Source organism: Dipodomys merriami, unplaced genomic scaffold (genome assembly GCF_024711535.1).
Source record: "Dipodomys merriami isolate MVZ:Mamm:240054 unplaced genomic scaffold, mDipMer1.0.p SCAF_670, whole genome shotgun sequence".
Lineage (NCBI taxonomy): Eukaryota > Metazoa > Chordata > Mammalia > Rodentia > Heteromyidae > Dipodomys > Dipodomys merriami.
Window position 1 is genome coordinate 403,873 of NW_027206258.1, and position 144,179 is coordinate 548,051.

The 144,179-nt window shown below is 40.4% G+C and overlaps 4 protein-coding genes across 4 annotated transcripts in view; 2 read left to right on the forward strand and 2 right to left on the reverse strand.

Moving 5' to 3' along the window:
- The first annotated feature begins 33,744 nt into the window (after positions 1-33,744).
- Positions 33,745-46,675, forward strand: LOC138815812 (glucosamine 6-phosphate N-acetyltransferase). The gene is made up of 6 exons (XM_070005169.1): positions 33,745-33,891; positions 38,617-38,784; positions 41,163-41,225; positions 42,394-42,521; positions 43,676-43,737; positions 45,526-46,675. Exons 2-6 carry the CDS (start codon positions 38,631-38,633, stop codon positions 45,671-45,673), a joined length of 555 nt encoding a protein of 184 aa, XP_069861270.1. The 5' UTR covers positions 33,745-33,891; positions 38,617-38,630; the 3' UTR covers positions 45,674-46,675.
- A 956-nt stretch (positions 46,676-47,631) lies between these two features.
- On the reverse strand, positions 47,632-81,972 carry LOC138815811 (serine/threonine/tyrosine-interacting protein). Its single transcript, XM_070005168.1, has 11 exons — positions 81,580-81,972; positions 76,261-76,293; positions 73,564-73,617; positions 71,134-71,231; positions 63,693-63,753; positions 62,978-63,014; positions 61,099-61,138; positions 60,973-61,023; positions 58,981-59,053; positions 53,457-53,550; positions 47,632-51,132 (listed from the first exon to the last, which is right to left on the reverse strand). The coding sequence occupies exons 1-11, from the start codon at positions 81,634-81,636 to the stop codon at positions 51,059-51,061; spliced, it is 672 nt and encodes a 223-aa protein (XP_069861269.1). The 5' UTR covers positions 81,637-81,972; the 3' UTR covers positions 47,632-51,058.
- A 2,221-nt stretch (positions 81,973-84,193) lies between these two features.
- LOC138815813 (26S proteasome regulatory subunit 10B) lies at positions 84,194-109,689 on the reverse strand. The gene is made up of 14 exons (XM_070005170.1): positions 109,553-109,689; positions 108,467-108,546; positions 108,331-108,370; positions 107,579-107,631; positions 104,832-104,899; positions 104,489-104,603; positions 102,501-102,588; positions 99,656-99,717; positions 99,440-99,563; positions 98,790-98,851; positions 95,828-95,948; positions 95,615-95,695; positions 89,039-89,110; positions 84,194-84,695 (listed from the first exon to the last, which is right to left on the reverse strand). Exons 1-14 carry the CDS (start codon positions 109,677-109,679, stop codon positions 84,577-84,579), a joined length of 1,212 nt encoding a protein of 403 aa, XP_069861271.1. The 5' UTR covers positions 109,680-109,689; the 3' UTR covers positions 84,194-84,576.
- Positions 109,690-122,584: 12,895 nt separating this feature from the next.
- The window catches only part of LOC138815814 (ERO1-like protein alpha), a 45,134-nt gene continuing 23,539 nt past the window's right edge, over positions 122,585-144,179 (forward strand). Inside the window, exons 1-7 of the mRNA XM_070005171.1 lie at positions 122,585-122,737; positions 132,652-132,771; positions 133,955-134,038; positions 135,736-135,774; positions 138,288-138,361; positions 138,452-138,525; positions 143,493-143,613. Of these exons, the coding sequence (XP_069861272.1) occupies positions 122,624-122,737; positions 132,652-132,771; positions 133,955-134,038; positions 135,736-135,774; positions 138,288-138,361; positions 138,452-138,525; positions 143,493-143,613 (626 nt within the window). The 5' untranslated portion in view covers positions 122,585-122,623. The remainder of the gene's footprint in view (positions 122,738-132,651; positions 132,772-133,954; positions 134,039-135,735; positions 135,775-138,287; positions 138,362-138,451; positions 138,526-143,492; positions 143,614-144,179) is intronic.

Sequence of the window (144,179 nt, forward strand, 5' to 3'; positions counted from 1 at the left end):
TTCATAAGTTCTGTTTCTTTTTGTTTGTTTGTTTTATCGGTTGTGGGTCTTGAACTCTGAACTCTGGGCCTGGATGCTGTCCCTATGCTCTTCAGCTCAAGGCGAGCACGCTACCACTTGACCCACAGAACCATTTCTGGTTTTCTGGTGGTTAATTGGAGATAAAAGTCTCACAGACTTTCTTGCTTGGGCTGGCTTTGAACCGTGATCCTCAGATCTCAGCCTCCTGAGTAGCTAGGATTACAGGCATGAGCCACCAGCACCCAGTTTGTCTTCATAAGTTTTATTACTAACCTGGACTTTGCTTAGAGGCTTCAGAATGAGTTTGTTTCTAAGTGAGAATGGTATTTCATTCTTAAGTGGCTATTATTTTTATTCATTAGATTTTCTAATGAAAATCTAACATGCACACATATCAAAAAATAACTTTCGTTTTCATGTAATTATATTGGCTGCCTGGCAATTTCTGACTAGTAGGCAGTATTCATTCCCTCTAACCATCAACTTATTTTTTTCTCTTCCCTCCTTTCCTTCCTTCCTTCCTTCCTTCCTTTCTTTCCTTCCCCCCCCCCCCACTTTCTTTTTGCCAGTACTAAGGTTTGAACTAAGGGCCTGGGCACTGTCCCTTAGTTTTTTTGCTCAGGGCTTGCCCTCTACTACTTGAGACACACCTCCACTTCCAGCTTTTTGCTGGCTATTTGGAAATAAGAGTCTCAAAGACTTTTCTTCCAGGCTGGAAAGCCCCTGAGCCTCCTGAGTAGCTATGATTGTAGGTGTCCAGCTGTCAAATTCTAACCTAAAGTTCATCCTGTTTTGTTTTCCTTTAAAAAAAAAAAACAGAAGGAAGGAAGGAAGGAAGGAAGGAAGGAAGAAGAAAGAGAGAAAAACTAAGTTGTGCCTGGTGCCACTGCTACTGGCTTATGCTATAATCCTATCTACTCAGGAGGCTGAGATCTGAGTAGCATGGTTCAGAGCTAGCCTGAGTAGACAAACTGGAAAGGCTCTTATCTCCAATTTATCAGAAAAAAAGGCAGACTTGTTCAGGTGATATAGTGCCAGCCATGAGTGAAAAAGGTAAGAAGCAAGAGCAATAACAACAAAAACAAAGTAATTGTCATTGGTCACACATAAGATGATTTTCAGTACTTTTAAAATGCCCAATACAGTAGCTCAGTAGCACAGTGCTTGCAGAGTATGTGAGTATATACAAGCCCTGGGTTCAACCCCAACCCTGGGGGGTGGGGGGATGGTGGTGGTGGAGAGAAACAACCTAATTCAGACAGTTCCAGAAGATTGCTGAATCGTGTTCTTTCTGCTCCCATATCTAAGACATTTTTCCTTCATGACACCACCTTTTACCCATTTGTAACAAAAACTCATGCCTACACAATGAATCAGCCAGAATGAAAATGCTACAGGACATACTATATGACTTCCATTTTTGGACCCAAAAGTTGCAGGACAGTGATTTTAACCAGACTATTTGGCAGGGCATAAAAAACGAAGTGGAAAATGCAGAACTCTCTTCCTCAGTTATGCCCGTGACATCATGCGACGCCTGATTTCCAGTGAACAGCTCTACTGAGCGTCTTTGTGGGCAGTGGGCTTTCTCTATCCAACATTGTTTGCAGATGAATAGCAATTGAATCAAATGTTCCCCTCTGTGTAAGGAGGGAAAAAACAGGGATTGATATGGACTAAATCTAGCTTAATTATATTAGTCTTTTAAAAAAATACATTAAAGCACAAGAGAATGTATTTTGAAGAAGCCTATTCCCCGTTGACTTCAATGTGCTCTCATTAAATTTTTGTTAAACTCAAGCTCTTTGTTTTCTCTTATGTTATGAATTAGCTTGCTGGAAAACAGATCTGGTTCTAATTCCCAACGCCAGCTCTAATTCAGAAGAAGCTTTCAGTCCCAGACTTCAGATGAAAGGCCCTCTTTCCTCCCCACTGTGCCCAAGGCTGGTTTGGTTAGGAAAGCCTACTAGAGAATGAAGACAGGGTGTCAAACCCAAGTTTATTTAGTCAGACACAAGTAGGCCATGTCTTCATCTCTAGGGTTCTGCGCGGTCCTACTGAAGCCTGGTGGGGAAAATGACATCTTCCATTGTTTAATCCCTGACTGAGCTCTGTGCAAACTGGCTTTAGTGAACTCTAGAAATTCCTAGATGGTGCCTATATTGTAAAGTTGATAAATTTGATTCTGTAGTAAAGCATTAAAAAAAAGAATGACAGACTCAACCAGAATAGGGTCCATAGGGTAGATTTGTTATGTCATATCAAATTGACTTGAGTAGCTAGCTACCTGGACTGGTGTCATATGGGAATATGACATTGGGAAGAAAAGAGTAATGCTACATGCCACCGTTTTAAATAGTTACCACACACACTACACCCTGGTCTTAAGGAGGGGGACCCATATGATAGATATGTAGGATAAGTCTGATATCTGATGGACTGAATTCAGGGACGAACTGATGTAGTCTAGAGTCCAAACTAATGGTTTGAGGCTAAAGACTTAGGCAGGGTTTCTGTGCTGCGGTTTTAAGCAGACTTCCTTCCATCTGTCTTTGCTTCCAAGGCTGTCAACTAGCTAGACAAAGCCCACCTATTATAGAGGATAATCGACTTTATTGTCTACTGATTTAAATGATGTATCTCAAAAATATCTTCAAAGCAACATCTTGACTGGTGTTTCACAGAAGACACAAGGCTAATACCTGTCTTAGAAGAAGGCTCCCTGTCTAAGGAAAGGGAACTCCTAAGATGAGCCTGTGCCAAACCCCCAAGCATGGCTACAGGACCAGGAAAGCCACATGGAAAACCCAGATGCTGAGAACAGAGTCTCACAGCATATGAGGAAGACCGGAAAGGGTGGAGCTGGGAGACAAAGGGTAGGCGGGACTTAAGGTAAAGGTTTCCTGTGGAGAATGGGAAAAAGTTGCTCCTGAAGAAAGTTAATCCTCTTCTTTGTTTTTGTTTTCTCTGTTTTCTCCTTTTACCTTCTGGAAGTATTAACCCAACATAGTAAGCTCTCAGTAAGCGGCATTAAGTTGTAGGGCTTAGTGCCTTGCTAAGTAACCATCCTGCCCTAATAAATCCAGCAGATTTACAACCAAGCTTTCTTACCCTAAAGGGCTACAGAATTGAAAGCATGGTTTACAGCTAATTGTCTTAATGATTTAAATATGTTGGGAAACTTTGCCTTTAATGTGAATGCCACATAATTCAATTTTCTAACAGTATTTTTTTTCTCAGTAGTTTTTAGACCTTTAAAACTTTATTATAGACCCAGTATTTTATGACTTTTGCCAGGGTTTTCTTAATTGCCAAAGAAAGCATGATTTTAAAAAGAAATTCTAATCATTACATCTAATTACTGCCCCCAAAAACTAATTACTGACATTACTTCACATTATTTCATTTCTACTTAGATACAACTTTTAAAAATAATGACTCCCAGATGGACAGGAAGTTGCTTTTATAGCTGGAGTTGAAAGTGACCGATTTCATTAAGGAAACGTGTGTGTGTGTGTGTGTGTGTGTGTGTGTGTGTGTGTGTGTGTGTGTGTGTGTGTGTGTGTGTGTACTTAGAGTGTTGGTGCTGTCCCTTAGCCTTTTCTCTCAAAGCTGGTGCTCTACCACTTGAGCTACACTTCCACTTCCAGCTTTTTGATGGTTAACTGGAAATAAGAGCCTTGGGGTGGGGGGGAGAGGGAAAGTCAGAGGAAATGAGGAGGGGTAACATTGCTCAGCAAGAAATGTACTGGTTATCTTACTCATGCAACTCCTTTGTACACCACCTTTACAATAAAACTAAATTTAAAAAAAAAAAAAAGAGTCTTATAGGGCTGGGTAGGTGGCTCAGTGGTAGAGTGCTTGCTTTGCATGCATGAAGCCCTGGGTTCCATTCCTCAGTACCACATAAGCAGAAAAACCTGGAAGTTGTGCTATGGCTCTAGTGGTAGAGTGCTAGCCTTGAGCGCCTAGGCCCAGAGTTCAGGTCCCACAGCCGGGAGGAAAAAAAAAGAAGAAGAAGGAGAAGCAGCAACAGCTCAGTTTAATCCTTAACTTTCCAAACTGTATTTTTAAAAATTCATTCTGAAGATATCAGGAAATGTCTTAGAATTGTACGTCTTTGGCAACTTGATCTGAGTCCACAGGATTCATGGAGAAGTCTTCCTGTTACTTCTGCCTGCACAAGCCTGTGCTACTCAGTAATTATTTCTCATTGGACAATCATTTATTACATGCGAGTAGGTGCTACACTTTAAGTAACTGTGTGCTGGACTAATATAAGCCTGTCCACTATTGCTGCTGAGTAGGTGGCACTTCTTAGTGAAACCTGGGCCCTGCCTCGCGGGGCAGGGGGAAGGGTCTGCAAGGCTGCAATAGTGACATCGTCCGTGTTCTGAGCTTTTTTTTTTGGCAGTCCTGGGGACTGAACTCAGGGCCTGGGCACTGTCCCTGGGCTTCTTTTACTCGAGGTTAGCCCTCTACCACTTGAGCTCCGGTGCCACTTCCAACTTTTTCTGTTGATGTGGCACTGAGGAATTGAACCCAGGGCTTCATACATGCTAGGCAAGCACTCTACCACTAAGCCACATTCCCAGCCCTACATTTTTGTCACTTTAGTAGCACTGTCCTGAAACTCCTCTTTCCTCGCAGTTTTTTTGGTACCATTATTACTCTAGTCCTTCCCTCTCTGGCATCTCTCTCTGCTCTTCGTTCCAAGTCAAGACAGAATGTCCCAAGCTTCCTTCGAGAAACTTCTCGTCCTCTCACACTGCCCCACGGGGATGTCATGGATGTCCAGGTCATCGTCATCCACTAGAGACCGGCAGAAGTTTCCTGATCCCTCGTCTCACTCATGTACCCAGGGAACTGGGGTCCCACTTCTCCAAAGCACCACAGCTGCACCCAGTCCAAAGCAGAACTCGCAGCCCTCCCTCACCATGACACTGCATGACACCATGACACCCATGACACTGCAGCCACCCCTACCTCCCCAGGACAGCCATGCTGCGCCCAGTGTGGAAGTCCCCCTTCCTCCAGGGCGGCCCTTTCTCTCACAGCCCAACACCTATAGGCATCTTCAATTCTACCTTGTAAATATTGCTTGGACTCATCCACCCCTTCCCCTCCTGTGCCTCAGCACAAGGACCTTACCATTCCCAAGGAATCACACCCATCACCACACTCCTAATACTAGTTGCAGCTCCTTAAAATCATGTCTGTACACCAAGGAATCTCTCCATCCAGGTTCTTGATCCGTGTCTGGATCCAGTTTGAACATACAAAAGATGCTATGTGTGCAATGTTTCTTGATCAGTGTCACCCCTTCCATCCATCTCCCCTACTTTTCTGCCTCCCATCCCTACCCACAAGTTACATAATTCAGTTTTTACGTAATGCACATTAAACAGAATGATTGCAATTGCTCATAACCTGATTTATGGAATTATAACCTCTTTGTACACTACTTTATAATGTACAACTTCTATGTACAGGAGAAAAATGATAGTTAATAATGTTCTATTAAAGAATTGGCAAGAAATTAGATTTTAGGTACTCATACAATAACAAGAAGGGAAGGAGGAGGAAGAAGAATAAAGAGGAGGGAGGAGTAGGAGAGGAGAGGAGGAGGAGGAAAAGGAGGAGGAAGAGGAGGAAGATGAGAAGGAGGAGGAAGAGGAGGAGGAGAAGGAGGAGGAAGAGGAGGAAGAGGAGGAGGAGGAGGAGGAGGAGGAGATGGCATGGGTAATAGACACACTGGAACCCCAAACTCAGACCCAAGTTACCTTTTCTTTTATCTTTGTGTGTGTGTGTGTGTGTGTGTGTGTGTGTGTGTGTGTGTGTGTGTGTACTGGAGTTTGAACTCTTCATACTCAGGGTAGGCAGGTGCTATACTACTCGAGCCACACCTTTAACCCTGTGTGTTCTGGTCATTTTTAGATAGAGTGTTGCTTTTTGCCTGGTTGACCTGGATTTCCATCTTTCTATTTACATTTCCTGATGTAGCTGAAGGTGCTACCATGCCCAACTTTTTCTGTAGAGGTAGGGGGGGTCTTACTAATTGTTTTGCCTGGGCTGGACTCAAACCATACCCTCCTGATCTCTGTCAACTGAGCAGCTTACAGGAAAGAGCCATTATACACACACACACACACACACACACACACACACACACACACAGAGTCCCCTTTTCTAGGCAGGATAGTATAGAGTTTAGATGCACAAACTCATTTACCTGGGTTCACATTTCAAATGTGCAATATATGTGTTATGTAACCTTGGAAAGTTTACTTACTATGTTAATTCTTCGTTGTCTGAAACAACTATCTAGCACTACACAATAAATTATCTCAGCAGCTTAAAATAACTAACACCTCTGAAGTGTGTGTGTGTGTGTGCATGTGTGTGCGTGTGCGTGCGTGTGTGTAGTTGCAGCTCAGCATCTGCCCGGGGTTGAGTCAAGGCTGAGGCTGGCATCCTCTGAAGTCCTCACTGAAGCTGGCGGAGCTTGGCAGGAGGGCTCAATGTGGCTCTCTCTGCAAACTCCCTCAGTGCCCTCAGGACATGGCAACTGGCTTGCTCCAGAGTGAGTGCTCTGAGACAGTGCCAAGAAAGCCTTCACGCCTTTTATGACCTAGTATCAGGGAATCACTCCTACCATTGTATATGATAAGGAGAACAGCATCATTTAATCCAGTGCACACTCAGGCAAGGAGGAATTAGGGTGTAGGTCTTAGAGAGGAACGCGTCAGAGAATTAACATATTTTAATGTCACCATTAAATGTAGAATTAATGTCACCATTTAATGTAGAATGGAGATGAGAATAATTACATGAGGATTAGATAAATCCATACAGATTAGGTGTTTAGAATGGCGGACAATACCGTTCTAAAAGATAACAGCTGCTACCTTTTCCAAAATTCTATTCTCCTACATTCTCCTGATCAAGTCCTCTTAGAAATCTTACCACGCAACATGCAAACTATTCATCCCCCCTAAATGATGCAAATGCCTTTGTGCCTGGCCCCCTGACCCGCCTTCCTGGAAGGCAGCCTTGTTACTCCACAACTTTCCTCCAGCCTCAGTGTGTCGGGATCTGGGCAGCTTCCCAGAGCCTCTCAAGCTGGTAAGTGCCCCACAGGGGGGCGCTTGCATTTCCTCAAGGCAAACACCCTGCATACCTGTCTAGCTCTAGCTCGACTCCTTCTCTAGGTGATGGAGTCAGGTAGCGCTCCTTCAATGAGGACTCCTGGAGCAGGGATTCCCCGACATTTCCAGGCAGTCAGGAGGGCCTTCCCACCTGATTTCCCTGGAACCTCTGATTTTGCATCATCAAATTACAATTGTCCATATCCCCAACTAAGGGTAAGTGGGACTTTGCTTATTCAATTTCATAGCAAGGGGCTGTCCAACAGATATTTCATTGGACAAATGCATAAGTGTTTAAAACTTCAGAGGACAGCTTTAAAGTATAGAAGGAAGAGGAATTTAAAAAATAATCAGGGTTGGGAATGTGACTTCATGGTAGAGTGCTTGCCTAGCATGCAAGAAGCCCTGGGTTCGATTCCTCAGTACCATATAAACAGAAAAAGCCAGAAAGCTAGCCTTGAGCAGAAAATATCAGGGACAGCACCCAGGCCCTGAGTTCAAGCCCCATAATCCACCCTCCCCCCCTCCCCCAAAAGTCAACAAATCATCAAATCTAGCACACTATGACTAAGCAAACTCTGGTCAAACAACATTACAGTTTAATATCTGCCTAGGGTACTCAGAATTCTGTCTTCTCAGAGTCTCCTTTTGTCTTTGTCAGCCATTAATATAAACTAAATTTAATGGTAAAAGGGATAAAATTAGAACATCATCATATTTATAAAGTCTAAGAACTTTGAGAGAAAATAAAGTCATTCCTTGGTCATAGTTTACAAAGCAGAGGCATAGACAATTCCCCATATATTTAAATACCGCTGCACAATCTCATGCTTAAAAGTTGACTTTTTTCACTTTTAGTGCCCTTAAATGTAGTTGCTAAAACAAAGCACCCAGAGATAAACATAAAGTTTGTCTGTAAATACATTGATAGCCAAAAATGGAATATGACTCTTCATTTTGAAAATAATCGCAAAGTAAACCTCAACTGGAAAGCTATTTTATAACTGCAGCTCAGACATGTGGCTGAGTCGTGACTTAGTGACTGATCCATTCAAGTAGGTGCACTTGATAATACTGGAATGAACAGACTTGAAATGAAAAGGCACTGATGTGCATATTGGTTTTGGAGACACCATTTTGTTATATAGCCCAGGTTGACTTTGAACTTACAATTCTCTTGCCTTAACCTCTCCACTGTTGGGCTCTCTCTCTCTCTCTCTCTCTCTCTCTCTCTCTCTCTCTCTCTCTCTCTATATATATATATATATATATATATATATATATACATACACACACTTAATGCTTAGAAACCTAATGTGTGTGTGTGTGTGTGTGTGTGTGTGTGTGTGTGTGTGTGTGTGTGTGTGTGTTGTACTGATACCAGAGCTTGAATTTAGGGGCTTTTACTTCTTTTTCCCTCAATGTTGGCATCCTATTGCTTGAGCCACACCTTCATTTCCTGCTTTTTGCTGGTTAATTGGAGATAAGAATTTCATAGACTTTTCAGTCTAGGCTGGCTTCAAATAATGATCCTCTGATCTCAGCCTTCTGAGTATTTAGGATTACAGGTCTGAGCCACCAGTGCCCAGTTGCTTCCTCTTCATTCTTTATTTTCAAGCAGCATCATTTTTAATAACTTGAAATACAAGTGCAACTCATTGCACTAGTGCCTTGGTCTCCATGGAGATGGAATGAGTTATTTGCCTTTTTACCAGACTCCCCGTCACCGGTACTTTTGTCAGATGATCAGTGGCTTTTCACAGGGATTACTGTTTTTTATTCCTACTCAGTTGTTTCATGAATACAAAGCTCCAAAATCTTTTTAGCCATTACAGATTTACTTTTATTTTAATATTCCTGTTCAACATGCTATTACAAAAGTACAGAATCATCTTAGCTCAGAGTATTGAATGGGTAATATTATCTCACATTAGCCAAGGCCTCTTTTACATTGGTGTTGCTGACATTGCACACTTATTTGGGGTTAAAGTACAGAACATCATAGTAATGATTGGCTAAGCAGTAACTCATTTGGAAGATAACAGAGAAAAAGATAATGTTCTACAAGTAGGAAAGAAAACCAAGTTTACAGCTGGGTGCCAGTGGCTGACTCCTGTAATCATAGCTACTCAGGAGGCTGAAATCTGAGGGTTGTGGGTCAAAGCCAGTGTGAGCAGGAAAGTCCGAGAGACTCTTATCTCCAACTAATCACCAGAAAACTGGAAGTGACACTATGGCTCAAAAGCATACAGTGCTATCCTTGAGCAAAAAAGCTCAGGGACAGCACCCAGGCCCTGAATTCAAGCCTGTGACTTATCAAAAAAAAAAAAAACAACAACAACAAAAAACAGTTTACAAATATTGAAACTGTCTAATCTTTCCAAATTCCAAAATAGTTTACAATATCAACTGAGCATAGCAGCAATCAATTTTTCTTTAAAAGCAAGCAGCTGGGAGCTGGTGGCTCACACCTTTAATCCTAGCTACTCAGGAGGCTGAGATCTGAGGTTCTCAGTTCAAAGCCAGCCTAGACAATCTCTAATTAACTACCAGAAAACTGTAAGTAGCACTGTGGCTCAAGTGGTAGAGTGCTAGCCTTGAGCTGAAGAACTGAGGGACAGCTCTCAAGCCCAGAGTTCAGGCCCCACAACCAACAAAAAATAAAATACAATAAAATAACATGGTAGGAAAATTGTAGATATATTGAATTGTCAGCATTATGCTTTATTTGGGAGAGAATCATCTTTTGTTTATTCATTTTTATATCTTAGTTATAAATCTTGGCTATACTGATTTCTGTAGACCTCAATGTCAAGATCTTAAAGAAAGTCTTAAGACTTCTGTGATTTCAAAGAAAGTCAATGTCTTTCTCAAGAGAATCAAGATTTTTTGTGGCAGTAGATAAATCCTTTTTTAACAATACCTAAGCTTCATTAACATCCTTTCTAAGCATTATATGACACTACAATCAAGAATTATTTTAGCCCCCCCCCCCTGCCCCAGGGGCTGGGAAGGTGGCTCAGTGGTAGAGCGCATGCCTTGCATGCCTGAGGCCCTGGGTTTGATTCCTCAGCACCACATAAGCAAAAAGAAAAAAGCCGGAAGTGGTGCTGTGGCTCAAGTGGTAGAGCACTAGCCTTGAGCTGAAGAGCTGAGGGACAGCGCCCAGGTCCAGAGTTCATGTCCCACGATTGGACCCCCCCACCCCGCCAAAAAAAAGAATTATATTAGCCTCCAGCCACAGACACCCTTTATCACCCTGAAGAACCACTGCTGTGCAGTACAGGTAGCATTTAAAATGGGAACAGAATTACTCACAGCCTCACTTTTTGCCAGTGTCAGAAGACAAAAGCTAGCAGACCTGGGAAGCAATGCCCATTCCAGAAATCCAATTGAACTTAAAGTCTCATGATTGCTTTATCAAATAAGTTTTCCTCTTCTAAGGTTGTATTTCTTTCTGTGTGTGTGTGCGCGCACGCGTGTGTGCATGCCCGCTGGTACTGGGGCTTGTACCCAAAGCCTTGAGCTCTCCCTAAGCTTTTTTCTTTATTTTTTGCTAAAGACTGGCTCTCTACCACTTGTGCCACACTTCCCCTTCTGGCTTTTTGTTGCTTAGTTGGAGATACGAGTCTCCTGAATTTATCTGCCTGAGACTAGCTTCAAACCTCGATCCTCCTATCTCAGCCTCCTGAGTAGTTGGGATTACAGATGTGAGCTGCCAGTATCCAGCTCTTTCCACTTTTTGAAAGATGTCTTCAGAAGGAATTGTGTGGCAGCTTTTTAAAGCCAAAGTTAAACACAGTCATGTGGGAGTAACAGGGTCAGTATTTTAGGATAAAGCACCCTGGCTAGGGTCCACCCTCAAACACACCTAGTGGGTGGCCACCTGTACATTGTGCCTACTTTAAGGCAGGTCATAAGGCTCATCAGTCAGATGGCTTCTGCTTCCTTCCAGACTGTTCATACTTGAGGCTGATGCCAGACTTTATTTTAGGGATTTCGGAGTCGATCCTAAGCCCCCAGCTCTAACATGTGCACAGTATTTTCTCTGAGTAGGTATGAGTCTTGGTCTGGGCTGTTCTAACTAATTCCCATAAACGAATTCCATAAACTGAATAATGAACATTCACCTCTCAGCAGCTCTGATGACACTGCTGGCAGATTTGGCCAATGGTAGGTGCCTTCTGGCTCTGTCCCCGTACATGGAAGGAAGCAGAGGAGTTCTCCACCATTTCTAAGAGCTAAACCCATTCTGGAGGGCTTTGACATCTTGCCCCGATCATCTAAGACCCATCATCACCTAGGGGATTCGAATTCCAACAGAATGGATCAGGAGAGAATGCAAACACTCAGACGTAGCAACAAGAAAATGGAAACAAACGAAGTCTTCCAAACTATCCACAGCAAGCCCGAGGGACAGGACCCAGGGCTTCCTGTTGCAGACATTGCTAGTGGTTAGGTGTTGGATTTAAAAGAAAACAGAAAAGAGCTTAAATATTTGGGAGCCACATGGTCCCAATTCTGGAATGCTCACTATTCTGTCGCTCATGAGTCTGATCATGAGTCTGGACTGTCACTTTAATTTCATAGCAAAGAAATGGGATAAATCATTTACCAAGTGTCACAAAAATACTCAGTATAAGATGGAATGCTGTACTGTTAATTCCTAACAGTCCTTAACCAGAACCTAGGACAAAAGGCCAGGTCTCTTGCTGTTCAACTCTAGACATTTTTATCCACCAGGACAAAAGATGCTTTTTATGTGTTGACATCTCTGTACACAATCCAAATTAAGAAAGGAAGTTTCCAATAAGCTAACATTTCCACATATAACAATGAATGAATGGTTTTCACCAGGACTTGGTGGCCCACATCTATAATCCTAGCTGCTTAGAGGAAGAGAACTGACAGTCCAAGTTTGAAACCAGCTTGAGCAGGCAATTTTATCCCCCCCCCCCCACCACACACACACACACACACACACACACGAACAAATTGTCTTTTAGAATTGTCTAAAAGACTGGGAGTGTGGCTTAGTGTTAGTATTTCCCTACTATTCATGAAGCACTAGGTTCAATTCCTTAGTACCACATAAACAGAAAAAGCCAGAAGTGGTGCTGTGGTTCAAGTGGTAGAGTGTTAGCCTTGAGCAAAAAAGCTCAGGGACAGTGCCCAGGCCCTGAGTTGAAGCCTGTTCAAGACTGTCAAAAAATTAAAGAAAATTTCATTTAAAAAAAAATTTCATGAGTCAATAAAGTAAACCATTAAACATGTTCCAACTGTGTAATGCTGTTTGGGATAAACATTTATTGAATGATCATTATTTTTGTCAAATAAATAATGTATATTTTAATAATATATTTTATAATATACTTCAGCCCCAAACTACAATTTTTTTGTTCTACTTATTTTTTTGTTTTTGAGATAGGGTCTTTCTAGTTAGCCCAAAATGACCTCAAACTCCCAGTTCTTCTGCCTCCCAAGTGCTGGGATTGCAGGAACATACCATATCTAACCCCAATTTTCAGACGAGATCGGGCACGTTCAGGGTGGTATGGCCTTAGACCTAACCCCAATTTTCAGTAGGTTATCAGCAGGCTATTTGTTGTTAGAAAAAAAAACACATAGCACCATCTAGAGGTAAAAGGAAGTATATGTATATTTCATTTGGTTAAATTCTTCAGTCTTAAAACCAAAAAGATATCAAGTTCAGTATGTTTTATACTCACACAAATTGACTGGATGAACATTGTGTGTGTGTGTGTGTGTGTGTGTGTGTGTGTGTGTGTGTGTGTGTGTGTGTGTGTGTGTGTGTGTGTGTGTGTGTGTGTGCCAGTCCTAAGGCTTGAACTCAGGACCTGGGCACTGTCCCTGAGCTTCTTTTGCTCAAGGCCAGTGCTCTACCACTTGAGTCACAGCTCTACTTCCAGCTTTTTGGGTAGTTTATTGGAGATAAGAGTCTCATGGACTTTTCTGCCTGGGCTGGCTTCAAACAACAATCATAAGCTCTCAGCAACCTGAATAGTTAGGATTATAGGTGTTAGCCACCAGTGCCTAGCAACATCTGAAATATGAGATAAAACATTTTAAATGAGTCTGTCATAGTAGCTACAAGAATTCTTATTTCCTGGCTCAGTGGTAGAGCACCTGCCTTGCATGCATGAGGCCCTGGGTTCGATTCCTCAGCACCACATAAGCAAAAAGAAAAAAGCTGGAAGTGGCACTGTGGCTCAAGTGGTAGAGCGCTAGCCTTGAGCTGAAGAGCTGAGGGACCGCGTCCAGGCCCAGAGTTCAGGCCCCACAACCGGACCAGAAAAAAAAAAAAAAAGAATTCTTATTTCCTATATGAATCTATACCATGTTTTTCAGACATGAGTTTCTGAGAGTCAATTGTTTTCTTTGGCATTCTTTAGGAAAATTAGTAACACTGTGTTAACCCTAACTCTGAGGACCACATACGCTTGTCTACCTAATACTGTGATTGGCTGCATATAGGTTCCAGGTGGCTATACAGGTTCACTAAATGCACTGTCTACAGTGCTTTGTGCGCAGAAGTTAAGCTAATCACAAAATAATTTCTCCATGTTCAGACATAAAATGCTGTTCCCAGCTCTAACTTCCAAGAAAATATGTCTGAATTAGGATTGGTGACAGAAAATTACAGTTGTGGCATTCTGAATATACTTGGATAAGAAGACATATGTGATCCTTTTTAGTTTTTTGTGCTGATACACTTATGACCTTTAAAGAGCAAGACAATCCATTGAGGCACGGTCAAAGATAACAAATTTATTTACACTATTTACACCAGAAAGGTGGCCTGCGACTACTTTGTCCTAGGCTAGATACCCAGAACCAAGAGCAGCCTTTCAAATCCCATCATGTTTTACCTTCCGATTTTAACTTCAAACTCTCCAAGTAAAAGCGCATCTTCTAAAGGCCTTGGATCTGTTCTCCCCACCCCTCGGGCCATACTGGGTCATGGTTGTCTAGGACAGCACTTTGCTGGTGACTATGTGGACACAATTCCCCTGGCAAAAGTAAGATGGAATTCAGAAAATCAAATATTTACTTACTGTGACAAAGTTTGCAGACAGTGTTGCCTCATATCTGAGTTTACCCTTGGGCCATGAAATTTAGATTTAAAAGAAAAAAAACAAAACCCCAAAAATAAACCCATCCTTTCTCAAACTTCTTTATGTTTGTATAGTTTCCAATTTCTAATTCATATTTTGGGAATGGATTCTCTTTAGGGAATTATGCAATCACAACTTGTATTGAACAAGGAAGCTAAAAAAGGAAAACAAATATTTCCACAAATTTTTATTCTGAAAAATTTCAAATATCCAGTCAAGTTAAACAGATAGAACCTTGAGCATTCTTAGACCTACCACTTACACTTCACCACTATTGATATTCTTTTTTAAAAAACAGCTATATTTGTTTCTGAACCACTCAAAGTAAGTCATACCTATTAATCATGACATTTTTCCCCTAAATATGTCCTTAAGCATCACTTAAGAACAACCTTCAGGCCACTGTCACACCTAAAAAAAAGGAAAAAGTATGCCTTAATAGCTAATATCCAGCTTAAATCTAAATGTCTGCAATTGTCCTGTTTTGAAAACTCTGGATCTAGGACAGGTATAGAGACTCACACCTGTAATACAGCTATTCAAGAAATGGTTTGAAGTTGGGTCCAGTGGCTCATACCTGTAATCCTACTCAGGAAGCTGAGTCTGAGGATCATTGTTAGAAGCTAATCTAGGCAGGAAAGCCCAAGAGACTTCAATTAACTAGGAGGGAAAAAAAAAAAAAGCTGGGCACCAGCAGCTCACGCCTGTAATCCTAGCTACACAGGAGGCTGAGATCTGAGGATTGTGATTCAAAGCCAACCTGGGCAGGAAAGGCTGTGAAACTCTTCTTTTTTTTTTTTTTAATGTATATGTTTTTTTTAATTGTGAAAATACTGTACAGAGGGGTTACAATCACAAGAGCAAGGTAATGAGTACATTTCTTATCAAGCATTGTTGCCTCCTCCTTTGTTTTCCCCCTATCGTTCCTTCCCTCCCATCTCCACAACTACATTCTCCCCCCCCCCCCCACACACACCCCAGACTCTTATCTCCAATAAACCACTCAGAAAACCAGAAGTAGCCCTGTGGCTCAAGTGGTAGATCGCTAGACTTGAGCTGAAGAGCTCAGGGACAGAAGTTCAAACCCCATGACCAACAACAAAAAAAAAAAAAAAAAAGAAAGAAAGAAAGAAAGAAAGAACAATTACAGAAGTGAAGCTATTACTCCAGGGGTAGAGCTTGAGCAGAAAAGCTAAGGGACAGTGTCCAGGACCTGAGTTCAAGCCCTAGTAGGGGCACCAATAAATAAATACGTAGTATGAGGCCAGCCCAAGAAAAAAGTTCAGAAGATGCTATCTTATGAAACCACTGGGTATAGTTTTGCATGTGTGTAATCCCAGTTACTCGAGAGGAGAACTGGTAGGAGGATCACCTGCCGAGTCCAGCCTGGGCAAAAGTGCCTGACTGAGAAAAACCACAAAAAGACTGTGTGTGTGGCTCAAGTGGTAGAGGATTTGTTGAACAAGGACTTGTTGAGCAAAGGCGAGGCCCTGAGCAAAATCCCTAGTACTAAAAAAAAGAAAAAGAAAAAAAAAAGGAAAAACAGGAGGCCCTTTTTGTTGTGTACAATGGTGACTAAAGACAGGACTCAGTACTTGTGAATACATGGTTGCAGTCACAGCACCAGGCAGGGCAGTCCACATCTCAGAAGCTGACACACCGCTGTGGAGCCATGGGACAGCCTCCCAGCTGCACCCCTGCACTCCGGGCACTTGTGTGGACGTGGGGCTGTCCAACCTTAGCCTCGGCAGGATGACAGTTACAATTCATACCAATTTGCATCCATTCCACAAGGGATTTTTGTTTTACTGTCTTCTGTGGCTATTTTTCCTTTTGATCAGTTGTGGGGCTTGAACTGAGGGCCTGGGTGTATCACCTGAGCTCTTTTTGCTCAAGGCTAGTGCTCCTCCACTTTGCGCCACAGCTCTACCTCCGGTTTTGGAGTGGTTAATTGGAGGTGAGAGTCTCACAGGAACTTTTCTGCCTGGGCTGGCTTTGGATCTCAATCCTCAGATCTCAGCCTACTGAATAGCTAGGATTATAGGTGACAGACACAGGTGCCCAGCCTGGTTTGAAGCATTTCCCTTTTTTAAGCTTGGTCATAGTGTGTATCCGCTTTGGCCCCTGCAATAAAGGGATAAATATCAAATACCAGGTTTAGCATCCAAGTGGTGCCTTTTCTCTTTTTGGCCACACAATCTTGAAACTAGACACTGTGGCTTATGCCTGTAATCCCAACTGCTTGGCAGGCTCAGAATGCTCGGCTCAGATTCAAGGTCAGCCTTGCTGCAGAGACCCCTTCTCAATAAAGAGCTGGTTACAGTGGCACATGACTGCTGTCCTCAATACCTGGAGGTCTAACATAGGTGAATTGAAGCTGTGGAGCAGGGCGGGAAGAGAGATCTGATCTCCAAAGTAATAGAAAATAGGACTCAAAATGGGGCACCAGTGGCTCATCCCTGTAATCATAGCTACTCAGGAGGCTGAGATCTAAGGATTGTGGTTCAAAGCCAAACCAGATAGGAAAATCTGTGAGACTCTTATCTCCAATAAACTACTCAGAAAAAAGCTGGAAGTGGAGCTGTGGTGCCAGTGGTAGAATGCTAGCCTTGAGCACAGAGAAGCTCAGGGACAGAGCCCATGCCCTGAGTTCAAGCCCCAGGTCTGGCAAAAAGAAGAAGAAGAAGGAGGAGGAGGAGGAGGAGAGGAAGAGGTGGAGGAGGAGGAAGAGAAGGAGGAAGAGGAGGAGGAGGAAGAGGAAGGAAGGAAGGAAGGAAGGAAGGAAGAGAAAAGAAAAGAGGACTCAAGGACTGGTTCAGTGGTTAGAGTATCTACCTAATCTACCTAGTAAGCAAAAGGATTGAAGTTCAAACCCTAGTCTTACCAAATATATGTGTGTGTGCAAGTATATATAAGTGACAAATATATATAGTTATCTGTAATTTATAATACTATAAATTATAGCATAGTATATAAGTTATAGTATATATAATATAGTATAATATATGTAGTGTTAATGTTATACTATAATATTATCATTTTAATATAATATTACATATTATATAACATCATATATAGTATCTTACTATGGTATCATATAATATAGCATAATATATAAAATAATATACAATATAGTATAATGTAATATGTAATATATTAGATAACATTATACATATAATTTTGTCCCTCATCTCTAACTCTGGATATTCCAGAAAAACTTTTTATTAATGGTATGGGTAAGGTAAATGTTGAAGCCTAAATATTCTACTCTAAAGAATAATTTTCTTTGACATCTAAATTTATACTTTAAACAAAAGCATTAAAATTAGTACATACTTGTGATTAAAATTAAATAAATTAATGACATAAAAGGACTTGATAAATGCTAGCTATTCTTACCACTAAAAAGAATTTTATTTATTTCATTTCATTTTATTTTTGCTAGTCCCAGAGCTTGAACTTTGGGCCTGGGTGCTGTCCCTGAGCTTTTGTGCTCAAGACTAGCATTCTACCACATGAACCATAGCTCCCTTCTGACTTTTTTTGGTGGTTAATTGGAGATAAGAGTCTCATGAACTTTCCGGCGCAGGCTGGCTCTGAATTGCTATCCTCAGAACTCAGCAGGATTAACAGGGGTGGGCCATCGGCACCTGGCTGAAAAGGAATCACATAAAGATACAGCTTTACACAGCAGCACTAGCATTTTGAGTCTTAGCAAGGCAGTACACTAGTCTCTGAGAAAATCCATGGTGATGTGGGGTGACAGTGTACAGTACTGTAACAATTTCAGTCATTTTCTGGTACGTCCTGGTAAGTACTCTGAGGGTCATGTAAGTCATTTTATCATTTACTGCTAAAAATCTCCTTTGATTATTTTTTTTCTTAGCCTCCTTGAGAATCTAAGAAACTATTTGTCAGGCTGAGAATGTGGCTTAGTGGTAGAGTGCTTGCCTTTGCATGCATGAAAACCTGGATTCGATTCCTCAGTACACACCAACAGAAAAACCCAGAAATGGGACTGGCTCAGGTGGTAGAGTGCTAGCCTTGAGCAAGAGAAGCTCAAGGACAGTGCCCAGGCCCTGGGTTCAAACCCTAGGACTGGGGAAAAAAAGAGAAAGGAAAAAACTATTTGTCAAAGAACTGTTTTAGGAGAGAATAATGTCCAATATGGTGATTTTTACCATGACTTGAATTCCCATGACATATAAGTGACACGAATCTCAGCAAACTGGCCCAGAATGAAGTGGAGACTGCTTAAGACGAGGCTTACTCTGTAGTCACCACAAGCAGTTCAGGCGAAAAATGACATCACTTACCTTACTCACACTTCCACAGTATATTGTGATCTATTGTTTATTCTTTTTGTTGTTGTTGGGTCTTGAACTCAGGGCGTGGGTACTGTTCCTAAGCTGTTTCGCTCAAGGCTCACACTGTACCACTTCGAGTCACAGTGCTACTTCCAGTTTTCTCGTGGTTCATTGGAGATAGGAGTCTCACAGACTTTCCTGCTTGGGCTGGCTTCAAATTGAGATCCTCAGATCTCAGTCTCCTGAGGAGCTAGGATTAGAGACATGAGCCACCAGCATCTGGCTTATTATTTTAGTTGTTTGTAAGGGAAAAGAATTGGAGCCAGATTTCAAAGGCATTCCTGTCAGTATGCACCCTAGCCAGCCCAGGTCATCTTGTATACAACAGTTCAGGTTAAAAGGGGATAGCACTGAAGATTTTATTTATTTAATTTATTTACCCCACTTCACACTTTGAGGAAATGAAGGATGGGCGTTCTGGGGTGAGCTGTTTGGGATGCTTGCAGGTTGACAGGTATGCCCAGCATTTGCTGAGCTTTAGGGGGAGGTTTGCCTGGGAGAAATTAATCTCAGTTTTATGCAGAGACATTTTTTTTGTTGTTGTTGGTCTTGGGGCCCAAACTCTGGGCCTGGGCACTGTCCCTCAGCTCTTCAGCTCAAGGCTAGCACTCTACTACTTGAGCCACAGCACCACTTCTGGTCTCATGCATGCAAGGCAAGCGCTCTACCACTGAGCCACCTTCCCAGCCCCAGATATATTTTTTAATGAACCAATACTGTAGATGCTAAAACACCACCCTTTGCTGCACTTTTTTTTTTTTGTACTGATACTGGAGCTTGAATTTAGGACCTGGATGCTGTACCTTTGCTTTTTTGGTCAGGGCTGGTACCCTACCACTTGAGCCACAGCGCTACTTCCAGCTTTCTGGTGGTTCATTGGAGATGAGGCTCTCTTAGATTTTCCAGCTTGGCCTGGCTTGAAACTGAGATCCCCAGATCTCAGCCTCCTGAGTAGCTAGAATTACAGGCATGAAGTCCCAGTGCCTGGCTTGTGTAGTATTTAGTTAGCAGCAATAAAGCCATTTTTTCGAATTAACACGTTGCTATGGTTTGGCCTAAGTGCGTACCCCAAGGGTTCATATGTTAAAGGTTTGGTCTCTAGAATGGTAGCATTGGGAGATGAGGTAATCCTTTAAGAGTAGGGCTCTTCAGGGTCAGGAGGGGCATGCCCTTGGAAGAGATTAAGGTTGTGGTCATCGGATCCCGTGGTAGTTCTCCCTAGATGACTGGCTGTTCTAAAGACAAGCAAGTCTGGCTCTATCCAGCTCTTTCTGGCTCCTGTTTGGTAATGAAATTCCTTCTTTCTACACATGCTCCTGCTGTTAGCTGTTATTCCAAACGCTAGCTGCCCACATGGGGCAGTTTTGTTCTTTACAGAAAAACAAAGTCAAGGGTGTTTACAATAAATACCAGGGAAATTAACATGCATAACCTTATGTAGCAAAGCTTAACTCCAGACAACTCCAGGCTGTTTCAGAGGGATTTTTCTTACCAGGTGTTAAGAATTACTTTTAAACCAGGTGATGGTGGTCTATGCCTGTCATCCCAACCTGGGAGTCTGGCATTGGGAGGATCATAGTTCTAGGACAGCCCTCCATCTCCATGGAGGGAAGCTGGATGTGGTAGAGCATGCCTGCCATCCCAGCTACCACTGGGAACCTTGCGAACAGGCTCAGGCATACATCTAGGCAGAAAGCAAGAACCTGTACTGGAAGACTAGAACACACCTAAGGTCTTGATTCTGCCTAGGTGTGGTGATACCGACTTCTCTCACTCTCCCTGGGTTGGAAGGAGAGAAGACAGAAGTGCATGAGTTCCCACTCCACAGGCACATGGTGTCTGATGAATATGAGGCGACTCTTCTGGAAAGCCTGGGGGCAGCCCATACTGCAAGGCTGGGCATGAGATGGCGTTCGTACTCAAGTGGGGCCCTCCCTTCCCACACCATCGGTACCAACTGGAAGTTCTCCCACGGGGCTGACAGGCTCCAGACAGGGATGCAGATGCCTTCTGGGACCCAACTCAAGATGCACACTGGCCATCGGCTCCAGTATGTCACTGACACTCTAGCCAAGTCCAGGTTCAGATTCCCTGGCTGTCAGAAGCAGCACTTTCTGAAGTTGAATGCTGATTGATTTTTGAAGACTGAGTGGTTGAGAGGTGACTGAGAAAGAAATGAAAGAAAGACAAAGGAAAGAAAAGAAAAAGGAGAAGAGCAGGAAAGAGAGGGAGATGGAGGAAGGAAGGGAGGGAGGTAGGGGGAAAGGACGGAAGGAAGGAAGGAAGGAAGGAAGGAAGGAAGGAAGGAAGGAAGGAAGGAAGGAAGGAAGGAAGGAAGTCTTCTCCAGTATGGAGTGGGGTAGTGTGAGCTCCCCGTGGAGTTTATTAGCCTTTTCCAGAAAACCATGCAGACATCCACGTACAAAGAATAAAAAGGTTTATTGCTAGTAGAGGGACCAGCAAGACCTCTTCTCACAAGACAGAAGTGCCGGTTATTGTCTGAAGTGACCTATACAAGCTAGGAGGTTTAGGAGGGGCTAGGAGGGGCTAGGAGGTGGAGACCTGGTGGGGTCCTGAGGACCAGGGGCTTCATCATGGCAGACTAGGATTTATGGCTGCTCTCAAGTAGTAGATAAGGGGCCATGCAGCTGCCCAGACCTGAAGGTCACTCTAAGGGGCTCTTGCGGCCTTATGTGGTGGTAGCTGCCCCAGAGGAGTGCCATTTCAAGGTAAGGGCGGGGTGGGAGGGGGGGAGTTGGAGGCTGATTCTTTACTCCCTTTACTAAATGGGCCTAGTGTTGCCTAGGAAAGGAGTATGTTAAGCTATGGGGATGGGAAGGAGCACGCTAAGCTATAGGAAGGGAGCTTATTGGACTAAGGGTTGTATAAAACTGATGAATTGTTTCCTTCTGGTATTTTCCATTTAATGTTTTTGGACCACAGTTGACCTGTAGATAATTGAAACTTTGGAAAATAAAAACATGAATAAGAGAAGACTACTGGACATAATCAAGAAAATAAAAGGACAATACAGAACGGAAGACAATGATGGCAGAAGGTGATAAGGAAAGCCTTGTTGCACAGGAAGAGATGCCATAGTCAAGTAAGATGTCCAAGATGCCCGGGGCATGTGAGCACAGTCCGAGCCTGTCTTCAGCACGGTTAGACAGCTTGAGGCAAAAGGCTTATATGCTCTTCCTCTATTCTGGAGAGCAGGTCTAAGAGACGGGAGTAGGAAGCAAGGGGTAGAGGGAGAACCCGGAGGAGATCCTACTGTGCACTTGCCCATCATCAGACATAAGCAACTGCTTGAACTCTTGGTATCAACTTTAAGAACCCTAAATAACCCTGGGGTTTTCCAACTGGAAACTCAAAAAGCACCTGAATATTTTTAGATGATTTGTTTTTCCTCACAAGTAGTTCATATGTGTATAAACTTTCTTAGACCTTGCTCCTAACTCACGTGCCTTTTACCGTCCAACTCATAATTGGTGGTAATGGATCACCTGGGGTGATTGGAGTCCACAGAATAACAGCTGTCATTTAGTAAGCACAAGCAATTTAAAATCGTGTTGAATTCTCACAAAGGATTTTATTACACTGATTTTATCAATGCCCAAACTGATAAGCAGCTAATTCAAGAAACTCAGCCAAGGTCACAGAGTTAGTAAATAGCACAGCAGGTTTCATAGTCAGGTTTTTCTTTTTCTACAAAAACATTGTTCTTTCTGTTATACCATAATATCTCTTAAAAGAAAGGATTGAGATGCTTAAATTCCTTCTTAGTCAATACTTTGTTTTTAAATTTATTTTTAAGTAGGTCCTAGTTTCTTTCTTTCTTCTTTCTTTCTTTCTTTTTCTTTCATTTTTGTCGTTCGTGGGGCTTGAACTCTGGGCTTGGACGCTGTCTCTGCGCTCTTCAGCTCAAGGCGAGCGCTCTACCACTTGAGCCATAGTGCCACTTCTAGTGGTTTATTAGAGATAAGAGTCTCACAGACTTTCCTGCCCGGGCTGGTTTTGAACTGTGATCCTCAGATCTCAGCCTCCTGTGTAACTAGGATTACAGGCGTGAGCTACCTGCACCCGGCTTCTTTCTTTCTCTTTCTTTCTTTCTTTCTTTCTTTCTTTCTTTCTTTCTTTCTTTCTTTCTTTCTTTCTTTCCTTCCTTCCTTCCTTCCTTCCTTCCTTTTCTTTTTATTGTGAAAATACTGTACAGAGGGGTTACAATTACATGGGCAAGATAATGAGTCCATTTCTTACGAAGCATTGGAGCCTCCTCCTTTGTTTCCCCTTCCCATCCCATCCTCCCCCCGCCCCCCACCCAACCCTCCTCCCCCCTTTCTTTCTTTTTTTCTTTCTTTCTTTCTTTCTTTTCTTTCTTTCTTTCTTTCTTTCTTCAAAAATACACAGACAAACTATTCTTTTTTTTTTTTTTTTTTTTTAGGGAAAAGTATCATTTATTGGATACTTAATTTGTTCAATTAAATCTTTACTTATTGCTAAGAGATTATTATTATTATTATTTTGTCGGTTGTGGGGCTTGAACTCTGGGCCTGAGCGATGTCCCTCAGCTCTTCAGCTCAAGGCTAGGGCTCTACCACTTGAGCCACAGCGCCACTTCTAGTTTTCTGGTGGTTTATTGGACTTAAGAGTCTCAGGGTCTTTCCTGCCCAGGCTGGCTTTGAACTGTGATTCTCAGATCTCAGCCTCCTGAGTAGCTAGGATTAGAGGCGTGAGCCACAGGTGCCCAGCTGAGATACAATTCTTGTGTAAGTACTAAGGCTTGAACTCAGGGTGTCATGCTTTTGCTTGGCTTTTATTCATTTTTAGTGCCAGTCTTGGGGCTTGAACGCAGGGCTTGGGTTCTGTCCCTGAGCCTTTTTGCTTTTTTATAAGGGTAGTGCTCTACCACTAAGCGACAGCTCCACTTCCAGCTTTTTTGGTGGCTAACTGGAGATAAGACAGACTTTCCTACCTGGACTGGTTTTGAATTGTGATCCTCAGATCTCAGAAGTTGGAATTTATAGGCGTAAATCACCTGCCCTGGGTTTGCTTAGCTTTTTCATTCAAGTCTGGCTCTCTGCTACTTGAGCCATATCTCTACTTCTGATTTTTTCTATTTATAAGACAAACTAAGCCGGGCGCTGGTGGCTCACGCCTGTAATCCTAGCTACTCAGGAGGCTGAGATCTGAGGATCGCGGTTCAAAGCCAGCCCGGGTAGGAGAAACCGTGAGACTCCTATCTCCAATAAACCACCAGAAAACCGGAAGTGGCGCTGTAGCTCAAGTGGTAGAGCGCTCGCCTTGAGCTGAAGAGCTGAGGGACAGCGCCCAGGCCCAGAGTTCAAGCCCCACGACCGACAAAAAAAAAAAAAAAAAAAAAAAAAAGACAAACTATTCTTACACTGGCTTTTGCCTGCTTAATGTGCTTTGGAATTGACATTCATCTCCTTATGTAAAGCTTAGCCAGAATTTTGAGAGTTTCATGGACTTTTCTGCCCAGGCTGGCTTTGAACCACAATCCTTAGATCTCAACCTCCTGGGTAGTTATGATTACAGGAATGAGCCATTGGCACCTGGCTGACAGGTGGAACCTTCTGTCTGAGATCTCTAAGAAGGCTTCTCCTTTTGTTTGGGGTTCTACCTAGAACTAACCTTGGGGTTTTGGCAACTGCATTCAAAGTATGCCAGAAAGACACAGAAAAACAAAATTCTCTGACTCCATTTTTCAAATTAAAGAAATTGATGTTCAGAGTTGGAAACTAGTGCTTAATATCTCCAGGCAGTATGGGTGACCTTTGAATCATGATGATCTCATGTGTTTATCTTATTTGACTCTGAAGTCGGCCTCTGGTCCAAAACTGTTTGTATGACTAGATTAGACTTATGATTACACAATCTGATACTGAAAAATCAATAATCTGAAATCCTAAAAAAGTACCTAACTGGATGTCAGCATGAGGTAGTAACTGTTCCTTCCTAAAGTAGCAATGTTCTCCAGATAGAGATTTTAGATTTCTAGCCTCATTATAGGGCTGGAGGCATGGTTCAAATGGTACAATGTTTGCCTATGAAGCTCCAGGGCCTGAGTTCAACTCTCAGTAATATATAACAAGAAGAAAGAGAGAGAGAGAGAGAGAGAGGGAGAGGAGAGAGAGAGAGAGAAAGAAAGGAGGGAGGGAGGGAGGAAGGGAGGGAGGGAGGGAAAGGAAAGAAGGAAGGAAGGAAGGGAGGGAGGGAGGGAGGAAGGAGGGAGGGAGGGAGGGAGGGAGGGAGGGAGGGAGGGAGGGAGGGATGGGAGGGAGGGAGGGATGGGAAGGGGAAAAGATTTAAAAAGCCCAGATTATACTTAGAGTGAACTATAAAAAAAACAGAACTTTTTTACATATCATATTTCCAAGTTACCCATGATATGAAAATGTAATTTTTATATATTTGTAACATATTCTGTTTCCTTTTGCCACAATTCATTTCTTTTCTTCCTTTTTTTCTTTTTTTTTTGCCAGTCCTGGGGCTTGAACTAAAGGCCTGGGCACTGTCCCTGAGCTTCTTTTTTTAAGGTAGGGCCCTACCACTTGAGCCACAGTGTCAGTCCTGACCTTTTCTGTTCATGTGGTCCTGAAGAACTGAACCCAGGGCTTTATGCATGCTAGGCAAGCACTCTACCACTAAGCCATATTCCCAGCCCCCTTCCTTCCTTCCTTCCTTCCTTCCTTCCTTCCTTCCTTCCTTCCTTCCTTCCTTCCTTCCTTCCTTCCTTCCTTCCTTCCTTCCCTTTCTTCCTTCCTTCCTGTCTCCCTCCCTCCCTCTCTTTCTTTCTTTATTACATTTATTTATTTGTTTGTTTGTTTATTTTTGGTTGGTTGGTTGTGGGACTTGAACTTTGGGCCTGGGCACTGTCCCTGAGCTCTTCAGCTCTGGGCTAACCCTCTATCCCTTAAGCCACAGTGCCACTTCCGGTTTTCTGAGTGGTTTATTGAAGATAAGAGTCTCACAGACTTTCCTGCCCAGGATGGCTTTGAACTGCGATCCTCAGATCTCAGCCTCCTGAGTAGCTAGGATTACAGGAGTGAGCCACTGGTGCCCAAGGCCACTTTCTTTTATGTTTACTTATTTATTGTAGTGGCTGGGGATCAAACTCAGGTCCTTACACATACTAAGCAGTAGCTCTATCACTTGCTGGGTGGAGCATGTCCATGATGGGACCTATATGGCCATCAAATCATTTGGTACATGACAAGACACATGCTTCTTTTCAGCTCCCTAAGGCTATTGTAAGTTTCCAAATGGCCCTTGGCAGAGAAGAGGTTTTTCACCCCCAAGTTTGAACATTATGTTTTAGTTGTGTGAGTAATGCTGACACGTATTTGTCTATGAAAAGAATTCTTCCTCACTGAGTGACTAGCTGGTCACTATGTCCCTTGCGGGAAGGGTGGTTCTGAACATCAAACTTTACAAGCGACTCCCAGTGGAGCCTGTGAGGGACAAGGACTGCACAAGCTGGTCAGATGAAGAGGTTGAGCAAACTTTTTGGACTTGGATTTGGCTGATTTCATTTTCGACTTGAGTCACAATCACCTAACTGTTGAGTCTGCTTGCCATGTTAACCAAAAAATAATGGAACCTGCCAAAATATTTGTGCAATGTTGGAGGTCTCTAAGGCAACAGAAAGTAAACAACAAACATTTGTAGAGTATAAAAATCAGAAGTATGGGGCTGGGAAGGTGGCCCAGTGGTAGAGCGCTTGCCTTACATGCCTGAGACCCTGGGTTCGATTCCTCAGCACCACATAAGCAAAAAGAAAAAAGCCGGAAGTGGCGCTATGGCTCAAGTGGTAGAGCACTAGCCTTGTGCTGAAGAGCTGAGGGACAGCGCCCAGGCCCAGAGTTCAGGCCCCACGACCGGACCCAAAAAAAAAAAAAAATCAGAAGTATGTGACTCAGTTCTCTTAAAATATACCTCCCATCTGTCCAATTGCTCGAAAAACTTATCTGAAGTATTTTTGAATCAGATATTTAATACTGTGGATATAATATTTTCTGCAACTTACTTTTTTCCCCCCTCCTACCCTCTCAACATAGCAAAATGCTTTAAGAAGTATCAGGAAACAACATATTTAATAAAGTCACCAGGAAACTTTACTTCTCAATTTCTAATTTTTAATAAAAACTGTATAAAAAACTTTAAAGAGAAGAATAGAAAGGGGGAATAGAAAGGTAAGAAACAATTAAGCCCATAAAACAATTAGGAAGCAAAATCCAGCAAAGTTGGAGCCAGATTAGTGGGGATGTGGAGAAACAAGCACGTTGAAACATTTTCTGAGTGCTTTCTGTGACCATTCTGTTGAAAACTAAGCTGAATGTGGCGGTGCATAGCCATCATCACACACTCAGGAAGCTGAAGTAGGTGGGTCCTCCGTTTGAGCACAGATTGGGCTACATATTGACACTCCATCATCAAACAAAGAAATAAATAAAAGGGCATCTCAATATTCCCTCCCCATTCTTATTTTTCACTATGCCATTAATCGCTTTCTCACATAAAATAAATTTGAAAACATTTTATTTCTGCTCTGTTTACAATCTAACTAATCACACAAAGAAAGATTGTCCAGCGTTTTCTCCATTGGTAAGGCCCAGCCCCTCCCTATTTGGGAGGGACTTAGCAAATATCAGGGGAGTGAGTGAATAGGTACTGTCATGGGGGAACAGCTATGAATTATATGTTTAAAAAAAACAAACAGAAAATTTGAAGTGGAGCTCTGGCTCAAGTAGTAGAATGCTAATCCTGAGGGGGAAAAAAAAAAAAAAAGCTCAGGACAATACCCAGGTCCTGAGTTCAAGCCCCAGGACCAGCATCAAAAAATCAGATAACTTGCAACACAGCTTGTATAATATTATACCAGGCCAGGGGTCAAGGGTAGGGAGAATTGTGAAACAAGTATTTCCTATTTGTCAGCTTATTTGCAGTTAGGTTGGGTCCTAGTTACTAATAATTATAGCCAATAAGTTGTGGGTGGAATTGAAGTATGTAAATGATGGGCAAGGCAGTAAAAGGCATGGTGTCATTTTCTGTCTCTTTTCATTGCTATGGTTACTAAAGATGTCATGTATTTGAGTTTGACCATTACAGGGTGAAACCTGCCATCAGCCCAGGCTCCTGAAGGCCTACATGGAGAAACTGCATTGCCAGTCTATAAGACATGCTATTATCAAGAAGTGAACTTCTGAGGGGGGGAGGCTGGGAAGGGATGTGAAGTGTAAACAAAGGAGGAGGCTGCAATGCTTGATAAGAAATGTACTCATTATCTTGCCCATGTAATTGTAACTCCTCTGTACAGTATGTTCACAAAAAATTAAAATTAAAATTAAAAAACAACAACAACAAAAAAAGAAGTGAACTTCTGTCAGGTTAAGCCCCCAAAATTTGGAGGTCTGTTTGTTATTGAAACCAAATGTAGTCTAACCTTTCCACACACAGATACATGTACACAAACTTACATTTAAAAATCACATATTATGTGCCAGAAACTATATTGGGCATTTCACACATATTTTATTGTGTGCCCACAGTGTCCTAATGAGTCTGTACAATTACTCTGAGATGAGGAAACTGAGGCAGTAGAAGGACAAGTTTGTCCAAGGCTGTCAGTTACGTAGGAACACTGGATGTGGAATCCAAGCTGTACGGAGCAATATCTATCAAGCTGTTAATATAATGCTAACCAGGCAGGTAAGATTCTGTAGACTGATCATTCTTTTTTTTTTTAATTTTTAAAAAATTTATTCTTGCAGGGTGCCGGGGGCTCATGCCTGTGATCCTAGCTGCTCAGGAGGCTGAGATCTGAGGATCACGGTTCAAAGCCAGCCGGGGCAGGAAAGTCCACGTGAAACTCTTATCTCCAATAAACCACTAGAAAACCAGAAGTGGTGCTATAGCTCAAGTGGTAGAGCACTTTCCTTGAGCTGAAGAGCTGAGTGGGATAGCGTCCAAGCCCAGAGTTCAAGCCTCACGACTGACAAAAAAAATTATTTTATTTATTATCTTTAAGAAATTGTACAAAGGATTGATCACTCTTTATTATTTCTTTAATGTTTCAAGGTTATTTTGTTGTCTTCCCTTTGTGCTAGTTCCAGGCTTGAACTCAGGGCTTTGAGTTCTTGCTCAGTGCTTAATGCTCATGGCTAGTGCTCTACCATTTGATCCATTCCTGGTTATTTTCAAGATGGTGTTTCACAAACTCTTCTGCCTGGGCTGGTTTCAAACTTCAGTTTTCTAAGATTCAAGCTTCTGAGTTAGTAACTACTCAAATTATGGGCCTGAGCTACAAGTAACTGGAATGTTTCAAGTTTTTCAAATATGATGTATTACCTTTGTGGAAGTAAGCAATAAACAAACAGATAAGTAATCTATCTGTTAAATATTTTAAGAATTCAAAGATAGAAGTCAAGTTATCAATAGACCTTGGCATATTCAAGGAATTTCTAAAGAAGACTTTCTACTATTGGTTTTATAGTAAGTAGTTTTATTTATTTATTTGCTGGCCCTGGGGCTTGAACTCAGGGCCTAGGCTCTGTTTCCTGAGCCTCTCTCTAGTGCTCTACTACTTGAGCCACAGTGACACTTCCGGCTTTTTTTGAGTAGTTTATTGGAGATAACAATCTCACAGACTTTTTTCTTCCTGGGCTGGCTTTGAACCTCTATCCTCAGATCTTAGCCTCCTGAGTAGCTAGGATTATAGGTGTGAATCACTGGCTCCCAGCAGTAATGTTTTCTCATATATATATATTTTTTTTTTAATTTTTTTTTTTTTTTGTCCAATCGTGGGGCCTAAACTCTGGGCCTGGACACTGTTCCTCAGCTCTTCAGCTCAAGGCTAGTGCTCTACCACTTGAGCCACAGCGCCACTTCTGGCTTTTTCTGCTTATGTGGTGCTGAGGAATTGAACCCAGGGCCTCAGGCATGCAAGGCAAGCGCTCTACCACTGAGCCACCTTCCCAGCCCTATATTTTTAAAAAGAAAATTGCTTTTGTTCCCTGGATTAAACAAAAATACTTCAACAAGTTTTAGATTTTGCCATGGAAGAAACAAAAATGAATATACTTATGGCCACATGAATACTGCAGTTGGGAAAATGTTTTTGAGATTTTCCAGTATTTAATATCTGTCTTTTAAAGAAAACAGAAAGACATTTTGTTATAGAAAAAAAATACTTCATTGGATATATGTTTATAGCACCTACATATTCAATATTATATAAAATGCATATGGCATAATAATCTGCTATAATAAACATGGAGGGACACAGTGAACAAATATAGCAGTGATATTCACTAGACAATATGATGAAAATGAACTATACTTGTGGGTGGGGACAGGAGGGAAAAACTGGGAGAGAGTTAGGGAAGGGGTGACATTGTCCAAAAAGGAATGTACTCTTGGGCTGGGAAGGTGGCTCAGTGATAGCGCGCTTGCCTTGCATGCCTGAGGCCCTGGATTTGATTCCTCAGCACCACATAGGTAGAAAAAGCCAGAAGTGGTGCTATGGCCCAAGTGGTAGAGCACTAGCCTTGAGCTGAAGAGTTGAGGGACAGCGCTCAGGCCCAAAGTTCAGGCCCCACGACTGACCCCCCCCCCAAAAAAAATGAAATTTACTCTTTACCTGACTTAAGTAACTGTAATCCCTCTGTACATATCTTCATACTAACAAAAAAAGAAAATAAATTTGCAGTTTTTCTGGCTGCCCAGGCTCTGAACCCCAAATGTCAGGATTTTGTATTGTGTGGATCTTATATTGTGTGAATCTTGATGGGAAGAAACAGCAATGATAAAATCTTGGTTGTCTTAGCTAGGAAGCATGCCTGTCAGCAAGTTCAGTGCTGTGATGAAAAGAATCTGGTGGCAACCTAATCAAGCTACTCTCATAAGCTCGATGCTGGCTGAGTTCTTGGCACTCTAGACTTTCCTGGTCTTTACCATTCATTTTCTGAACTTGTGTCTGTAGCCTTCTTTCTCATTGACCCAATAAAGTGTCCTTTTAGAGTTAGTTTCTTTTGCTTGCAAACACAAATTTGACTAACAAGCAGTAACTACTGGCAAGTACATACATAGTACTTTGAAGGCATACTATCTACTAGGAAATAAACTACCTTTGAAGCACTGAGCAATAAAAGAACAAATATCACAAAAGCACTAAGGTTTCCCCAGCTTTAATATTTTGCTTCCTTTCCAGGTATTTCTGTTATCTGAATATTCTCTAACTCTCTGCGTAAGTCTTCCTATGCTAAACTGTCATCTTTTGTTTATAATATATTTTCTAAGAAGGTGTCATTATGTAACACAATCCACTCAAGAGTTAAAATGTTTTGTGACAATGTTGTAAAAATAACTGTTCTGTTTTATCAACCTCTATGTTCAAAATCCTATAAAACAAAACTGTCACTCATAAGAACAACCCGACTCCCATTTGTCTTGTGGAATTTATTTGCCTTGGAGAATTTTTTTTTTTTGTCGGTTGTGGGGCTTAAACTCTGGGCTTGGGCACTGTCCCTGTGCTCTTCAGCTCAAGGTGAGCGAGTGCTTTACTGCTTGAGCCACAGCACCACTTCTGGTTTTCTAGTGGTTTATTGGTGATAAGAGTCTCCTTTCCTGCCCTGGCTGGCTTTGAACCGCGATCCTCAGATCTCAGCCTCCTGAGTAGCATGAGCCACTGGCACCCGGCTCATAAACCAAACTTTTAATAAAACCACCAAAGGGGGCTGGGAATATGGCTTAGTGGTTGAGTGCTTGCCTAGCATGTCTAGCATGCCTAGCTTGGATGAAGCCCTGGGTTTGAGAGCTTAGTACCACATAAACAGAAAAAGCCAAAAATAGCGGTGTAGCTCAAGTGGTAGAGTACTAGTCTTGAGCAAAAGAAATTCAGGGACAGTGCCCAGGCTCTAAGTTCAAGCCCAGAACTGGCAAACAACAACAACAACAACCCCCCCCAAAAACCCCACAAAACAAAAACAAAAAAACACCAAAGGATATACTCATGGTTCCATTAAACCAGAAACTGTCACTTACTTGAGGCTCATCATTGTTAAGCAAACCAAATGTCAGAAAAGGGGTTAACCATGCTGGTCAGTGGTTCCTGTGGACTAGTAAGGAAACCTGGGTTCTGGGACACAACAGAAGTGTAGGTATGTCTGGAATACAGGAAATCTATCTCTCCCAGTACTTATTAGGGCTCCTTTGTTTTCTAATTATGTTTCAGTCTTTGCTAACTTTTAAAATATATAGGATTCTGTTGCTTAGGAGAAACTAATTGAAAGCATTTGGTAAGAAGATAGGACTCTACTGTTTAACACTAGTCCTTTGTGCTTGAGTGCTTTTTTTTTTTTTTTTTAAATGTGATAGGGCTTGAACTTAGGGCCTGGGCGTTGTCCCTGAGCTCTTTTGCTCAAGGATAGTGTTCTACCACTTTGAGCCACAGCGCCATTTCCGGTATTCTGGTAATCATTTGAGGATAAGACTTTCCTGCCCAGGCTGGCTTTGAACCATGATCCTCAGATCTCATCCTCCTGAGTAGCTAGGATTACAGGCATAAGCCACCTTCATCCCAACAGGTGTTTTTGTTTAGCCTTTATATATTCTTTTATATATGTGCACACATATGCATATATTATATATACATACATATAAAAAAAGTACAAAAATTGGGTGCCACCATCCTCATTGGTACTTGTCAGAACCATAAGAACCAGTAGGTAACTGAAAGCTGGAAGTAGTGGTACACACCTGTAATCTTGTGGTGGTACATACCTATAATCTTACCATTCCAGAGCTAGAGGGAAGATGATCTCCAATGCCAACCTTCCAGATCTCAGCTTGCTGAGTTGGTAGGATTAGAGGTGTGAGCCGCCCGCACTCGAGTGGAATGGGATTTACTGATTATGTTTTAATTTTAGTAAGAGGAGCTACTACTATATGACTGTAAATTACTTTAGGTCTAGCCAGTGGTTAATGCCTGTAATCCTAGCTACTCAGGAGGCTGAGATCTGAGGATCGTGGTTCAAAGCCAGGCCAGGGCGGAAAATTCGTGAGACTCCTATCTCCAATTAACGACCAGAAAACCAAAAGTGGTAGAGAGCCAGTCTTGAGCTGAGGGACAGTGGTGGGGCCCAGAGTTCAAACCCCACACCCGACCAAAAAGAGAAAAAATTACTTTAGGTCTCAGAACCTCTGCTTCTTTATCTGTGAAATGTGGACAATGCTACCTTGGGAAGGAGACCGCAGACAAAAGTCATCTTCCTTTTCCTAACCAAGGTTTTCCAACGTCAGCAGCTGATAGCCCGGGGTCTCCTCTGCTGCAGGGCGCTGGGCGGCAAACGCTGAGCCGCGGGGCCGCCTCTGGGGGGGGGCGGCCCCCTGCAGGCTGGGTCCGTCCCCACCCCAGCTCTCAGAGACTGCTCCCGACCTTGTTCAAACCTCCTCGGGCGGCACATCACGGCTGCTGAGAATCCCAGCTCATCCTGTGTGGATCTACGGGAGAAATGACCTCAGCCCGCGTCCCACTGTCAAGAGAGCAGGGACCGTGACTCAGGAGTCCGGGGTGCAGTGAGCAACACAAGTCCCTACTGATGGGCTGGGTGGGGAGGAAAGGGACCACAAGGGACCGAGCCTTCCAAAGGACCCTCACAGGTCGCCACCGCACAGCCCATTTCTAGAGAGGTGTGCTTTCAAACGACCTGTAACACTCGCTTCCCGACAGGTGATAGCTGGCGAGTGGCAGGCCCACCTGGAGGGCAGCGGATGGGGGGTCCCGGGAGGAAATGAAGCACGAAGCCCCGCCCCCAGGCCGCCAGTGCTGGGTCGTAGCCCCGCCCCTCGACCCTCAGCCCCGGCCTGTTGCCCCGCCCCTCAACCAGAGCCCCGCCTCTCTGCCCTGAGCTGTCCTGGGTATCCCCGCCTCTCGGCTCCGAGCCCCGGCCTGTAGCCCCGCCCCTCGACCTCTAGCCCCTCCCGGCCTCGCGCCCTCCACGACGTCCGCCGGCGCGCTGTGCGTGCGAGGCAGGGGCGGGGCAGAGGCGTGGGCTCTGCCACGTCTGGGTACGGTTCCCGGCTGTGGCGCGGGAGGAGGTGGCGCTGCCTCTGCAGCCGGATCCAGATCCGGATCCGGTGCTGTGGAGCCCGGAGGGAGAAGCGTGCGACGCGCCTGGAGGGGAGCGCCGACTGCGGGTGAGGACGGGCCGGGGGCTGGGAGGCGGAGCCGGCCGTGCGCGCGGGCCGTGCGGCGCCCCGGCGGGCCAGGCGCTGGCCGGCGGCTCTGGGGGCGCGGCGGGGCCTGGGTGGGAGCTGTCGGCGGGCCCGGCGCCGGCGCGGGCAGCGGGCTGACCTCCGCCTTTGTCTCCCCTCCCGGCCCCTGCTTCGCTCGTGAGGACGGCCGCGGAGACGGCGCGTCTCGGGGAATGGCCCCGTGGGAGAGGCCGAGCTACCTGTTTGATGCCTTGGCGCTGACTCCGAGCTCTGCACGGCCACCGAGCCCACGTGCCAGTTCGCTCCCCGAGAGTCACCCCGAGGGAAAGCCTGCAGGGCCAAGATCAAGCGCGCGTCCTCGAGGCTCACACGAGTCAAATGGGTGTACGGATACAGACGGGTCCTTCCTCCCCCCCCCCCCCCCCCCACGGGGACTGAAGATGCCCCGGAAGCAATCTGTCCATAGTCATCACTTATCTAGTGGCAGTTTACATTTGGCTTTGGGTTTTCTAGATTTCTGGATCAAGTGTAAGGTTTGTACGTGTGTTTGCCGGTCTTGGGGCCTGAACTCAGGGCCTGGGCACTGTTCTTCAGTTTTTATGCTCAAGGCAAGTGCTCTACCAGTTGGGGCCACAGCTACATTTCTGGCTTTTTGGTAGTTAATTGGAGATAGTCTTAGGGACTTTCTTGCCCAGGCTGGTTTAGAATAGTCTTAGCCTCCTGAGGAGCTAGAATTATAGGCCTGAGGCACCAGTACTTGGCTTTTCAACCTTGAATCTCCAGAGTCTGCTACTGGTTGCTTTCAGTTTTGCACCTCCTTAGTTGTATTAATCCGATAGAGGCTTCAAAATTAAATTTCTTCCATTGTGTCAAAATTATCAGTTGAATGAAAGCCTCTCATTCAATATTAATATTGGTGTTACTAGGTTTGGTGTGTGGTTTTTGTGATCCACTATGGCAGTGTGGAAGTCTCTTCTTGGTTTTCTGAAATGTGACCTGTACCTAACTCTTCCTAGCCAGAGCTAGGAAATATATTGCCTTGAAAATGCACACATTTAGTAGTGAAATAAGCAGTTCTTGGGGAAGAGTAGAGTTTGCTTATTTTTATTTTTTAAAGTTTTAAAAAACTCCAGAATAGTTCATATAACCAAACCTTAAGTACAGGAGTGGAGGTGACCATCAAAAACGTTTTTCATCTCTACATGTCTATTATTGTTTCTATGATAGTCCAAGCTGGCTATGAACTCAAGATCTTTCTCCCCAACCTCCCTAGTGCTGGAATTACAGGTGTCACTTATGACTAGTTTTTTTTTAATTGACATTGATTACTTGTAAACAGCAGTTTAATTTTAACAAGTCCATTTATGCATACAGTGCTTTTTGAGCATAATCACTCCTTTATTAGGTTTTTGATAAGGTTTGAGTCCTATCACCATGAATCACAGCTTCATGATCAAAAGGGTTAGGGCTCTTCATCTTTTATTTTATTGGCTGTTTTTTGATCTTTTACCTTTAGCAACATCATTCAGTGGAGATGTTTTAATCTATTTGTTTTTAAAATTAAATAAAAAATTAAATTAAAAAAATTTTTTAAAAGTCTGGTTTTAATCTATGTCTATTGTTTTTTTTTTTTTTTACCGATTTAAAATCACTTAAATAGGGGAAAATTATTAACTCTTGTTACTGGAAAGTTGTGTTAGAAAGTTGTCATTTGTTTACCATTCTCTTTCCTTTCTGTCCATTGCATGGCTTCTGTGTAGGTAGTATTCTTTCCCACCCACTGACCTTGGACAAGGCTGGCTGACCAGCAGAATGTGGGTAGGAGTGATATTGTGCCAGTTAAAAGGAGAGGCTTTTTTGAGTTGCTTTTTTCTCACTGCCATAAGAATGGCTTGTCTTGGGGATTTGTGCTGCCTCAGTATGACTCATTTACTAAATACAATGAGGATACAGATGAAGAGGAGACACAGTTTTCACACCCTCTCTGGGTATGCTGCCCTGGGAGCCTCCACACAATTGTGGATTTCCTGGTACTTTTTAAAATTGTTACAAACCCGTAATAACCATTGAAACTTAGCTTCAAACCAGGCAATTTTATTTATTCTAGTTTTGCAGTACTTGGGGACCTCAATATAAACTTCTTGATGTATAGTTGTTTTGTAAACCAAATAATAATCCCTATCTTGTTTTTTCCTAAAATCCTTTGAAAATTTGGTATCTAATCTTCTCTTGCTTTTCCTTTTCCAGCATGTTGATTAAGCACCAGAATTTTTCTACTTGAAGACATGTGAGATAAAGTGATCCTTAAGTTTGGGTGTTTTTTAAATAGCACATTTTTAAAAAAATTTTCTTTTTTCAGATAAGGTCTTGCTATATAATTCACTATGTGACCCTGGCTGGCCACAAGTGATTTTCCGATCCTCCCTCAGCTTCCTGGGTGCTGAGTATAGGTACTAATGTATGGCTGATGGCTATAATGGATGGTAATTTCTCTCCAAAATGATTTTTTTCCTAGTGCATTTTTTTTTGGGGGGGGGAGTGGGAGGAGGGTTGGTTGTGGGGCTTGAACTCCAGGCCTGGGTGCTGTCCCTCAGCTCTTCAATTGAAGGCTAGCACTCTACCATTTGAGCCACAGTGCCACATCCGATTTTCTGGTGGTTAATTGGAGATAAGAGTCTCACAGACACCCAAGCTGGTTTTGAACTGCGATCCTCAGATCTCAACCCCCTGAGTACCTAGGATTACAGGCATGAGTCACGGATGGGCACTTGGCCCTAGTGCATTTTTGACTAGTCTTTAATTTTCATTTCCAAACTATAGGTTCCAAGTGCCTTGCTAGTTAAATTTTGAACTTTTACACAACAATAAAATGGAGATTATCTATACAAACTCACAGAGTCTGAAGTCATTTTGACCAGCAGGACTAACTAGCTACATAATTGTGGTAGTGTGCAAAATTAAAATGTAGAACTCCCTGTTAAAAACTAATTCAAACTGGCAGCAATAGAGTAAGTCCTGTGAGGCTGGCCCTCTAGCCTTGTGAATTTTATCTTTCTTCCTTACCTGCACAGGAACCATTCTTGCACCTGATTTGTAGTCTGTAAAACAGGGGAGCAATCATGATGCAGCTTTCAGTGTGCTTTCAAGAGCCAGTAAATACAAATCACTCAACAAATAACAAGTATAACTTAATATTTGTAATTCATATACTAGGACCATCTAGTTAAGGAAAAGCATAAATGATTTATATTTACTGGCAAAAATTAAAGCTTAATTCTTCTCCCCTCTTATTCATGAGACTAACCCTATTTTCCCAGGCTACATTTTATTGGTAACAAAACTTTATAGGAAATAATAATATATATTCATCTTTTTCAGTATTGGGAATTGAACTCAGGGATTCAGGCTTACAAGACAGGTGCTATACCACTTGAGCCACACCTCCAAATCCTCTTTTTTTTTTTTTTTTTTTTGCTTTGGTTAATTTTGGGGAAGGGTCTGCTCTGAGTTTTGATCCCCTGCTGTGGTACTGCTCAGGTTGCTGAAATAGCTATGCACCACTGTACTCAGACACTGACTGAAAGGCAGTCTCTGGAAAGTTTATGGTCTTGATCTCCACCTCCCAAGTGGCTGGACTATAGGCCTGAGCCACCACACCCAGCTTAAAGTTTGTTAATGTTCATCTATTTCCTTTTGAGCTTTCGTTATACTTCATGCTTACAACTATAAAATCCATGATCAAAATGTTTAGCATGTTGCCTTAAGGAACTTAAATTTTTAGTATTTTCTGACTCAACATTTAATTGTACTGATTTTACTTTATTGGTAATTATTTAGAGCCTGTTTAATTTGCATGCCTGGAAAATGTTATCCATATTTCAAGTCAGATTACACATAGAACCTCAGGGGTCCAATTATCAGGAAAGGAACTCAGCATGTCCTAAAATTAACTTAGTGTTTAGTAAACTACATTTGTATTCTTTCCAAGAATGGTAACTTTTGTCATTTTCTTTTTGATGGTACTGGGGCTTTTGACTCAGGGCCTTGAGCTTGCTAGGCAGGCACTCTAGACCAGACATTTTCCCACTTGGTCATTTTTAGCCAGACAGAAATCTTCCAGTTTTATACTTTCTGCAGTAGCTGGTATGACAAGTATTCTTCACCATGCCTAGCTTCTTCCATTCAGATACAGTCTTGCAAACTTTTATGTCTTAGCTGGCCTGCAACTTTGACCTGTCTCAAGCCTCCCTCCTAGCTGGGATGGCATGCCAGGGTCAGTGCACTCAGCTGTGAGGAGTCTCAAACTTTTTGCCCAGGATGTCCTTGAACTCTGGTCTTCCCTCCCTTTTTAGTGACAAGGTTAACAAATATTTGTAAATCTAGTAACAAAGCACAAGAATATAAGCTACAAAGATTATATTCAGTCCATAAGATCAGTGTAAAGCTTAGAACAAACCTACAAGTAAAAATATCTTAAAAAGGCCTACTAGAAAATAGGATTCTCTTAAAGTTGAAAATATCTTTTAATCATTTCCTATCTGTTGTTAGTAAACATCTTTTTTATCAATCAGTGGTGTGGATATTAGATTTGAGGTAGGTGAAAGTAAAAATAGTCTATCACTCTTACTGATCATTTAAATGAAATTTTCATCAAGCATACTAATTTTCCTTCTATTAAATGCCTTAATAGTTAAAATTTTATTGTAGGTCGTACTGGAAAGATGAAACCTGATGACACTCCTATGTTTGACCCAAGTCTACTCAAAGAAGTGGACTGGAGTCAGAATACAGCTACATTTTCTCCAGCTATTTCTCCAACACAACCTGGAGAAGGCTTGGTTTTGAGGCCTCTTTGTACTGCTGACTTAAATAGAGGTATGGACTAACATTCATTTGTAAATTCTGATTAGAACTACATTGTTTCCTCCACAAATATTTTGTTAGTCATTTGTTAAAACTTTTGGACTCCTTTTTATCTTGTTTAAAAAAAAAAACCACTGGGATAGCCAGGTGCTGGTGACCTAGGCCTGTAATCCTAGCTACTCAGGAGGCTGAGATCTGAGGACTGCATTTTCAAAGCTAGTCTGGGCAGGAAAGGCAGTGAGACACTCATCTCCAATTCACCATGGAAAATGGTAAGTGGAGCCATAGCTCAAAGTGGTAGAGCACTAGCCTTGAGCAGAACTGCTCAGGGACAGCGCCCAGGCCTGGAGTTCAAGCCCCATGACTGACCAAAAAAAAAAAAAAAAAAAAAACTAGGATACTTAATTCCAGTGAACATGTGTTTGGCTACAATTGTGCAGGGAACTGTCTTGGCCAACAGGCTAAATGAAACCCTGACCAGAAAAATGACGTGTGTGTGAGTGTGTGTGTGTGTATTTATATATATGTGTATATATATATATTTGTACTTTATAATATTTCACAGGACTTTAATATAACTGCTGCTTTCAAAAAGGAATTTTAAATAAGCAAAGGTAAAATTGTCATTTAGAATACATAAGACTAGTCTTTAAGAAGCGTGGAAATGAGGGTAGAAGTACATTTTTCTTGGGTAAATTTATAGGATTTTTGTGTGTGTGTGTGTGTGTGTGAAAATACTGTACAGAGTGGGCTGGAAAAGTGGCTCAATGGTAGAGTGCTTGCCTTGCATGCCTGAGGCCCTGGGTTCGATTCCCCAGCACCACATAAGCAAAAAGAAAAAAAAAGCCGGAAGTGGCGCTATGGCTCAAGTGGTAGAGCGCTAGCCTCGAGCTGAAGAGCTGAGGGACAGCGCCCAGGCCCAGAGTCCAGGCCCCACAACCGGAACAAAAAAAAAAAAAGAAAAAATGAAAATACTGTACAGAGGGATTACAATTACATGGGCAAGATAATGAGTACATTTCTTATCAAGCATTGTTGCCTCCTCCTTTGTTTCCCCTTCCCATCTCTTCCCATCCCCCCCACCCCCAAACCAAACTTTTTCGACATGATTCCTTACATCTCATTGTTGCAATGGGTCCACCTGTATCCCTATTTAAATGATTTGTTTTTTCCCTTCCCCTCCACAAATTATACCAACATCAAATACGATGAAAGCAGGGGCTATACCGTGGGGGAAATTTATAGGATTTTATCTGTGTATTAGCATCTAAATTTCCAAAATAATTTCCTTAAACTTTAGTATTTAAAAGTCAGCATTTTCCTGGGTGCCAATGGCTCATGCCTATAATCTTAGCTACTCAGGAGACTGAGACCTGAGGATTGTAGTTTGAAGCTAGCCCAAGGCAGGGAAGCCTTATCTCCAGTAAACTTCCAAAAAGCAGAAAGTGGACTCTTATCTTTAGTATACTTTCAAAAAGCAGAAAGTGGAGCTGTGACTCAGGAGGGTATATCATTAACCTTGAGCAAAAAAGCTTAGTTACAGTGCCCAGGCCCTGAATTCAAGCCCCACGACCTGCCTTGCTCCCGCTCCCTCGAGTCAACATTTACTTCTGAGTTTTCTTTTGGGTAGAAATCACCTATTTGGGGAAAATTGACATTCCTTATGTTAGAACTTAACACAAACTACATTGAAAAAATGTATTTTCTAACGATAATTATTAGTTTTAAAAGGATGCACTATTTTAAATATTTTATTCAGGCAAAAATCACTGACGAAACCAATCATTCTTTGTTATAGTATATTATGGGAAAAACAACAGGCTCACTTAATCTTCTTAAAACTACACTAATTAAAAGATCATTATGCACTAACCAGTGACTCATGCCTGTAATTCTAGCTATTCAACAGTATAAGATGAGGATGGAGGTTTGGAGTCAGCCGGGGCAGACACATTGCTGAGACTTTTATCTCCAGTTAGCTACCAAAAATCTGGAAGTGGAGGTATATCTTTTGTAGTAGAATGCCAACCTTGAGCAAAAAAGACTAACAAAAACAAAATGTGGGAACTGGAAACCATTAGCTCATGGTATAATCATAGCTACTCAGGAGGCTGAGATCTGAGGTTGTGGTTCAAAGCTGCCTGGGCAGAGTCCATGAGACCCTTTATCTCCAATTAACCACCCAAAAGCCAGAAATGGAGCTACAGCTCAAGTGTTAGAGCACTAGCCTTGAACAAAAATTTCAGAGACAGCACGAGGCCCTATGTTCAATCCCCAGGACAGACATACACACATAATACATACACCCCAGAGGGGTTATGGAAAAACTGAAGAAATAATTTCCTATATCCCACCAGGACATTTCTTATCATACTGTTTTCCAAAACTAGGTTTTTTTAAAGTACTGGGCCAGCTGACAGAGACTGGAGTTGTCAACCCTGAGCAATTTATGAGTAAGTATTGTATAGCTTTTTTTTTTTAAATAAGAATTTGAACTCCTTTCAAACCTGTTATTTGTTTGTTCATTTGGCTAGAATTTATCAACAGATTAGCTATTTCTCATCTAAATGTGTAACAAGGGTAAATTGCTTTTCAACAGTGGAATTTGTTTTGCAAAAATAACCTACTTTTAGCTATGCACTGGTGGCTCACACCTGTAACCCTACTCAGGAGGCTGATATCTGGTGGTTCAAAGCCAATCCCCTCAGGAAAGTCCCGAGACTTTTTTGTTTGTTTGTTTGTTTTTGGTGTCCAGTTGTGGGGCCTGAACTCTGGGCCTGGGCGCTGTCCCTCAGCTCTTCAGCTCAAGGCTAGTGCTCTACCACTTGAGTGAAAGCGCCACTTTTTGTTTATGTGGTGCTGAGGAATCGAACCCAGGGCCTCAGGCATTCAAGGCAAACGCCCTACCACTGAGCCACCTTCCCAGCCCTTCCCTGAGACTCTTAACTCCAGTTAACCACCAGAAAACTGGAAGAGGCATTGTGACACAAAATAACTACCACCATCACCACCAAAAAAAAAAAAAAGGAAAATAGAAAACTTTGGTCAAGGGGCTGGGAAGGTGGCTCAGTGGTAGAGTGCTTGCCATGCAAGCCAGAGGCCCTGGGTTTGATTCCTCAGCACCACATAACCAAAAAGAAAAAAGCCGAAAGTGGTGCTGTGGCTCAAGTGATAGAGCACTAGCCTCGGGCTGAAGAGCTGAGGGACAGCGCCCAGGCCCAGAGTTCAGGCCCCATGACCGGATGCAAAAAAAAAAAAAAACTTTGGTCAAAACATTTTGAAACCAAGACTACAAATTACAGGATATAACCACTGCTTATTAAAATTTGAATTTTTGCTCTATTTGAGTTTTGTTGAGTGTTACATAAGTAATGAAAATATTGAGGTTTTAATTATAGTAATGGCAACATAAATTGGTCTGTATTGTACTGCTCATTTAAAATAGCTAGATGGGGGGGGGTGGAGGCATGGTTCAGTTGGTAGAGTGCTAGTCATTGAGCAAAAGTGGCAGTAATGGTTTTGGACCAAGAAAAAAGGAAAATAGCTGGATGTGTCTTATTTTACTAGTAGATTAATGTAAAGGTATAGACACAGTCTAATCAATACTGACCGTTTCCACAGAATCTTTTGAGCGTATGAGGAAATCTGGGGACTATTATGTTACAGTTGTAGAAGATGTGACCCTAGGACAGATTGTCGCTACAGCAACTCTGATAATAGAACATAAATTCATCCATTCCTGTGCTAAGGTATGTTCTCTTATTAATGCTCATGAATAAAATAGGCAAGTGTTTTCTAGCAAAAATAACTGACTTTTCATTAGACAAATTGTGTTAATACTTCTCTCATTGATTCTGAGCAATCTGTCAGCGACAGGCATTTTTCCTCTTACATTTCTGAAAATTGTAAAAGTGTTACTAATATAAATTATTTGCTAAAATAATCAGAGAAAAAAACAGGGGCTGGGAAGGTGGCTCAGTGGTAGAGCGCTTGCCTTGCATGCCTGAAGCCCTGGGTTCAATTCCTCAGCACCACATAAGCAAAAAGCCGGAAATGGTACTGTGGCTCAAGTGGTAGAGCACTAGCCTTGAGCTGAAGAGCTGAGGGACAGTGCCCAGGCCCAGAGTTCAGGCCCAAGGACCGGACCCAAAAAAAAAAACAAAAACCCTGTACAATTCCTGGTTTTTCTAACTAAGAACAATGGGGTGATTTTTGACTTCTTAATGTTAAGTATTTTTTAAAAAACAAAACACTACTTTTTGGGTGGCAAAGCTTGTAGAACATTTTAATCTGTTCCAATTTGGACATTACTGGTACATTACTGCCCTTTTTCACCCTTCATGAGCTCACATCCAAGAGTAAAACCAAAGGAAAGACACTAAATAACAGAATAAAAGATAGGGATATTTAGAAAATGCATTCTGTAATTTGTTAATGGGGGGGAGAGCCCGTTTGATTTTTTGGTGTTGGGGATTAAATTCAGGTGCATGCTACACAAGTACTCTTAATGATTTGAGCCACACGTAAGTCTGAACTTCTGTGCCAAGGCTGGAAACAGCAATGTTCTTTTCTCTATTTCCTGAGTGGGATTACCAGCATGCTTACCAATGGAGTTTCTATGTTAGAAATGGGAAATTTTACTTGGATGTCTGTAATAAATTGCTGCTAAGCAAGGGCTAGAATGATGGACATATTGTTTATGACAAAATTATACAAAATTATGGTGATAAGAATTCTGAGATTTGCTTTAGAACAATGGGTTAGGGAATTGGGAATACAGTTAAAATGATTGTCACTTTTGATTTATTATCTATCTGTATGATAGTCATTCTTATTTAATGCCTTGTTGGTTTAGCTTTCAACAAGAATGGTTGCTCAGTTTTAACATATTAAATGTTTTCAGAGAGGAAGAGTGGAAGATGTTGTTGTTAGTGATGAATGCAGAGGAAAACAACTTGGCAAATTGTAAGTAAGCCGAAACAAGGTAACCCTGGGCTAATTAGATCCTCAGTTACTTTTTTCTTGCCAGTATGTTGTTTTATGAAGTTTTTTGTTTTCTTAGGATGCTAAGAATTGTCTCAAGAGCCTTATTTCTGCATGGTACCTGCTTTACTTTTGAGTTATATCCCCAACCCAATAGTCTCATTTTAAAACATGTGCTGTTCTGAAGTTCTTTCTGAGCTTCATTGTGAATTCATTCTCATTCTGAAGTATAGTTTCATCTCAGAATTTGAAAACTGAAAGTATACTCCATTCCCAAGAGTAACATCTTAAAGTTAACTTTTAGTTCCCTTATTAACAGGAAACAAAGGAGCAAGTCAGATGATGTGCCCTAAGGAAATGTTTAACTGTTATTAACATTGTATAATTTAGTGACTATCTTATAAGAGAATTTTATGATCTCCTTTGAATTTTTAAGCATGAGGTATGCACCAATACTAATCTAGGTATTTGGTGAACAAAGTAGACCAATTTAGTGTTCCAATCAGTTTAGCAGGTCCTAACTTGTTCAATCAAGGTTTTCAATATTATAGAAGATGGACTGGGAAATGTGGCTTAGTGGTAGAGTGGTAGCCTTGAGCAAAAAGAAGCTCAGGGACAGTGCCCAGGCCCCAAGTTCAAGCCCCAGGACTGGCAAAAAAGAAAAAAAAAATGATAAAAAGGTTTTTTTTTGTTTTTTTTTTTTTTACAAAGCTGGGTGCTAGTGGATCATGCCTGTAATCCTAGCTACTCTGGAGAGCTGAGGTTTGCAGTTCAAAGCCATCCTGGGCAAGAAAGTCTGTGAGACTCTTATCTCCTATCAGCCATCAGAAAACTGGAAGAGGCACTGTGGCTTAAAGTGGTACAGCACTAGTCTTGAGTGAAAAAAATTTGGGGATAATGCCCAGACCCCATGACTAAAAAAAGTCTGTTTAAACATTCACAAACCCTACAGTAAATGAACACTCCTAGTTTTTATCTCTTATCACAGTTAGGTTACATTTTTTATATGAGGTTATGATTAAGCATTTATAAAGATGTATACTGTTTTGCTTTATGTCCACATCATATTAGACCCGTCTTGAGTAACCTGATCCATAGTAACCGGATCCATATTCTAAAACCCATATTCTAGCATTAAAAAGGATTTAAGGCTGGGTGCCAGTGGCCCACACCTGTAATCCTAGCTACTCAGGAGGCTGAGATCTGAGGACTGTGGTTTAAATCCTGGACAGGGAAGTCCATGTGACTATCTCCAATAAAGCACTTAAAATTTTAAGCCAGAAGTAGAGCTGTGGCTCAAGTGGTAGAGCAGTAATCTTGAGCAAAAAAGATCAGAGACAGTGCCCAGGCCCTGAGTTCAAGCCCCAGTACTGGCACCAAAAATAAAAAAGTGGTAACAACAAAGCTGTTGGGCCAAAAAAAACAACCCCCCCCCCAAAAAAAAAAAAGAACAAAGCTGTGAAGTGCCTATTTTATTGAGAATGCTAAACCTCTAATTTGAATAGTAGCTTTAGAATAAAAACCCAAACCTTGTACATGTTGGGAAGTTACTCTACCATGAGATAAATCTTCAGCTGCAGGAATAAATTGTTTTATGAAATAATTTCGGCTATTCTTTTACAAAGGTAGACAGTCTTTTTAATGTTAACAAATTCTTAGAAAGGACATGATCTCAAACTATTTCCAACTAAAAAGTCTATTTTTATGTAAGAATTCACATTGTTAAAAATGTTCTGATTAATGTTTGTCTCCCTTTTTTTGAAATTTCAGATTACTATCAACTCTTACTTTACTAAGCAAGAAACTGAACTGTTACAAGATTACTCTTGAATGTCTACCACAAAATGTTGGTTTCTACAAAAAGTTTGGGTACACAGTATCTGAAGAAAACTACATGTGTCGGAGGTTCCTAAAATAAAAATCTTAAGAGAACTGTCAACAAAGGGGTCAGTGCTAAAAGGCTTTAACTCTCTGTAGAGTTACATTTTGTTGCTGCAACACAGTGACCTGCCTACAGACTGGACTGAAATAAAGAACATTGTAATACAAAGTGTAATGACATTAAAAGATTACTCTGGGCTTATGTGAGTTTAGATCACAAATGATTATTATAAAGGGGGTGATTTTTAACCAAAGGAATATATTTTTAACTTGAATCTTTTCTTGCATTGTATTTTTCTAAAGTTTGGCTTCATTTCTCAGTAGTCGAGTACACTTAGTAAGTTTACATGTCTGCTTTATGTGCTGCTCAATAAAAAAAATACATTTAGTTAGAATTAGGTATTTTTTTTTCCAAAGAAATATCTAGACTTAGGGGTTTACACCATATTATATGAAATCGATAAATTGGCTATTATAAATATATATTTATACACTGAAAATTCTTGACCTTAATACTGGGAAACAACCTGGGCAGCTTTTTAAATGAAGTAGAAATAGGTGTGGCTTAAGTGGCACAGTGTCCCACCTAGCAAGCTCAAGGCCCTAAGCACAAGTACTGCCCAAAAAAGTACAAGAAATAAAAATTATCTCATAAAAATATTACAGATGCAAGGTATAATAAAATATAGGGCATCAGTTTTAAACAGTGAATTAACAGCACATATGTATGTGTGTGTGTGTGTGTGTGTGTGTGTGTGTGTATACCATTTTTTCTGGTTATCTAAATGATAATTTTTCTGGAGTCACATTTTAATGAAACATGGAATATTATAAAATTAATTAGAAATGTGGCACTGTAACATTTTTGAAATGTTGATGGAAGTTTTTCTACTTAATGTGATTATCGTGATAGTATTATTCTAGTCACTGTCTTGGTTAATTTTATTTATTTTAATGATTTTTTTTTTAAAGTCAGAGGTGTAATGGCTCTAGTCTTTTGCATTCCATGCTAACATTAAACCTGTTTGTATAAACAGAATTCTGTCTATATTTTTCTTGAGTTTTATACTGATCTATCAGGTTAAATCATGATGTATTACAACATAGGTCTGTGTGTTCTTGGTAAAATTATCTTAGAAAGGAAGGGGCACCAGTATCCCATCTCTTGATTCATACCACTTAAACTGCATTCTGGATCTCCCTCCACTCACCTCTAGTTTCCCAAAACAACTGAAATTGACAATAGAGAGTGAACTACTTACTTACTGACAGCCTATACAGATGAACTTATTTGTTTCTAGGGAAAGCTACTTTTGTCTCTCCAGAAGAAATTCTGTAACTTTAGCAGTAGCATCATTAGGTCAATTCTGATATTAAAAAGCTATGTTAAATAAGACTGGTAAAAAGGCAAAATTTCATGCTTATTATGATTACCACTGAACTAGCTGAGGTAAAACTACCTAAACGATTGGCATTTCAGCCAGGTGCCAGTGACTCACACCTACTCAGGAGGCTAAGATCTAAGAATCATGGTTTGAAGCCAGCCTGGGCAGGAAAGCCCATAAGACTATCTCCAATCAACCACCCTAAAAAATTCAGTTGTGGCTGAAGTGTAGGGTGCTAGCCTTGAGCAAAAAAGTTCAGGGACAGTGCCCAAGCACTTAGTTCAAGCCCTAGAACCATAAAACAAAGATTGGCATTTCAACAAATCCCGTTTAGTTGTATTAAGATTCTCTCTGAAATCTTTCCTGGGGGAAACAATTATATATAAAGTTTAATATATAACAATTGTGTCAGTAAGAAAAACAGTAATTCTTGTATTTTGGAGGATAAACTTAACTTTCTCAGTACTGAATGTTCATCTACCCTTTTTAATCTATAAAAGTGAATACCAAATTACTTCTGCCCAGAAGATAAACAAGTTTTGAGACATAGCAGTAGGAATGAGCTTTTTGAGGTATAATGGCACAACAGTTTTTAATACAACCACCAATCTTCACAAAATAATTTTAATACTTTGTGCCTAGGCTAGCAGCATGTTGCACTGTTACATTCCTATACATACATTTTACTGAAGTACAATGTTAAAAGCAGAGTAACGTAAGCAATTGCCTATACAAGGTAAATAGACACTGTACGTTATTTTTCTTCTTGAATTATTTTGCTGCATAGTAAACTGCAATTACATGTCAGTACAATGTTACTGATTTATAGAATACACTTTGAACTGTGAGGTATGGTGGCTCCCTGTGAGAGAGAGCTTAACATGTAAACCTGAATATTTTGAGAGTGATACACTTTTTTTAGCTGCCATGGATGGGAAAGACAAAAAAAAAAAAAAAAAAAAAAATCCAGCACTCAAAGACCCTAGAAACTAGTTTTTCTAAATCAATAAAAAATAAATTCTCTAGTAAATCTCAACTACTTCCTATCATTTCCTTATTGGATCATTATAAACAAAGATAACTAATATTGAAGTGAAACTGTGTTTGTTACAGGTTTATGGTTTAAACCAATTAAAAAAAAAACCTGCCAGGTAACTGCTCATTTACTTTACATCAGGTTGAGATCCTGATATATACACCTCAACTTTACAATTCAAGATTGCCATTAAATACTTCTAAATCACTGGAATTACCATGGTAATAAGACAATTAGGAACCTTATATATAGAGATAGATATATGTATTTTTTTCTTTTTACAAAGGACATGCTTAACATTTTCTGATAATTCCTCTAAACTCAGATTAAGCATAAAATTCCTCCAGAATGAATATTTTTCTAAAAGTTATGTGGTTAAGAGTTGGTAGCAAAATATATTACACTTTTTTTTTAACATTTCCACCATACAGTAGATAAAAATTAAGTATTGTTTAAAAACCTGAAGAAATTAACATGAACCAATTATATGAAATTAGAGGATGAGAATACTGACATTCCAGCTTGAAAATTTTTAATATTTTCATACTTTCAAAGTGGACAGTAATGCACTTTCCCTATGTCGATGTTAATTTCACTCTAAATTCTGTGCTCAGATTACTATTTAATGTTAAAATTGGGTGATTATTCATACATTATTCAGATCCTCTAGAATATAAATCATGATTGGCTAAGTTTCTCAGTTGACTATCACAAAACATAACTGAAAAGCATCACAGAAATAGAACCAAACAGAACAAAAAATAAGAGCTACCAGATCATCTAGTTGAACAGCAAATACAAACAACCAAAGAAAAACTACGTGTTCTTTTATGAAAGAATAGTAAACCTTGCTTTGTCCACATTAATATTGTGCTCAATATGGGTGGGTGGTAGTCCCTTTTTGAGATTGGCAGTCCTAGTGTTTCAGAGAGCCTGTCTTCCTACACAGGTACTTTGAGAACAAAAATAGTATTTAGAAAGAGTGGAAAGTTACCAGATAAAAATTATTAACAGCTGAATCTGTCATTTTGGTCAGATTACTTTAGCAAGGATGTATATTTTTATGAAACTAATTTTTCAAAACCTCAAATGCCTCATTTTTAAGACAAATTTACTCTTAAAATATTTTAAGTAGAGCTTCTGCTGAATAAAGCATCATAGATTATGATTTGATTGCAAGAGATCTTTCCTGCCTGTCCAATGTGAAATATATACAGGAAAGACACCATTTCTTCACCAAGTAGAAGTTTTGAACACCTAATGCAACCTGACTCCATTAGACTACACCAAATGACCTAATTGTACACTACTGTACAATTGTACAATCCCTCAGAGGGATCAATAAAATGCTGTTTTCAGGGTAGTTGAGAGGAAATCAGAAGAGGAATACAGAAGGGCCAACAGGAATTAACTCTTAACAGAATAATTCTAATTATTTTCCCTATGCTGGATAATAGAGATTTATCTGTATTTTTACATCAAAAGGAGGAACACAAAGCAAGTAACTTAGTGTAGTAAGTTACTTTGCACAGTGCCTCTGGGTACTAGGGGAATGCAATATTCCCATCAGTAAAGCACCTCAAGAGAGGACTGAGAAAAAGTGAGATAGATACAAAGGAGTTTGTGCTACCCTAATGTCATCAACTACAAAAAGTTAAAAACTTTCTCCCCCTAAAATAGCAAAAATGTTTTTCTTAGAATTAACTTTTATACAATATAAATAAAAGTAGAGAACCAAAGACCCATAAAGTGACTGTTAATGCAAATTACAGGAGGAATTTGGATTAACTCACTGTAAAGAACTAATTAAAATTCTTTTTGAAAATACACAAGACTTACAAGTCACTTTCCCCAATAAATGCATCTTCAAAGAAAACCTTGCCAGTCTGAGCTAAAACTTCACAGAACAATTAAGACAACATAAATGTCCCATATTCCAAATAATTTAGTAGTGCTTCTTCAAGCCTTACACATTCAGTTTAATTTATGGTTTAAAAAATTACAGAAAAATATTAAGAATGTTTTACTGTTATACTAGTTAGAGGTCACATGAACATTTAATTTTTTTTAATGATGAAAGGCACTTTTTTGGGGGGGGTTCATTTAGAAAAAAATAGTGCTACATTAGTTTCTTATATTCTATTTAGAACCATTTTAGAAAGTTAAAAAGGGCTAGGCAACTCTGAAAAGAATAAATGCAACATTTGGCTTTAAGAAAAAAAGCTAAAAGGGAAATCATTTGAAAAATCTAACACTATCATTGTTTCTGAACATCTGGTACAATAAAGCAAAACATCTTTTTTTGGTAAATTAAACCTTTCCCTATAAACAAATTAAGAAGGTATTAGAATGGAAGCATTAATTAGATTAAGTTAGTAAAGTAAGGATAGCTGGTTGTCATGATTTATAGATTAATAGGGGATCAAAAATTTAAATAAAATGCTAATTAGGTTATTGAATTATACCAAAAATGTGGCAGATTCCTGCAGTTTAATGTTTCTGTTAGAGGCTTCATCATAAAATTGAACTGTAAAATTATTTTTAAATGTAATATATAGAACACAAAACGAACTTTTAGCAAACATTAGGAAATGTTATAAATTACCCAAATTCAAAGCGAATCCCCCTAACTTGCATTTTGTTTAAAGTAATAACTTTGTATCATACAAATAAATTTCAAGTATGAAAAGTGCATTATTGCAATAATACCTCTTTGTGAGTCCAAAATTCTTGGTTTATAATAAAACTGTAAAGTGTTTTTAAAAAAAGGAAAACCATCAGTGCTATCTATTGCAGAAGTCCAATATCTCAGTGCTATCTATTGCAGAAGTCCAACATCTTCTTAAAACGTTGCTCAACAAGTTGCAGAGAAACATGTCTGGAAGCAACATATAATTGAAAAGAAACTACTTGCGTTTTTCCCATTTTTACATTATTTTTTCCTGGTATTTTCTCCTTTCTTTCCCAATAGAAATTATCCTCTTTTATAATACTCCTTGAGTCAGCCGTTCTGTGCAGTTGCCACTTGCATATTTCCAAAATCATCATCTTCTTCATGTGTTCTCTTCAAGCTGCCTAGTTATTGAGTGAATATAATGTAAAGTGAGAGCTTATATAAACACAGATTATCACAGCCACTAAAATTTTTGTTTTTCAAAGTATGATACTATGTATATATACTATGATAACTTCCATGGTTGAATTTATAGTAAATCTTTAATGACAGTATACATATTTCCTCCTGGGAATTAAGTAAAGTCTCAAGCATTATAATAAACAGTAATTTAAAAAGTGTCAGAATAGAACTTTAGAAATAGGAAATGGTTCATAAAGTTTGATTGCCAACCAACTTGAGGCTTATCAGGCAACATAAGATGTGATTTAGAACATACTTTTTTTTTTTTTTTAGGTCAGTCATGTGGCCTGAACTCAGGGCCTAGGCCCTGTCGCTCAGCTCTTCAGCTTCCAGTTTTCTTGTGGTTAATTGGAGATAGGAGTCTCAGGGACTTTCCTGCCTGGGCTGGCTTTGAACCGCAATCCTTAGATCTCAGCCTCCTGAGTAGCTAGGATTACAGGTGTGAGCCACTGGCTCCTTTTATCTTCTCTTTATACCCCAAATCTGCTCATATAAAAACTTCCCACAGGAAGTGGCAATATGGCTCAAGGAGTAGAGCACTAGCCTTGAGCTGAAGAGCTGAGAGAGAATGCCCAGGCCCAGAGTTCAAGCCCCACGATTGACAGACAGACAGACAGACAGAGACAGAGACAGAGACAGACAGACAGACAGACAGACAGACAGACACACACACACACACAACACACACTTTGGGGTACAGTCAAACTGTCAAGACTTAAGATCTGTGCTAAATCCTACTAATACTTCATTCATAGATTCTAGTATGCTCCTAATATCTCACTATATGATTAATAAAATAAGGATATAAGGAAGTAAGGCAGGAGAAAACATCCAGCCTACGAGGGTCCTGTGATTGAATATGGATGAATTACTGCAGTTCTACAGGAACTCTGAATCACAGATTGGAAGAATGAATGAATCACTTTCTCCTGAAGTAACATTTTCAAGAAAAGGAAGATTATGTCTACTTTTCTCATTTTTAGGTGAGAAAACTCAGTGCACAGGCTGAGTTCAAGCCCCAGTATTGACACATACTTTTCACTTCAAGTGAGAAAAATAAACACAGGAATGCCATCAGTAGTTCAGTTTTCTAAATTGCAGATGAAATTAGAACAGACACATGGAAAAGTCACAACCTTTACTACCATGGTTATGTTACCTTCTGAAGGAATTAAGTCAGCAAAAGCACTGGCAAACCAAAAATGTCATTCATTACAAATATGTTTATAAAAGTAAGTCTGAGCGGGGCTCCAGTGGCTCACGCCTATAATCCTGGCTACTCAGGAAGCTGAGATCTGAGGATCACGGTTTAAAGCCAGCCCAGGCAGGAAAGTCTGTGAGACTCTTATCTCCAATAAACCACCAGAAAACCAGAAGTGGTGCTGTGGCTCAAGTGGTAGCGTGCTCACCTTGAGCTTAAGAGCAGAGGGACAGCACCCCGGCCCAGAGTTCAAGCCCCATGACCAACAAAAACAAAACAAAACAAAACAAAGTCTGGAGATCAGGATACAGTGGCTCATCCCTTTGATCCCAGCTATGGGGAAGGTGATGAGGAGAAGCATGTCCTTTAGAGAAGTTGCTTGGATGGTTATCTTAGAAAAAGGGATTTCAGGTGCTTCAAAAACAGTAGAGATCAGGGCTGGGAAGGTGGCTCAGTGGTAGAGCACTTGCCTCGCATGCCTGAGGCTCTGGGTTCGATTCCTCAGCACCACATAAGCAAAAAGAAGTAAGCTGAAAGTGGCACTGTGGCTCAAGTAGTAGAGTGCTAGCCTTGAGCTGAAGAGCTAAGGGACAGTGCCCAGGCCCAGAGTTCAGGCCCCACGACCAGACCCAAAAAAAAAAAAAAAAAAAGAAAACAGTAGAGATCAATACTGGTAGGCAGAGGAAAACTGAGGTAGCTCATGTTGCTATTTTAAACTTGAAACAAGTTTTTATTAGTTACATTTTATAAAATAACTTAGTTACCCGGACTCATTTTAATAGGACAACAGTTGTATTATTTAAGAGATTTAAAACTAACTGAAACAGATATCTGATCTTCCAGTCAAAGTACTCTAATTGACCATGCAGCACTGTTCACACAGCTCACTCTAAGTCATATTATAAAGTAATCATTTAAAAATTATCTGTGTTAATTTGATAGCCACAACAAAATGGCCTAAATAAGTTGTTTAGTATAATTTGCATAACAATTGGATGCTTTTTTTCCACTTAAAAAAAATTCTCTCTCTCCCCAACTTACCCCCAAAACAAAAACCCATACCTGTGTTGCCAGAATGAACAGACAAGGACCTTTCTATCTGGAGTGGTGACATCATTTGTATTGTTAATTTTGCTAAGTAGATGGCTTCATATTCCTAGAAAAAGACTTAAATTAACTTACACATTTACATTCCTGGATACTCTAAACAGTGATTAATATGCACAGTACTGATATTCTTAGTTTATAATAAACTGCCTCTACATTGCAAGAGAAATACAGGTTTGAAATTCTTTTTTTTTTTTTTTGGGGGGGGGGTCTGGTCATAGGGCCTGAACTCTGGGCCTGGGCGCTGTCCCTCAGCTCTTCAGCTCAAGACTAATGCTCTTCCTCTTGAGCCATAGCGCCACTTCCGGCTTTCTTCTGCTTATGTGGTGCTGAGGAATTGAACCCAGGACCTCATGCATGCAAGGCAAGCGCTCTACCACTGAGCAACCTTCCCAGCCCCCCAGGTTTGAAATTCTTATCTCATAATCATCAGCTACTGAGAAGTATAAATCAAGTTCACACAAGTAGTATTGTACATTTAACTGCCAGTCAGTATGTCTTCCACAACTGTAGCATTAGCTACAGAAGTCTCTAATTTATCTTAAGAACAACAAAAATCCTAGCACTTAGAGGATGATGAAAATCTTGAGTACTGTGGTTTGAAGCATACCCAGGCTTAGACTTAGGACTTAACTTAAATCCCTGAGACTTTTATCTCCAATTAACTAACAAAAATATGTGAGTGAAGCTGTTGCTCTAATGGTAGAGTGCTAGTCCAATAGAAAGCTAAGGGACAGTGTCCAGGTCCTGAATTCAAGCCCCAGCATGGACAGATACACACATGGACATGGAAAGACACAAAAACTTTAAACTGGCAGTATCATTAAAAGGTTGTAAGAATAAAACTCAGTGTAATACTTTAAAAATCATTAAGTCTTTTAATATATAAGTATATGTTTTTTTTTCTAGTTCCTCAGAAACAGTAACTCTTGCCCTAGGAGAATAACAATAATCCCTTTATCCAGAAGAGTTAAAGGCATTCTGTTCCTCTGCCCTTTATGAAAACAAGGACATTTGAGGAAAGTAGCAGACATCAATACTTCTGAACAGGGGGAAGAGAAAAATAAGGAACTGATTAACAAAATAGGTCAAGATAGTAGATATCTTCAAAGGGAAAAGGAGAGTTGTACATGGAAAGGCCATTAAGAGGCTTCTGAAGTCCAGGTGAATAATTTCTTGACTTAGAAATGGCTACGAGTGCTTATTTGTATTTTATTCATTTCCTGTATGTATACTATATTTCATAGTAATTTTGGTCTGGCATTGTGGTATCATCTGTAATCTCAGTATTCAGGTGCTTGAGAGGCTGGAATTGTGTGTCCTAGGACAGCTTAGAATACATAATGAGACACTGTCTCCATACTCACCTGTACACAGAAGATGCCTGCTTCCACAGCTATTTTAGGCAGAGAAGTTACTTGTTAACAGTTACCTGATCTTGGTCAGTTAAAATTAAAGGCTATGGTTTGGAAGGTGGCTTAGTGGTACAGTGCTTGCCTTGCATGCATGAAGCTCTAGGTTCAATTCATCAGTACCACATGAAAAAGTGAGAGTGGCACTGTGGTTCAAGTGGTAGAGTGGTAGCCAAGACTGGCAAAAAAAAAAAGAGTAAAAGCTAACTTATTAATTCCTACACTTGGTTATACGTGAGAAGTATATGAGCAATTTTAACCAGCACATTTGATTTTGGATTTCTTGCCCTCAGATACTATGAGATAAAGCCTATCTTATTTTCCTGTGACAGCCCAAGTTGACTTTGGAAAATGACATTTCTAAAAATGCGTTCAAAAAGAGATAAAAGGACTCCTAGGAAGAGATATGACAACAGATGTTTGAGCCCAACAATGAAATGGAAAACAAAAAAAAGACCATACCCAACAATTCTAGCAAAATATTTATTTTTCCCTTTGCCCTGGATTATCCCAATCAGCATACAGATGTTAATAGTTTCTCCTATCTTAGAAACCAAAACCCTAACTCACCAGTCACTCTTTTATGTTTTCTCCTTTAAGGCAAACAAAGTGTATGTGGTTAAGATTCCTTTTCCCATTTTTCCTTGAACAGCCTGCAATTATGCTTATCCTCCCTATTTACCTCAGAATTTTGTCAAGAATACCAACAATCTCATGTTCGTTGGCAAGAAATCACTACCCCCTTTTTCTCCCAGTGAATTGGAGATATGAACTGAAAGCCCTCACTCACACTTACCCCGTGGCTAAATACTGCCACCAGGTATGACCTTCATCTAGAAACCTTCTTGCTCAATCTGTACATGACTTTTTCTTTGTTTAGATACCACTTTCTCAGTAAGGCTTTACTTATTACCCTTTAAAATTTTTAATTCTTGCAGAGTACCAGTGGCTCACATTTATAATAGTAGATACTGAGAAAGCTAAGATCTCTAGAGGATCAGTTTGATGTCAGCCCCAGCAGAAAAGTGTGACACTCCTCCAATTAGCCAGCAAAAAGCTAGGCTGGAGATGTAGCTCAAGCAGTAGAGCACTAGCCATGATTAAGGGTAAGCAAGCCAAGCAAGTGTGAGAATCTAAGTTCAAGCCCCTCTAGTACACTTAAAAAAAATAATAGTTCTTGCTTTGTATGTGCCTCCCCCACGGTATAACCCCTGCTTTCATTGTATTTGATGTTGGTATAATTTGTGGAGGGGAAGGGAAAAAAAAACAAATCGTTTAAATAGGGATACAGGTGGACCCATTGCAACAATGAGACGTACAAGTCGTTATGTAGAAAACCAACTTTACAACTTTGATAGAGGAGGGGAGGAGGGCCAGGTGGGGGGGGGGGCGGGGTAAGATGGGATGGGAAGGGGAAACAGAGGAGGCTACAATGCTTGATAGGAAATGTACTCATTATCTTGCCCATGTAATTGTAACCTCTTTGTACGGTATATTCACAATAAAAAAAAAAATAATTCTTGCCATGTGCCAGTTGCTTACGCCTATAATCCTAGCTATTCAAAAGAGGCTGAGATCTGAGGATTGCGGTTCAAAGCCAACCCAGGCAGCAAAGTCTATGAGACACTTATCTCCAATAAACCACCAGAAAACCAGAAGTGGCACTATGATTCAAAGTGGTAGAGCACTAGCCTTGAGCAAATGAGCTCAAGGACAGCACCTAGACCCTGAATTCAAGCCCCACAACCAAAGTAATAAAAACTTCTTGTCCCATCCTCCTTTCTTTCTTGAACATATTACTTAATATTTTTTTGTTTGTCAGAATTTAACACCAAGAGGACTTTTGTCCGTTTCATTCTGTGCCTGTATTTAGAATGGACCCAAGTTAGTATTTCAAATATAGGGAGTAGGGCATGCCTGCAGTTCTAGCTACTTGGGAGAAAGAAGCAGACTGAGTCCGGGAGTTTGAGGGCACCTTGTGCAACACATCAAGTTCTCATCTCAAGAAACAAGTAAGTAAACACAGCATGGGATATAGAAGGCAGAAAATTTGAGCATAAAAAAAGAAAAGAACCAAGTTGAGAATAAAGAGAAAATCAGATATATGAAAAAGAAAAAACAAACAAATTACAGGCCTGAGGAGAAAGATCAAGTGAAGTACAATGCAAAAACCAAAAAAAAAAAAAAATCCAAATACATAATAGAAGAAACTTTCTCTGAAATAAGGAAAGCCTACAATCTGCAAGGAACAAGTCATACGAAGATTCAAAACCACTACCACAGCAAAAACAACTAACTTCTGATCATCAATCTATTTTTTGACAGTGTGGGGGATTAAACCTATACCCTTGATAAGCAAATACTCTATCACTGACCTACATTCCTAAGATATTTTGATATACATCTAAACATCACCCTCCCTGTAATAATCAAGTTTTTTCTTTCTTTTTATTTGTCGGTCGTAGGGCTTGAATTCTGGACCTGGGCGCTATCCCTCAGCTCTTCAGCTCAAGGCGAGCTCTCTACCACTTGAGCCACAGCACTACTTCCAGTTTATTGGAGATAAGAGTCTCATGGAGTTTCCTGCCCAGGCTGGCTTTGAACTGCAATCCTCAGATCTCAGCCTCCTGAGTAGCCAGGATTACAGGCATGAGTCACCAATGCCTGACTAATCAAGTTTTTTATGGAGGAAAAATTTATAAATTAGTCTGCCATCAGAGTTCTCTGGAACAGCATTCTATAGAATGTATCAGGTAGACACGCAAAGCTATAAAGGAGAAAATACTGAAAGCTTTTATCTAGCCAACTGTCCTTCAAATAAAGGGGCAATAGAAAAATATATGCATGGATTTATAGACGATATAATGTACAGCAGAAGTTTTTTTTTTTTGTTGGTCGTGGGCTTGAACTCTGGGTTTGGGCGAGGTCTCTGTGCTCTTCAGCTCAAGGAGAGCGCTCTTCCACTTGAGCCACAGCACCATAAATTAGAATAAAATGCAAATATTTTAACTGACACCTAAATATAAAAATGTAGAAAATACAATTATGAGAAATATAGGAGGTAATATAAAATAATTTTACATGGGCTAATACTACTTAAAGCTACATCTAGCTGGTATGTAGCTCAATGCAACAGTGTTTGTCCAATGTGAGGCTTTGGATTCAGCCCCCACGCTGTAAAAAATAAGTATACAATAAGAAGGAAAAAACCTCTACTCTATATCGAGGTTTTTTAAAAAAAGGATGCAAATAAATAAGAAACAATTATACAAAATAAATGAAGGATGAAAGTGTATCAATGGGATAAATATACTGTTAAAGAAATGATGTTAATACTGGCCAAAATAGCAACTCAAGCAAAGAACATGTTTGGAAATGCATCTAAAACAAAATTAGTTAGGAAGGTTGTACTTCTCTACTCCCTTTTCTTGGTAACAGCAACTTAAAAAATATATTAAACAGATATAAGCTTAAATCATCAAATTAATTTTTTTTTTTTTTTTTGCCAGTCGTGGGGCCTGAACTCTGGGCCTGGGTGCTGTCCCTCAGCTCTTCAGCTCAAGGCTAGCGCTCTACCACTTGAGTCACAGCGCCACTTCTACTTTTTTTGGCTTATGTGGTGCTGAGGAATCGAACCCAGGGCCTCATGCATGCAAGGCAAGCACTCTACCACTGAGCCACCTTCCCAGTCCCATCAAATTAGTATTTTTAAACATTAAGTTTTTACAGAGTAAATTATATACTAAGCTGTATGGACAAAAGATTTTAACTATCTTACTTTTTTTTTTGTCTGCCGTGGGCTTGAACTCAGGGCTTGTGCACTGTCTCTGAGCTCTTTTTCTCAAGGCTAGCAATCTACCACTTTGAGCCACAGAGCCACTTCCGGTTTTCTGGTAGTTAATTGCAGATAAGTCTGATGGACTTTCCTGCCTGGAATAGCTTTCAACCTTGATCCTCAGACCTCAGCCTCCTGAGTAGGCAGGATTACAGGTATAAGCCACCTGTGCCTGGACTATCTTACAATTTTGATTACCTTAAAGAGAAAATGGAAAAAAAAGTTAAATTACCTGAAGTTGATGGACAAATCCAGCATTAGGATTAATACAAAATCTTCTTTCTTGGACATAAGCAAAAGCATCTCTGGAAAAAAAAGTTATGACAAATTATTTCAAAAGATTTCAATTTCAAAAAGTTTTCCAGAATTTATTTAAAGTAGGAAGTTACCTAAAAATTTATCCTAAAGTAGGTAAACAATCATTGAGCTTAACCCTACATAAGGGGACAGATTAAATATTGTAATCCTTCTGCATGTTCTAATCCCAACTGTGTCTTCAAAGGGAATTTGGCCAATTTCTCTAAACTTTAATTTTTTCTCTTATTTTGGAGAACTACAGTGAAGATGGAAGATAATGAATGTAAAATCACTTTGTGCATGTAGCATACCAGTCATATAGTACATGCCCAAAGTATTACCATTTAGTTAGAGAAAGAGTAGAGTACCCAGCACAAGAGAATCAAAGGTTACTTTCACTATTAGTATCACTGACAAGATTCTTACTAGAGAATGTTAGAAAAAAAATGTATACATGTAAAATTTGCATGCACACACATATATGTATATACGTATGTGTATACATATGTATATGCAACTTGTACATATAAACATATATGCAATTTATCAGTATATATATATTGCAAAATACTTCTGTGCATATAAAATCTCTTTAATTAAAACATATTTTATTAATTCCTTTAATTGATATTTTAAAGTCAACTTTTGGAAGTGGCGCTGTGGCTCAAGCAGTAGAGCGCTTGCCTTGAGCTGAAGAGCGCAAGGACAGTGCCCAAGCCCCACGACTGACCAAAAAAAAAAAAAAAAAAAAAAGGTCAACTTTTCTATTTGTTAATGATGACAGGATTCCTAATTTTTACGGTAAGAGAAAGTTAATACTATATACTTGTTTTTTGGTGATAAGCCCTCTGTCCTTTCTAAAAATATATGTACTATGCTTAAAGACAATGATTTTGGTCAGAGTAGTTACAACTGTAAATAAATGGAACAGACAAATCCTAGGACATTTTCCACTGAACTATTAATAGGTAAATATAATATATAAAAATGGAAAATATAATAAATTAGCCTTTCTTTAACACTGTCTCATTATATACCACTGCTGGCCTTAAAACTAAAAAATCCTCAGCCTCCTGAGTGCTGGGATTAAAGATATGTACTACTACCATATTCAGCATATATTAGACTTTTATTTTTTATTATTTATTTATTTATTTATTTATTTATTTATTTATTTATTTATTTATTTATTTATTGGTCCGGTCGTGGGGCCTGAACTCTGGGCCTGGGTGCTGTCCCTCAGCTCTTCAGCTCAAGGCTAGCGCTCTACCACTTGAGCCACAGCGCCACTTCCGGCTTTCTTCTTTTTGCTTATGTGATGCTGAGGAATCAAACCCAGGGCCTCATGCATGCAAGGCAAGCACTCTACTACTGAGTCACCTTCCCAGCCCTATTTTTATTTCAAAAGTGGCAAAGCAAGGCATTTCATAGAGAGGTATAGACAGTACACTGTTAAAAAAAAAAAAGCATACTCAAGCTAGATGGCTCAAGAGCAAGGTAAGTAAAGAGAAGAGAGAAAACCATTTCCCGCTTCTCATTCAGGAAATGGGAGTTAAAGACTTGATAAAATTAGACTTAAAACAAAGTTAACATTATTTATGTCCAAGAATTTTAAACTGAGACTAACCAGTTTCCTAGTAGCAAATAAGTAATTTTCTATGGGTTATTTCAGCTCTATGTTACCTTGGCTTCTTAAAATACCAACAGTTAACACTAGTTTTAGAAACCACAAAAAAAATTAGCCTAAAAAAATCTATACAATAGGAAGATAAATTAGGTTAAGAGATTAACCATGGGATGTAAGGACTTATCTAATGAAGTATGTCTACATAAAATAATAAGGAATATTAACTTTAAACTCCCATTTCTGTAAGGTTTGTTTTCATGGCAATCTAAACTGTGGTTAGGTTTGAGTGTACTTTCTTACCTGTACTTCATTCCAAATGTTTCCATAATGTATGCAATAACAAAGGCAGCACTGAAGACAAGACAAAAAATTTAGAAAATGCACTCATTAATTTGAAGGAAACAAATACCATCTTTAACTTCTTACCTTCTGGAGATCCCTGCATTTCCATGAACAAGAACTTTACCTGAAAAAAACAAATACTTATTCTCAGAGACAAACACATGAGTTAGCAACTGAAACAATTTATCAACCATAGTAAATCATATACATGCCATTTAATAATTTTCAAATGTTTGATTTTATACATCCTAGAGTTTTGAAGAAATTTTTACAGAGAATTTAAAATTTGCTCTAGGGAGCAATTTAAAGAGTATATCCAAATGAAACAAAAAGTTTGGAAAATACAAATTTGAGTGTAGTCTACTTTAACTTACAATGTCCATATACAGCATATAGGATAAACATCAACTTAAAAAGTTACTATAAGGGCTGGGAAGTTGGCTCAGTGGTGGAGCACTTGCCTTGCATGCCTGAGGCCTGGATTTGATTCCTCAGCACCACATAAGCTCAAGTGGTTCAGTGCTAGCCTTGAGCACTCAGAGACAGCACTCTGGCCCTTAGTTCAAGTCCCACAACCGACAGACAGACACAGACACACACACACACACATACACAATTAAACACAGACCTTCCCCTTCCCTACAACCCACCCATACCACTCCTAGATATCTACCCTGATCAGCATGAACCAAGATATGATAAGGGCATCTGCACATCCATGTTCATTGCTGCACTATTCACCATAGCCAAAATCTGGAAACAACCCAGAACACTACAATAGATGAGTAGATCCAAAAAATGTGGAATGTATATACAATGTAATTTTACACAGCCATTAGAAAGAACAAAATAATGTCATTTGCAGGGAAATAGATTTAACTAGAACAAATGAGGTAAGCCAAGATTAGAGAGATGAATGGCGCATGTTCTCTCTGATATGCAGACATTAGATCTAAAGTCTTAAGAGAGAATCACAAAGGTACAATACCCAAATGACTCTTCATATGTATATAAAATAATATACATGCTGGAATGAACTCCAAAGATATGGAAACAAGGGACTTTTCTTAAATTTGTTTTTTCTTTCTGATGATTCCATATCCTTTATCTTACATATAGTGTATGTATGTGCATATCTGTGGGAGGGCCGGGGGGAGGGCACAGAACCCAAGGAACAGGGATGAAAAAGTGCAGCAGTGGAAATGCACTGGACGTTGATCAAAATTAATTATGCAACTTGTGGGTGGAGATGGGAATGGGAGAAAATGAGGAAACAGACCACACTGTGTGAAAGGAAATGCTGTTATTACCTGATGCATGTAAATGTAGCCCTTCTGTATATCACCTCTATAGTAACAATACATTTTTAAAAAATTTCTAAATAATTTATAGCCCAGTACAGTGGCTTATACTTATAATCCTAGTTACCTAGGAGGCTGAGACCAGATTCCAAGCTAGTCCAAGCAGAAAAGTCCAGACTTTTATCTACAATTAACCAGTAAAAAGCCAGAAATGGAGGCATGGCTCAAGTGGTAGAATGCCAGCCTTGAGTAAAAATGTCAAGAAAGAATATAAGGCCCAGAGTTCAAATCCGTCCCATTACCAGCACAAACAAAACAAACAAAAACCCCATTTATATATAAAGAAAATAAAGAAAAATAAAAACCTAAAATTAACTATTAGTTAAATAAAAAACACACTAGCCAGGTACTGGTGGCTCACACCTTTACTCCTAGCTTCTCAGGAGGCTGAGATCTGGAGATCACGGTTCAAAGCCAGCCGGGGCAGGAAAGTCCATGAGACTCTTATCTCCAATTAACCACCAGAAAACTGGAAGTGGTACTGTGGCTCAAAATGATAGAGAACTAGCCTTGAGCAGAAAAGCACAGGGATAGCGCCCAAGCCATAATTCAAGACCCACAACCAACCAAAAACAAAAAAAGAAAAAAGAAACACAACTCACCTCCATTTTGTAAGCTCCCATCAATAAATTCTTTAGTCTGAAGGTCAAAGACAATGTGTTAAAACAATATATATAGATTAACACAAATAAGTCACAGTGAAACAAAATTAATGAAAAATAATTTAATGCTACTTTAGATAAAAAATTATTTATCTTGATTCTGCAATATTATGCTTGTTATAGAGCCACACATCTATAATCCTAGGTGCTGACCTGGGAGGATCAGGGCAAGACAATCATAAATTCAAAATCTGCTAGGACTACACAATGAGAACTTACCTCAAAAAAATAAAACAAGGGGCTGGGAAGGTGGCTCAGTGGTAGAGTGCTTGCCTTGCATGCATGAGGCCCTGGGTTTGATTCCTCAGCACCACATAAGCAGAAAAAGCCGGAAGTGGGGCTGAGGCTCAAGTGGTAGTAGAGTGCTAGCCTTGAGCTGAAGAGCTGAGGGACAGCACCCAGGCCCAGAGTTCAGGCCCCATGACTGACAAAATAAAAATAAAAATAAAATAAAAATAAAACAAAAACCCAAGCACATCAAAATTCCATAAATATAACTAGTACAAGCTTATAGGAACTATAATTTACTTTTAAAGTTTCCCTAAACAATCCATTTCCTTTAAAAAAAAAATCCCACAATTTTCAGCAATAATACAGCCACAATTAAGAGATTCAAATTATCAACAAATTTAAATATTAAAATAGCAATACTTACCATAGGGAAAAAGCGTATTATATTTTCAACTGGATTATCTGCAATATCCAAGACTAAATATCTGAAAATAAAACAATTCATGATAAGCATACTGTTATGCATAGAAGAATTAACTTTGAATATTTCTTGGTAACCATGAAAAGAATGCAAAATGATTTTCAAAGAATGAAATTTCAAGAACTAGGTCACAGATTTTGTATTGTTTGAGGGCATAGTAAGTAAGCACACAAAAATTTGATATTTTGGTATAAAAAATCCACATTGTGGGGCTGGGAAGGTGGCTCAGTGGTAGAGCGCTTGCCTGGCATGCCTGAGGCCCTGGGTTCAATTCCACCACATAAGCAAAAAGCAAAAAGCCGGAAGTGGTGCTGTGGCTCAAGTGGTAGAGCGCTAACCTTGAGCTGAAGAGCTGAGGGACAGCGCGCAGGCCCAGAGTTCAGGTCCCACAACCAGACCCCCCCCAAAAAAAAAATCCACATGGTTAAAATGGTTACTATAAGCAATAGAGAAACTGTCGATGAGATCCTAGAAAATAAAGACAAAAATGTGCCTGTGATTCTTAAGTCTTCTTTTTCTGTTTCTAGCAACTTCCATAAGTTCAGATGGCTATTCTCTAAGTGATCTTGTGACCCCTTCCAATAGATCTATACAGGACACACACACACACACACACACACACACACACACACACACACACACACACACACACACACACACACACACACACACACACACACACACACACACACACACACACACACACACACACACACACGACTTAGACCTCCTTATCAATACACACACACACACACACACACGACTTAGACCTCCTTATCAATACTACCAACACCAATATATTGCAGTAAGTCTGCATACATTACTGCATGCCTAAAAATTAAACACTAAAGACAAGCAGATTTTTTCAATTAAAAACAAATTCTACCAGTATAGTTTAGTGTGCTGGTACATGAGGATTCTAGTAGTATTCTCCAGAGTAGTTTGGAGGCTGAAGCAGGAATATTGCTCAAATTTGAGGCCAGTCCCAAAAAACAAACAGCAAAACTGTAAACTCCTAGGGATGACATAGCATAAAAGTTATACATGTAATAATCATGGAAACCATGCCAAATCAACATATAGATATATCTCATTCTCTCATTCTTTTTCATGGTTACGTTGTATTTTTGGACAGTGACCAGGCCCTGAGTTCAAGCCCCAGGACTGGAAGAAAAAAAAAAAAAAAGCAGAGCAATTAATATTAAGAGACGTAGATACAGGATATCTCTAGAAAACATTAATAGTAGCTGCTTCCCGAGAGAAGTGGATGGCTTATATGCCCACTTACCTTTGTATAATATATATATAATATATTCCTTCTAAAATAATTAAAAACTTCAAAGACTGTTAAAACGATTAGAAGCTCAACCGCATTACAAGAAAGTAAATGAGAAAGTCAAAACTACGCATGCAAGACACCATTTTTACTCTGTGAGACAAGGAAAACTAAACTGTCATTCTGTCCTGCAGAGAAAGAAAACTAGAATAGGCCCTCTCATATGCTTTGTAGTAGGAAAGGTAAACTGACACAACACACTGGACGATATCAAAGCTTAAGGCAAAGCTGGACACAGGTGGTAGCTCCTATAATCCTAACTGTTTAAAAGGCTGAGACCTAGAGGATCTGTTTGAAGCCAGCCTACGCAGAAAAGTCCAAGAGATTCTATGTCCAATTAACCAGTGAAAGCCAGACTTGAGGTATAGCTCCTGGCAGAGTGCCAGGGATGATCAAACACAAGGACTTGAATTCAATTCTGGCAGAAAACAACAACAAAAACCTCTTAAGGCTGTGTACAGGGGCTTAAGACTGTAATCCTAGCTACTTGGATAGTAGAAATCAAGAGTATCATGGTTCCAGTCCTGGCAAAAAGGGAACAAGACCATATCTCTCTCAATCAATAACAGTGACATGATGGTGAGTGCCTGTTAATCCAGGCACCTAGGATAGCAGTCTAGGATAGCAGGTCGGGCAAAAACATAAGATTTTGGCTGAAAAATTAACTACAAAGAGAGTGAAAATGCTCACATTCTTATAACCAGCAATTCTACTTCTACAAATTTATCCTATCAGTATATTCAAATGGATTAAATGTCATGTAAAGAAGTCATTACAACACACACACACACAAACACACAAACACATGTGAATAAACTTTCTTACTAATACAATGGCTTCATAGTTTTCTCAAAAGAAAAAAAACTGGGAAGGTGGCTCAGTGGTAGAGTGCTTGCCTTGCATGCATGAGGCCCTGGGTTAGATTCCGCAGCACCACATAAGCAGAAAAGGCTGGAAGTGGTTCTGTGACTCAAGTGGTAGAGCGCTAGCCTTGAGCTGAAGAGCTGAGGGACAGTGCTCAGGCCGAGTTCAGGCACCATGACTGGTTAAAAAAAAAAAAAAAAAAAGCCATTGTGGGCTGGGAAGGTGGCTCAGTGGTAGAGCGCTTGCCTTGCATGCCTGAGGCCCTGGGTTCAATTCTTCAGCACCACATAAGCAGAAAAAGCCAGAAGTGGCACTGTAGCTCAAGTGGTAGAGTGCTAGCCTTGAGCTGAAGAGCGGAGGGACAGCGCCCAGGCCCAGAATTCAGGCCCCACGACCGTACCAAAAAAAAAAAAAAAAAAAAAAGCCATTGTAAAAATGAAGTTTATAGTTTATGTTGGTCTGTGTCATCCCTTCAACATTTTCACCCACCTTTGATCCATCCCCTCACTTCCCTTATTTTTCTTAATTTTTTTTTTTTCTGGGTCCGGTCATGGGGGCCTGAAGTATGGGCCTGGGCGCTATCCCTCAGCTCTTCAGCTCAAGGCTAGCGCTCCACCACTTGAGCCACAGCACCACTTCCGGCTTTTTTCTTTTTGCTTATGTGGTGCTGAGGAATCGAACTCAGGGCCTCAGGCATGCAAGGCAAGCGCTCTACCACTGAGCCAACTTCCCAGCCCCTATTTTTCTTAATTTTGTGGTACATACAAGGAATTCTTTCTTTCTTTATTTTTGCTTATGTGGTGCTGAGGAATTGAACCCAGGGCCTCTGGTATGCAAGGCAAGCGCTCTACCACTGAGCCACCTTCCCAGCCCCAATACAAGGAATTCTTGACAGATCAAGATGCACCATATACTAAGCCAGTTTATTAAGTGGCAAAAAAAAAGAAAAAATTCAATATGGATATATTGAAATTAAGAAAAGGGAGGGGTGAGTTGGGAGACTATTGAAAGGGTAACACTGATCAAGAGGCACTGCATTTATAAACTCCTTTGTTGAATGGCAACTCCTTTGTAAAACTACTAAAAGATAAAATAAAGTTTATCTATAGGAACATGTTTCTAAATGTCACAGGAACTCTGACAAGATATTCAATGAAGTAACAGTAGATGCCTATTATTTTTCAATTTTACCTTTGAATCAGCATACATTAATAACAGGAGTTTCACTGTGACAATTCCATATATACAACGTACTTTGAGTAAGTTCACCTCTGCATTGTACTTTCATTCCTTCCTTCTCTCCTCCCTTTTGTGAAGTGTGTGGTAGGTTTCCTCATGCTGTGCTTACTCTCTCACCAAATCCATATATTCATGTCCCACCATCACCATCACTGCCATTTTGGGTCTACGTTTCACAAATGAGTGAGAACATCAGATATTTGGCTTTTTAAGCTTGGCTCATCCAGCTTAATATGACCTATAGGTCCATCTATTTTTCTACAAATGATATAATTTGAACTCAGGACCTGGGTACTGTTCCTTAGCTTTTTTGCTCAAGACTGGCACCTTACAACTGGAACACAGCTCCATTTCTAGCCTTTTGCTGGTTAATTGGAGTTAAGTCTCATGGACTTCTCTACCTAGTTTTAGTGGGTTTTTTTGAGGAAACACCATACATTTCCATGGTGGTTGCACTAGTCTACATTCCCAGAGCGTGAGAGTCTCTGCTCCACCTTCCTAGCCATCCCCATTTTCTCTAGCATTTCTTTCTTTTCCTGATAACTAACGTTCTGACTGGAGTGAGACAGAACCTCAGTGATGGCTTGATTTGCATTTACATTGTAACTAGAGATGTCAAAACATTTCCCCATGCATAAGCCCTTGTATTTCTTCTGAGAGCATTTGTTCAATTATTTGCCCATTTATTAATCAGATTATTTGTTCTGCTGTTTAATTTTGGGGGCTGTGTATAATCCCTTATCTGTTGAATAGTGTCAAAGACTTTCTGCTGTTTTATGGGTTATTTCTTGATTCTGGTAATTGTTTCTTTTGATGTGCATAAACTTTTTAATTTAATCCACTTGTGAGTTCTTGCCCTTATTTCCTAGGCAAATGGAGTCCCATTCAAAAAATAACTACCCAGGGCTGGGAAGGTAGCTCAGTGATAGTGCTTGCCTCACATGCATAAGGCCCTGGGTTTGATTCCTCAGCACCACATAAGCAGGAGAAAAAAAAAAAAAAACAGAAGTGGCACTGTAGCTCAAATGGTAGAGTGCTAGCATTGAGCTGAAGAGGTGAGGGACAGCACCCAGGCCCACAGTTCAGGCCCCACGATCGACCAAAAAAGTAACAAATAAACAAAAATTATCCATACCTAAGTCTTTCAAAGTTTTTGCTGAGATTTCCCATATATCTTTTAGGTCTTAGATTAGGATCTTTCTCCACATGGAGTTGAAGTTTTACAAGGTGAAAGGTAAGGCTGCAGTTCCAGGCTTCTTGCACTTGTCATTGAATAGGCTGTCTTTTTTCTAGTTTTGGCTCCTTTGTCTCCTATCAGGTAGCTGCAGCTATGCAGTTTCATTTCTGGGTCTTTCCTTCTGGCTCAGTTTTCATTTTGTCTGTTCCTGTGCCACTGCCATCCTGTTGTCACTGTGGCTCAACAGTGTAATTTGAAGTACAGTACTGTAATTCTGGTGGTTTCTCCAGCTCTTTTTGCACCAGGATTACTTTTGCTATTCGTGGTTTTTTATGCCTCCATGACATTTTACAATTTTTTAAATACTAGGATTTTGATGGGTATTACATTCAATCTGAAGGCTGTTTTTTGGTAGTATAATCATTTTCATGATATTAGTTCTGACAGTTCATACACAAGAGGTCTTTTTCAACTTCTGGTGTCTTCAATTTCTTTCAAGGTTTTATAGTCTTCATCTCTGAGCTTTTTTGCTCAAGGCTAGTGCTCTACCATTTGAGCAATAGCTTAAATTCTGGCTTTCTGGTCCTTAATTGGAGATGTGTCTCATGGACTTTCTTGCCTAGAAGGCTTCTAACTTCAATCCTCAGATCTTAAACTCCTGAGTAGCTAGAATTACAGGCATAAGCCACTGGTGTCTGGCTCATGTGTATGCTGATTTTGTATCTTATGCTGTTGAAAGTGTTTATCTGATCTAGGAGGGTTTTTTGTTGTTGTTGTTGAATCTTGAGGGTCTTTTAAGTATAAGATCAAGGATTGTATCATCTGAAAACAGGAATAATTTGCCTTCACCCCTTTCTTTATGAATCCCCTTTTATTTCTATCTCTTTATGTTATTACTAGGTAGGAATTCTAGTATGACAAAGGAAGAGAGGGAAGAGTGGGGGAGGTCTTTGGTTCATTCCTGACTAGAGAAAATGATTTCAATTTTTATCCATTTCATTAAAGATGCTGTGTACACGTGTGCTCTCTCTCTCTCTCTAACTTTCACCGGACTAATACACAGGCATAAAGGAAAATGAACTCATATCATCTGCAGGAAAATGGGTGTTAGTACACAGCATCATACTAAGAAGCAAATGAAGTATAAAAATCAAAGCGTTTTCACTAATATGTGGGAGCTAGATCTAAAAGACATTCATGGACCTGAAGATACATGTATACACACATATATACTTATACATACAATATGTACATATATACTATGTATTAAATAGTACATATATAAATGTATAAACATTCAACGTTAATATTGAAAGGTATGTAGTAATTATGACTTTTTGTTGTTTGGTAGTATCTGATTCTTCCCTACTCCTCATTTGTTTAGTCCTCTAGTGAGATTCACTTTTTCCTATATTATGGTTAAATTTTTCTCCTCTTCTCTGTGTAAGATTCCTTGATGACTCTCTTCTGCAATGCTGGTTTAATAGTCACCAATCACTGTAGTTTTGCTTATCATGGAAGGTTCTTATTTTCTTCTCCATTTATAAATGATAGCTTTGCTAGGCATAGTAATATAGCTTGGCAATTATTTCTTTTTTTTTTGGCATTTGAAATGCATCACTCTATACACCTCCTTTGCTTTCAAGGTTTTTGTTGAGAAATCAGATGTTTATGATCTTGTCTTTACAGGTAACCTTGTGTGTCTCCCTTGCAGCTTCTCACATTACCTACTTATTCTCTGTACTTAATGTTTTAACTTTAATTGACGACACAGAGGTTACAGTCCGGTCTTGTGTTTACTCACACATCCCCTCAGAGCCATGGACTGCCCAGCTGCAGCTTTGGTGTGGTGGGCCTTGCTTGGTTCAGTTTAGGCTCTAGCTCAGGGGCAGCTGCTAGGTGAAACAGTACGAATCCAAAGGCACTAGGCTAGTCTGCTTGGGTTAAGTAGGGCAGTTCCAGGACTATAAGATAGCTTGGGGGAGGAGTGTATCTGGGACCTCTGTGCTTTGCCCTCCTCAGAGAAGCCAATAGTAACTCTGGATGTTCAGAGTTTTTTCTCTTTTCTACGTTGGCTTCCAATTTAATTAATGCATTATTAGGAGACTGAGGGGTGAGAAATTGTTACTTGTGTGTACATGTACAATGCAGAATAGGGCGATGGGTTTACAGCTTTAGCAAGCTGGTTCACTTACTTCTGCACCCTTTCCTTGGGTAGGGACTTAAGCTAACCCTAGCCAGCCTGCTTGCTGGCTTCTGTGCCTTTCCTTTGTCTTAGGGTAGATACTCAGAAACTGAGCTGTAGCCAAGTGGCTTATTCCCTTTCATCCCTTTTCCTTCTTAGTATATACTCTTTTACCCTCTAGAAATTTGCATTATGTGTAGCTCAGTGGCAAAGTGCTTGCCTAGCAAGTGCAATGTCCTGGGTTTGATTCTCAGTACCAAAAACAAACAAACACACAACAAACAAAAGAAATTTGCATCATAAGCATTATTTAAATATTTTAAAATAGATTTTATTTTAAATAAAATTTTGTACTATATGACCCATCCTTACAAAATAGGTATATACAGAAAAAATTCCAATTGTATAAACTTAAAATATAAATGTATTATAGTGCTAGCAAGGTTCTACATGTACTAACATGCATGAGGCCCTGGGTTTGATCCCCTGTACCTCAAAACAAAAAAAAAAGCCAAACAATATAAAACTACATTATGTATTTTCTATCCTTAAGATTTTTATAAGCCATATAAAAAATTCTTACCTAAATAACTGTTGAAAGTTTGGTTTAATAAAGTTTGCTTCAATATTTTGTCGAATGCAAATTATATGGGTTATTCCATGTTTCTGTAGTATAGGTAACTGTAAAAAAACCAGGAAGGATAGGGAAGAGAAGCAGTTTGAAATACAAAACATCTTACTGTAACATAGCTGCCTGCAATACACAGGACTCATCTGAGCCTTAAGTACAGAGTATTAAAACTAATTTCAAGGTAAACTTCCTAATCAGCAAGATTTGAGATGAAAATGTTAAATGTATTCTAAAGGCTAACCCAGATTTTTCTTTTTATTGCTGGTTATAGGGCTTGAACTCTGGGCCTGGGCACTGTCCTTTCGCTCTTCAGCTCAAGTGCTCTACCACCTGAGCCACAGTGCCACTTCCGGTTTTCTAGTGGTTTACTGGAGGTAAGAGTCTCATGGAATCTCCTGCCTGGGCTGGCTTTGAACCTCGATTCTCAGAGCTCAGTCTCCTGAGTAGCTAGGTTTACAGGCGTGAGCCACTGGGCCCGGCAACCCAGATATTTTAAAATCTGTAATTCTAGAGCTTGATGAGACTTTAAGAGAATGTACCTGGAAAGTAGCAATATGTAGTAGTGGCTAAAAGCCTGGGTTGCCAGGCATCAGTGGCTAACATCTGCAATCCTAACTATTTAGGAAGCTAAGATCTGAGAATCGCAGTTTGAAATCCATGAGACTCTTATCTCCAATTAACTACCAAATAAGTTAAAAGTGGAGCTCACATTGGTAGAGTGGTAGTTTTGAGCAAAAAGTTCAGGGACAGTGTCCAGGCCCTGAGTTCAAGCCCCAAGGCCAGCACCAAGCCCCTGTCCAGTACCAAAAAAAAAAAAAAAAAAGTTTGGGGTTAGTACCATGATAGCCTGAGCTAGATATCCCAGCTCTATTAATGACCTAAGCCCTGAGGCTCAATTTTGTCATGAAAAATGAGAAAAGACTACCTATTAAGTGGTGGTGACAGTATACATTGTAATGAGATCTTTTTAATTTTGGTGGTATAATTTATTTTTATTTTTGGTCCAGTCATGGGGCCTGAACTCTGGGCCTGGGCGCTGTCCTTCAGCCCTTCAGCTCAAGGCTAACACTCTACCACTTGAACCACAGTGCCACTTCCAGCTTTTTTCTTTTTGGTTATGTGGTGTTGAGGAATCGAACCCAGGGCCTCAGGCATGCAAGGCTCTACCACTGAGCCACCTTCCCAGCCCTTGGTGGTATAATTTAAAAGAAGTTTATTATGGTTTGACTACATGGAATGTACATAGTACAATCGGGAACACTTAGATTTCAAGTTTGGAAAAACAGAAATAAGATGAATCATTTTCCATTAAAAGACATACATACTCTTATCCCTGAAAGAGAAGAAGGTTAAGTAAAATACTGACTTTTAGTTAACCTTATTTTGGGATTTATCTCCATCTCATATTGCTCAGAATGGATTCCTAATAATTATGGATGATTAATAGTCTTAAGAGAATTAATGATCGTTTATTAACAAATCTTTCTAATACATAAATTTCCTGAGAAAAAATAGCTTATAAAAACCCATTTACGATCTTTGGTAAAACACTTGAGTACTGGTCTAGCAAAATTGGGAAAAAAAATTGATTGCTGTGGCTCATGCCTTTTCTTTCAGCCACTCATGAGGCAGCGATCAAGAAGATTTCTCTAATGAAATCAGACTAGTGAGGCCACCGGCTGACTGAACAAATACTCTGTTTCTGAAAGTACAGCCTATAATTCCAGCTATGCAAGAAGATTTTTGGTGTGCCCAAGGATGGTTCCTCAAAAAGTGAAATTTAACTAAAACAAATAAGGACTAGGAACATGGCCCTAAGCCAAATTTAAACCTTAGTACTTCAAAATTAGTCAGTTTACTTGGAATGCTGAGATTGGGAGGATTGTAGGTCAAAGCAACAGCTGGCAAAATATTCAAAAGACCCTATATCTCAACCAATAAAATACAGCGTGACACCAGCCAGTCATCTCAAATATGTGGGAAGTATAAATAGGAGTACTGCCATCCAGGTCAGCCCAGAAAAAAAAAAAAAAAGACCATATTTGAAAAATAAGAAAAAAAAAAAAAAAAAAAGGACTAGGATGTAGCTCAAGTGGTATAGTGCCAGGCTAGCTAGTGCAAGGCTTTAAGTTCAAAATCCTAGTACATACATTTATACATACATTTATACAAAATATACATAACATTGGAATAGACAGGAGCTATAGAGTAACAATAGTCTGAATCCAACCAATTAGTATGAGTGCAACCTAGAATAAAACTCTACTAAAAAGCTTACTAGAGAAAAATTGTTCACAGGTAACCCCTGTTGTGTATCATTTCTAAAACAATAAATTACGGGGGAAAAAAAACTCTCTTAAGACCATAACCTAAATTTCATACCTTGCTCTTCATAGCAGAAGAATATGGCCCTAAGAACAGTCCAGGTAAAATTTCCTAGGGAAGAGAAAAAAAAATAGACCAAATATATACTATATACTAGATTCATAAGATTTTTTTTGTTTTTTATCAGTCATGGGGCTTGAACTCTGGGCCTGAGCACTGTCCCTCAGCTCTTCAGCTCAAGGCTAGTGCTCTACCACTTGAGTTACAGTGCCACTTCTGGTTTTCTGGTGAGTTTAGAGATAAGAGTCTCATGGAGTTTCCTGCCCTGGCTGGCTTTGAACCGCGATTCTCAAATCTCAGCCTCCTGAGTAGGATTACAGGGGTGAGCCACCTGTGCCCAGCTTTATGAGATTTTTTTTTTCATAACTGTCACCGTTTGCTGAAAAGTTTGTTATTTAAAGAACATTTTCTAGCAACAATGAGCAATGATTGGAAAGAGAAATGTAAGTATGCCTTATAATATCAAATGAGCTATTCCAAATTTAAATACGGTTCTGAAGAATCATATATGTGAATTTCTAGTCTTTTATAAGCAATCGATAGATTTAGTATGTTTTTTTTACTTTTTGATTAGTAAGATCTAACTTTACTTCTTTGTGTGCTACAGTCTAAAAATAAAGCAGTCAGCTGGGCTCCGGTGGCTCACGCCTGTAATCCTAGCTACTCAGGAGGCTGAGATCTGAGGATCACGGTTCAAAGCTAGCTAGGGCAGGAAAGTCCATGAGACTCTTATCTCCAATAAACCACTCAAAAACCGGAAGTGGCACTTGTAGTTCCTGTGGTAGAGCACTGGCCTGGAGCTGAAGAGCGCAGGGACAGTGCCCAAGCCCACAGAGTTCAAGCCCCACTACTGACCAAAACAAAAACAAAAACAAAAACAAAAAATAAAGCAGTCATTAAAAAAACAAAACAAAACAACAACAACAAAAAACCCTTCCCTTTGGATTACACAGAACCTTATTCAACCAAATCTCAGAAGCAGCACAGATCTAGATGTGGTTGTACACACTTGTAATTCCAAGACTTGGGAATCTGAGGTAGTACAAAATTTGATCCATCTTGAGGCCATAAAACAACAGCCCCACCGAAGCCAGATACAACAGGATTAGAAGTATTATCTATAGCATAATGATAAAATTATTTGTATATTGGATTACTTTGACATGAGCTTCATTTAGGGCAGTAATTACCTTTTAGTCATCTTTACATTTTCCATAGCACCAAATAATACCTCTTATGTACTCATATTTAAAATGTGAAATTTTTTTTTTTTTTGCTGTTGTGGGGCCTGAACTCTGGGCCTGGGCGCTGTCCCTCAGCTCTTCAGCTCAAGGCTAGCGCTCTAACACTAGAGCCACAGAGCCACTTCTGACTTTTTCTGCTTATGTGGTGCTGAGGAATCGAACCCAGGGCCTCATGCATGCAAGGCAAGCACTCTACCGCTGAGCCACCTTCCCAGCCCTAAAATGTGAATTTTTATGAACACAAAAGTTAGCAAAACTTTAAGAAGTTAAAAAGTCCTAGAAATGAGAAATCACTTAATCCAAAGGCTAGCAGAGTTACTACAAACAGTAAGAACAGTAAAAGACCGGTGTTGGTAGTTTATGCCTATTTGGGAGACTGAGATGGGGGGATTATGGTTCAAGTCCAGCCTGGGCAAAAAACAATTTTCAGATAATCCTTCTTGACTAATACCTGGATATGGTGGCATGAATCTGTCATCCCAGCTTCATGCAAAGTATAAATAGGCAGATCATAGTCTAGGCACATGCCTGAGCAGGACCCAATCTCAAAAATAACTAGTGCATAAAAGGGCTAGAGGCATGATTCAGTGGTAGAGCACCAACTGAGTTTAAATCTCATTACCACAAAGAAAGAAATGCAAAAAAAAAAGGAATAAGATGGGTGTTGGTGGCTCATACCTGCACTCCTAACTACTCAGGAGACTGAGATCTGACAATTTTGGTTCAGAACTAACTTGGGACAAAAAAGTCCATTAAGACTATCTAATCTCCAATTAACCAGCAAAAAGTCAGAAGTGGAGGTGTGGCTCAAGTGGTAGAAGGGGAAGAGAAACAGAAAAGGAATATAGGAATTCCATTTTTCAAAAAAGGAAAATATGACTCATTAACTACACATATTATTTCTAAATCTAATAAAAGGAAACAATTCATTTCTCAAATGAGAAAAAATTTAACTGATACATGAAAATTAACATATTTATGAAGCATCTATTAGGTAGTATTTTTATCACATAATGTTCAAATTACATAAACATATCTGCAATTCTTGGTGGGCTTTTTATTTGGGTACCAGATTTGAAGCTAGGGCCTGGAATCCCTTGGCTCACGTACTTGGTTGGCACTCTCTACTAGGTAGGACACTACACCTCCCCAGTGTTGCTTTTTGCTGATTATTTTGGAGATGGAATATCATGGACTTTTCTGCCAAGGCTGGCCCCAAACCTCATTCTTCTAGATCTTAGCCACTTGAGTGGCTATTATTTTAAGCATGAGCCAACAGTATCTGGCTTAATCATTGTCTTTCCAAGATCTAATATAAACCTTAAATAATTAAAACAGTTAATTTATAAAATAGTGAATACATCATGAATCAGCAGATTTCAAATGCTCTGTAAAATTAGCTTGTTATTTATAATATAGGTTGGCATAAATAAATAAAAGTTTGTCATACCTGCATCTCTCTTCTCATAGGGTAAGACCACTCCTTAAAGTGAAAATAAAAGAAAAAAACATGAAAAATGTCACAAAGATATGACAGTCAAACGTGTAGATTAAAAATACTTATATTACCCTTTTATTTTTGCTTTGCTGGGAGTTGAAACCAAGCAAGTGTTGTAGCACTGAGGTAAATCAGCAGAAAAAAAAAAATGACAGTATAAGAACACTTTAGCTAGCTAGAGTATAGCTTGTCTACCATGGTATGAAGTCGTGGGATTAATTTTTGATATACATTTTTTAAAAAACCCTGTAAAAACAGCCTAAGTTTACAGAAATAAGATTATTGTTAGTCAACTGCCGGGTTGAGTAGAGAATGGCTTCTCCACGATTACCTGGAGGTATGAAGTCTCAGTGTTTTAGCCACTGAGCTGGCTTGGAGCTTTGGTCATCAGATCTTAGCTTCCTTAGTAAGAATTTATATGTGTGAGCCACAGGCACCGGGCCAACCTACTTTTATATCACAGAAAACATGAACATATAGGATTAAAATACAAATTTTAAAGCAAAACCTGAAAGACTCCAAAGAAATTTCAAATTTCCCAGACATAGGCTGTAGGCAACAGAATGTGAGCTTTGTATTTATACAAAAATATTTTAAGAAAGCCAGTTGCATAATAGGAGAAAATTAAATATTATTCCTATTCACAAAACCAATAGGTACAGCCTTATCTGATAAGCTATCAGGCTTTGGTGTTATTAGGTATAGATCCTTTGGAACCTAAAAAGTTTTCTCTCAGGAAAAAATTTCACTTAAACTTCTCCTGTGCCATAATCAGATCTGGTTTCAGAGACCATCTTTGTTGCCCCAACGCTGTGCTTATTGTTTGGAAATGATCTGGGTGTGTGTCCTAAGGTCATGTCCAAGTTTATCCCTATTATTAGGTATTAAAAAGGCAAAACTTAATCTAACTATGTTTAGAGGTGAGCTTTTATTAATATGCTTAGGATTAGATAAGATCATGACAGTAAGTCCCCATGATTGAATCTTGAAGGAGAGAGAGACCAAAAGACAGACAGACATACACACACAAACATTCCATTTCTCGCCTCCTGCCATATGATACCCTGCCTCTGCCAGCGAGAAGCACATCACTAGATGCAGACCTCTGATCTTGCACCTAGAATATCTTGAGCAAAAATAAACCTCTTTTTTTTTTTTTTTTTAATTCAGTCATGGGGCCTGAACTCGGCCTGGGCCCTGTCTCTCAACAATTCAGCTCAAGGCTAGCACTCTACCACTTGAACCACAGTGCCACTTTTGGCTTTTTCTGCTTATTGGTGCTGAGGAATCAAACCCAGGGCCTCATGCGTGCAAGGCAAGCACTCTACCACTGAACTACCTTCCCAGCCCCTGTTTTTTTGTTTGTTTGTTTGTTTGTTTTAAAGCAACTTATCCAATCTGTGCCATTTTATATTACTGGCAACAAAAATGGACTATGACACCTTGATTACAGTCTTGGTTTATAGAATGAACCTTGAAACCTGAGTTGTCTGCATATGCTAACACCATTACCGTATCAGATCAAGATTTTAAGCGTTATTCCTGCTTATAATTCTTGCTCTACAGACACCCATCTCTCTGAGTATGTCTCTAATAATTAAATCTTATCTATATCATACTTTTTCCCCCTACAATGCTGAAGACTGGACCCAGGGTTTCAAGCATGCTTGGCAAGCGTTTCTACTATTCTATATTCCCAGCTCAGCCTGTCATGCTTAAATCAGCATCTAGGTATGTAGCCTAGGCTAACCTTGAACTCTTGATCCTCTTGTCTTAACCTCCAGAGTGCTGAGATTAAACCTGTGTGCCATCACACCTAGCTTCCCATTACATTCTTATTCTGTCCGTGTAGCTCCTAAAAGGTATATTTAGAGAATGTAATCCTTCTTGGATTAGAATGTATCACATGCACATAAATATGAAAATCATAAGTTTAGTTTTAGCCTTTTAAGCAAGTTTTGAAACTTCACTATTTAAAAAAATCATGGGAGCTGGGCGTCGGTAGCTCACGCCTGTAATCCTAGCTACTCAGGAGGCTGAGATCTAAGGATCACGGTTCAAAGCCAGCCCGGGCAGGAAAGTCCATGAGACTCTTATCTCCAATAAACCACCAGAAAACCGGAAGTGGCACTGGGGCTCAAGTGGTAGAGTACTAGCCTTGAGCTGAAGAGCTGAGGAACAGCGCCCAGGCCCAGAGTTGAAGCCCAACGACTGACCAAAAAAAACAAAGAAACAAAAAAAACACATGGGCTGGGAAGGTGGCTCAGTGGTAGAGTGCTTGCCTTGCATGCATGAGGACCTGGGTTCAATTCCTCAGTACCACATAAGCAGCAAAAGCTGGAAGTGGTGCTGTGGCTTGTAGAGTGCTTGCCTTGATCTGAAGAGTGCAGGGACAGTGTCCAGGCCCAGAGTTCAAGCCCCACAACCGACAAAAAAATAAAAAAATCGTTAAGTCTGCAAGGATGACTAAGGTCTGCAGAAGAGGATTCTACATCAGTGCTTGAAAACTAGCTGCACAGTAGTACTATCTGGATCCCTCCCTGACCAATAAAGTCAGAATCAGTGTTGTTTGGATCCTAATCATGTGTATTTTAAAAAAACTCCTTGGGTGATTCTACTGTAGAATATTTTAAAAAGCAATAATATAAATCAAACAGCTAGAAGAGGGGAGGTAATTCCTATCATAGGTGTGAAGACTAACTTGTCAGCTTGTTATAAATATACACTCCAAGAACCAACAGGAAAACAAAGAATTGTCTCAATAAGGCAAAATTTACTTCTGCAGATAGGTATGCCACCAGCCAAAAGTATGGGAAGCACTGCACAGAGCAGGTAGATTGCTCCCAAAGCAGTTCCTCTTTTCCTCTTTTTACTTGTTGGAACATTCAAGCAATGCATTTTGGTAGACAAGACAGCTTTTCTCATAATCCTTGCTATTTGGGAGGCTAACAGGAAGATAAAGTGGTTCAAGGCCATCTGAGGCACACACTTGAAACCCTTTCTCAACTGCTGGACTCCATGGTGGTACACTTGTTATCCCAGGCCATGTGGGAGGCTGAGACAGAACTGCAGTTCCAGAGCAGGTAGAGCAGAAAAGTCTGAGATTTATAACGATAACCTAAACATAAAACTGAGTGGTTTAAGCCAGGCACCAGTGGCTCACACCTGTAATCTTGGATACTAGGCTGAGATCTGAGGACTGTGCTTCCAAGCCAGCCAGGGTAAAAAAGTCTGTGAGAGCCGGGCGCTGGTGGCTCAAGCCTGTAATCCTAGCTACTCAGGAGGCTGAGATCTGAGGATTGCAGTTCAAAGCCAGCCCAGGCAGGAGAGACTGTGAGACTCCTATCTCCAATAAAACCACCAGAAAACCGGAAGTGGCGCTGTAGCTCAAGTGGTAGAGCTCTCCTTGAGCTGAAGAGCTGAGGGACAGGCTGTGCCCAAGCCCAGAGTTCAAGCCCCATGACCGACAAAAAAAAAAAAAAAGTCTGTGAGACTCTTAATCCCAATTAAGAGTTCCAAAAAAGCTGAAGTGGTGGACCTATGGCTCGAGTGGTAGAGTGCTAACCTCTGGCAAAAAGCTCAAGGCAGCACACAGACCTTGAGTTCAAGTCCCAGGACCAGCACAAAACAAAGAAAAACAAAAAAACTAATTTATTTAAACTTAGCCAGTTTGAGCTACACAGTAAGACTGTCTCAAAAAAACCAAGGGCTAGGATATAGCTCAGTGGGAGAGCACTTGACTAGCATAGGCAAGGCCCTGGACTCAATTCCCAGCACCAAATAAAAATTAAATTGAAAAAATTGGCATTACAAGCTATTTTTTTTATCCCCAAAAGTGAAAATCTACTGGTATCTTCACACAAGTAAGAGTCTACTATGAAAATCAATCTTGAACCATCCTGAGCTCTAAGGATCTTGGTTTGAAGACAACCTGGTCAGGAAAATTAATGAGATTATTACCTCCAATTAACCACCAAAAAAGTCAGAGGTAAACGTATGGCTAAAGTGGTACAGCAGTAGCCTTGAGCAGAAAAAGAATCTCAGGGACAGTGCCCACATCCTGAGCGCAAACCCTAGTACTGAATAATGAATAACACACTAGGATTTTCAAGGGTCTCTGCATTGTGTTAGCGTGACATAAATAATACTTAATAATTCTACATTATCATTTCTTTAAATTAGGAATGTTATGTATTAGTTCAAAGGTTGCTTGCAGTACCAAAATTACGGAAGATGTAAAAGATGTAAAAGCATACTCTTCATTTGCCCTATTGTATGCTAAGGGAAAAAATATATATAAATTCTTCTTATTTGATTGTACACTGAAAATATATGCAGGTCTCAAGCACAAGCAAAAGAGTCCTTAAAATAAGAACCCCAAATGAAGGCATTCAGTAAAATAACTGCTTGGGGATAAACTGGATATTCTCTCAAAAGAGGGACTTTATTTTCTCTATTACCTTTAAAATATTTTGGAACTCTAGATTAAACTTCTTTCTAGCTCTTACTAATAAAGCATAAGTGAATATCCTAGCCCAGTTATGGCGTTAGTCTTCAGCGCATTCCAACTTAATAGTTTCCAATACAGTTGAATATTTGCAACAGATTTTTTAAAAAATGCTAATACAAAACGTTAGGCAACAAGAAGCAAGGTGAAATTAAAAATAATTTTTTAAAAAAAACTTCCAAGTGCGAAAATCAGGAGACAAAGGGGTAACGAATTTTGCTCTCCACGTTAACTTTCTGCCCAAAGGCAAAGATTTCTGAAGTTTTCAAGATTCGAACTAGTTACCTTTGTGACCTTTTGTTCTGTTGGTCCTAGTTTTTTTTTTTTTTTTTTTTTGCTTATAAACAAACCACAAACTTTGGGGAACTGGTAGAGGGCTCCCTTCAAGTTCGGGCCCCAGGTCTCTGCCCCCACACGTGGGTCCAGCATCCCACAAGTGACTCGAGGACACGGCAGAGAATTCTGAGCGGGAGATGCACACTAGACTGGCCCCGGTGCGGCTGGGGCAGCACAAGACCCTTAGGCCCGGGAGCTGCGGGAGGCCGAGGCCGGGGGGTCCGGGCCACACCCCGGGCGAGCGCGTGGGGAGCAGCTCCGGAACCCGGGACTCGGGGAGGCCCGCCGGGAGGCTCCGCCCCGAGGTCCCGGGACGCCGCTGGGACTCGGACCGAGACCCTCGCCGCGACGGTTGGGCCTGGGGTCGTCCCACGGCCGGAGCCGCCGGGAACGGAAGGCCGCGCGGGGCGGCCGCTGGACACACTCACCTCGGCGTCTTCCTTGCACTGTGGGAGGGAAGGGAACGCCAGCTTCACGTCCTCCATGGTCCGGCCCCGCGGGCCGGGGCGGGGTGAGGAGCGATCCCGCCGGCCCGACCCTCGGGCGGGCGGCAGCGCCGAGAGGAAGGAGGGCCGGAGGAGGGAGGGGTCGGGGGAAGGGCCGACGGCGGGCGGCGCGCTCACAACCAACACTGGCAGATTATAGCATCCCAGCGACTCCGCTGGCGGCGGCGGTGGCGGCGGGGAAGACGAAGGCTGGGCGGCTCGGACCCGGCCGCCATGCTGCGACCGTACCCCTTCTCGGAGTCTCCGCGACCCCCGAGCAGCCCGAGAACCCGCACCGACACGAGCCGTACAACCGTCTCCCTCCTTCCCCGTTCCGCCTCCCCCCCCAACGCCGCCCCAGCCAATCCCAGCCCACGCTCGAGTTCGTCCCGCCCTCCGCCGCAGCCAGGTGTCAGTGCGCCGAGCCCCGCCCCTCTTCTAGAGCGCAGACGCGAAGGGCGGGGCCTGGACCGGAGCGCGCCGAGTGGAGGGGGTGGGGCTGCGATGGGAAAGAGGGAGGCCGGGAGCCGGAGACGCCCTGGGATGGGCTGAGTGCTGGTCGACCCAGCTCAGCCCCTTCCTGCACGGCGGCAGATCCCGTCCCGCGCCTTAACCAAAGGGGCAAAACATCCTGTCACCAGAGACGGGCTTCCGACAGGAAAGCTTTGGTTTCTTCATGGATCCTGCGCATTCTGAGAAGTTATAACCCCAACCGTACGTTGTGCTACACCGATAGAAAACCCCTATCACCTTTAGTAACTGAAGCCCGAGCCTGTGAGAATAGTTGGGACCATGTTTACATTACCTAGAAAAAAGAAAAAAAATCACAAAGAAACGTATCTCACTCTGTAAGTTGTACACCGTATTTTAAAATTTCTTCTTTTGAGTTAAAAATAACAGTAAAGTACAGGGTGTGAGGATCTTTTTAAAGGGAGGTCCTATTAATACATTGTTAATAAAAATTAGGCATATGCTTTCTCACAACTTAGAAAGAAATATAATTATCTTGTTTTTAAGCGGGTGAAGAATTTGCACATTAAGATCTATATTCCAAATTGATTTTTTTTTAAACTAACAGCAGGCCGCTGGTGGCTTAGGCCTGTAATCTTAACTACTCAGGAGACTGAGATTTGAGGATTGCAGTTCAAAACCAGCCCGGCAAGAAAGTCCTTGAGACTCTAATCTCCAATAAACCATCTGAAAACCACAAGTGGTGCTGTGGTTCAAAATGGTAGAGTGCTAGCCTTGAGCTTTTGAAGATGGGCAGGGCCAGTGCTCGGGCCTAGAGTTCAAGTCCCACACAAAGACAGCAGAACTGTAAAAACGCAAGATTAAACACAAATTTCAACAGATAAAACTGGGAGGGTCACACAAGTATCTGACTTCCACTTCTCTTTAAATTTTACTTCTTATATTGTCACAGGGATATAGTGTTCTATCAATCCACAGGGTTAGTAATGTATTGGATGGCCAGCCTCACGTTCTCCATCACTATTAAACTGTTCTCCACTAAAATTTATAAAAGATACAGAAGACTGGGAATGGGCTTAGCGGCAGAGTGTTTGCCTCGCATGCATGAAGCCCTGGGTTCAATTCCTCAGTAGCAGAAACACAAAAAAGGCTGGAACTGGTGCTGTGGCTCAAGTGGTAGAGTGCTAGCCTTAAGCAAAAGACACTCAGGGATAGTGCCCAAGCCCAGAGTTCAAGCCCAGGACTGGCCAAAAAAAAAAAAAAAAAAAGATACAGAATACTCTGCTAGCAAGTTTTCAGTGATTATATAATTAATGAGGTCAAATATTTTTTAAAGTTTTTAGGAAACCAAACTCCAATGTTTTCTAACATCACTTTTTATAATAATCTCAATTGATTCTCAGTGATGATTCTTTAATGTAACTTGTACAACTTTTATGGCCACATGAAATTAAAACTGTGCGTAAGTGAAAGTTTTGTTTTCATCATTTCTGACATCTAAGTCTTTTACTATGGTAAAGTCCATGGGTGAGTCTGGGAAATACAAGTCTCTTAAAAATCATATAATTGGCCGGGCGCTGGTGGCTCACACCTGTAATCCTAGCTACTCAGGAGGCTGAGATCTGAGGATCACGGTTCAAAGCCAGCTCGGGCAGGAGAGACCGTGAGACTCCTATCTCCAATAAACCACCAGAAAACCGGAAGTGGCGCTGTAGCTCAAGTGGTAGAGCGCTCACCTTGAGCTGAAGAGCTGAGGGACAGCGCCCAGGCCCAGAGTTCAAGCCCCAAGACTGACAAAAAAAAAAAAAAAAATCATACAATTGGTAAGAGAATTTCAGTTGGTAAGAGAGCTCAAGCCCCAGGACCAGCAAAAAAAATAATAATTTCTGGAACAATAGAGAAGTACCCATATATCTACTTTGCATATACTAAGATGATTTTATGAACTTCAAGTGTGGGTACTATTCTAAAGTAAATTTCAAAGACCTTATCTTAAATTACAACTTTATCTTGTAATCAAACAGTTTACTTAGTAAAGAACCAGAAGTACCAAAATAAATGTACTATTAGAAAAGACAAGCATGTCTGTAGGAGAACTAAATTAAACAGATTTTATTCAACTTTTAGGATGAAGAAAACAAATGATATAAAATAAGTCATAAGAAATGTTCTCTTGTGTGACTATTTCAAACACTTTGAATGTTCTATAAAATGCTCACACAGCAAATACGAAAAGCTTCAATACACTTCTTTTTGTAACTTCTGTTGCAACAAATGCAACATTAACAGCAAAATTTCTTCTGTACCAATTTTAAAAGTTGAAATACTGAATTACATACTAACTTTTGTTATACATATTTTTATTCATAGACTTTAATAAGATCATTGCCAATACATACATTATTTTCCTTAACTTTATTTTTACAATAAGCCAGTCTGTCATGCAGCCATCAAAAACCTTACAGAAAATTATACAGGCTTGTAGTCCAACTTAGACTCCAGCTTCTTAGAATCAGCCACTTTTCTGACTGCTTTCATGAAGTCTTCTTGAACTACAAAATCATGATCAGCACGAATTGCAAACATCCCTGTGGAACACAACACAACATGATTGTTGTATATCATATATGTCTGTTGTAAGAAAACAAAGCTAGAGCAGGGTCATAGGCTGAGACAGGAGGATTATGGGTGGGGGGTTAGCCTGGACAATAAACACATTGCTCAAAACTAAAACATGACAAAACAAAAATAATGGAGCACAATGGAATAAACATAAAGGAGTTTAGATTTACAATTTCTGAGCCAGTAATTCTCATTTGTTAACCACTATCTTCAATTAATTTTCATAGTTATGGCAAGCATTATCTTCAACCCCAAAGCAGGTGAGACAGTTATCTGAAATTCTTAAATCTTGCTTGAGTAACAGTCTCTGTACCCAATAGTCTCTGTAACCATTTAGACACCCTAAAATAAAAGAAACTTATCAACAAAACTTAACAACACACACACAAACTTAATTCATAAGCAGTAATTTTCTAGAAGAGGGAAATGCATTTATGGGTGAGGCGGGGCCCGGGTGGGGAGGGGTGGGGGGGGAATACATTAAGGATAGAGATATGGGTGAGTGCTCACTTGCAGCATGTGCAAGGCCCTGGTTTTGACCCAAGCAGGGCAAAAGCAAATGAACAAACAAAAATCCTCCAAGATTTTGAAAACGTTTCTCTTTCCTTGCTAACAACTAAAGAATAGGAGGCCAAATTCATTATTTCTCTCTCCTTCTCTCCCTGTCTCCTCCCCCCCTTTCTTTCCTTCCTGTTCTCTCTTACCCCCCTCTCTCTGGGCAGATCAAACTCAGGATGCTGAAAATGCTATCATTGAGCTATATATACCCTCAGCCCTCTTCCAAATTTTTGAAGTTACTTATTAAATAATTGGCAAAGGAATAAAAACATTTTGTTCCTTTTTATTTTTAAACATTAGCTATATTATAGATAGGGGTCCTAATTTTTTAAGACAATCCTATATTCAGGATAAACTGAAGCTATCATCTACCAACATTTCTATTGAGGAGCTATTTGTATTGATTTTTTTTCTCTCCAGTTGTAAGGCTTGAACTCAGGATTGGGTTTTGTCCCTGAGCCTCTTTGTGCTACCACTTGAGCAACAGTGCCACTTCCAGTTTTGAGAGGTTCACTGGAGATAAAGAGTCTCACAGGGACTTTTCTGCCCAGGCTGGCTTGGAACCTCAATCCTCAGATTTCAGTTTCCTGAGTAGCTCAGATTACAGACATGAGCCACTGGCACAAGGCTGTATTGAATTTTTACTTACATGAAGGGAGGGGATTAAAATAAAGATTTTAGGAGTTACTTCCTGTATTTCCTTTGTAAGTTTCTACAAGAGAAGACTGGAAACAGCAATTTTATACTGTCCTAGAAACCAGGTGAATGGAAATGACTGATCTTTTTTTTTTTTTTTTTTTTGGGTGGCTCGTGGGGCCTGAACTCTGAGCCTGGGCGCTGTCCCTCAACTCTTCAGCTCAAGGCTATCACTCTACCACTTGAGCCACAGTGCCACTTCTGGCCTTTTCTGCTTACATGGTGCTGAGGAATCCGAACCCAGGGCCACATGCATGCAAGGCAAGCACTCTACCACTGAGCCACCTTCCCAGCCCATGATTTTAAATAGCGGTTTCAAAACTTGTTTAAAAGGCTAAAACTAATGATTTTCATATTTATGTGCATATGATTGCTTTGAAATCACTGTTTAGTGAATAAGTAGATCTCCAAGAGATACACTCTAATCCAAAAAGGATGAAAATATTAGGGTTTGCTTAACTAGAGAAGGTAACTATAATTGAATCACATGCGTTTTAACTTGTTAAAAACATGTTAACCAAATAGGCTTGCAGCCTAGGGAAAAGAAAACCTAAGAAGGATTTTCCTATAAGTCCAGATATAAATATCTCACCCAGTTAAAAGCTCTAACACTGTTACAGTTCATTATGGGGAAAAATGTGATCTTTTCTAAAAATATGCAAATTATATGAAATAATGCTTGACCTAAAAAGACAAAGACAACAAGGGCTATTGAAGATTTAGAAATCTTTGTACAGTTAGTGGGAATTTGAGTTAGTACCATTGTTACAGATAACAGAATGGAGGCTTCCCAAAAAGTTGCAACAGAAATGCCACATGACCAAGCAATCTCATTAACTGGGTACATATTCAAAGGAAATGAAATCAGCTATGCCCATGTTAACTGCAACACTGTAATAGTCAAGAAATAGCAAGCAATCTAAATGCTCACCAATTAATAAATGGCTAAAGAAGTTGTGGAACTTGGGCTAGGAAGGTGGCTCAGTGGTAGAGCGCTTGCTTTGCATGCATGAGACCCTGGGTTCGATTCCTCAGCACCACATAAGCAAAAAGAAAAAAGCCGGAAATGGTGCTAGCTAGCTAGCGCTAGCTTTGAGCTGAAGAGCTGAGGGACAGCGCCCAGGCCCAGAGTTCAGGCCCCATGACCGGACCCAAAAAAACAAGAAGTGGAACTTAAAATCAGAATACTATTCAGCCATTTAAAAAGAACAAAATCATTTCATCCCTTGCCCATTCTTGTCTGATATCATTATGTTAAGTGAAATGATCTAGACACAAGAATAAAATTTGCACCCAATCTCACTTATATGTGAAATTCAAAAATGTTGACCTTAATGGTGGTAGCTAGGCATGGTCCCTAAAATTTGTAATCCTAGGTATTTGGGAGTTGGAGATAGGGAGATCAAGGTTCAAAGCCAGCAGAGGCAAAAAGAAGTTTATAGGATGCCTTCTCGAACAATGGCTGGGTACAGCAGTGGGTGTGTGATCCCCAGGCACACTGGGAAAGAGTAGAAGGATCATAGTCCAGGCAGGAGCACAGAATAGAATAGTGGTTATCTGAGACGGGGAAGAGTAGGAGGGACAGATGGCGAAAAGTTCATCAGTATATACTGTGTTACAGCAAGAAGTTCTGGTGTGCTATTATTACATAATAGGTGACTTTAGACAACCATTATGTACTTTACATTTCAAAAAGCCAGAAGAAAGGGTTCTGAATGTTATCATAATAAAGAAATGAAGTTTTAGGAATCCCATGTGCTTAATCTGATGTACACATCACTACCTATCATACAATGTACACAAGTATTAAAACTTCCTACGTGACCCAGTATGTGCAATTTTTTGTTTTTATGTATCAGTTTTAAAAGCTTCAAAATGTGGAAGCACAAACCAAAATTTGATAGCATCCATCTTTAAGCCTTGGTACTACTTTTCATTCCAATTTCACTCAAGCATTCCTCTAAGAATTTGTTCTAATGCACACTAGAGAAACATAATTTCATAGTCATATGATAATTTATATTTATTTGTATGAAAATTAGTAACTAAATGCTGCAGAAATTTGCTTTTTGGTTTTAAGATGCTGAATGGAGGACAAAGATTAAATGACTAGGCAGGTTTTCAAATTTACTTGATATTACATATAAAAATATCAACACACAATCTAAAGGGAATTGTATTTAAAAGTTATGTTTTAGCCTGTGCCAGTGGCTATAATCCTAGCTACTCAGAAGGCTGAGATCTGAGGATCAATATTCAAAGTCAGCCTAGGTTGGAAAGTCTATTAGACTCTCATCTCCAATTAACCACCAAAACGTTGGAAGTAAAGATGTGGCTCAAGTGATAGAGTCCTAGCCTTGAGCAAAAAAAAGCAAAGGGACAGCATAGGAGGCCCTAAGTTCAAATCCCAGGTCCAGCACCAAAAAACAAATGGAAGGAAGGGCAGAAGGTGGGTATACAGAATCACTTCATGAACAATCTCAGAAAAAAAAAAAAAATCTCAGAAGTTATAAATGAGTCTTTCAAAGTTTACAATCAGCAAATAGACATTTATCTATTTGGCAGCACTACGTCCAGTGCTGCCCAGTTCTAATTACAGCTACAGTTGGGACAGCCAGTTCTGTACAGCCTCAGACTTACTTCACGATTCAGTGTCTTAGGAATCCTGTCTTCAGGATTCTGTTTCTACATTCTACCTATAAGCTTCCTGAAACCAAGTTTACCACCACTAAGAACAAATCCCATAGGACAGAAGTACTGTGAAGTAATGTTCCAGTCTCCCCAACTGTCTGCCAGGTAATCCTGAAAGGCATCCTTTAAGTTTCTCTGAGGTCTCTTCAAAATCAAGTCTCTTTACAGGATATAGCCATTATTTCACTGGTACACTCTTCTATAATAAGCTTTCTCTCTTTCTCTCATTTCCTGGCATCAGTTCTCAAAATAAGAACTCCACAAATCCTTGCAAGGCTCAGATTCTGCTTTTTGTTAATCCCAAAACAGTTATAGCAAATTTTAAAAATCAAAGTCAGTAATAAAATGTATTATACTCCCTTACCTGCTTCAGTACAAACATTTCTCAGGTCTGCTCCATTAAAGCCATCTGAAAGCTTCACAATTGCTTCATAATCTAGGAAAAAGTACTGGACATTAGTAAAATAATGATTAACAACTGAAAACTATAAATTTAAGTAAACCAGCACCAAGTAAAAACAGACATTCTTCTGAAATGTTAAGAGTCAGGAAAGATCATCAAGAGTTCAAAATATGGTACTGGAGATTGAACTCAGAGACTCACTTGAGCCAAATTCCCAGTTTTCCATTCTTCATAGTTTGTTTTTTAGATAAGATCTGGCTACTAATATTGCCCTGGTTAACTTGAACCACAATCTTCCTGCCTCCACCTTCCAAGTAGCTGGGATCACAGACATGTACCATCATGCCTAGTTTGTTTTGTGAGATTACACTGATTTTTGCTCAGGATGACACAGTTGATCAACACAATCCTCCAGACTCCTTAAACTACTTTATTTTGGTGCCAGTCTTGAGGCTTGAACTCAGGGCCTGGGCACTGTCCCTAAGTTTCTGCTGCTCAAAGCTAGTGCTCTAACACTCAAGCCACAGCTCCACTTCCAGCTTTTTTGTGGTATTTTATAACCCAGACATTCCAAGTTGGCTTTGAACTACAATCCTCAGATCTCAGCTTCTTGAGTAGCTAGGATTACAGGCATGAGCCACCACAGCCTGGCTGCTTAACCTGTTTTTATGCAGTGAAACAACTTAATAACTGTTAAGCTATGATTCGTTAAAACTTACCTGAACAAATTTATAATATTTAAAACCAAAATTTTTTTTTGTCAGTCGTGGGGCTTGAACTTGTGGCTGGGTGCTGTCTCTAGAGCTCTTTTGCTCAAGGTTGGTGCCCTACAAACTACAGTGTCACTTCCAATTTTCTAATGGTTAATTGAAGATAAGAATCTCATAGGGACTTTTCTACCCAAGTTGGCTTTGAACAGTGATAATCAAATCTTAGTCTCCTGAGTATCTAGGATTCTAGGCATGAGCCACTAGCACACGGCTCATTTAAAACAAATTATTATAAGAGTTGAGGATGTGACTTAGTGGTAGAATGCTTGCCTAGCATCCATAAGGCTCAGGGCCCTGGGTTTGATCTCTCATACTACAAGAACAAATAAATAAGGAACAATAAAATAAACAATAAAATATAACAATGGAACTTAATAAAACATCAAACAATTATGATATTCACAGAATTTGTATGTTTATTTCTAATCACATAGAATTTTTAAATGCTACAGCAGGCAGCTCACACATGATAGAGACTAATTTAAGAGCTATAGCTTGTCAACGATATATGGTAGAAAAGTCTCTTCGATAACTGGTGCTAGGAAAACTGGCCATCCATATGCAAAAAACCAAAAGTGGATCCCTGTTTGTTACCATGCATTAATATCAACTCAATGTGGATCAAAGACTTCAACATCAGACCTGAAACTTTGAAATTATTGCAAGACAGAGTAGAAGAAACACTAACTTTATAGGCACAGGTAGAAACATTTTGAAGAGTCCCAGAGGCATAGCAGATAGGAAGAAACTTGACAAAATGGGTTTACATCAAAATACATAAAAAGTTTTTGTACAGCAAAGGATAGTTACTGAACTAGAAAGACAGCCAACTGACTGGGAGACAATCTTTACAGCAATATATCTAATCTGACAAATGCCTAATAACCAAAATGTACAAGGAGCTCAAGAACAAACCCCTCCCAAAACTAATAAACAAATCACTAAATGGGCAAAGGAGCTAAGGAGAGACTTCTCAGAAGAGGTAAAAATGACAAAGAAACATGAGGAAATGCCATAAAGGAAACACAAATCAAAAAACTCTCACCCCCGTTAGATTGGTCAACATCATGAATTTGAACAACAAATGCGGGAGAAGATGTGGGGGAAAAGGAACCATATTACATTGTTGGTGGGAAGGCAAACTAGCACAACCACTCTGGACAGCAGTTTGGAGATTCCTCAAAAACTAAATACAAATGTCTCTACAACCCAGGCACACCATACACTCTTGGGTATCTACCCTGAATATCACAAACCAGGATACCGTAAAGACGCTTGCACATCCATGTTCATTGCTGCACTATTCACAATAGCCAAATTATAGAAACAGCCTAGGTGCCCTACAATAGCTGAGTGGATAAAAAAAATATGGCACCTATACATAACGGAATTTTACATAGTCATTAGAAAGAATAGTATTTCATTTGCAGGGAAATTGATAGACCTAGAATAAATCATTTTAAATGAGATAAGCCAAACTCAGAAACACAAACACTCTATGTTTTCTCTCCTATGAGGAAGCCAGACCTGAAATACACCAGAATGTGATAAATTATACAGGACTCTAGGCATTCACACACAAAGAGACCAAAGGAGGATACTCTTAGGAGAGGAACACAAAGCAACAATGCCTATGTGCAGCAGATTATAAAAAATAGTATTTATCTAAATGAACTCCAGGAAATAGAAACAAGAGAGTTTTTTTTTTCTTTGTTGCCGTTTTTGTTTTCTTTTGGTCCTATTTATTTGTCTTTGGGAGGACAAAGGGAGGCACATAAATGGAAGGACAAAGTGGGAACAAATGTAGCTGTGGTATTCACTAGACACTGTTGAAAATAAATTATACAACTTGTGAGTGGGGATGGACAGGAAAAAACTGGGAGAGAGCAAGGGAAGGGGTATCGCTGTCCAAAAAGGAGTGTATTTTTAGTTATATAACTTTAATCCTTCTGCATATCACCTTTATAATAACAATATTTTTTATAATAATATTTTTAAAAGCTGTACGTCTGAAGTGGCAGTCATGGATTTGATAAAGAATAGTAAGAGAAATTAACAGACTAGTATACCGTGAGTATACTAATACACTGCTCATTATCAGGCAATAACAATCTATTTGAGATCATACACATATATATGCATTAGTCAGGTTGCAACCACTTTAAGGATTTCTGATAGCAAGGTTCTCAAAGGTGCCATAGAACCTGACATCTAGCAAGAATTCTTTATTTGCAGAAGAAACCTAAAAACTGACATCTTTTATTCAAACCAATCTTTCCAGCTCAAATCTCTCATAAGAACAATGAAAACGAGGGGGAAAAAAATTGTTTGTAGCTACTTTCCATCATTAGGTTCTAGAAGGTTTTTAAAGCTGTCTCCAAATTAGTCCCAAGTCCACAGGTCAGCAAACATTTTATGCAAGGGCCAGACAATGAGTATTTTCGCTTTGCAGACGATGTGATCTTTGTCAAAACGACTTAACCTACTGTGGTAATGGAAACACAGCCATGGATAATATATAATGACACAGTTGTGCTATGACAAACTTTATTTTCAAGAAGAGAAAGAAGGTAGTATTTCTTTATAAGCCCCAGCTTGTTACTTTCAATCTCCTAACTTATATAGATAATATTTTTTCTTCTCTCTTCCAGTTTCTAATAATACGTTTCCACATTCACTCTGAACTTGCATTTTACTTCTCTCTCAGAAAAAAAGTCCCACAGGTCCCTCCTACAAAATTTTCTCATCTCCATTTTTCTTCCAGCTGTAACTTTACTACTTCTGTCCCTTATGCAGAACATCTTAAAGATTTAAATTCAACTCCTATAGTCATTTTATGTAGACTTTGACTCCCACTACTCCAAAGAAATTACTTTTGACAAAGTTACCAATGGCCTCCACATAGTTCAGTTCTGAAGTCTACTTAGATTTAGTATCTTTCTGATTCACTGTTAGCATGTACAGGGGACCAGTCCCTCCTTAAACATTTTCTTCATTTCCCTTGCAGAACATCACTTAGCAACTGGTTTTACTCTTACATCTGCGCCTGTGTCTTCAGACTCTAGAGACTTTAAAACCCATTTTTATGCTATTGCCCATGTTTATATCTCCAGCATAGGCCACCTCAATTAATTACAGGTGCTTAGAAAAGTACTACTCAAAGCAGGTGCCAGTGACTCACACTCACAATCCTAGCTACTCTGGAGGTTGAGACTTGGAATGTCAAGATTTGAAGCTAGATTACACAGAAAAGCCCGTAAGACTCCATCTCCAATTAACCAGGAAAACACTAGGCTAGAAGTGTGGATCAAGTGATAAGAGTACCTGCCTTGAGCAAAAACATCCTTGCAAGAAAGAGAAGCCCTAAATTCAAATCCTGGTACTGGCAAAAACTAAAACTAAAACACTTAAAGCTGGGCACTGGTGGATCATACCTATTATCCTACCTACTCACGAGGCTAAGATCTGAGGACTGCAGTTCAAAGTCAGCTAGGGCAGAAGTCCATGAGATTCATCTGTTTTCACCAGAAAACCAAAAGTAGCACTGCGGCTCAAAGAGGTAAGTACTACACTTGAGCGCCCAGGCCCCAAGTACAAGCCCCAAGACCAAAAAACAACAAAACAACCTTCAAAATATTTATTTTTCTGTGTGTGTGTGTCAGTTGTGGGGCCTGAACTCTGGTCCAGGGTGCTGTCCCTCAGCTCTTCAGCTCAAGGCTAGCACTCTACCACTTGATCCACAGCGCCACTTCCGGCTTTTTTTCTTTTTGCTTATGTGGTACTGAGGAATCGAACCCAGGGCCTCATGCGTGCAAGGCAAACACTCTACCATTGAGCCACCTTCCCAGCCCCAAAATATTTATTTACATCTCTAATTGGTATCTCAAATATATTGTAATCAGAATCAAATTCCTTATTCTCTCATTAAAATCAAATATTTTTGTTGGGTATGAGGCTCAAGCTATAGAGTGCCTGCCTATTAACCATGAAAGCTCTGAGTTCAAATTCCAGTACTGTCAAAAACAAAACTTAACCTTTTCAGTGTTCTCAATTTTAATTGATTGTAACTCCAGTTTCTAGCTGCTTGGTCCAAGATCTCATTTTTGTTTATTCTACCATATACCACATACAATTCATTAACAACTCCTATTGACTTTACTTTCAAAATACATGCAAGTCTCATCATTTAAAAAGATTTGATTAATTACACTTCATTGAAGCTGGGGCATAGAGGGAAAGACTGTGCTGCCACCTTTGAACAAGCCACCTGGATTATTCAAATACCCTCCTAACTGAACCTCTTGCTTCTATCTTTGTCCCTCTACAACTTATGCTCAACAGTTTGTCCAAATAATCTTGTGATTTCTGAAACATTCAGATAAAATGATAGCATGATTAGGATTTATTTTTGTAAAAAAATCCAAAGGGAAGGTAGAAAGAAGACTTGCAAGGAATAACTACTGAACTGAAGTGGATCACAGTAAAATCTACCTGGATACTTCCTACATTGTTCTGATTTTTGTTCCCCGAAGTACATATTCAAATAGAACATAATTGACTAGGCAGAAAAAAATACAACCTTTCAATTAACTTGAATTTATATCTTATTGATAATAAACAGTACTCTGGCTACCTGATTATTTTATTTATTTATTTTGGTCGGTCATGGGGCTTGAACTCTGGGCCTGGGTGCTGTCCCTGTACTCTTCAGCTCAAGGCAAGCGCTCTACTGCTTGAGCCACAACACCACTTCTGGTTTTCTAGTGGTTTATTGGAGATAAGAGTCTCCTGGACTTTCCTGCTCCCGGCTGGCTTTGGACTTTGATCCTCAGATCTCAGCCTCCTGAGTAGCTTACAGGCGTGAGCCACCGGCGCCTGGCTACCTGATTATTTTAAAACTAACCTAAATATTTAAAGTGGGGCTAGAAGTTCATTATACGCTCATTTTTACCTTTCTCTATTTCTAATATTCTGTTACAGTTCAAATAACCAAAAGGTATTCTTTTGCTTATAATCTCTAGTAGCATTCACATTACTAAAAGAGCCAAAATAAAGTTAAAAAAATAAATAAAAGTAAAACCCAAAGTTCCTAAATTATGACCTCTATCAGACACTTGCACAACCTGCTATCAATATTTGTAGGTCTTCACCTGCTACTACTGTTTCCTTTACTCTGTCAGAGACACCTAACTTATTTGCTGCTCCTTGAATGCCAGCACCCTACTGATTCAAGGACTTCTAGCCTGATGCTCTTTCTACATGAAACGAACCTTCTCTAATACCCATGACCAATTCCTTCATCTAAGTAGGATATTGCTTAAGATTATCTTCTTGGTTAGGTGTTCTCTTAAGGCTAACCCATAACACTGTGTGTGCGCACGCACACACATACACACAAGCATGCACACAAGCACACACACGCACACAGACAATTAAAAATGTACATCTCAGGTTTGCTTGTGGCATTCCCTATCTCACTTTTCTTGCTTCATTTTTCTCCTTAGTATGAATCATCACCTAGTATGTTGTGTATTTAACTCTATCAGTCTTTCCTGACAAGAATATAAAGTTCTCTGAAGACAAGAAACTCATTCACTGCTCTAGCATCCCAACATTCAATTTGTAGCCCAAAACATAAGCTCTATAAATATTTAACAAAGTTAAAACATGTTTGCCAAATTTAAAACTAGATGTAGTATGCTATCAGTAATATCTAAGAGTTTTGATTTACCTTAAGTAAAAATTTAAAAATAAGCTTCTTTCTTACCTATTTCACCATGCTTTGTAATGGGACCTGCATGGATTTTCAATATATCTAATCTTGCTTGTTCGTTTGGTAAATCAATATCTGAAATTGTAAGAAATTCTTTTAATACACCATTAAAAAATAAAAATAAAAAGTAAATTGGGAGCAAAGGGAGAGATAAAAAGAAAATAGACACAGACAAAAGGAATTGGCAGGTAAAGAACCTTAACTCACGTATTTTTCTATCTAATCGTCCTGGACGCAGCAAAGCAGGATCCAGTGTATCTGGTCTGTTTGTAGCCATGATCATTTTAACTCTATGCAGAGTATCAAATCCATCCATTTGATTCAGTAGCTAAGAATATTAAAAATTAAAAAGATTTTTATCAAAAATTCTAACCCCTTAAAAAACAGCACATACAACAAAACCCATTATATAACTAATACAGCATGACATACTTCTTATAGCAAATGTGTGATCTTTCTCTAGTTGTCTGTGCTTCTGGGGACCAAACTCAGGGCTCCCATATGCTAGGTAAGCACCTTACCACTGAGCTATACCCTAGCCCTCTTAGGCCATGTTTTCCACAAGATTCCAAGATAGATTATGCACTTTTTCATTGCTATCAAGTAGTTTAAATAAATCTCAAGTTTCTAACCAGGGGAGAATTATGAATTATATATGGATCTGATTTCCTATGTTCAAAATTTTTAGTATTTATTTTCTTAGAATAGAAACCAAAAAATCAAATGTATCAGGGGCTGGTGGCTCACATCTATAGTCCTACCTACTCAGGAGACTGAGATCTGAGGATCCCATTTCAAAAATAGCATGGCAGGAGTCTGTTGACCCTCTTATCTCCAATTAACCAACAAAAGGACAGAAGTTAGTTGAACTGTGGCACAGTATCTTCCTTGAGCAAAAAAGCCAGCATCCAGGCCCTCAGTTCAAGCCTCAGCACCAGCAGGCAGGCAGGCAGACACGCAGACACGCAGACACGCAGACACGCGCGCGTGCGCGCGTGCACACACACACACACACACACACACACACACAAATTCAATGTACCAAATGTTTATAAGTCATACAGAGCATTTACACTGACATACATAGATTTTTCTACAAATTTGTAAGCGAGGCAACCAGTAGCTCATGCCTGTAATCGTCCTCAGGAGGCTGAGCTGTGGGAATCATGGTTTGAAGCTAGCCTAGGCAGGAAAAGTCCTTGAGGCTCTTACTTCTAATTAACCAGCCAAAAGCTAGAAGTAGAGCTCAAGTAATAGATTATTATCCTTGAGCACAAAAGATCAAGAACACAGTACATAGGCCCTGAGTTCCTGCCTCAGGACCAACACACACACACACACCAGGAACACAGTATGTAGGCTCTGAGTTCCTGCCTCAGGACACACACACACAGACACACAGACACAGACACACAGACACAGACACACACACACACACACACAGACACACACACACACACACACACACACACACACACACACACACACACACACACACACACACACACACACACACACACACACACACACACACACACACACACACCTGATAATAAATCAGTTACATATTATGTTTTCACACAACTCTGATGTACACAGTCATAATGCAAGGCCTTATTAATATTTAATTCCTAAAGCTTTTTGACTAAATGCTAAAAACCTTTCTGCATTTAACAAACTCTTCTTTATGTCTATAGTACTGGGATCAAATCCAGAAGCTTGGAGACAGGAGGCAAGCACTCTATTACTGAACTACATAACCAGCCCTAACTAGAATATGTAATAGGTACCCTGGTCAGGCATGGTGGTACAAAACTGTAATCCAAACACGTGAGGGGCTGAATCAGGGTTGCAAGTTTGAGGCCAGCCTGTGCTACATAGCAAGATTCAGGGCTGGCTAGGTGGCTCAGTGGTAGAGCACTTGCCTTGCATGCCTGAGGCCCTGGGTTTGATTCCTCAGCACCACATAAGCAAAAAAAAAAGCCGGAAGTGGCGCTGTGGCTCAAGTGGTAGAGCGCTAGCCTTGAGCTGAAGAGCTGAGGGACAGCACCCAGGCCCAGAGTTCAGGACCCACAACAAGACAAAAAAAAAAAAAGTAGCATAGCAAGATTCAGCCTCCAACAAAACAAAACATAACTAATCTCAATGTCTGATAGCTGATGACATTAGTTAAACATATAAAACTGTTATATTTATATTCTCAAATACCTTGATTTACATTTTTCTAAAGAGACTTCGTAATTTGAAAATAATGTGTATAACTACAATCTGTAAAGTGATTTCCAATTACTCTGAGAAAAAAATTGACATTGCATTACCTATGCAGCAAGTTTCTATTTGCACAAGTGAGAAAATGTATTTGGAATCTTGCTGACATTTTCACAGAATTTGGAATGGGGAAAAGAAATGTAGAGAAAAACTGTATTCTCCCATTATGACAACTATTTTAATTGCCTCTCAGTCTTAGCAATAAAATAATATTTAGAAGAGCCTCAAACATAATTGTAATTCATTTATTGCCAATAGCCTAACTATGTCCATTACTTATTTAAAAAGTCTTTATTTCCTCAAACCATACAGAATCCTTTTTCTACCTTTTTTTTTTTGCCAGTTCTGGCTCTTTCACTCGGGGCCTAGACCCTATCCCTTAGCCTCTTCTGCTCAAGGCTATGCCTCTACCATTTGAGCCACAGCACCACTTCCAGCTGTTTCTGAGTAGTTTATTGGAGGTAAGAATTTTTCAGACTTTCCTGCCCAGACTGGCTTTCCTGCCCAAACTGCAATCCTCAGATCTCAAGCTCCTGAGCAGCTAGAATTAAAGGTATGAGCCACCAATGCCTGGCTCTTTTTTTTTTTTACGTTTTTGGTGGAATACACAGTCATGACCATTATCTCAACACCCTAATGTGCAACAGCACAACAAAACATGCTCAGATCCCACTGTAATCTAGATCATTGCTTAAGCTTTTCCCATTTTTCTCTGTTCCTTTTTACTAGTCATTTTATAATGATTATGACAGAGAAACACATTAGTTCCTGTGAATATTTTCAAAATTCATATTTAGTTCTTCATCTGAACTATTGTGTTAGTGTATTTTGACTTTCAAATATGCAGTGTTGAGGTCACAACTTAATAATGTTACTAAATCAAGTTTATCATAATCTTTACCTCCATTAAAGTTCTCTGAATCTCTCTGTCAGCTGAAGTACCCTCAGAAAACCGACGACCACCTAAAAACATAGTATTTGGAAATGGATCAATATTACCTTTTTCTTCTATATCCATCATTTAAGAATACAGTACATAACAGTTTCCGGAATAAAAAACATTAAGATAAAAATTAAATAGTAAGAATTATACTGACAAAGTTAGAAATTATTTTGGTATACATATCATTCTGTTATGGTGAAAGACTGTTTATTAAACTTGGTTAAACCTTCTATAAGTAATATCCAATTTACTCTGCTTATATTTCTTTTTTTTGTTTTGTCATGGGGCTTGAACTTTGGGCCTGGCGCTGTCCCTCACCTCTTTAGCTCAGGTGAGTGCTCTACTACTTGAGCTACAACGCCACTTCCGATTTTCTAGTGGTTTACTGGAGATAGGAGTCTCATAGTCTTTCCTGCCCCGGCTGGCTTTGAACTGTGATCCTCAGATCTCAGCCTCCTGAGTAGCTAGGATTACAGACGTGAGCCACTGGCACCCGGCTCTGCTTATATTTCTTTCAAGTCAAGAATTACAGATTAAGAGAGAAACAAGTTCTTTTGGAGTTTCTAAAAACTTACTCTAACATTTAATTTAAAAGGTGTTATTCTTACCAATAGCATCTATTTCATCCATAAAAATGATGCATGGTTGATGGTCTCTGGCATAATTGAACATTTCTCTAATCAAACGAGCACTTTCACCAATGTACTTGTCTACAATAGAACTAGATACAACCTGATTAAAGGAAAAACATTAAGGTAAATAAAAGACAATTCAAGTAAAATTTAACTTTAAACAACTACAAAAGACCCTTTTTTATCCTTTACCTTTAGAAAATTGCAGTCCAGCTGGCTGGCAACAGCTCTTGCCAAGAGTGTTTTTCCTGTGCCTAGGAATGACAAAAGTCTTACTTAGATGGAAAATACAAAAAATTTTCAAAAGCCCTTTCAGAATGCAATTGGTTAGTTAACAAATTTTCCAAGCTTGATCCTAAATCCTAATTTCAATTTCCAAAGCACTTTTGCCTCAACATTAAAAATTTTAAAATTTAAGTTTTACTCAGAATATCTCTTGGAATTATCTTTTTTATTTTTTATTTTTGGGTCCGGTCGTGGGGCCTGAACTCTGGGCCTGGGTACTCAATGTCCCTCAGCTCTTCAGCTCAAGGATAGCGCTCTACCACTTGAGCCACAGCACCACTTCCGGCTTTTTTCTTTTTGCTTATGTGGTGCTGAGGAATCGAACCCAGGGCCTCGAGCATGCAAGGCAAGCACTCTACCACTGAGCCACCTTCCCAGCCCGGAATTATATTTTTTTAATTGACATATAACTGCATCATCAAAACTATGACACTGATACATATAAATTTTGTAGAATTATTAAATCAAGCTAATTGACATATCCTCATATGTTTACCATTACTCTGTGGTGAGCACATTTAAAGTCTACACAGTAATCTTGAAATAGTCTAATACACTATTAATTTCAGTCACCATACAGTAAAATGAATCACTAGAACGTATTCCTCTTGTCTAACCGAAGTAACATCTCAGGTATCGGCCTGCCATTTCCATCCTAGTCCATCCCTTGCAGCCTCTAGTAATCAATTTTTCCTTCTATGAATATAACTTTCTAAAATCCTACAAATGAGGTCATGTGGTATTTGTCTCCCTATACCTGGCTTATTTCATTTAACAGAGTATTCTCTAGATGTATGCATGCCACAAATAACAGAATTTCCTTGTTTTTTAAGAGCTAAGTCATATTCCATTTTTTACATATACAACATTTTCTTATCTATTCCTCAGTTGATGGGCACTTAGTAAGTTTTGATATCTTAGATATTGTAGATAGTGTTGCAATAAACAAGAAAATGTAGATAGTTCTTCAAAATATTAATTCCAATGCCCTTGGGGAATATATATACATCTAGAAGCAAGACTGCTGAATCACATGGTAGTTCTATTTGTAATTTTCTGAGGAATCCCATAATGTTTTCTATAATGACCCTGTCAATTTACATTCCTACGAATAGTGTTCAAGGATTCCCCTTTCTTCACATTCATGTCAACACTTGTCATTCATTTCCTTCCTTTCTTCATTCTTTTATAATAGCTAATCTAACAGGTGAGGTAGTAGCTCCTTTGACTTACAACTTATTTTAATAACATTGCATATAGATCTTTAGAAATAAATCAAACGTAGTTATTACATAGACTGTGAGAAACTTGTATTACAATGGCCTATCCTGGGCTGGGAAGTTGGCTCAGTGGTAGAGCGCTTGCCTTGCAAGCCTGAGGCCCTGGGTTCGATTCCTCAGCACCACATAAGAAAAAAGAACAAAGCCGGAAGTGGTGCTATGGCTCAAGTGGTAGAGCAGTAGCCTTGAGCTGAAGAGCTGAGGGACAGTGCCCAGGCCCAGAGTTCAGGCCCCACGACTGGACCAAAAAAATAAATAAATAAAGTAGTCAAATCTGTAAGACTCTTATCTGTAAGTAACCAGCTAAAAGCTAGAACTGGAGATGTGACTCAAGTGGTAGAGTGCCACCTGCTGAGTGGAAAAAGCTGAATGAGAACTCCAAGCACTGACAACTCCAGGACCCACATTAAGACCCAGGACTCACATAAAACAAAGCAAAACAAAACAAACAACAGGTTTGTCATTCTTTTGAAGACAACAGGTTTACATTGCTCATTTTGGAAAAAGTGTGTGCTTACAAAACAACCAAGCTAATCTCTAGTTAAGCAACAAAGCAGTCTGAATGACCATACATTGTTAAACTGCCCATTTAAGTATTCTATGAAATGTATCTCATTTAGCTGGCAACTCAAACAACTAAGTGAGTACTTTTTCTAAGACAACTATACTTTAATATGCAGAAGTATTCTATTAAATTTTTCCATTTCATTAGACAAGCACAAAATATTATGTAAGGATGAAAACTTAATAACATTAATACATTTTGCTACCACAACATTTTATAGTTTAACTGGCATATTTTTATACTGCCAGTCTGAGCCAGTCCAGAATGCAAAACTACCAGCACTGTCCTATATCACTGACAACTAATTCCCATGCTAAGCAATGCTACCCATGTTGCTTCTGTATCATAGCACATATGTCAGTGAGATAAGAGCCCAACAGCTTTGCAGATTCCATAAAAGCATCTCAGGGACACCAGTATCTGTGAGTCACAGGGTATTCAAATCACATGCCTGCAATGATGTATACACCATAGGCACAAGTGTACTGAGCATACCTGAGGGAACAACAGATATACATCTCTTATCCTATTCTCATGCTGAACAGTGTGGAGGTTGGAACTGACCACACCAAATGACCTATTTTCATTCTTTAATACATTCATTTATTTGTGAAATAGAAAAAACTCAATACCAAGCCGGGCGCTGGTAGCTCACGCCTGTAATCCTAGCTACTCAGGAGGCTGAGATCTGAGGATCGCGGTTCAAAGCCAGCCCGGGCAGGAGAGACCGTGAGACTCCTATCTCCAATAAACCACCAGAAAACCGGAAGTGGCGCTGTAGCTCAAGTGGTAGAGCGCTCGCCTTGAGCTGAAGAGCTGAGGGACAGCTCCCAGGCCCAGAGTTCAAGCCCCACGACCGACAAAAAAAAAAAAAAAAAAAAAGAAAAAGAAAAAACTCAATACCAACCTGGTGGTCCATATAACAAACAGCCTTTTGGAGGTATTATTCCTACACGTTGGAATAATTCTGGGTTTGTAAGAGGTAATTCTATTACCTAGAAAAGAGATCACAGGTTTCTTTAAAAAGTTAGTAAAGACTTCAATACATTTTCTAAATATTTTATGCATCACAATCAATATCTAAACTTCCATGCTATGTTTTTCTCTTCAGGTAGATAGGAGATCTCTTAACTCTAAACAAAAAATGTTATATAGTGGCTACTTTAACAAAACATACAAATATAACATAATTTGTCAAAACATATGTGTCATGTACATTGATAATCTATGCATTATGAGATGCAAACTGTACCTCAATGATAAATTACCCTAAAAAAAACTGAAGAAAAAGCTGTTGTAGTTTGCTTGTGAGAATATAACACAATAATAATGAATAAGGAATGGATCTGATGTGTTACCACTAAGAGACATAAAAATTTCACCTGCTGCTACTGTGTCATAACAGCTTCAAAAGAATATGTTTTACTCTCAATCCCCAAGGCTGTCTCACAGAAAGATAAAATAGACAATAGAAAAACTGAGCATTTGACGGACTGCCTTAAATTACTCACAATTACTTAAGATAAGTTAGCTGGGCACCAATGGCTCCCACTAGTTATCCTAGCTACTCAGGAGGCTGAGATCTGAGAATCAAGGTTTGAACTCAGCCTGTGCAAGGAAGTCCATGAGACTCTTATCTCCAATTGACCACCACGCTGAAAGTGAAGTTGTGATTCAAGTGGTAGAGCACTAGCCTTGAGCAAAAAAATTCAGACAGTGCCCCAGCTGGCACATACACACAGATAAACTACAATGGAGTACCTATCTATGTATATAAGCTATGATTAGGACAAGACAAATCAGTAAAGTGTCTGCAGATGGAAACTCGTTCCTTCTGCTTCTGTGCATAACTGATGAGGCAAAAATCACTTCAGAAGGTAAAAATGCCTGCTCTTCCCTGCGTCCTTTCATTAGATGAAAGGCTTGTAGAGGCTTCTATTTTATACTTAAGCAATGCTTCCTCAAGCACTGTCAAAGAAAACTGGTTTCACAATCAACTGGAATGCTTGTTTAAATGGTAATCCCGTACCTCCAGTCTACTGAATCAGATCTAAAGCTGATATATTAAAGTTGATATGACATGTTACAATCATTCTCATTCACTCCTAAATATAAGCTTACATTAGGAGAATCAACAGGATAATTTGTTTTACAGATAATTGTCAAGAAGACATCTGTGCTACCAACAAGCAATCCTAATTTGATTCTTCATATTAAGTCACTCCCATCCCTCGAATTTTTCTTAAATGGCACAAATAATAATAATAAAAAAAAAAACATTTAAGGCAAAGGTAACTTTCTACCCTAAGGAGAAGTTGCTATTAGGCTTATAGAAAAACTACATACCACGTTTTATCCAAAGCACTTAGCCTCAGAAACACTATTAGTAAAACTAATAGATGGCAAGGGCATCAGGTTATATTAATTATGCTTAGCTTTCTTCCACTTCCCTTTTTTAAAAAAAATATATATTATTAAGTAGTTGTACAAAAAGGTTACAGTTCCATAAGTCAGGTTATGAATACAATCAATGCATCTTGATCAATGTCACCCCTTCCAGTAGTCTCCCCCATTTTCCCCTTCCCCTCTCTACCTTTAAGTTACACAGTTCAATGAAATGTACACTGAATATAATGACTGCATTTGCTTACCCTTCTCTCATCCTCTACTTTCTTTGTCACAAGAGCATGATTTTTTTCTAACATCAAATACTCTCAAATTGACTAAAATGTATAGCTTGAAACTCAGTGTTATTCTTTTCTCAACCAGAGTATTACACAATACTTAGTAACTGCATTTGGACACAAAGTAACTTTCATCCTGATTCTCCCTCCAGGTATCCTAAAACCAGTACTATTTATCAGTAAAATAGAGATCAACGTATATGATACCAACCTCTCTTAATTCCCGAATCTGTTCTGACAGGCCTCCAATCTCAGAATAGGAAACATTTCCAGGATCTTCATGAGACATGTTGTAAACCAATGGATCCACCTCTCTTGGCAAATATCTAGAATGAAAGAGCATGCATTTTTCTTTCAAAAGATGTTATTTTCTCTTAGCTTGTAGATAAGAGTATAAATGACTTGTCCATGCAAACACATGTAAAAGACCTACAAGGACATTTAATTAGTAGTATTTGTAATAGGTATGAAGTGGCAAAATATTCAGTGATTTCAAGAAGCATGTATTGTAAATAAAACTTGATAAAAGGTAAACTAAACAGACTAAAACTCACCTCATGATAGTTAATGTAGTCATATCCAAAGCAACTCTTGTTCCTGGCTTCAGCTTACTTTTGTCAAGCTGGTTTTGAAAAACAAAAAGTATTGCACAAATAGTTTAAAAGGGAAATAATTCTCTTAGAAGAGCTTAATGGTTAGAAGCCAAATACACATTTTTACCTTTTGCGAGACAACACAAACACTATACTATAAACGTCAAGCCAATAGTACAAATAATGGAAATAACTTAAAGATTATCTCCAGTTGCTCTTTAAAAGAATGACGTCGATGGCTCATTCCTGCAATCTCACTCAAGATTTGAAGATCTCATTTCAAAGCCAGCCCAGTCAGGTGAAATTCTTATCTCCAATTAACCACTAAAAACAGAAGTGAATCTAAGACTCAAGTAGTAGAGCACTAGCCAGCCTTTGGGGAGTGGGGAGGAGCCCACGGGCAGTGAGCTCAGGCTGAGTTCAAGGCCCAAAAACAAAAAACCTCAGGGAAAATGTGAAATCAAACATACCAAGTCTGAACTAGCAATGGCCTTGTTTTTGAAAAAGGAAGGATCTTGGAGGTTTTTCTTTCAAAGGCTTACTACTTGATATCATTTTGTCCATTATTTTAACTTAGGCTCTAGAAAAGTGAGTTTGGAACTTTAAGAAGCATTTATAGAAAAATTTCTTTGTGAACATTTTGGGGGAAATAAAAAAAGAGAAGCAATCTAAAGGTATACCTATTATATTTATTTTGAAATGAACAAATGTGAGGAAGAATATATGTGAATTATTATAAACAGTCAAAATACATTGTTTCTTCTTAAGAAGTTTTTTTTAATAAAGTTTCTTTTCTTTTTTTTCTTTTTTATTTTTTTGTCAGTCCTGAGGCTTTAACTCAGGGCTTGGGCATTGTCCCTTAGCTTCTTTTGCTCAAGACTAGCACTCTATCTCTTGAGCCACAGTGCCACTTCCAGCTTTTTCTATTTATGTGGTAATGAGGAATTGAACCCAGGGATTCATGCATGCTAGGCAAGTACTCTACCACTAAGCCACATTCCCAGCCCTTCTTAAAGAGATTTTTTATTAACATTTATTTAAAAATAAATACATAAGGCAAGCTTGGCATTGGTGGCTCACTTCTATAATCTTGGCTACTCAGGAGGCTGAGATCCATAGGATCTTGGTTTAAAGCTACGAAAGTCCACAAGACTTCATCCCCAAAATAACCACCAAAAAGCTAGGCTGGAGGTGTGGTAGAATGCTGACAGTGAGCAATAAAACTCAGAAAGAAAACCGAGGCCCCAAGTTCAAGCCCTAGTACTGGCACAAAAAAAACAAACAAGAAAACAATCTACCCACAATCCCTTCCCAAAAGAACATCCTGCTACTCACTAGACCTTAGCTTGCTAGGCAGGAACTCTACCACTTAAGCCATACCTCCAGCCCCCAAGTATATTACATATTAGGAGAAATCATACCAAACAATTTGCTGGCACAGATTTGATACTTAATAGTCACTTTACACTCAGAATATTACTTTCCAAAAGTAAAATTTCTTTGTAATCATTCTCCAATGCCCATAATTCCACAAGTAGGAGGGTGAAGCAGGAGCATCTTGAATTCAAGGTCAGCCTGCACTATATACTAAGACTGTCTCACAAGACAAACTCCTACCACTATACACACAGGCGCCAAAGAAATCCTGATATAATAAATATTCAGAGAACATTCTTCCAGTGAGCTTGTAAGCGTCTAAAGAATAGTATATAAATTTCCAAAGAATAAAAGAATATATAACTTGACTTTGGATGCTGTGTGATTCTAAAGTATTTGTAGGCATGTTCCTTTGAGCACCAATGAAATTCATAGTAATTTCAATTTGCCTAGTCTAAAGGACTTCATATAAAATTAACTTAGGTACAGTACGGTTTATAAGGAACATTTTTGAATGCTTACATGTAAAACATAGGCAACTGATAAGAGTCTAAAAAAAAAGTCATTTTAAAAATGGGACTGGATGCATGGTAGAGGGCTAGCTGAACAAATGAAGCTCTGAGTTCAAACTCTGTACCAGAAAATAAATATACAAAGGAAAATTTAAAAAAAAAATATAAAACAAAAACCAATAAATTTATGACTATAATCTGACTCAAAAGACTGAGACCTGGAAGATCCAGACTCTAAGCTAGCCTGGGCAAGAAAAATTCTTGAGACTGATTCTCCATAATAACCAACAAAAAAAGCCTGGAAGCATGGTTCAAATGCTAAAGCACTAGCTTTGAGTGATAAAGCAGGCAAACGTGGTAGAAGCGCTTGCCTTGCATGCCTGAGGCCCTGGGTTCGATTCCTCAGCACCACATAAGCAAAAGGAAAAAAGCCGGAAGTGGTGCTGTGGCTCAAGTGGTAGAGCGCTAGCCTTGAGCTGAAGAGCTGAGGGACAGCGTCCAGGCCCAGAGTTCAGGCCCCACGACCGGACCCAAAAAAAAAAAAAAAAAAAAAAAAAAGCAGGCAAACCAAATGAAGACTGAGGTCAAACACTTGTACTGACAAAAAAGATTTCTTTTGATTTCTCAGTTGCCCATCTATGGTTCAGTAGAAAGTAGAGAATCATAGACCATGATTTAAATTCAGGCATCAGTCATAATTTACTGCCTAAACAAACTATTCTTGGTAGTTAAGGACACAAAATCTAACTTGCTTACCTCAATAATTACAAGAAAGCATATTTGTTAATTATAAAGCACTATACAAATATAAATTATTACCTGTCGACGACAACCCACAACATATCTTGGTCCATTTGTAGCTTTAACAATGACTAGGAAAACAAAAAAAAAGAGCAACTGAAAAACATAAAGAAAAAAACTAACCAATTTAGAAAACATATATCCATATTTATGGAAGGTTTAGTTTTTGTCCTTAGAAAACTTTAAAAAAAGGGCTGGGAAGGTGGCTCAGTGGTAGAGCGTTTGCCTTGCATACATGAGGCCCTGGGTTCAATTCCTTAGCACCACATAAGCAAAAAGAAAAAAGCCGGAAGTAGCACTGTGGCTCAAGTGGTAGAGCGCTAGCCTTGAGCTGAAGAGCTGAGGGACAGCGCCCAGGCCCAGAGTTCAGGCCCCATGACCAGACCCCCCCCCCCCAAAAAAAAAACTTTAAAAAATCAAGCCCCACAACTGATTAAAAAAAAAAAAAAACACTTTGGGCTGGGAAAGTGGCTCAGTGGTTGAGTGCTTCCTTTGCATACATGAGGCCCTGGGTTCAATTCCTCAGCACCACATAAACAGAAAACCCAGAAGTGGCGTTGTGGCTCAAGTGGTAGAATGCTAGCCTTGAACTGAAGAGCTGAGGGACAGCCTAGAGTTCAGGCCCCACAACCGACAACAAAAACAAAAACAAACAACAAAAAAACCCCTCAAGTTTATGCAAAAATATCATGTCCTTGAATTACTGTCACTAAAAAAACAAGCATTTCGAAATTGAGGATCTTTTTTTCTAGTTAAGTTGGTTCACTTACATTTTTCTTCAGTTAATTGCTTGAGCACTTCACCCACAATCTAAAAAAGGAAATAAAGCATTGTTGTTGTTTTTTTACCAATAGTGGAAATACGCAAATTACCATCACCCACTGTATTACAAATTTCATCACCTACCTGCCCGACACTTTGTAGGGCCTTCAGATCATTTTCAGATTTTTCATACTGCTTGGTAAGTTCTTTCAATTGTTCCCTTACTGAAATAATATAATTTGAGCATTTTAAATTAAGCAATAATTTTAGTGCATTGAAATTACACATCTCACATTTGCTTCAGTCTATTTCACTCCGTGTATGTTTCATATCTACTATTTAAAAAAAAAAACACAAGAAATTTTGCCATTTGTAATGAATGGGGGGATATTATTTCTTCTTCTTCTTCTTTTTTTAAGTAATGTTACAAAGTGCCCTCCTTAACCTTCGGGATTGGCTATACTTCTTTAAGCACATCTTAACAAGTTACATTTTTGTAAGGTACTGCCATCTGATATTTCCCTTGCAATCACACATCCAAACGATGACCCTTCGTCCCTCTTCCCCTGACCTGCTGGACCACTCTCCGGGTTGTCTGCCCTGAATCAAGGCAACCAATGCAGTTCTCTATAGAATCAAACGGTACATTCTCCTTCAACTAAAACGCTCTGGCTTTTCCATGGAGGTCGGTCCACCGTCGGGGGGGGGGGGGGACACCCGTCAATGCTTCAGGCGAGAGGCCAAGTTGTAACGATCACGGGATCCTTCCAGCAGCTCCCGTTCTGCCTTTCAACTCCCAGACCCAGCCGCGTCCCCCCCCCGAGTCCCACCTCGGGCGAGCGCCTCCTCGGACCCCAGCGCCGGGCCCGCCCGGGGCCCGGGATTCCAACGCTGCCCGCCCTTGCACTCCAACCTCGCACACCTCCCAGCCCGCACCGGCCCGGCTGGTCCCCTCGTCCCTTTCCCACCTCCATCTCGGGAGCGAGCTGTGCGTCAGCCCGCCGGGGCCAGGGCCAGGCCCGCCGGGCCGCGGCGGCCCCCGGACCGGCCGGGTCCCCGCCGGCGGGCTGCAGCGCCCCAAGCCCAGGCCGGATGACAAAGCGCCTTGTCCCCGCACCGAGGCCTGCCCCAGCCCCGCGGCCCCGCTGCGGGCTCCGCCGCAGGCCGCCGCCTCGTCGGAACCAGAACGAGTCCAGGCGGAAGACGGTGTAGAGAGAAAGGTGCACTCACGCTCCTTGAGACGGCCGTCGATTTCCTTGTGCTCCAGCAGCTTCTTGCGGTAGTCCTGAAGCGCCTTATCTCTAGGGTCCGCCATGATGAGAAGCCGTCGCTCATAGGGGATGCTGGGAATGGCCATGGCCGCCCGGGCGGGGGAAAGGGGCGGGGCGAGGGTGGAGAGCTAGCGTAGAGGGGCGGGTTTCTGGATGGGCACGCCCCTTCCGGTTGTTCCTGCCGCTCTGCTCCCCTGCTCTCATCTCTGTGGCTTAAGGTGCACCCCAGAGCGCCAGCACGCCCAGAGGAAGGCCTCCGCCTACACTGTCTCCTACTGGCCAGCTCTTGTAAAGCAGGCGGGAAAGAGGTTACCTAGAGGCCACCGTCGAGTCACTGCTTTCCTGGAATTGCGAAAGGCTCTGTAATAAACTGCGGAGGCAACAGAATAGGAACGTGTAACATTTCAACATAGGTTCAAGGGCCCACCAGTATAAACTGCAGGTGCAAAAGGAGTAAGCAATTCCATTCATTATTGGATGAATGGGGTAATGACAGATCTGCTTAGGATCTGAGAGGGTGACCAAAAAATACTGATAATTTTGGAAAACAACAAGTACTATGATGGAAATAAAACCAGTGATATTATAGAGTAAGATGGGAAGACAGGATGAGTATCACAGATAGGAAAAGGCCCCAGAGAACTTTCTGAATGGGGGCCTGGCTGGAAAAAGTGGGGAAAGTGTTTGCCTCATTTCTAGGAAAAGAAAGGAGGCCAATGAGACCTCAGAATGTGGGGCATGGTAAAGCAGAGTATGGGGTGAAATAGATAGATTTTGAGGGTAGGCTGAGGCAGGAACTGGAGATCTGCTAGAACTGTTACAGATTTCTGTGATTTAGGAAAACTTGCTTAACCTCAATATCTGTGTAAGATTAGTATAACTGTTACATATCTAATAAAGTAATCATGAGCGTTAAATAAGATAACATGCCTAAATCTATTGACCCAACATAGATCATATAGTAAGTACCCAGTAATGTTCTTTTTTTTTGGTGGTTGTAGGGTTTGAACTCTGAGCCTGGGCACTGTCTCTCAGCTCTTCAGCTTATGGCCAGCACTCTACCACTCGAACCACAGTGCCACTTCCGTTTTTCTGGTGTTTAATTGGAGATAAGAGTCTCACGGACTTGTCCTGATTGGGCTGGGTTTGAACCGTGATCCTCAGATCTCAGCTTCCTGAGTACTAGGATTACAGGTGTGAGCCACCTGCGGCAGGCAATAATGTTCTTTTAATTGCTCTTTTGGAGCTGAGGGGATAGTACTGGCCTGGTATGTGAAAGGCATTCAGTTCAATCCACAGCATCTCAAAGTAACTAAATGAAATGTATTTACTCTATAAACATGTACAGACTTATGTGAATTAATGACAAAATGGGCATGGTCAAATGTGTTAGGAGTAAATCATATGGGTATAGTGTGACTACTCTATTTTTCTAAATATTCTGGGTATTGTGTGACTACTCTTCTAAATATAACTGGGCCTAGAAAATAAGCAAGACAAATTGGGCAAGGACAGTCCCTTCTCTCACTCAAGTACAATTACTCTGATTAAACGAGTCAGTCCATATGTCACCTCTGACATCAAGGAGTAAAGAAGAGAGGACCAGGGAGAGAAAATAAAGACAGCTCATTGTGATTCAACTTGATTAATACATCTGAGTGCATGTGGTGTGCTATTTTAACCTCACTCTTGACTTATTTTAACTCACTTCACCTCATGCTTTTCCTCTGACCCACTTGGCAAAATTCAAGATTCAGAGAAGCTTTCCATTTCCCTCATACCTACACTAGCCCTTTTCCTCTTTTTACATATGATCACCTAGCTCAATTTGTAACCTTATGTTCATAAATGTGTCTTTTACCTCACTAGACAATGCCTAAGAAGTTACATAAGATGTGTGACTATTTTTTGATCAAGATTGTATGTCTACTATCCAGCAAACTGTCTAAAGATGGAATGTGTATGTGATTACATATAGATACACACATATATATATATATGTATATAAAGCTGAATGGAGTAGTAGGTCAATACTGTGCTAGGTAAACAGAAAAACAAAAAATAGCAGTTAAGGGCTGGGACTGTGGCTTAGTGGTAGAGTACTTGCTTAGCATACATGAAGCCCTAGGCTCAATTCCATAGTACCATATAAGCAGAAAAAGCCAGAAGTGGCACTGTGGCTCAAGTGGTAGAGTGCTAGCCTTGAGCAAAAGAAGCTCAGGGACAGTGTCCAGGCTTTGAGTTCAAGACCTAGAACTGGCAAAAAAAAATAGCAATTAAAATATCAGAATAGGCTGGGAATGTGGCTTAGTGATAGAGTGTTTGACTACCATTCATTAAGTCCTGGGTTGGATTCCTCAGAACCACATAAACAGAAAAGGTCAGAAGTGGTGCTGTGGCTCAAATGGTAGAGTGCTAGCCTTGACCAAAAAGCAGCTTAGGGACAGTGCTCCAGACCTGAGTTCAAGATCAGGACTGCACTATACAACTTGGGAGGGGGGGGTTGGAGGGAAAAAAACTGGGAGAAAATGAGAGAGGGGGTGACACTGTTTAAAAAAAAAGGTACTCATTACCTGAGTTATGTAACTGTGACCCTCTGTACATCATCTTTACAATTAAAAAAATCAGTGTAGAGTAGAAGATATATAAAAAAAAAAGGTGAGGGCATAACAATAAATGATTAGATAGGTTTGGACCTTCATAAATCATGTAAGGATAGTCTCCTAATTTTTTCACATAATTTAGTACTCATGGGTATAGTAGCTTTAAAATATGTACACAAATTTTTTTAAAATCCTTTCTACCTCAAGAAGTAGAGAGTAAGCTGAGCACCTACAGCTCACACCTGTTATTCTAGCTACTCTGGAGGCTGAGATCTGAGGGCTATAGTTCAAAGACAGCCCAGACAGACAAACTGAGAGCTTTTTATCTCCAATTAACCAGTTAAAAGTCAGAAGTGGGGCTGGGAAGGTGGCTCAGTGGTAGAGTGCATGCATGAGGACCTGGGTTCGATTCCTCAGCACCATATAAGCAAAAAGAAAAAAGCCAGAAGTGGTGCTGTGGCTCAAGTGGTAGAGCGCTAGCCTTGAGCTGAAGAGCTAAGGGACAGTGTCCAGGCCCAGAGTTCAGGCCCCATGACCGGACCAAAAAAAAGTCAGAAGTGGAGGTGTGGTTCAAGTGGTAGAGCACCAGCCTTGAGCAGAAAAGGTTAAGTGAGAATTTGAAGCCCTGAGTTTAAGCCCTAATATTGACATGAGGGAAAAAAAGTAGAAATAGAGATTAATTGCACACCCTGACTAGTGACATCTTATGAAACGAACATGACAGTATACTTCCGCTGAGATTAGCTCATGAACAGGTTTCCTTCTTACTCTCCCTCTGAGGACTTCCCCTAGACAAGTCACTTGTTACACCATGAGTATATTATCAGCTGATCTATAGTAAGGTCCACTTGGCAAGAACAGCCAGCAAAAAACTGAGGCTTCCTGACAACAGACACGTGCCGGCTGCCTTGGTGCAGATCATCCAGCCCTAGGATGACTTCAGATGAGTGCAACCCTCTTTGTAATTGCGATAGCATGAGCCTGAGTCACACAAGCCAGTTCAGCAGCTATGCTGCTGGCCTACAAAAACCCTGAGAAGAGATTTGCCACTAAGCTTTAGGAGAATTTGTTACAGCGATAAGTAACTGTATTCATTCAATAGGAATCTTTTTGTTTTCCTAGAGAGAAATACACAGAATTAGATTAGAAAGTAGCAAGTACTTTTGCTCATACATTTGCCATGCCCCTGGAGGGTTTGTGTTTTGTCTTGTTTTTAGATAGATCACATTGTATGGCTCAGGCTCTCCTGGAACTGTGCACTCAAATGACTCCCTCACTTCAGCTTCCTCATAGACGGAAGGAGCTGGCACTATAAACATGTGCTACCGAGATCAGCAGACTCTCAAGTTTGAAGAAGTACTCCAAATCCTTACCAAAACGCACTTAATTGGGTAGATTTATGGCTAAGGAGTAAGATGCTAGGGTAGGAATAGAAGTTAGAGTTCCTAAGTGGGGCATTGGTGGCTCACGCTTGTAATCCTAGCTACTCAGGAGGCTGAGATCTGAGGATCACAGTTCAAAGCCAGCCCAGGAAGGAAAGTACGTAAGACTCTTATCTCCAATTAACCACCAGAAAACTGGAAGTGGCATTGTGGTTCAGGTGGTAGAACACTCGCCTTGAGCTGAATAGCTCAGGGACAGCACCCAGGTCCAAAGTTCAAGCCCCAGAACAGACAGACAGACAGACAGACAGACACACACACACACACACACACACACACACACACACACACACACACACGTTAGAGTTCTTAGGCTTGTGTGAAATACTATTCAGTAAAGTAATATGTAAAGATATCTTCTAAAGGCTGGGGATATGGCTTAGTGGTAGAGTGCTTGCCTAGCGTTCATGAATCCCAGGGTTCAATTCCACAGCACCATATAAACAGAAAAAGCTGGAAGTGATGCTGTGGCTCATATGGTATTGTGCTAGCTTTGAGCAAAAGAAGCTCAGGGACAGTGGCCAGGCCCTGAGTTCAAGCCCCAGGTCTGGCAAGAAAAAAAAAAAGATAGCTTTTAAAAATGCTTCAAAGATTAGATTGGAAAAGAAGAGGTGAGTATGGAGGTACAGACATGTAACAGCACACAGGCTGAGGTGCATGCCTGTAACATCAACACTTAGGAGACTGAGGCAGGAGGATTGAGAGTTCTCCATCAGTCTGGGCTACATAGCAGAAACCTATCTCAAAAGGAGAGGGGCTGGGCTGGGAAGGTGGCTCAGTGGTAGAGCACTTGCCTTGCATGCATGAGGCCCTGGGTTCGATTCCTCAGGACCACATAAGCAGAAAAAGCTGGAAGTGGTGCTATGGCTCAAGTGGTAGAGCGCTAGCCTTGAGCTGAAGAGCTGAGGTACATCACCCAGGCCTAGAGTTCAGGCCCCATAACTGACGAGAGAGAGAGAGAGAGAGAGAGAGAGAGAGAGAGAGAGAGAGAGAGAGAGAGAGAGAGAGAGAGAGAGGCAGGCCAAGTACCTGTGGCTCATATTTGTTATCCTAGCTATTCAGGAGGCCTTGATATGAGGATCACAGTTTGAAGCCAGCCTGGGCAGGAAAGTCCATAAGACTCTTATCTCCAATTAACCAGCAAAAAGCAGAAGTGGAACTGTGTTTCAATGGTAGAGTACTAGCCTTAAGCCAAAAAACTCAGGGACAATGCCCAGGCCTCAAGTTCAAGGCCCAATACTGGCACAAAAAAGGGGAGGAGGAGGAGGAGGGGAAGGAGGAGGAGAAGGAGGAGGAGGAGGAAAGGAAAAAAAGAAATTACTACTCTACCTTACTGTAAACTAGTTCCATTCACCATCTTCAGAACACATTTCCTCTCTATTTACCTTCATAATTCTAATTAATATACCTAAGCACACTTGCTTTGTGCTCTCTCTCTCTCTCTCTCTCTCTCTCTTTTTCTTTTTTTTTCTCCAGAGCTGAGGTCCGAACTCAGGGCCTTCCACTCACCAGGCAAGCACTCTTCCACTGAGCTAAATCCCCAACTCTTCTTTCTTTTTTCTTTCTTTTCCGTCCTTCCTTCCTTCTTTCCTTCCTTCCTTTCTTTCTTCCTTCCTTCCTCTCATGTGTCACTACTGGGGTTTGAACTCAGGGCCTCTCCCTATTGCTTGTTTTTCTCTCTCAAGTTTGGCACTCTACCACTTGAGCCACATCTCCACTTCTAGCTTTTTGCTGGTTAGAGATGAGTCTCATGGACTGTTCTGCCTAGATTGACTTTGAACCTTGATCCTCAGATCTAAGACTTTTTTTTGTCTGTCATAGGGCTTGAACTCAGGGCCTGGGCACTATCCTTGAGCTCTTTTGCTCAAAGCTAGTGCTCTACCACTTTGAGGCACAGCACTACTTCCTGTTTTTGAGTGGTTAATTGGAGATAAGAAACTCACTAGGACTTTCTTCTCTGGGCTCACTTTGAACCTTGACCCTCAGATCTCAGCCTTCCGAGCAGCCAATATTACAGGCTTGAGCTGCAGGCGCCCAGCTAGATCTCAGACTTTTGAGTAGCTAGGATTATAGGCATGAGCCACTATTGCCTGGCCATTGCTGTTTCCTGATATAGTGGTTTTAGGATTTATCTTTTGACTTCTCTATTAAGAAGATAAAGCTTTTTTTGTCCTTTAAATCACCTAGATTCCCATTTCTGCTACTTCTTTTCTTTTCTTCAGAGGTACACTCTAGAGGTGTACCTCAAGTGATAAAATATATATATATATTTTTTTTTTTTTGAGGCAGGTTGTTTATTGTGAGTGTTGGGGATACAGCCACTATACCTGGCTACAACCATCTCCTTTGAGAATAGAAGAGGAAGGGACCGGACAGTATAGGGTGAATGGAAAACAAGACTATATATATATATATATATATATATATATATATATATATATATATTTATTTATTTATTTATTCATAATTATATATATATTTATAGCTATATATACAGCTATCTATATACACATATATGTATATATATTCTTGTATATTATGTTCAAAGTATATATTCTTGTATTCATATACATAATTATGTATATTCCTGTATATTTACACATATGTATATATATATACACAAGAATATATACACAAGGATATATATTATATACAAGAATATATATCTTGTATAGTCTTATCTATATAATATATATATATTCTTGTATATAATATATATATTTACATATGATCTGGAGCTGAACATTACAGATGGTCTTCTGGAGAGAAAGGGGAAGTTTTTTGGTTTTTTTTGGGTCTGGTCGTGGGGCCTGAACTCTGGGCCTGGGCGCTGTCCCTCAGCTCTTCAGCTCAAGGCTAGCACTCTACCACTTGAGCCACAGCGCCACTTCCGGCTTTTTTCTTTTCACTTATGTGGTGCTTAGGAATTGAACCCAGGGCCTCATGCATGCAAGGTAAGCACTCTACCACTGAGCCAACTTCCCAGTCCAAGAAAGGGGAAGTTTTAACCTTTAGCAGGGAGGGAGCTGTCTATATAATCTTTCTTTTTCTCCCAATTTAGAAACTTCTTTTTTTCTGAATTATGCTGTGTCTAGAGATTCTTAGTTTGTAGCCACTCTTGGGTGAGTAATCTTGACCTTAAACTATTTTCTAAATGAGTTAGATAAATTTTATATTTTTCTACTTAATTAACTAATAGTTGATCCACACTTTATCATCAGTTTTTCTGCCTCAGTACCACCTGTGGATTTTTTTCCTGTCAAGTGTAGTTTTCTCTTCTATCTGACATTGCTGTCAAAAATGATCATTTGTTTGCATTTGTTTGTGTAAGTGTCACATTGTGCTGTGTCATCCCAGATGGTCATTATCTTTTCAGATTTGTTAATTAGTTAATTGAGTGGTATACTCATTCATTCAGTCAGAGGTCATCTTCTGAAACATATACACACTAACTGCCAAGGAACCTGATAATAGCAAGGCAAGTTCTGTTTCTTTTTAATTAAAGAATTATCTTTATGTAGTTATATGAAGGGTTTTCAATTCGACATGTCAGTGTATGAGCGCAATGCATCTTTTTTTTTTTTTTTTGGTCGGTCGTGGGGCTTGAACTCTGGGCCTGGGCGCTGTCCCTCAGCTCTTCAGCTTGAGGCGAGCGCTCTATCACTTGAGCCACAGTGCCACTTCCGGTTTTCTGTTGGTTTATTGGAGATAGGAGTCTCACAGTCTCTCCTGCCCGGGCTGGCTTTGAACCGCAATCCTCAGATCTCAGCCTCCTGAGTAGCTAGGATTACAGGCGTGAGCCACCAGCGCCCAGGGTGAGCGCAACCCCCGTCTCTCCCAGCCCTACTCATCCTTTCCTTATCTAGTTCCATTTTCACATATGTACCTTGAATATTATTGCTGCATTCACCTACTTTCATTCATCTATCTCCTCTTGGCCTCCCCTGGCTCCAAACAACACATTGCAACTTCCTGATATTCATTTTGTAAGTCAGCTAGTCAAAGGAGTTACCCCATGGCAAACTTCCCCTTTGTATAGCACACTGTAGTCAATGTGTTTGTGTATATGTATGCATGTGACCCTGTACACATCGTCATATATATGTTTATAATTTAGTCTAACTTGCAAGGTGAGTTCTTTACACAGCTGGTGAATGATGAAAGCTACATGTAAACACATGTATTTAGTTCTATATAGTAAGTCCAGTTATATGACTTTATGGAAGCAAGGAGGAGGAGTCTATTCTAACCTCAGGGGAAGCGCTAGAGGATGCCTAGGAGCTGGCAGGGTCTGAGCTGAATCTTCCAGCAGAAATCCAGCAAAGTGACGGTAGTAGATTGAGACTTGAGAAAACATTTCAAGAGTGGAAACTCTTTTCAGGTAAGCAAAGGTATGGTGGCTGCAGCAAGACATGCATTGGGAATTGTGTGCAGCTCACCAACTGTAAGAAAAAAGCAGTGTTGTAAAGGAAGCTGGAATAGAGCACCAGATCATAGGGACTTAAACTATGTGCCAGGAGTCCACAACTTGATCTTTCCTTCCTTCTCTTTCTTTTTTTTTCTTTCTTTCCTTCTTTCGTTTGTTCATCTGCTCCTTCCTTCCTTCTTTCCTTTCTTCCTTCCTCCCTCCCTGCTTCCGTCCCTCCCTCCCTCTCTCTTTCCCTCCTTCCTTTCTTTTTTTTTTATTGTGAAAATACTGTACAGAGGGGTTACAATTACATGGACAAGATAATGAGTATATTTCTTATCAAGCATTGTAGCTTCCTCCTTTGTTTCCCCTTCCCATCCTTTCCCAGGCTCCCCTCGCTCCCTCCTTCCTTTCTTTTTCTTTTATAAAGTGCAGTTTCGCTTATTTTATTACCACTTTCTGTGGTTTCCTTCCTTCCTTTCTTTCCTTTTTTCTTTCTTTCTGTGTGTGTGTGTGTGTGTGTGTGTGTGTGTGTGTGTGTGTGTGTGTGTGTGTGTGTGTGTGTGAGTGTGTGCTAGGTCTGGAATTCAGAGCCTGGAGTTCTGGCTTAGTTTATTTTTATTTATTTATTTATTTATTTATTTTATTTTATTTTTATTTATTTTTGCTCAAGGCTAGTCTTCTGTCACTTGAGCTAGACCTCCACTTCTGGCTTTTCTGTGGTTAACTGAAGACTCCTTTAAGTCTCACAGACTTTCTTGCCCAGTCTGGCTTCAAACCAGGATTCTCGGATCTCAGTCTTCTGAGTAGCTAGGATTGCAGGAGTGAGCCACTGGTACCTGGCTTTACAACTTAATTTTTCAGACAGCTGGGAACATTGGAGAATCTAAAAAGTTTAATATGGTCAGGTTTACATTTTTAAGAAAACCAGCCAAGTATTGAGCACATGCTTTGAGAGGTACAAGCCTTTGAGCTAGGTGATCAGGTAAGTGCTCATGGAATGAGGAAATAAATCGGGAGAGAGACAATGCAGGCTGGAAGTTGGTCACTAAAAAGGAGAAGGGGAAATACCTGAAGAGACGTGTAGAGCATAGACTGGCAGGACCTGGCATATCAACAAGCGTGGGAAGTGAAAGAGAAGACTTCCTGTTGCTGGATGTTCCTAGATGGCGTAATCAAATATTTTGGAAAAAAACAAGGTGGATGTGTCCAATAGACAGTTGCATTTGAAGCTCAATCTGAACTAGAAATACAGATTTGGGAGTCACAAGTGTAGAAGAGGCATTGAAAACCATGACATTGGGTGATTTTCTCCAGGGAGGCTCATCAACACTGAACAAAAGATAGAAAGAATGCTAGGGATAGCCACATCTTACAGGTGGGCTGGCAAGCGTGGGATGCCTAGCCAGACCCTGTCTCAGAAAAAAGAGAAGTAGAGTGGAAGGAAAGAGAAGAGGAGAGAAAGGAAAGACTAAAGGCTAAGCAAGCAAAGACAAAATAATTGTAAAAAAAAAATGTTGTGTTTGGCACATCTGATTTGCAGGTTTGAAGCATCTATATTGTTAAAATGCAGCACAGTTCTCCTGAAAAAATGGCCAGTGGATTTGGCAAATGATCCGGGCACTGGTGGCTCATGCCTGTAATCCTAGCTACTCAGAGGCTGAGATCTGAGAATCATGGTTCAAAGCCAGCTGGGCAGGAAAGTCTGTGAGACTCTTTTTCTCCAATTAACAACCAAAAAGCCAGAAGTGGAGCTGTAGCTCAAGTGGTAGAGTGCTAGGCTTGAACACAAAAGCTCAGGAACAGCACCCTGGCCCTGAATTCAAGCCCCAGGACACAAACATACACACACACACACACACACACACACACACACACACACGTTTCATAAAGAGGTGTTTCAGAAGAGTGGGGTTGGAAACCAAACTGAATATTAGGACTAAGGCCTGAATGAGAGATTTAGTGAAGTTATAGACTAAATAGCTCATTCTTCCAGGAAGTAGAAAAGACAAAAACAGCTTAAATGGCTGACCTTCCCACTCCAGATGTTCTAAGCTCCTTGAGAGAAAGAGTTTAGCAGTGTAATATGTATATTCATATTTATATTTAACCAGTATTAATTTGATACATGGCTGTAAGGAAATAACACCAAATCTTTAAAGGGTTTTTCTTTTTTTTGACCAGTTCCTTTTTGTGCAGTCAATTATTTCCTTCTGATTCTTTGAATGCTGGAAATCATTCAGGCAACTGAGAAGCTTCCCACAGACATGTCCAAGTCTCATTTTGAGACTCAAGCCATTTCCTGCTTTGGTCATTAACAAAATAATAATAGCTGTTGTTTGCATAGTAATCAGAATTCCATCAAGAAATGCTGCCTGCATTAAATGTTAGTGGTGTTATTTTTATAATCACTAGTATTAGAATAATAAGGTTAGGACTTTGTTCATCTCTAAAAAATTTCATATTGTTCAGCAAGATTGAAAGAGTCTCTGCTTTTAGAAATCAAAGGTTTGAACTTTGTACCCTGTGGGTGCATTTGAAATAGTCATTGGATGACGAAGCTGTTGTTTCATCATCCCTAACACAGTAGAAATGGGCCCATGGTTCATGCCTGTAACACCAGGCTCTGAGCTCAGGCTTCAGTATGACACAAAATATAATGATTTAAAGGACTGGTAGAGAAACTTCCGTGATACATTGGATTTTTACAGGCTTTAAAATCCTTTACAAAATGAATAGAAAATTATAAGACACTAAAATAAAACAATTATCATATGTGAGTGGTGATTCTGGTAAGTTTGCTAGAAATCTGTAGTGCAAGACTGATGGGAATAATAAAACTTCAGTTACTGTGGGTTTCAGGCTATTACATCAGGATAAAATGAGAAGCTGATTCTTGCTTCCTTCTGAAATCTTAGGCTTTTTTTTTTCATTTCATTTTCCTCTGATTGCATCTCTTATTTTTGATGGCTTGATCTTCCGTTAGTAGAACTGTGGCTATAAGAAAGAGGTATGGCTCAAGGGGTAGAGAGCCTGCTGTAATCCAGAAAGTGCACTTCTGTGCACACACACGAAACAGATATCAATTCATTTCAAACGTGCACAGTCTCTTAAGATAGGTTTGAGCTATAATGCTTGATTAAGTAGTTAATTTTAAGAGTTCAAAATGAGCGGTAGAAACAGGAAGAAAATACAATGAAAGATTGCATACTACGGGTTGTGGATGCAGTTTAGTGGAGCTTATTTTAATGTATGTTAAAAACAAACAACAACAAAACAACCCTACTTTCTCCTTAAAGTGTTCTTCAACTAAGAGAGGAAGGAAGAAAGGAAAGAAGGAGGAGGGAGGGTGGAAGACAGGGAGGGAAGCTAGAAAGGACGGGAAGAAAAGAACGGAAAGGAAAGGAAGAAACAAAGTTGATAAACTAGTCTCATGGCTGAACGCTAAAAGACCAGGCCTGGCTGATGGGAATCTCCAGTCCCAAAATGTGAAAGTCCACTCCCCGACTTCTGCAGGTAACAGGTGTCTGAATTTCCCTAAGCAGGCCAGGCCTGGCTGAACTGGACCCGCTCAGTGAGTTTGCCCACCAGGCCTGTGTAAAGTACTTCAGGCTGAAACCACAGACTTACAAAGCCCCCAAACCCTTTGTACCCTTCACCAAGGCCTTTAAGTCCCTTCACCCCGGTCCCCCAGTACTCCTCCGGTCTTCTGACTCTCCTCAAGTCACCTTGGGGTCCCTCTTCAGCTTTCCAATAAAGCCGATCTGGTCTGTTGAGGTCCTTTTCTGCTCTTTCTTTATTCTGATGCCCTCGTGACTCAGTTTCCTAACTCTGGGAACGAGAGGACGTGGTTCTTTTGTCGTGGGGCTCCAGTCCTTGTGGCATCTCGCCTGTCTGGTTTACTTGGGCTTAGGAGAGGAGAGGTGGTTCTGACCCAAGCTGACTAGTTGGGTTGGCGTTGGCCACCTTTGGCTTTGCAAGGCGCCTGGTTTGTTTAGAATACGCAGCGGATTCTGACGCAGCGGATTTCCCCCGTTCCCCTTGGGTGCTCTTTGCTACAGCTCGCCGAAAGCCTACGTTGCACCGGCGGCCTGTGGCAGGCAGCCGATCGGTGTCCCTTTCGGTTTTAAGACCGGCCGGGACTCGGGGGACACGTAATTCCTACGGTTCGGTTCCCTCGTCCCGACAGGCGGAAGGATTGGCCGACGGGGACCGGGGCGGGGGACCGGAAACACCCGGACTCCCGCGCCGGGTCGGGGGCCGGGGGGCGGGGAGGTGGTTTGCGCACGGGGTGCAGACTGCAGGCCGGGGTGTCCCGGGCCCGCACGGCGGCGCGGGGTGACGGGATCGTGCGTCAGCCCCGCGGGGTGAGAAGGAGGCGGGCCGGGGGCCGCGGGCAGCCGGCGCGGGCGCCGCCGCACGTCCGCAGGCTCGGCGGGGCCGGCGGCTCCGGGGCTGGGGGCGGGCCGGGGAGGTGCCCGGAGGCGGGGCGGCGCCGCGGGCCCGGAGGCGCGGGCTTCATCTGCGAGCGCGCGGCCTGCGCCCGGGTGCTGGGGACGCGGAGCGGCGGGGCCACCATGAGCTGGAGCCGGGGCTTCCTGATCGGCCTCCTGAGCGCAGCGTGGCTGCTGCGCTCCGGCCGCGGGGACCAGCAGCCTCCGGAGACGGCGGCGCAGCGGTGCTTCTGCCAGGTGAGCGGCGAGCGCGCCCGGCCAGGTGAGGGGTCGGGGAGGGGGCCGTCATCGCGCCTCTCCCCCGGGGAATGAGCCCCCGACCCCGGCCCCCCCGGCTAGGGTCGCAGACCTCCATCCCTTGTCTGGCAGGGCGACGACCGGTGTGTTTCCATGCAGCCTGGATGCCGCGCGCCCTCCCGCGATCTGCACCCCGCCAGGGGCGTGGGGTTCGCCCTTCCTGGCCTTCCCTGACGGTGGGAAAGGGGGTGTGCGGACGGTGGGCACCCACCCTAGTCGCTCTTTCCGTAGAATCTCGGCCGGTTCTCACTTCGAACTTGACCTGGAATTTGGGGTGCCTGTGCGGGTGTGGCTTCGCCAGCCCCTCCGCGTGTTTCCTTTTTCCTGACTTGTCACGGTGTTCTATCTGACTGGTGATGTTTTCCTGTCTGGCTGTTATGGTGTTCTAACGTGTCACCCTTCACTCCTAAATATAAAGTTTGGTTACGAGTTTAGGATTATTTCCTTTCGTGAGAGTAAGAGGTGTCGTTTCCCTGAGCAACAAATTCAATTTAGTTTTTCTGTCTTTGTATTTTATATTTCAAAACCATCCCTTTTTTTTTTTTTTTTTTTTGGTGGTGATGTGGGAGGGGAGAGGGACTATAGCTTAAGTTCATTTTGGGTGAGGTCCTTTAGAAGAGGCAAATTGAAATAACTCTGAATTTCATTTTGGCAGTCATCAGGAACGGCCAACATGTAGCTTAGAATCATTCAGTAACATCTGAAGTCAATGTTTGTATTATTCTATTCTTTGGAAAGTGTAGCATTCTTGTTCAGATGTTTTTGTTTTCATGAGACATGGTCTCTAGGCTGACCTTCAACTCCTGATCTTTCTGCCTCAGCCTCTCAAATGTTGGTATTAGGTATGCACCACCATGGTTGGCTGCGATTACTTTTTTTTTTGTTTTGGTACTGGGCTTAAACTCAGAGCCTTTAGCTTGTTAGGCTGGTGTATCACCGGAGCCATATACCTCCAGCTCTGCTTTTGCTGGTTATTTTTGAGATAGGATCTCCAGACTTCTGCTAAGGCTGGTCTTGCCCCTTGACCTTTCTGCTCTCAGCTTCCAAAGTAGCTAGTGAGCCATTGGTAAATGGTTTTATTCTTTCAAGCTACATCTTGGTGGGTAGCTTTACATTTTTAAGCTGGATGTGGTTACACACTTCCGTAGTTCCAGCTACTCAGGAAGTGGAGATAAGTGGATCCCTAATTTGAGACTGGTCTGAGCAGTTGCTGAGACCCTATCTCAAAAGCAAAATACAAACAAAAGGGCTGAGGGTGTGGCTCAGGGCCTGACTCTAATGGTGGTGAAGTTGCCTAGCAAGCATGAAGCCCTGGGTTTGATCTTCAGTACTGCAAGAACACACACACATTATATATCTATATCTATATCTATATACACACACGTACATGAGATAACCAGCATCTACATTATTCGATTTATGAGGATTTTACCATTCATGAACAGACATAACATGTATGTATGTCCATGGTACTGTCCAGAGAGGAAAGAAGCACTTCCATACATATGAGTGGCAGAGATGTTATTTCTTTCATTGTTTTATTTGTGAGGGGCATTACTGGGGCTTTGGGAATTGAACTGAGGGCCTCTCTCTCTTTCTTTCTCTCTTTTTTTCCCCTCTAGAGCCTATCTAGTGCTCCACTGGCATGCCTCTACTTCTGGCTTTTTAACTGGTTAATTAGAGATAAGTCTCTTGAACTTTCTGCCCTGGCTGGCTTTGAACCATGATCCTCAGATCTCAGTCTCTGAAGTAGCTAGGATTACAGGTGTGAACTACTAGTGTCCTGCTCTTTCTACTGACTTAAATTCTTGGATCTTTTGTTTTGCTGACTAAATTGGGAATTTGTAAAAGAAGTTGGAAGAAAATTGCTGCCATACAAGTAAGACATTGGAAAGGTGCTCTTCTTCAGCGGCTCAAAGGACATACAATCAAATACTTAGTAATTATGGACATCACACACCCAAAGTTCAATCAGCTGAAAATAAGTACAGCAGATCCTTGGTATCTGTGGGTACTGCCATTAAGGAAAAAAACACACCTGCTCAGGAGTTTAGTACTGTGTTATGGATGCTTGATGTATTTTTCTTAGAATACCACCCAGTTTCTACTCAAAACATACTGCCGTTTAAGAAATTGCAAAATTTCATTGTGTTAGATCAACTAAGCACATTCTGTAAACTTTTTTGCCTTGGGAGAATACTTTTTTTGTTTTTTGGTGCCAGTCCTTGAACTCAGGGCCTGGCACTGTCCCTGAGTTTTCATGCTCAAGGCTAGTGTTCTACTACTTGTGCCACAACTCCATTTCTGGCTTTTTGGTTGTTAATTGGAGATAAGAGTCTCACGGGGGCTGGGAAGGTGGCTCAGTGGTAGAGCGCTTGCCTTGCATGCATGAGGCCCTGGGTTCGAGTCCTCAGCACCACATAAGCAAAAAGAAAAAAGCCGGAAGTGGCGCTGTGGCTCAAGTAGTAGAGCACTAGCCTTGAGCTGAAGAGCTGAGGGACAGCGCCCAGGCCCAGAGTTCAGGCCCCAGGACCGGACACCTTCCCCCCTTGCCTCCCCCCCCCCCAAAAAAAAAAAAGAGTCTCATGGACTTTGTGGCCTAGACTAGCTTTGAATCTTGTTCTACCTGGACTAGCCTGGACCGAGATCCTTTTATACCCATAACTGGAATGACAAGTGTGTATGACAACACTCAGCTTTTTCTTTTATTGAGATGGGAGTTTTGCAAACTTTTTTTGCCCTATCAGCTTCCCATGTAGCTGGGATGACAAGGCTAAGCCACTGTACCTAGGTATTGGTTGAGATACTTTGTGCCTGGGCTGTCCTGGCACTGTGGTCTTATTTCTACCTCCCAGATAGCAAGGGTTATGATTGTGAGCCACCAGTGCTCAGCTGATTTTTATAACTATATAATAATAATAATTATTATTATTTTATTGCATTTGGTTAAAACCTCAGATAAATCTGTGAATAAGGATAGGTGCTAAGATTTTCAGCCAGGCTGGGAGTTTAGCAGTAGAGTAAAAAGCAAATGCATTTGCTTTTTCTCCCATCCCCAGCTTTACAAATCTGCCTAACACTGTGAAGTTTATACATTTTTACATTGTTTACTCTGATCAGTGATTAAGGGTCCCTCTTTCTACAATATCCTTAGATTTAAATAAAAAAATCTGTTAGGCACCTTTCTTTTTGTTTTAGAATAGGAGTGGCTGTCTCTTTTTGTCTTCAGCGTCAACTTTAAAGAATTGTGAATTGGCTGGAAATGTTGGTTCTGGTTTATAATCCCAGCACACAGGTAGCTAGGCTGAAGCGGGAAGAGAGCAAATTCAGAGCCAGCTTAGGCAACTTAGTAAGATGGTATTGAGGAAGGGAGGAAAAAAGGAAGAGAGAAAGGAGAGAAGGAGAGGGAGGAAGGAAGGGTCACATAGTAACAGACAATTGTAAGAGAAATAGAAAATAGCCTACTGAATTCCAATACAATAAATGAAGAGTGTATGTTAGTTCTCTCTGGCTAATAGTAGAAGGGATGAGGACGGAGAAGGTAAGGTCAGTGAGACAAGCATGATGATAGACATGTACAGAAAACCAGGATGAGAGAAAGGGAAGAAAAAAATAAGAAGCGACAAGAAGAGACCATTAGTGCAAAAGATTTATTCAACCTAAGTTTCTGTCCACGGTGTCCACTGATCTGAGTACATACTCAGATATAGAGGTTACTATGGCCAGACAGGCCTACAGTTTGGTGGGTGATCCTCGTGGTGGGTTGATGGCAGACATAGGTCCTAAGCATGTAAAAAGCAATTAAGAAACTGTGCGCTGGCTCACATCTGTGATATTGGCTGCTTAGAGGGCTGAGAACTGACTGCTTTGAGCAAAAAGGCCAAGTGAGAGCACAAGGCTGAGTTCAAGTCCCATTATGAGCATGCATGCGTGTGCGGGCACACACGCGCGCGCACACACACACACACACACACACACACAGCAGTTTGGAAGCCAAATGGGTGGTACTAGTCTTTATTCCTAGCACTGCTGGGGGAGGGAAGGGCTGAAGTAGGAGGATTGGGAGTTCAAGGCCAGCCTGGGCTATATAAGGAGACTTTGTCTGAAAACTAAAACAAAGTAAAACAAACTAAACAACAGCAACTCTAGTTCCCTTCTTGTTGTCTATTACCCCTTCTGCTTTGGCTTGCCACATCCTCAGCACCCCTCCCCTCATACTGTTGCAGGGGTACCTGGGTTACAGTTGGGGTTCTGCTCACAGGATATCCTCTCTGGTCTGAGCATGAATTGGATATGTAGTTGCTTGACCTAGAAAGACATTGAAGTAAAATGTATAGAGTAATCAGAATAAGTTCTGTCAGCATTTGTTCAAGTCTACTGTCATTAAGTTTTGAGGTGGAGATTTAAAACAAAGAATTAAAAAATTTTCCTTTTGAAATTTCAGAGTCTTGGAGACCTGGTGCATAATCTGTGCTTAGACTATGTTAGGGAAATTATAGTACAAGATGTCCAGAAAATTATTTTGCTTAGCGAGCTATTTCAGATGGGTTGATGGCTTCAGTTAAATCTGAACTTGGTCAGTTACTGCAAATGCCTATTGGCTACAAGTCTTACTAAATTGATTTCACTCACTGTGCGCTCTAAGTTCTTTTGAAAATAATATCACAGTGTTTCTTGTTCAAATAAGTGTTTAGTTATATAGGACAACTTCGTTCTATACAACCCCTTGCTTTTTTTTTTTTTTTTTTGGTTGGCCATGGGGCCTAAACTTTGGGCTTGGGCGCTGTTCTTGTTTTTAAAAAAGTAATTGTATTAGCCAGGCACCAGTGGCTCACAGATGTAATCTTAGCTACTCAGGAGGATACTGGGATCGGAGGACCACAGTTTGATGCTAGCCTGGGCAGAAAAAGTTCAAGAGACTCTTATTTCCAATTAGCTACCAAAGAAAAAGCTGGAAGTAGAGCTATGGCTCAAGTTGTAGAGTACTAGCCTTGAGCAAAAAAGCTCAGGGAAAATGCCCAGGCTTTGATTTCAAGACCCAGGACCAGAACACACATGCACAAAAATTCCTATCAATATATAACATAATTGTCCACACACAAATGACTATTATTGTGTATGTCTGTCAATAGTTTGAGTAAATAACTCAATTATACTCAAACCCAGGGCCAACCCTTTCTTCAAACCAAAATAGTATATGTAATAGGCGTGGCTTTTAAGCCGATAAAGGCCTTCCTATTTATTATTGCTTTTTGACAAATATTGCTCCATTCATACTGTTAGAGAGAATGAACATGTAAACCCTGTCTCAATTCATGGATCTCTTGGATATATTTTCCAGGAGTCACTTCAGGAGAAAAACTGAAGCCCAGCTATGGAGGCAGTATGAACCTCTTTTGCATTTCATTTGATTAAAGAGGAATGAAAACTCAGGCCATCTTCATATAATGAATGCTAGTCACTCCTAGAACCATCAGAGTTGGTAGATGTCTACCAGACTCATGAGAGGGAGAGCTCAGATACTCTTAGGAAGTATCCTCTGTGAAAATAGATTATTTTTAGTTTGGAATGCACTGTAGATTTACTCTGTAAATAGGTATTTTAGGTGCCTTAACCTGCCAAGTATCTTAAGTCAATTTTACAACTGGTTTAAAATTTTAGACTGCGAGATTGGGATATGGGAAGACACTTGGCAATCTGTGGGATGGGATTGGATATAAGCCCAAGATTAAAGCCTAGTGAGGTGGGTTGTTCACAAGTTCTTCTGGAGCACTGTCCACTGACTCCTAAGTGACTGTTGTGGTCCAGGCTTTTCCATATGAGGAACACGGAGAAATATTATCATGCTTGTGTCTTTTGAGTCAATTGACAACAATTTGTAATAAAGCTAAGATTTTAAGGTGGTGATAGCTTTTAACGTTCCTGACACTTCCAAATTTCCACTTGGTTAAGGAATGAATAATTTTCTTTTTTCCTTGTTTTTGGCAGAACTGAGATTTGAGCTCAGGACCCTGAACTTGCTAGGCAGATACTCTACCACTTGAGCTATATGCTCAGCCTTTTTTTTTTTTTTTTTGCTTTTGTTATTATTTTAATAAGTTCTTGGTTTTTTGCCCAGGCTGACATGGACCACAACCCTATTTATACTTCGCTCATAGCTAGGATGACTGGAGATTACCACCACACCCAGCTTTCATTGATTGAGACTGAGGTCTTGCAACCTTTTCCTTCCAGGCTGTCCTTCAACTGTGATCCTTCTTTCAACCTCCCTAGTAGCTAGGATTATAGGTCCAAGTCATATTGTTCCTGTGTTCTTCACCACACATGCCTGCTATTTTGTAATCCATTCATCTACATCTCCCCATTTCCTCCTTTTTGTAAAAAATATTTTTTTATTGTGAAAATACTGTGCAGAGGGGTTACAATTACATGAACAAGGTAATGAGTACATTTCTTATCAAGCATTGTCGCCTCCTCCTTTGTTTCCCCTTCCATCCCTTCCCATCTCCACCCCCTCCCCCATTTCCTCCTTTCTTCACCAATTTCAGTCTCTGAAGAGATTGTACTCTCTTCAGATAGTTTGTATATAGATATGTTTGTGCAAAATTTTCTTTCTGTGTCTGCTTTATTTCATATTACATAATGTTTTCCAATCTGTTTACAACATGGATAGGTAAATCTCCTTTTTTTGTTTGGAATTGGAGTATTTCCTTTGTGTGTGTGTTGGTGTCACATTTTGTTTATCTTTGTGAGTATGAGTATTTAGAGGTCCGATGTATCACATGAAGACTACAGTTAGGAATAGTTATTGTAAGTCAGGATTTTGCTCACTGGGTAAGTTATAGGGGAATATGGGTAACTCTAATATGGTATGTTACTATATGAATCCCATAGCATGTAGTATACTTAAATATATACAATATATACAATAAGACTGATTAAAATTTTTAATATTTTTTCAGGATCACAAAACATAGTAAAATTTAATAGACCTAAAGTTTTTTGGCAAATAGACACACTTTGAACACACATATTTTTTTGCCCCTCATTGAAGTATAATTGACACTGTACAGGGAGTGCAAGATGTCCTTAGGAGTTCTGCTTTTGAGGTTAAAAAGAAGATATAGCAGGGTGCTGGTAGCTCACGCCTATAATCCTAGCTACTTAAGAGGTTGAGATCTGAGGATCATGGTTCAAAGTCAGCCAGGACAGGAAAACTCATGAGACTCTTATCTCCAATTAACCGCCAGAAAACCGGAAAACTGGAAGTGGCGCTGTGGCTCAAATGGTAGAGTGTTCATCTTGAGCTGAAGAGCTCAGGGACAGCACCCAGGCCTAGAGTTCAAGCCCCATGACCCACCAAAAACAAAAGAAGATATGAAAAATTGCATCATCCAAGTGTTGTCAGTCTCCAAAATTAGGATTTGGTGGAGCTGGAGGTGTAGTTCAATGGTACAGTCCTGTTTAGCATGCTCCGGGCCCTGGTTTGATCCTCAGCATCAAAGATAGAGAGGAGAGAGGGAGAAGGAACAAGAGAGGGAGAAGAAGAGAGAAAGAGAGTGAGATGGAGCGATGGAGGTAGAATTAGGATTATAAAGTTATTATGTCCTCAGAGGTTTTAGTAAGGAACAAGGTCATATTTGTATATGATATAAAAAGTTATTTTTATGATAAATATGTAGATCAGATATCTAGAAACTGAATTAGTCTAAGTAAGACTAGAAAAATCAATAAAAAGTGTTAATGCTTGAATATTGCTTTTTTTTTTTTTTTGCTCTGATCCTGGATGGGCAGCCTGCGGGCGCGCGCGCGCACGCACACACACACACACACACACACAGACAGACACACACACACACAGACAGACACACACACAGACACAGACACAGACACAGACACAGACACACACACACACTCATGGTCTCCTGCCCCCCTGCCTGCAAGGCAGGTGTTCTACCACTCAAGACACCTTTCTAGCCCTTTAGGCTTTGGTTATTTGGTTATGTTTTTAGACAGGGTCTTGCTTTTTGCCTAACCTAGCCTAGACCATGATGCTCTTATATACACTTTTTACTGTAACTGAGCCAACACACACACTACCATACTTTCCTTTCCTATTGAGATGGAGTCTTATGAACTTTATTTGTGTGTGTATGTGTCAATACTGGGGCTTGAGCTCAGTGTCTGAGTGCTGTCCCTTAGCTTTTTCCACTCAAGACTGGCACCCTACCACTTGAGCCATACCTCTACTTCTGGTCTTTTGGTGGTTAATTGGAGAGAAGAGTGTCACTGACTTTCCTGCCTTGATTAGCTTTGGACCACCATCCTTAGGTCTCAGCCTCCTGAGTAGCTAGGATTACAGTTATGAGCCAGCAACACCTGTCTTGTCTCGTTAACTTTTTGCCCAGGTTAGCCTGGAACCATAATCCTCCCAATCTCAGCCACTGGAGTACCTAGATTTACAAGCATGTGCCACGCTGCCTAGCAAATAGATACATTTAATAGTTTGATCTAGTCAATAGGATTTAAGACATCACTGTTAAGCATTTGAAGGTTAGGATTAGCTTTGTGGTTAGTTTATTAGTTCAGTGTTGCTAATGATAATTTGTTTCTAAGAACCATTCCAACTCTAAAAGTAGTTGTTGCCCAATATTGGGGGGGAGGGGAAGGTACTTACAATGGATTAGTGTCCTTTATATATAAATTTAGTTTCATGTCTCTTGTTTTTTCATCTCTCTCTCTCTCTCTCTCTCTCTCTCTCTCTATGTGTATATATATATATATATATATATATATATATATATATATATGTACACCAAACTTGTCTGACTTGCACATCCTCTACAGTTAAAATAGGAAAGACTTAGACAGTGAAATACAAGAACACAGAGTGAGCCAGGCGCCTGTGACTTACATTTATAATCCTACCTACTCAGGAGGTTAAGATCTGAGAATCACGGTTCAAAGCCATCCCAGACAGGCAGTAAAGTCTGTGAGAAAAAAAAAGCTACAAGTGGAGCTGTGCACTAGACTTGAGCAAAAGAAGCTCAGGGACAGCACTTAGGCCCTGAGTTCAGGCTCCTGGACCAGCACAATTAAAAGAACACAGAGTCTTAAGAAAAAGAAATTGAATGCAACTGGGCTTCCGGTTAAATGGGTGGAAACTGGAGCAGGAAATCCTCAGGATGGCCAAATAGTAATGCTCCCTACTCTTCTACCTCTGTTGCTTTGTGCCTTTTAGAATTAGCCCTGTCTCTGCCAGTTGGTTCAGGTGCTCTTTAGATGTCATGATGGAGTATGGTCTGAGTTGACTTATTTCCTGGCCCAGCCCCTGGAAAATGCTTCTACTTTGGGCAGGTCAACCTGGAGTCTCGAGGGGAGATTGCAAAAGGGCTGTCAGGGGCCCAACTCTGTGTGTGTGTGTGTGTGCACGCACGCGCTTGTGCGAGCACATGCACATGCCATTATGAGATTAGCATGCCTTCCAAAAGCATTCTTCTAGGGTTATAGTAACAGCAACAGTATGACTAGGTTATTAGGTTTTTTTCCTGTCTCATATTAGAAAACTATGACTGGGAATGAGGATAGGGTTGGTTGAGTAGAAGCCTTTCTTTTATTCCTTTATTTGACAAAGGATCCCATTATGTATCTTTGACAAAGGATCTCATTATATATCCCAAGCTGACCTGGAGCTCATGTTCTTCCTACCTTAGTACTGGGATTACAGGTGCACACTGCCATGCTCAGCTTGAGCAGACTTTTTTTTTTTTTTTTTAAATAATAATCATGTGAGGAAGAAGAACCTTACTGCATCTAGGAGATTTTAATTCAGCATTTCATTTTCTTTGTAACAGGTTAGTGGTTACTTGGATGATTGCACCTGTGATGTTGAAACCATCGATAGATTTAATAACTACAGACTTTTCCCAAGACTGCAAAAACTTCTTGAAAGCGACTACTTTAGATATTACAAGGTATTAATTTTTTTGTGTGTGTAAGAATACTTCTGACATGCAATTACATTTCTTAAGAATTGCTTTGAGATTATGGTAACAAAATAGTTAGAAGTTTGGATATCTATTGGCTTTTTTAATTTCAATAGCAATTTTATACTCTGGTGTTAGAAACTCATTGGTTAAATTGAAGTCAGAACAGAAACTCTTACATTGTTTTCAAAATAGTTCAAACTTCTTTCAAATGTCATATTGACTCTAACTAATGAAAATAAATTTTAAAAAATTGTGATGAGGCATTTCAACCCATTACTTTTTTTGGGTCCGGTCGTGGGGCCTGAACTCTGGGCCTGGGCGCTGTCCCTCAGCTCTTCAGCTCAAGGCTAGCGCTCTACCACTTGAGCCACAGCGCCACTTCTGGCTTTTTTTTTTTCTTTTTGCTTATGTGGTGCTGGGGAATCGAACCCAGGTCCTCATGCATGCAAGGCAAGCACTGTACCACTGAGCCACCTTCCCAGCCCCCCATTACTTTTTTTATTTCAACCCATTACTGTAACAAGTCACTTGGAACATGTTCTGTTAAGAGAACCACTGAAAGAATCCAGAAAACTAGGTTACTGGAGTATTTGGTTGCTGTCTTAAAGCACAATTGGCTAACTGTTTTCTACTGTTAAGTGTGGCTTTAAAACTATGAGAGTTGCTGTGCGCTGGTGGCTCACGCCTGTAATCCTAGCTACTCAGGAGGCTGAGATCTGAGGATTGCGGTTCAAAGCCAGCCCGGACAGGAAAGTCCGTGAGACTCTTATCTCCAATAAACCACTAGAAAACCAGAAGTGGCATTGTGGCTCAAGTGGTAGAGCACTCGCCTTGAGCTGAAGAGTGAGGGACAGTGCCCAGGCCCAGAGTTCAAGCCCCATGACTAACCAACCAACCAACCAAACAAACAAACAAAAACTATGAGAATTGGTCAGCAGTGATATAAGCCAATGTTGACTCCTAGCTGCTATCTATTTAGTGGTGCATGTTGTGTTTCTAACTACGTCTGCCACTTACCTATGTTAGGTACACATCTGTACAAATAGGTGAGTGGAATCAATAGCATAATTGTAGACAGCATAGCAGGCTGTAGCATCATAATTCAACAGCTGGCAATGTAATCTCAGGATTCATATTTCTACAACTTTTTTCTGTTATCATTTAACAGGTAAACCTGAAGAGGCCATGTCCTTTCTGGAGTGATATCAACCAGTGTGGAAGAAGGGACTGTGCAGTCAAACCTTGTCAATCTGTAAGAACCATATAAACATTTAAGAACTACTGTATCTTTACTGTCAGGTACAGTCCCTTCCCCCTTCCCCTGTGCTGAGGCTTGAACCCAGGTCCTGGAGCTCTCATTCAGCTCATGGACTTTCCTGCCCAGGTTGGCTTGGAACCTCAATCCTCAGATCCACAGATCTGCAGCCTCCTGGCTAGCTAGGATTACAGGTATGAGCCACTGGTGTAGGGCTTACTTTTTTTTTTTTTTAATTAGCTTATGTTAGTTATTATGGGGAGGGGCAGATTTCATTGTTACATTTCTACATATGTTTACAATGTATCCAATCATTCTCACCTACTCTATTACTCTCCCTACACTCCTTTCCCAAACAATTTAAAAAGATTTCATTGTTCTGCTTTCAAAATACAAACACTTTACTTGGAAAGTCCTCTTTCTTCCTCCTCCTTATCCCAATCCCCTTCCACTAGTACCCCCAGTCTTTTTCTCTTTCCCTGCCCCTATTCCCCTTTTGGTTTAGTTTTCATTGAGTTTCTTTAGGTTGTTTTGAAGATTTTCACAAATACACACCCCCCCCCAAAGATAAGGCTGTGTACACACACACACACACACACACACACACACACACACACCACACACACACACACACACACACACACACACACACACACACACACACACACACACACATCTTCAACCTAGCAATTAATTTAGGAGTTTCACCTAGCAAAGAAATTGGACTGATGTTCAAAGATGGATATAAGGCAGCCACAAATATTATAGAGCTGATTTTGTTGAGATGTAGGCATTGGACACTGTTTATTCTTGGTTGGGATTTTTTATTTTTGGTCGTGGGGCTTGAACTCTGGGCCTCAGCATTGTGCCTTAGGTCTTCAGCTCAAGGTTTAGCACTCTATCACTTGAACCACAGCGCCACTTCCCGGACACTGCTTATTATATGAGAAAACATGTCCAGCTATTGAGAACAATACCCACTGATCTAGTTCCAAGTGTGGAAGGTTCACCATGGGGTAGGCTGTGTGTGGGTCCTGGGGATATAGTTGGCAGTTTCAGAGTTCTGGTTCTATCTCTGCTCTTGGCATCACTGACTCTAAGTTGTTCCTGTAGTCAGAAGTAGCCAACATGACTAAACAGTTCTGCTTTCCTTAGTAAAGTCCAGGGCTCCTTAAGAAATGCTTGATTCTAAGAGTGAAGCAAGCAATATGAACCCAGAATATTTTGCCATCATAAAATAAATGCTTCTAAGGGGCTTCCCAGGCATTATCCAAAGGACACAAGTGCTTAGTCAGTACTTAGTATTTCCTAGTGGAAAACAGGGGACAATTTGAATCCTAAAGGGAATAATGTAAGTTTCTTATATTTCCATGTTGTACTATTCCATCAGTTTTTTGAAATTTTATTTTCTTTTAAGAAATCATATTGGGGGGGGAGATGGGAAGGGATAGTAAGGGGAAACAAAGGAGGAGGCAACAATGCTTGATAAGAAATGTACTCATTACCTTGCGCATGTAATTGTAACCCTTCTGTACAGTATTTTCACAATTAAAAAAAAGAAATCATATAAAACCATGTAATTGAAAATCTGTTAACTGCAAGGTTTCATGAATTTTTCTCATAGATAGTAGAAATTTAAAATATTTTTGCAGAAGACAGAATGTTGTCAAAGAATATGCATTTTTCTTTTTCAGGATGAGGTTCCTGATGGAATTAAATCTGCAAGCTATAAGGTAGGTTCATAGGCTTATTGCTGCTTCTAGTATAGATATATATTTTTTCAGTTCTATGGATTGAATATAATATAATTCATGGTAGGCAAATATTCTGTCACCTGAACAAATCCCTAAACCCTTTTGTTTGTATTTTGTTTTTGAGATAGAGTCTAACTTAGCTTGGACAGGCTTCCAACTTGTAATCCTTGTGTCTCTTGAAATACAGGTGTATACCACCATGCTTAGCCTTGGGTCTAGTTTTTTAATGAAAAACTGAAAGATCCATTTCCTGTGTCATTTATTGCTCCATTTCTCTTCTCTCCTGATGGTTTAATTTTGGTGCCAGTCTTGGGGCTTGAACTGAAGGCCTGGGTACTGTCACTCAAGGGTGGTGCTCTATCACTTGAGCCACAGCTCCATTTCCAGCTTTTGGGTGGTTAATTGGAGATAAGAGTCACAGACTCCTGCCTGGGCTGACTTTGAACCATAGTCCTCAGATATCTGCCTCCTGCGTAGCTAGGATTATAGGCATGAGCCACTAGAACTCAGCTTTTTCCAGTTATTTTAAAACCAATCTTAGATAAACCCATTTGTTTATAATTGTTACATGGTTGTAAGATTTCAGAATTAAAGTCTCAGAAGTAAGGTAGATACAATTGAACTTTTTCACCTAATAGAACCTGTGGAAATATTTGGTTTAAAATATTTGCACATGGGCTGGGATGATGGCTCAGTGGTAGAGCGCTTGCCTTGCATGCCTAAGGCCCTGGGTTCGATTCCTCAGCACCATATAAGCAAAAAGAAAAAAGCTGGAAGTGGCGCTGTGGCTCAAGTGGTAGAGTGCTAGCCTTGAGCTGAAGAGCTGAAGGACAGCACCCAGGCCCAGAGTTCAGGCGCCATGACCAGACCCCCCCCCCCCCCCGAAAAAAATATTTGCACATATTTTACTTTGGAGAATGTTTTCTTTTTCTTTTTTTTTTTTTTTTGTCGGTCGTGGGGCTTGAACTCTGGGCCTGGGCGCTGTCTCTCAGCTCTTCAGCTCAAGGTGAGCGCTCTACCACTTGAGCTACAGCGCCGCTTCCGGTTTTCTGGTGGTTTATTGGAGATAGGAGTCTCACGGTCTCTCCTGCCCGGGCTGGCTTTGAACCGCGATCCTCAGATCTCAGCCTCCTGAGTAGCTAGGATTACAGGCGTGAGCCACCAGCGCCTGGCTTGGAGAATGTTTTCTTAAGTAAAAAACTTTGGATCTGTAGAAAAGGGTCCATTTAAGATATTAATAGTTTAAAGTTAATTAGTCATAAAAAATATAACTTTGAAGAGAGTGTGAGTAATTTTATGAAAAATTAAAAATGATGAGAGCATATTTGAAAAATATTTTCTTCAGCAACATGCCAATGATATCACATTAAGAAAAATATAATTTATTCATGAAGCTAGAGAATTATTAAATAAGAGCTAAGAACAATTGTTTGGTTTGGCTTATTTTTAAATATTCAGATAATCACACTAGGGTTTTACATTTTTGTTGTGGTATGCACAGATCTATTTTAAAACAAATTTTCTCTCTTTTTTTTTGTGCTGATTCTGCAACTTAAACCAGGGACTAGGCGCCGTCTCTTAGCTTTCTTTGCTTGAAACTGGGGCTGTACCATTTGAGCCACACTGACACTTCGGGCTTTTTGGTGATTCATTGGAGATAAAAATCCCATGAACTTTTCCTGCCTGGGCTGGCTTTACACCATGGTCTTTAGATCCCAGACTGTGGGGTAGCGAGGGTTATAGGCATGAGCCAGCAGCCCTTGAGCTGGTTGAGCTTTTATGCATATGTAAAATGTTCTAGAAATGGGAAGAAACATGGTTATTTAGGAATATATTTTGAATGCCTAAAGCTATTAGAATAGTTTTTATAAGACTTGGTAAGCTCTGGGCATTCTTAGAATCATGGAACAGGTTGAACTTTAGGTACATGTGATCTGGCTGTACTGACAGTTACTACCTTTATGGAAGGGAAAATGAATGCCCTCAGTATTGGACTGCTTGCCTCATGACTTCCTTCCAGCTCAAAAGTTTTCTTCATGAATACTTTACTAATGGTTTTTCTTAGAACTGTAGTCTCTGTTTTGTGAGCATGATCATAAACTGTTCTCCAACAAAAACAAAAGGCCACACCTTTTAATATGAGAACTTGTTTTTACGTTTGGAGGCCAGAGTGATGGCAGCAGGTATACAGAAGGACTCAGTGGACTTCTACATTGTGTATTAAGGTTTTTTGTTTTTTTTTGGCCTGTCCTGGGGCTTAAACTCAAGGCCTGGGCATAGTCCCTGAGTGTCTCTGTGCTCGAGGCTAGCGCTCTTCCACTTGAGCCACAGTGCCACTTCTTTTTCTGTGTATGTGGTACTGAGAGATTGAACTCAGGACTTCATGCATGCTAGGCAAGCACTCTACCACTAGGCCACATTCCCAGCCCCTTGTGTAATAAGTTTTTAAATGTAATAAGTTGCATTCTATTTTGCTCCCCTTTTTGTTTTAGTACTCGGAAGAAGCCAACCTCCTTGAAGAATGTGAGCAAGCTGAGCGACTTGGGGCAGTGGATGAATCGCTGAGGTGTGGTTTGTTTTGAGCAGTAGAAGTAGTACTCTGTTTCTTTTGTGCCATGGGTTAAGGAAGGAATGACACTGTTCTCTTTGTTTGAAGTGAGGAAACACAGAAGGCTGTTCTTCAGTGGACCAAGCATGATGACTCTTCAGACAACTTTTGTGAGGCGGATGGTACAGCACTTTTCTTTATATTTAGAATTATACCTAAGAAAACAGTCTTCTAAATGATTGATTGATTGCTGGTACTGGAGCTTAAATTCAGAGCCTGGGTGCTATCCCTGAGCTTTTTTTGTTCAAGGCTGGTGTTCTACCACTTGAGTCTTACATCTGTCTCCTTCTGGCATTTTTGTGGTTAATTGGAGATAAAAATGATATAAACGTTTCTGCCCAGGCTGGCTTTGAACTTCAATCCACAGAGCTCAGCCCCCTGATTAGTTAGGATTATGGGCATGAGCCCTTCATGCTCGGCTTGGGAGTTAACTTTTAAATGATTATAGAGTTTCTGTTTTGGGTCATGGAATAGTTTTAGAAGTGAAAAATGGCAATGGTTACATATCATCATTAATAACACTTTTAGTATACAACATATGGTTTAACTGGAAAATAATGTGATATTTTAAACCACAAAAACAAATTTCCAAGAAAACTGAATTTCTGGGAAAAGAAATTCACCCCATAAGTTTTTACAGTTTTTATATCTAATAGCTTATAATGATTATTTTTATTGTTATTCATTTGCTGGTTCTGGGACTTGAACTCGTGACCTGAGCACTGTCTAGCACTCTATCACTTGAGCCACAGCTCCACTTCTGGCATTTTGGTGGTTAATTAGAGTAAGAGTCTCAAAGATTTTCCTGCCCAGCTTGGCTTTGTACCACTATCTCAGCCTCCTGAGTAGCTAGGATTAAAGGCATGAGCCACCTCCCACAATTTTTGTAATGTAATCCATGCATTTTGTTCATTACAAAACCTATTCTTTATATTGTTATTCAAATATTACATATTTTCTTTAATGGTTATCTGTTGTTGCTTTTGGAGAAATGAATATTTAACCATGAAGTCACCACTGCAATCTCTAACATTAATCCAGGGTTCTGGTGTTCAAATTTAATCAAATAGAACCTCCTAGAACTTTTTTTTTTTTTTTTTGGGTCCGGTCGTGGGGCCTGAACTCTGGGTCTGGGCACTGTCCCTCAGCTCTTCAGCTCAAGGCTAGCACTCTACCACTTGAGCCACAGCACCACTTCTGGCTTTTTTTCTTTTTGCTTATGTGGTGCTGGGGAATTGAATCCAGGGCCTCATGTATGCAAAGCAAGCGCTCTACCACTGAGCCACCTTCCCAGCCCCCTAGAACTCTCTTTTTCATCAAGTCATAGCTTTTCTCATTCTTCCTGTTCTAAATTAGATTGTTAGTCTCTTAATTGGCCGAACACATTCAAATCAAATTGACTTGTGGTTATCATTCTATGGCTTTTTTGTAGGGGATTAAGATTTTTTTTTAAACTCAGTGAAAACAGTGTTATAGATCATTTCCATTATAAGAAAAAGAGAAAGGAAGAAAAGAAAGCTCTTATTTTGCTTATTTTTAATGTTGTGACTTCTTTTTTGGAAAAAAAAAGCAGCAGAAAAGCTTTCCTTAACAGAAAGCATGGCCATGTGTAGGCATATATGTATCTTTAATGCCTAATTTCAATATCCAAAATCAGGAAAATGCTGAAAATGAACAATTCCTCCTTATGTTTAGCACAGATTCATTTAGTGTAAAGATTCATGTGCTTCACTGAAGAAATGTCTGGTCTCTTTCGTTCTTTTTCTCTTTGTTTTTCCGTAATCTTTCTCCCCTTCCCCTCCCCTCTTTTTCTGGTGATGCTTGGTCTGAATGCCAGGCAAGTGCTCTATCACTGAATTCACCCCTAGCCCCACAGTCTTAGTTTAAATTATTGATATTAACTATTATTGCTGCCTAGAAATTATTCTTTATTTTCAGAGCTCCTAAACAATCTTTTCATCCCTTTCTTGTTGTTTTCTGACATGTTTGATTGAATAGCACTACTCTAGACCTTGCGGGAATAATATTCAATATGTGTGTGTGTGTGTGTGTGTGTGTGTGTGTGTATACAGTGCATGTGTGTATAGTGCATGTAGTGGATGACTTTAGATGACTGAAATTCTCAGGTCCAAAGTACCTTAAGCGTCAGGGCTCTTGGATGAAGTCTTGTAGACTTAGATCTTGTAGACTTTTCCCCCGTATGTAAGATAAAACTAAGTTTGTAATATACAGCATTTTTTTTTACTTAGGTGTGTAGAGTTAGGAAAAATATAGTTTTTTTTTGTTTTTTTTTTTTTTGCTGGTCATGGGGCCTGAACTCTGGGTCTGGGCGCTGTCCCTCAGCTCTTCATCTCAAGGCTAGTGCTCTACCACTGGAGCCACAGCGCCACTTCCGGCTTTTTCTGTTTATGTGGTGCTGAGGAATCAAACACAGGGCCTCATGCTTGCACGGCATGCACTCTACTGCTGAGCCACCTTCCCAGCCCAAGTTAGGAAAAATATAGTTATACTTAGAGTTTTCTTTTGGGTAGCATGAACTGAGAGTAAATAATTGTTTAGTGAGTCGTATGCTCAGTTAAAAGAGGAGATATAGTTAAAAAAGTATAGCATAAGGAATAAGTAATGTACATAGTGGCAGGTAATATGTAGAAGGTATTTTATAAGTCTTAATTAGAAATTTGAGCTTTTGTCATGTGGTAATAAATGGATCTAGTAACACTTTTTTTAAGTTTAAGAGATAAACTGACATAATTAAAATGATAAGATAGCAAATATTTATGTCTAATTTGGTAGAATGTTAAAAATGTCAATCATTTCTTGGTTAGTTTTGTGTTTTGGAGTACTGGATACTGGACATTATTGATATGCTTTAGAAATGGGAGTTTAAAAGATGAATTATACATTTTCTGCATTGTGACATTTGCTTCCTTTACTATTAGTTGGAATGAATAATTATCCCTAAAGTAGATGATTTCATTAATATTGTTTTTATGTTTGTTTTTTTTTTTAAACTCAGGGCTTCGTACATGGTAGGCAGGTTCTACATATGAGTCACTGCACTTAATACTTTTTAAAACTTGTATTTTTATTATCTTTAAGTGGTTGTACAAATGGCTACAACTTAATAGGTCAGTTTATGATCAATGTCACCTCTTCCATATTCTCCCCATCTCTCTCAGCGGACCCATCCCCTTAATTTTTGTACTCATTGTTTTTTTTTTTTTTTTTTGTCGGTCGTGGGGCTTGAACTCTGGGCCTGGGCGCTGTCCCTCAGCTCTTCAGCTCAAGGCGAGCGCTCTACCACTTGAGCTACAGTGCCACTTCCAGTTTTCTGGTGGTTTATTGGAGATAAGAGTCTCACAGACTTTCCTGCCCGGGCTGGCTTTGAACCGCGATCCTCAGATCTCAGCCTCCTGAGTAGCTAGGATTACAGGCGTGAGCCACCAGCGCCCGGCTTGTACTCATTGTTTTTGAGATAGGACCTCACTTTCTGCATGAGCTCAGACCTGAAGCCTGTTTCAGGCTTCCTGTGAGATCGTGTGACAGGTGTCTATCACTGTACAGGTGTACACAGGTCTACACTGGTTTATTTTCACTGAGATGAAATTTCTCAGACTTTTCTGCCCAGGCTGGCCTCATACTAAATCCTCCCAATCTCAGCCTCCCTATTAGCTGGGATGACGGGTGAACCACAAAGGCAGCCTAGCTATTGACTTTTGCTAGATATTTTAGTTGCCGCTTCTGCATTAGGCGTAGTTATTTTTTAGATGCTGTCACTGTGCTGTTTGTAGAAGCATCTTTTCTAATTTATGTTTCTAATGCCATGTGGCTTGGAATAAAAATATCTAAGTTCAGTTTTTTTTTTGGTCTTTGTTCCTTCATAATAAAAAGTAAATTCTGTTGAGAGCATGATGGAATTGTTTTTTTAAGTGCTTAGGATCAAACCCAGAGCCTCATATGTGATAGGCAAGTGTTGTACCACTGAGCTGTATAATCCTGGTCTCTCCTAGAGACTGAGTGCCTTTATCCTCAGAGTTGTTTATCTCCTTTGATTCCTTTGAGGCTACTTTTGCCACTTCCTCATCATTTATTTGTTCCTATTATCAAATGTAGATACATAAGATATTATTGTAATGATAAAATAATTCTCCAGAGCCACTGGAGGGCACTAGGGGCTATTTTTTTGTTTTGTTTTAAAGTTTTAACAGAAAAATTATGAATAGGTAGCAGGACCTGCATGCAGCCCAAGGACTCTGCTTCTAGTGCCCATGCTTCTAATTACTCTACTAAGTTGTGCATTTAGGTTGCCTTCTAGTTTCCCCTTTTATACATAATGATAGCACAAAAATAATATGCCAGTAGCTTTTATGTAATTGGTACTGTATCTTTTTGTTGTTGTTGTTGTTTTTAGTCTTAGGGCTTTAATTCAGGGCCTTGGCCCTGTCCTTGAGCTTTTATGCTCAGGGCTAGCACTCTACCACTTTGACCCACAGCTCCACTTCTGGTTTTGGGGAGGTTTATTGGAGACAAGAATTTCATGGACTTTCTTGCCTGGGCTGGCTTTGAACCATGATCCTCAGATCTCAGACTCCTGTGTAGCAAGGATTACAGTTGTGAGATGGTACTGTATCTTCAGGACAGTTTGGTAAAAGATCTTTATACTGTTCATCTAAGATGAAAGTGTTGGGTAACAAGTAGTACATAATATTGGTTTGTTAGTTATCTCAGTTACTGATGAAGGGCTGTATTCATGTGGGGAGGGAAATATATGTTGTATCGTTGTAAGGTCACTTATGAGAATTGAATTACAGGCTTCTTATTTTCCTTTTCCTATTTCTAAAATCAGGATTCTTTTGTGATCAGTCTGTACAGTTTATTTCTCTCTTTTCCTTTTTTTCAGAAAAGTTAAAGTTAGGGATTCAAGTCCCTGAGTTCAAACCCCAGAACCCCCCCCTCCCCAAATTGGTTTAAAATGCTTCATCTGTTGCTTCATTGTGGTGACTTAAAAATCAATGACATATAGCCTTGTTTACTTGTAGTTCTAGGTAAATGAAAGTAAGAAAGATTCATGCCACATTTTATTTTATAGACATACAGTCCCCTGATGCTGAATATGTAGATTTGCTCCTCAATCCTGAGCGCTACACGGGTTACAAGGGACCAGATGCTTGGAAGATATGGAATGTCATCTATGAAGAAAATTGTTTTAAGTATGTATTGCTTTCTTTTAGATATTCTGTAGTAGGTGGTACTTTGTCCTTATAGACAAACAAAATCACAATAGGAAATTTAAAGTTTCAAATTAGGTATACATTGTTGCAAGATGTTTTTGCACATAGAAACTTATCAATTTAGTAATCCAGTTCCCTTCTGGGAAAACATATTGGCATGAGTTTCAATATGCATTTCTTCCTCAAAAAACTTAGAGTAGAGCTAGACCTTTATGGGAATATTGTGGGTGCTAAATAAATGTTCTAGAATAGATAGCAGAATCCCAGTTTATAGATGATGTAACTAGAGGCAGGGAGCTTTACTTCAATGGCAAGAGCTTATAGTTATTGGCAGGATATAGGGCCAGATACTTTTTTTGTTCTGTTTTGTTTTTTTGTTGGTCGTGCGGCTTGTACTCTGGGCCTGGGCGCTATCCCTTAGCTCTTCAGCTCAAGGCTAGCGCTCTACCACTTGAGCTACAGCGCCACTTCCGGTTTTCTGGTGGTTTATTGGAGATAGGAGTCTCACGGTCTCTCCTGCCCGAGCTGGCTTTGAACCATGATCC

Excerpts from the sequence above, each read along its gene's own strand:
- LOC138815812 (XM_070005169.1), top strand. The coding sequence starts at position 38,631 with ATGAAACCTGATGACACTCCTATGTTTGACCCAAGTCTACTCAAAGAA. Across the intron at positions 38,785-41,162 it reads TACTGCTGACTTAAATAGAG|GTTTTTTTAAAGTACTGGGC; the intron begins GTATGGACTAAC and ends TTCCAAAACTAG. Across the intron at positions 43,738-45,525 it reads GGAAAACAACTTGGCAAATT|ATTACTATCAACTCTTACTT; the intron begins GTAAGTAAGCCG and ends TTGAAATTTCAG.
- LOC138815811 (XM_070005168.1), bottom strand. The coding sequence starts at position 81,636 with ATGGAGGACGTGAAGCTGGCGTTCCCTTCCCTCCCACAGTGCAAGGAA. Across the intron at positions 61,139-62,977 it reads TGGGAGCTTACAAAATGGAG|GTAAAGTTCTTGTTCATGGA; the intron begins GTGAGTTGTGTT and ends TGTTTTTTTCAG. Across the intron at positions 61,024-61,098 it reads AATGCAGGGATCTCCAGAAG|TGCTGCCTTTGTTATTGCAT; the intron begins GTAAGAAGTTAA and ends TCTTGTCTTCAG.
- LOC138815813 (XM_070005170.1), bottom strand. The coding sequence starts at position 109,679 with ATGGCCATTCCCAGCATCCCCTATGAGCGACGGCTTCTCATCATGGCG. Across the intron at positions 99,718-102,500 it reads TTTGTTATATGGACCACCAG|GCACAGGAAAAACACTCTTG; the intron begins GTTGGTATTGAG and ends TGTCATTCCTAG. Across the intron at positions 95,696-95,827 it reads ACGATTAGATAGAAAAATAC|ATATTGATTTACCAAACGAA; the intron begins GTGAGTTAAGGT and ends TTACAATTTCAG.